We start from the raw sequence: 144,179 nt of genomic DNA, 5'->3' as shown, positions 1-144,179 counted from the left end.
CCTTACTACTAAGTGCACTTAACATTTAATAATAATATTTATATATTATCATTCTAATTATAACAACTAGAATAATTGTCTTCTGGGCAAAACATTTTTATTATTTGTATTTATCAGGATTTCTTTGGAATCAAGCATTAAAGTAACTTTTCCTAAAGTCTGAGGTATTGGTGGCATCCCTTCCTCATTAATTGTTTATTTTCTGCCTCTCATTTGTTTGCTCTTCTGCTGAAAGAGACTTAAAGAGCAGGGCCAACATATAGCTTTGCTGTTGTCTTTTGGTTTTCCCTTTTTTTTAAACATCACCTTGTAAAACTAAAAGGATTTTTATCTTAAATACTGTTTATTTTGGTCTGTGTACTTTTAAAACCTCCATCTTGATAGCTTTGGACCAAACGTGGAATCGTCAAGTTTGGTTAATGTCTAGTTAGGAAATGAGACTGTATCATTCTCTGCTGTCACGGGCTTTCTGACCAATGCAGAATTATTTCTTGGTTTATAAGCGCTGTCTCTCTCATGAAAATCTCTCTTTGGCTTTTCGGATCCAACAGACACCTGCTTCCATGGCTCTTCAAAAACCTGACCCAGCTGGGCCCCTTCTCTGGTTTTAGTCCTCCGGAGCTCCTTTCCCATTATCTCTTTGGAATTCAACCTCTTTCTCTGAACAAATGAGTCACGTTTATCTAAACCTTACCTTTCAACTTTTTATTTTTTTTCTTCTTGTGCTTATGTTTGGGGCCTCTGGAAATCTGAGCCTGGGGAAAAGAAAAACAAAGACGCTGAACTTTTCCTAAGAATGCCTTGGCTCTTACCCTTTCTGCGGTCTCTGCAGCAGACACAAAGCTTCCATATCCATTTCACATAGATCCTTCTCCCCAGAGCTCCTTTATTCCAAAGTAAAGCGAAGAATTTATAGTCATCTGGTGAATTCCAACTTAGTAATTCAATTTTTTTAAATAGAAATTTTACTGCTTAATATTTTGGCTAGGCTTATCTTATTAATCAAGGTTATTAATTATATTAGTAATAATGACTGGCATCAACCAATTGTGCCTAGTACTGAGTGAAGTAGTTTAAATACATAGTTATATAAGAAATCTAGATTTATCAAATAACAATCACCCCTTCATTTCAGTCAATATTGTGTTTTATGGACCATGATACAGACAGTCAGTACGCCACATTCCGCATCATGGTCCTTGAGTCAGAGACCTGGGTTCAGTTCAGTGTCTGCCAAATAATACGTGTATGATCTTGAACGTTGTTTTATCCAACAAATATTTTTGAAAATACCCATGCCTTTTATTTATTTTTAAATTAATTTTAAAATTATTTGTTGAATGTATAAATTTAGAACCTAAGTTACATCATTAATCCAAAGAAATGATAATACGTAAGTCATAGAGTTATTGTGAGGATTAAATGAGGTTATATATGCAAAACACTGAGCTTAGTGCTTGCCACACACCAGTAGTCAATCAACTGTAGCGCTCTCCCCCTCCCCCAGCGGCTATCAAGCTGCTAAATTCCTGGGGTTGGGAATCTCCCAGGATCTTATTCTTTATGTATCACAAAATTTCACAACAATTTCCAGCATTAAACTGGCTAGGATAGAAATCATGTAAAGTCATAATAAAACGAAAAATAATAACAGAGATATATTCAAGCAGTTTTAAAGCAATTTCTAAATTTGTACACTTTTGCATTTCATTTTATTTTTCCAGATAACATCATTATTATATCTGGGGAAATAAGTGGTTGATCATGGGCCTGATTCTTTCCTTTCCAATAAAATGTAAAAGACAAGGGCACTCAAGGTGCGATATAGCTATTGGCCAGTCCATCAGAGCGCTGGCATTCTCAGAACGCAATAGAAGAAGGGAGTCAGAAGCTTAGAAAATTTAGAGAGCAGTAGCCTAGAAGAGTACCACATGCTGATTCATAATGATAATAGGCAGCCCTAATCGGTCAAAGAATAAAGAGAAGAAAGCAACTCCATTATTTTCGACATCCTACATGTAATGATCAAGGTCAGGTTCAAATACCAAAACACTGAATTCAAATTTCCAGCCTGATTTTCTTTTCTCTATATTTTCCCATGCAGCACACCCAGGCAGGACCACTTGCTCCTCTAGGAATATATTGTACAAGTGAATCTTATGAAACTTTGCTCCTGTGATGAGCTGGGTTAAGATTTCCACCCCCTCTGCTGCCCCACCCTCGTTCTCCTCTATCAACATTCCACTCATCTTTCAAATCTTAGATCTGGGGCTGAACCTCTTCTTTTCCATTTCTCCTTAGCAGTCTTTTTTTTTTTTTTTTTTTTTTGAGGAAGATTAGCCCTGAACCAACTGCTGCCAATCCCCCTCCTTTTTTTTTTTTTTTGCCGAGGAAGACTGGCTCTGAGCTAACATCCATGCCCATCTTCCTCTACTTTATATGTGGGATGCCTGCCACAGCATGGCTTGACAAGGGATGCCATGTTCACACCTGGCATCCAAACCAGCAAATCCCAGGCCACTGAAGCAGAACGTGCGAACTGAAGCACTGTGCCACCAGGCCGGCCCCACTCTCCTTAGCAGTATTTGTCTTGATATTTTCATAGCAGTTGTCTATATCTCTACTATAGCATTTATTTGAGTCTCTTTCTTTACGATTTTTTTTAAAATAGAAAATCTGAATCGTTTATCAGATTTAAAGAAATTAAATCACTAGTTAATCTCACAAAGAAAGCGTCAGACCTCGGCAATTTTATAAGTGAGTTCTACAAAGTTTTAAAGCAATAAATCATTTCAGTCATATGAAAATTTCCAGACAATAGAAAATCAGGAAATACTCCCCTCCTTATTGTATAATACCAGAATATTCTTGATATCAAGACTAGGTAAAGGCAATAAAAGAAAAGTTAATTATAGGCCAATCCAGCCCTGAACACACATGCAAAAAAAAAGCCCAAGCAAACTATTGGCAAACTGAATTCAGATGATATACAAAAAATGTAAACTGGAATTCTCATATTCCACAAATTCAAGTTTGACTTGACATTAGAAAATCTATTAATAAACTTGCTGTATTAACAGATTAAGGAAGAAAAAAATTAGAAGCTTTTCTCAATAGAAGTACATAAATCATTTGATAAGATTCAAAACCCGATGATGATTTTGAAAAAAGATCTTAGCAAATTAGGAATAGAAGACAATATATGTGACAATCTAGAGCAAATTTTATGCTTTATGGGAAAATGTTAGATACACTCCTTTGGGAATCAGGAATAAGAGAAGCGCTCAGTAGCACTGTTTCTATTCAACATTGTTTGGGATCTTAGGGTCCTAAAGATAAGCGTACATGGTAATTCCCACTGGCAGGGCTCAGAGGACCACGTGTCCCTGTTGGAAACTGGTACCCAAGGTAGGTAGTCTAGGGTGTTCAAGGCAAATGTGCCCAGCTTCATTGTGTTGAGTACATTTTCCTGTGCCAGTCTCCCAATGAATAGCAAATGTCTAGAGCTGTGCTGTGCAATATGGTAGCTACTGTGTACATGTGGCTATTCAGCACTGGAAATAGGGCTAGTCTGCATTGAAATGCCCTGTAAGTGTAAAACATAACACAGTATTTGAAAGACAATATAAAAAATGCAAAATATATTATTAATAATTTTTTGGTAACATGAAGAAATACTAATATGCTGTATATATTGGGTTAAGTGAGTATATTATTAAAATTAATTTCACTGGTTTCACTGTATCTTTTAAACTGTAGCTACCAAGAAATTAAAAATTACGTATCTGCATCACCAAGCTGCATTATATTTCTACTGGACAGCTCTTGTCTAGAATAAATCCAAGTTGAAGGGCATGAGTCCAGGATGGGCGGGATGGAGATAACATAAATGCTGGAAGGATGGGCGGAGCCTAGCTCTCCCTCTGTTCTAGGCTGCAGCGTCACATCTGGGAGGCCCTAGTTCTACAGGGTGAGAAGCCAGAGCTGAAGACTTGTTGTCCAATGGGAGAATTCTGGTTTTGATCTGTGGAGATCAAGGCACTGCCACAATGGCTGCCCCAGATGGCAACCGTTTGGGGACTACAGTGGGGCCATGACTACAATGCCTGGTGACTACCATCAACATCTTAAGCTTGGTCCTGGACCTTTGAGGCTGGAGCAGTAATCTCCTATTAACAACTTTCTGTCTCTCTCATTAGACCATAAGATTCTTGAGGAGATCCTATATCTTACCATCTTCCTTTTCCACAATATGTTAACACAAAGTGTTTTGTACATCAAATACGCTCCAAAAGTATTTGCTGAATTAAGTTGGAATCACTTCTTAGTTCAAAAACTTTCCATGGGGGGACCTGCCCGGTGGCACAGTGGTTAAATTCTCACTTTCCGCTTTGGTGGCCTGGGGTTCACTGGTTCGGATCCTGGGTGCAGACCTATGCACTGCTTGTCAAGCCATGCTGTGGCAGGTGTCCCACATATAAAGTAGAGGAAGGTGGGCAGGGATGATAGTTCAGGGTCAATCTCCCTTAGCAAAAAGAGGAGGATTGGCAGCAGATGTCAGCTCAGGGCTAATCTTCCTCAAAAAAAAAAAAAATTTCTATGGGACCATTATTTTTAATCTCTTCATTCACTGCTACACTCTTTCAGGAGAATAAGCAAGCAGGACTCTTTAGCTCCCCAGCACTTCCCAGAAGGCATAAGTCCCTTCACAGTGCCCAGTTCCATGGTGTTTTTAATGTATGTTGGAGACTTTACTATTGGTATCATTATGATTTGTGTATGTTGAATTTATTTTTTATTTTACTTAATTATTTATTGTTTAAAGATTGGCACTTGAGCTAACAACTGTTGCCAATCTTCTTTTTTATTTCTTTCTGCTTTTTTCCCCCCAAATTTCCCCAGTACATAGTTGTATATTTTGGTTGTGGGTCCTTCTAGTTGTGGCACGTGGGATGCTGCCTCAATGTGGCCTGATGAATGGTGCCATGTCCTTCCCAGGATCCGAACCAGCGAAACCCTGGGCTGCTGCAGCAGAGCGCATGAACTTAACCACTCGGCCATGGGGCTGGCCCTTATTTTTTAAACTGATATTTTCACAGCCCTAATTAAGACATCTTTGTACATATGATGATCTTTGAAATTCCAAAATAATAATAATAGAGATATTTGAAAGTCTCAGTAACTGAATAGATTGTAAAATAATTTTATTACACTCTTTTTTTGCACCTGCTCTTTTTCTTGACTTTTTTTGCACTAACATTGCTGACAAATGGATTAACGTATTTACTGGTGTTATTGAAAATATACTGTATAAGGCTCTGTGAGGGCTGAGAGATACACAAGACATATTCTCTATCTTTAAACTGTTAGCTATCTCATAAGAGAGTTAAACTGTGTTTTTAGCACACACAGTATGTGAAAAGTGTGATAGGACCTGTCAAAATTCAGGAATGTCAAATTGCCTGGGAGAGAGGGATCTCTCTCACTTGGAGATCAAAGCAAATATCACTGTCGAGATGACATCTGGACTGAGTCTTCGATGGTGAGTGGAATTTGGATAAGTGGAGAGGATATTATCTCTAGGTAGAGGGAATGGCATGAAAAATGGTATAGTCTTGTAAAAATGAAGTCTAACTGTTTGAACTGAGCAACAATTTTGAGGATTTTTTTCCTCTCCATAAATAAAAGTGGTGTTTGCTTTACTTGATAGGCAATAGAAATGTACTGAAAAAAACGTCGTGAAGGTGTGTGATATGATCAAAGCAATACTTTAGGAAGATAATGTAAAATTGTTGCTTAAGGTAACTTAAGGAAGATTAAGAAGATATTATACTTCAGGGGAGTGTTGATAAGAAACTGAAATAAGCAACTGGAACAAATGTGAAAATTGCCATCAAGAAAGAATTCACAGCATATAGCAAATGATTTTGATATAGGTGATGCAGAGAAAGAAGAGAGGATTATAACCAGAGGTCTGAGATTAATAAACTGACTAGAGCAAAAATTATGTTTTGGAATTCTAAATGCAGCCAACTATCCAACTTTCTTTTATCCTCTTTCCCTTTAGTAGCCAACCTGTCAACTTCCACTTTTCAGATTTTTCGTAAAATAGTTTTCTTCATTTATTATTTCCATTATTTCACTTTCTATACACTTTGAAATCTGGTTTCCATTAAGGCCACCTCACCAAAATTTTTTGAGTAAAGGGTTTTGATGATCATCTGTGGCTTAATACAACAGAGAATTTTTATTCCTTATCTTACTTGACCTCACCGAACTATTTGAGAATGGTAATTAATCGATCCTTTTGAACTCTCTGCTATCTTGGGTCTGTGACATCACTATCTCTTTGTTTCTTTTCCTACATATCTGGCTGTTTAAAGAACAATGCTTCCTTAACCTGTTTCATATATGGGTGTTTCCTAACCTTCTGTCTTTAGCCATTACATCTTATTATTCTACATTTGCATTCCTATGGTTTCAATTATCATCTTCAACGTTTTTTAGAAGAGTATTTACTGAGCACCTGTCTTTGCCGCGCATTGAGTTGCTGAGTCCCAAATCACCATCTCTAGCCCAGCTCTTTCTCCTGAGCTCCAGATCCCAGAAGCCCATCTATCTGCCTGCTTAGGTTAATCTCTGGATTGTTTCCCGGGCTCTACAAAGATAGCATCCTGCATCTGATCCCTCCTCAGACCCGCTCTTATTTGTCTATCTTTTTTCCTGGTGAATGGTGATATCATTCATCCAGCTGACCCAGTTAGAGTCCCAGGAGCCATGCTTGACTCTGCCTTTCAGTAGATGACAGCACAGGCAGATGCCAAGGCCAGAGACCAGATGCCTTCCTTTCATTATGTACAATGAAATACCCCCTGAAGAGAAAGGGGAGTGGAAGGAAGGAAAATTTTGAGTAGAAAGTGTTTAAATTAAAAATAACTGTGATTCCCTAGAATTGGCTAAAGGATGATAATAGAGATTAAAAATTGAGACTGAAGTGAATTATAGCAAAAGAATGTTAACTTTTTGCCCAGCTGAGTGTATGGCTTAAAATTATGTCTTAAATTTGTTCAGTTACAATATTCTTCTTAACATTTTTCAGAGGCTCCTCACAACATTTAGGATAAGGTCCCCAAACTATAGCATGGATCCCAGACCCTTTAAAATCTGTATTTAATTATATATTATAAATACGTATAATGTATATATTATCTATCTTATATTATAAAAATTACATATAATTGTTTACATATACATATATCAATATATATTTATGTATGTTAAATATATATATTTTTTGAGGGGAGGTGGAAGATGAAGAGGTAGTGAAAAGACACCTGAGAAGTTTTCCTAAATATACAAAGGGCAGAAGGAGAATCCACGCCCTATAATTCAAGAGAAGAAAAGGTTTCATGGTGAAATAATGGGTTGACATTGTTGAATAATGTAATTTGTCAAATGTTGTGGGGATATATCAGAAAAGTCAAGAATGGAGAAAATCCATTTTATAATATAATTAGGATATCAGAGTTGACATGTAAAGAAACAGTTTCAGCTAAGGGTGCGGACAAAATCTTAATACTAGCAGTTGACAAAAATGCTAGTAATAAAATGGTAGAAGCTTGGATAGGAGAGAGATTAAATGATCCTTTGAGGGATTGGCAGGTGAAAATGAAGAGGTGGTATTATATTGAGACCAATGTATCTTTGGAAAGAATGTATGTTTGTCTAATGAGTGACAATGGCAGATGGTAGAAAACATTAAAGCAGGAACTAGTGGTGGAGGGTGGTCTTGAGCAGAGTAGGATGGTATGGAATCATTGCAAGCGTGAGAGATTGGAGAGGTTCAAGGCACCTTTTTGCACAACGCGGACGACAGAAAGAAAATAGATGGGGTACAGAATCGTTTTGAGGTATAAAGGGAATTAATTGCAGGATTGTTAAAAGTTCTCAACAAATTCTGACATCAGCTGGAGATGGGTCAATGGAGCATAGAATCAGAGCGGGAGGTTGAGGCAACTAGACCAGCTTGGAGGAGCCACTGTGAAGATAGTAACTACAGAGTCAATAATCTAGTAATAGTAATAAATGACGTGTAGTTTAGTGATGAGGACTGATACGGCTGATACAGGATGGCTCTGTGAACGGAAGCAGAGAATACAGTCAGTGGGCATGACCTGAGGAAATAGATATGCTAACAGGGAATGTTAAAAATTTACGGAGATAAGGAATTCAAAGACCTTATGAAGGGCGGCTGAAGTAAGTGATCATTTGGACTATGATAAGTAATACCACAATGAGTAAATGGATTGATAAATACGATGTAGGGATCGAAGGTAAACATGGGAATAAAAACAAGTTTAGTAGTTGTGAGAGTAATAGAGAAAAAAACACAGGATAACAAGCAATTGTTGTTAGTGAGAAGAGAGTTCATTTGTTGAGTATTTTTCCATGTTTTCATTCCTCTAGTGGCCCGTAGGAAAGTCTTAATAGATTCTGTATGATTCCCAGACTTTTAGATTTCATAAGCCAATAAAATTTCAAATTTTACTGACAAAGTTCCCAGCTTTAAAATTTTATATTGATTTTTGACAACTAAGGACAATAATAAAAAGAACTGCCATCTGCTATCAGTATAATGTGCAAACATAAAATGTATTTTAATATTAAAAAAACAGGAAAGGCAAAATCGCAGAGTAAAAAAATAAAAATAGGGGCCAACCCGGTGGGTGCAGCAGTTAAGTGCCCACGTTCTGCTTTGGTGGCCTGGGGTTCTCCGGTTCGGATCCCGCGTGCAGACATGGCACCGCTTGGCAAAAGCCATGCTGTGGTAGGTGTCCCACATATAAAATAGAGGAAGATGGGCATGGATGCTAGCTCAGGGCCAGTCTTCCTCAGCAAAAAGAGGAAGATTGGCAGTAGTTAGCTCAGGGCTAACCTTCCTCAAAAAAAAAGTAAAAATAAAGATGAAAATAGTCTTTCCCAAGAAAGCACATTTTACAACTATGTCAATGCCTGGACTTAAATTTGTATACACATGCATATGCTTCTAACTGTCTGTCTATCTATCTATCGATCAATGGCTCTATCAATCTAGCTTTATTGTTGTATCATTATTACTACAACTTATTTTTTCCTAATTTTCTCATAAAAGCTTTGCTGTGGACTTGTACAAGACTGATAATTAGCATTTGGGTCTTGAGGAAGTGATAGTTCATCTGAATTCTGAAGGAATAGGCCTAACTTAAGTGCATAGGTGTATTCCAGAGGGGTATTCCAGGGAGAAAACAGCACTGGAAAAGCCCTAGAGCAAGAGAGAGTGGGGCAAGTTTGAGGACCTGAACGCATGACTGAAAGGCAGAGACCGGCATACGATGATGTGGAATCAAGCCAGAAAAGAGGACAGGGGTGGGGTCAGAATGTTTTCCTCTCATTGACTGCTCTCCTCCACCACTAGCTTCCTTTTCTGAGCACTCTGGGAATTTGAAGGGTGGGGAGATAGGGAAGTGTACTGGACTGAAGTGTCCTCAAAAATTTATGCCCACCCAGAACTTCAGAACGCATCTTTATTTGGAAATAGGGTCCTTGTATATATAATTATTTAAGATAAGGTCATACTGAATTAGGGTGGGCCCTACATCCAATATGACTGGTGTCCTTATTAGAAGAGGAGAGACAGACAGGGGAGAAGGCCCTTTGAAAAGGAAGGCAGATGCTGGAGTGATATGTCTATAAGCCAGAGAACACCCAGGATTACTGGCAACCAATGGAAGCTTGAAGAGGCAAAGAAGGATCCTCGCCCTGGTGCCTTTAGAGGGAGCGTGGCCCTGCTGACACCTTGAGTTCGGACCCCTAGCCTCCAGGACCATGTTCTGTGTGTTATAAACCACCCAGTGTGTGGTAATTTGTTATGGCAGCCTTAGGACTAATGGGGGAGGTAAGAGCAGTAAATTGTTGCTTACTGCAAGTTGTCGTGGGCTTGATTCACGGTCTCTGGGCCTACAGATGTTCAACACTGACCCTTTTCTCTTGTAAAGTACTTACGTGGATTATTCAGCCCCGCTGCTGCCCTCCATCCCCAGGGTCCTCTCATTTGCTATCCTGACGTAGGTGATGCTTTCACTTGTGGTTTAGTTCTTTTGTAGGCTCTAAGAATCCAGGGGTGGCTTTAACTTCCTTCTGCTGTAGCCAGCTCACTCTTTACACAGGCTTCGTGGGCTAGGCCCGAACACAGTTCACCACACTGACTCTCCCCATCTGCGGCCCAAATCTGGTCTATGGAAAAACCTCAAATATCTTTTGCTTTTTTGAATTCTGGGAATACAGGCACATCTCAGCTCAGCCACCCTAATTTGCTCCCCCCCATCAGAGCCATTAGCCAGTGGTTTTTTGCCTTTAACATTTTCTGGGTGGGAGTAAAACCCTGTCTATTGCAACTCCCAAATCTGACGTGCACATATCAAGTTCTCTGAGGGGCCTCATCGAAACCCTTGTAATGAAGTTTGATGTGAGAGGCAGACGCCCTCCCCATCTGTTTCCCTGGACAAGGAGGTGGGATTCACAGCATGCCAACAGTTTTCTCTACTGTTGACCACTGTCTGCTCTTGAAGTAAAGGACTTATGGGATGTTTATAAACCTCCTTTGAAAATTTTTATGTTTGTTTATCATTTCCCTCTGATGTCTGCTATCTACCATTTTAAGGTGTTGGTTAAAATTTCTGGTTATGCTCTTTTTCCCTGTGATCAGTTGTTGAATGTTTGCTTTTTCCTTAGACAGTTACTTCTATGAGAGCACAGGTACGTTTTTCCTAACAAATGTATTCCCAGTACCAACCTAATTGCCTAACTTATGGGAAGACAATAAACAAAATATTTTTTGAATGAATGAAATTACAGAAGAAGCATGTTTCCCTGGTACTAAATTTTAAAATAAAAATTTAATGTGATGTTTTAAGAGGGCTATGTTTAGAAATGGACAATGTTCTCAACGTCAGTGCCATGGAAGTTCTAAGCGAATATAGTTTACCCTTGCATCGTTTTCTCAAGAAGTGTATGGATGGCATGTGCATTAGATTATCTTTTCTAAATAGCTTGTTTCTTAGCCATTTTTTAAATCAGAAAACAGATTTTTTTTTTTAAAGACTGGCACCTGAGCTAATAACTGTTGCCAATCTCCTTTTTTTTTCTGCCTTTTCTCCCCAAATATTCCCAATGCATAATTGCATATTTTAGTTGTGGGTCCTTCTAGTTGTGGCATGTGGGACGCTGCCTCAGCGTGGCCTGATGAGCGGTGCCATGGATCCAAACCCGCGAAACCCTGGGCACCGAAGTGGAGCGCACGAACGTAACCACTTGGCCATGGGGCTGGCCCCAGAAAACAGATTTTGATATTAATTTCTTTGATGAGTAAAAAATGTCTATCTGTAAAGTTGGTTGATGGCAGATCCATATTCTTTAGAAAGTACACTATCTGGTAATGTTATTTAACATTCCATTATGAATGTTGAGATACTGACACCAATAATTTTCCTAAACTAAAGGACATCTAACTCATGTAAGAAACTATCCATTGCTACATAACAAATAACCCCCGAACTTCAAAGCTTAAAACAACAAACACTTACTATTTCATACTTTCTGTGGGTCAAGAATCTGACCCCAGCATAAATAGATGCCTGTGGCTCAAGATCTCTCATGAGGCTGCAGTTTAAGCTGTTGGTGTTGGCTGGGTACCATCTGCTGGCTTGATGGAGGTGGATGGGGGAGAGATTTGCTCCAGCTCATTCATGCGGCTGTTGGTAGGCCTTACAAGATCTGCTTCCCAGTTCACTCATGTGGTTGCTAGTAGGGATCAGTTCATCACTCTCCATAGGATGTTTGAAAGTCCTCACAACAGGACAGCTAGTTATTCAAAAGAGAAGGCCAGAGAGTGAGAAAGAGAGAGCAACTGAGATGGAAGCAACAGTTTTTTATAACCTGATATTAGAAGTAAGATCCCATTATTTCTGTATTTTACTCGTTAGAAACAAGGCAATAAGTTCAACCCACGCTCAAGGGGCGGGGATTACACTAAGGCAGAAATACTAGGAAACTATTTTAGAGGCTGCCTATCATACCCATGAGGACCCAAAGCAAAAGATAAGATTTTCTCGAGGAATTCAAATTTCTACGTTGTACAACATGTGAAAATGCTTAGCCAATAATTTAAAAGCCACTCTTACTATTTGGCAACTTCCACATAAAAATTTTTCTGTGATTGCTTCAAATAATATTTGAGAGTACAATAGTGGTGATTACTAGGGTAGTTGTTCCTGAAATCTGTTTATAAATATTACATTGAGACAAACACCCTCAATTTGTTGACGAGAAACCTGCTGTAGTGTTTTGCAGAGATATCCAACACTTCATTTTCATATTTCTTTCTCTATTTTTTTGTAGCATGTATGGGTAAAGTTCCCAGGTCTATCTTCTAGTTCATTAATTTTTCTCTCAGCTGTGTCCAGTTGGTTGTTTAAATCATTCACTGATTTTTTTTATTTTGGAGATCATAATTTTTATTTCTATTAAAATCTTTTTCAAACCTTCCTGTTCTTTTTTTCAATGTCCTGCTTTTTTTTTTTTTTTTTTTTTAAATTATGGTCTCTATTTCTTGTGCTGTCTAACTATTTTAAGCACAGTTTTAAAATAGTCTCCTTCAGGTGGTTTTATTGCCTCCAGTTTTTGGATGTGCAGCACCTCCTGCTGTTTTATTTGATGACTCCTGCTTATGTTAGATTGTTTCCTCATGTGGTTGGTAAGTTTTGATTTTGAGCTTCCCTTCAGTGAGGATTTCTCCCCTCTGTTGGAATACTGCGGGTGCGAGGTTGTTGAAGTCCTGCTATGTCCTCATGTTTGTTCAATTCATTTAGGACTAGTTTTTAATTTCCAGGCTTGAGGATTCTACTACCATCCTGGAAGATAGTATAGTAGCGTGAAGTCTTTTGTTTTAATTTTTAAGGGGGAATTTTATTTTTTTCCGCGTGGATCCTCAGGCAAAATCAATATCCTTGTTACTTCCCCAGGTTTAATGTTACCCCTCTCTCCTCCATTACTCAGGAGTCGCTCTTTCATTTTGCTAGCTTTTTATGGGGATCTCAGGTTCTACCTCTAACGTCACATGTGTCTAATGTCATGTTCATATCCCAAATGGACATTTAATCCTCAGCCTGTAGTAATGAGGCTTTATCCAAGTCTGATACCCTTTTGAACATCTATGAGTGACTTTACAAATCTCTAGTTTCACACTTCTTTTTTATTGTTGGCACTTAGGAATTTCTCTTTCTTTTCTTGAAATTCATATATACATATTTTTCTTATTATTTTGATTATATATTATTTACTGTTTCTCTACTTTTATAACTGGAGGGGCTGTTTGTTAGTATAGTCGGCCAGATTGTGGGACCTGGACTGCAAAAATAGTATAATTTGCTGACCAAACATTTCCTTTATTTATCTTGTTTATTAGGCCTGTCTACTCTCCTATTCTCCATTTTCCTTATTTTGTTTTGTCCCTGTGCTTAGACAACATCATAATTTCAGATCCTGCCCTAAATGAAATCTATGTCTATATATAGCCTTTCATTCCTTCGCACCCACCAATTAGTCCCTATATGTGCCTAGGCACCTACTGTATCATTTCATTTACCCTGTAATTTAGAACTGTATACATAAAACACTTACAGGGTGAGAAGGCATAAATCCTTCTAGCTGAAAGAAATGCAATTAGTGCTTTGGGGAATTTGAGTGTGTCATTGTAAAGTCCTGTTCTGTAGGGTAGTGTTGTGGTTTGGTATAAAGAGAAGTAATAGAAATGTTCATGACAGAGCCCTAGGATATAAAAGTCCCTTTGTGTTTTTCATTACTAGGTCATTACTTGCCATTCTTTACAAAATAAACAGGAAGAACTGTTTCCAGGTTTTAAAGTTCAAGAGTTTTGGGACCAACTTGCAAAATGGAAACTGAAACACTCAAAAAGAAAGGACTACAACTGAGAAACAAAAATTTAAAGATGGATATTTTCATACCAACAGAGATGGGTTTACTATTCTAAAAGCTGAAAGTATGTCTAAACATTTTCATTCAGAAGCTTACAGAAAACTTCTGCAACGTTACAATTTATATAACCAAAAGGTGGCAGTGTTCCATTTGTTTCCTTTGGAACCCCATTTTTCTAGAGCTATAATTTTCAGATCTATTCTGCCTCTAATTTACTTTTAAAACAAATATTAAGCAATATTACTATTATCACATGTGCCAAAAGATAATTATGATTGAGAAGAAATTTTTTTCCGACAATAGAAGCTTTAAAGGGTTTATTGTTTAGAATGCTTTAATCTGAGCAGCCAAAGAACTGACATTTTAAAAATTAGCATATGGATGTTTCATGGCTAAGCTATTTTATTTGTTATTAGGTTATCTTTTTGGTGTTCTACTCTGTCTCGAATATTGTTTGATTCGTTTTATAACACTGTACAAGCATTGATTTAGTTTCAGGTTTAACTAGTTAATGAGGGAAACAATTTGCCTTTTGTGTTCATAGCAGACACTATATTTTCATCAGCATGATTAAAAATTTTCTTCAAGAATCAAATAATAAAATTTATGGCCATTGATGAATAGGTTGAAAATATACGCAAATATATTCTAAAGCTATTAGTATTACAACGAAAGCAGCTAAAATAAATAATTGAAAAAGATTTCAATCCCCAATCCTAAATCTGTTCCAAAATCTTAAATGAAAGCTTACTTGAGGCAAAAATCCTCTTTTACAAGTATATCCTGGCAAGAACTGACCTAACAGTCAATTATTATAAACAAAGTCCAGGTTTCTTAATTAAAATACAAAATATTGGCTCTCCTGTTTAGCCTGAAATAAGTTATGTCTTAAGGAGACTGCAATTACGGTGGCGCCTTCTAATGCCACTGATGGTCAGAGCCTGTCAGCGTTAGCACAAAACCTCATTTTTTTAGAGCTTTGCAACAGTCCTGTGGATTGTTCCTTCCTTAGCTAAAGCTTGGCATCAAAATTCTAAAACAGAAGTTTAGGGATTTTGTTTTGATTTTGGTCTGAACACCAAAAGACTTTCATTTCTATTCTCAGAAATGTGGGAAAAAGTAAACTCTCTTATTTATCATGGTTACATTTTTGGACTTGGGGATTTTGTCTCTGTTCACTTACTATGTATAAAAGTTATAACTGGCTATATTTGGCAAACAATACTAAATACAATTAATGAAAGCTCCATAGCACTTTCAATTTTCAAATAGCTTTTAAAGAAAGCCTTCATGGATTTGAGTGATAGGTATTTTTAGTTGGGGAATCAAAATTAGTTTTCATAACTGATTTTATCAAAATGAATAAAAATTTATTTTTCAGTTATCTGTGTTCATGGCAAAATCTTTTTAAATGACTTTACTCCTTCCCTTCAAGCCCCTTTACCACCTAGCCTACGAAAAGTTTCTAGGACAGAACAGGTTTGACTAGTATTAATTTCGTCTTTCTTCTACTCCTTCGCTTAGCAATTGAAAGCAGGCGAATGACAGTAAAATTGTCTCCAGTTGGTCAGTGAGAGGAAGAGAGAGTAAAAGTCATGAACTGATTTTTATACCTTAGACTCACATTATGATTATTTACTTCTATGTAATAAAGGTATTTCTATACTTTGAAAAAGTGAAACTGTACCTTTTCAGTTCAATACAAACTGCTGTTAAAAGCACATATTTCTAGTTCATATTTGTTATGGTTCATCTGGTGCACTTGGCTAGTGTCGTAGGTCACGTTGGCATAAGAAAATGTCCTTTAGGAGGTAAGCATTTTGACCTTTTATGTGTTAAACCGCAGGATGCATTTTGTTGGGCTGTGTTATCAATGCGATGACAGTTTATGTGGACCAGTCAAAATCATGACCTACATTTCTTAGACTTTAATACTACATTAGAAAGTAATAAGATGTGTAAATATCTATTAACGTTTGCTTAATAGTTGCTGTTGTTAAGTTATAGGTAGATACTTAGCAAATATGTTTTTAAACAAATGAATGAACATTCATTCTATTGGGCATCTATACGCCAAACACTGTGCTAGGCATGGGGATATAATGATCCCTAAAAGGAAAGTCTTGTCTCCTGGGAATTTGTCACTAAGTAGTGCAAGATAATGGTACCTGACATGTATGACTTATTATGTGCCAGGCCCTGTGCTAAGTCTTTTTACATTCATTAACTCATTTAATGCTTATCAAACTCTATCTGGTAGGAACTGTTTTTACCTCCATTTTGCAGATCAGGAAATTGAGGCAGCGTGTTGTTCCCCAGCCACAAAATAGTGGAGCCAGGATTCAAATTCAGTCTGACTCCTGAACGCAGGCTCTTACTCCCTGTTTTCCTTTGCCTCTCCCGTTACAGCAAGGCACAGATTAATCTTCCCCCAACGGGCTGCCTGGGGATCAGTCCTGGGATGTGTTTTGCAAAGTCGTGATCAGCTGCTTAAATAAATGACACAGTGGTAAAATTTGTTTGGAAAATGCTGCATACTATAACTCCGCTTCATCACAACCACCCTTAAAATATCCTTATTTGTTCTAAATGTGCACTACCATGCTAAATGCTTTGGGCAATCTCTCTGTAAAGCTATGAAAATTGTCCAGTATACGTCTCAATGACAGTATTCTGAATAATAAATGTGCCAAATCCTGCTATAAGGATTGCTTTACACTTATGAAAGAATATTCACATACTATGCTGTTTAAGGATCATAAATTATTAATGATTAATCTCTTATATTAATCCTTAATCAAGCATATTATTAATCTTATTTTTTTAAGATAAAGCAACTGAGGGGAAGGTGTTAAGTGACATTTCTCACATGTAAAGAAGTAGGCAGTACCAGAACTTCTCCTTGAAATCGCTCTGATACAAAAGCCAATTCTCTAATTGTGCAGAGTAGACGTCTCTCTCATGGGAGCCCACATCCTTGCAGGCTTGCATGTATGCTTTAGATGATTCTTTTTCCCACCCCTTGGTCCTATGTTGTTTACTTGAGTCAAAGCTAAGCAAGCTAACTCTTCATCTCTTTTCACTCACCAAGCTTCCGTTAATACTCATGGAAAACTCAGGGTAGATGTGCATTTAAATTTTCTCCCTTGTGCAGTGGAGAAACAGTTAGTTAATCAAACCTGTTTTTTCGCCTCCGCACTGGATACTGTAGGAGCAGATTTGAGATGAACTGATAAACCAAGGAGGCAACATCGCCAAGGAGAGAGATGCTCTCTGTTCTTCAAGATGTTAGGAGATTATGCATAAAGATAACAGCACAAAATCCCTGGCTTTGTCTAACTTTGTCTGTCTGTAGACATAACAATCTTTTTTGGGGGAATGATCTTTTCATAGTAATTCTTAAGTGTTTTTCTCCCCATCAAGTGATTAAACAGAAATACAAACATCGATTCTCAGTTTATCAGTGTGCAGCAACCAACGGAAAAACTTGCGAGAATCTAAGTTCCACTGGGCCCTGTGCCCATGATAATAAGTTACGAAACACATTGGTTTTTATGAAGCGTTTTCTCACATATTCTTCCATTTTAATGAGTTCAACAACCCCATCGTGAGGTATTGTTTTTCCCCTTTTCACAGATGAAGAAACAGCTTCAGAAAAGTGACTCCTTCCTGTTACTCTCTAAGTTGTATGATTCCAAAGTGACAACTCCAAGGTCATTCAGACAGTAAGTGACAAAACCAAGATATAAATCTAGTTTCCTGGCTGACAGTCTCTGAGCTCACGTTTAGTGATAAGGTGTAATGAGTGACGACTAGAAGTTTCAAGCATCCAAATGGCATTTGGAGACATGCAAAGAAAATAGTATATACATATAGGACAGTGAGTTTTAAGCTGATGCCTGTAGTTATTAATTTCATCCTTCTAAGTGATTCTGATTCCACTGCATACAGATGATTCAATCCTCTAATTTGGTAGAGGAATCATGCCAGCATATTCTTGGGCTTATAATTATAGAACCAAGTACCCATTAACATCTGTAGATTTGGAACAGAAAAAGCTTAGAGCAATAGAACTACTCCAGAGTTCCATGGAAATAACTTTTGCCACCTAGAGAGTGCTGGAAAAGCTTGACCAGTCGTGAATGTCGCATTTGTACTACTCTGTTTAAGGGACATTATCAGATTGGTCTTTGTCTAATGGATCTTTCTCACTGACTTAAGAAGCATGTTTGAAAATACATGTAAATGAGTATTATATCTACATATGAGGAATTCCTGAATTACCTTAGAAATTGTAGATGATTTGGCTTAACTTTCTTTACTTAAAAATGGTTGGAAGATAACATACAATTGATAAGTATTGTATATAGAGAATTTTCTAGAAAAAGTCTTAAAAGACGTTTTAGAAGACAGTATTGAGTGAGACTGCATATTGCATTAGAGCCTCTTAAGAGACGTATGTCTCATGTCAGAATATAAAAATATTGAGAGTTAGAAAATGGTTTGAACTGAAAGATAATTATCCATTATGCTAAGTGTGGACTGGCGTCAGGATATAATTTCAGTCTCTATTTAGGTTATTTTCTTGTGTTTTCACTATAAGGCTGTATATCTCATTAAAATTCAGAATTACTGTTATTGTTCATATTACTTTTAACACTTTGGCCACAAATATTTAAAAGTTGTGAATGTTTCAAAAGGATTTATATCTGCATCTGAAAATGCTGATCTGGAGTTGGGTGAGTTGGGTTGATAGCCTACAATATTTTCATCCGTTTCTACAGAAGGAGCTTAAATGTAAAATGAATTTATCAGAGGGGAAGAATCTCATTATCCTGCAATTTGATGTTATCACCGCCTTGCTAATGAACACGCAGTGACAGAAAATACAACTGTTCCAGAGGGAAGAAGAAAGAACTGGAGATTAGAAGGGAGAGGGTAGGATTACCCTGAAGGAGGAGAGGGGTGGTGAAAGGTGAGAGATAAAGAAAACAGTCACACACTTGAAAGAGAGTTCTAGATAAGGAAAGGAGGAGGGATAAGGCTTTTAAAAATGGAGACACCGAGATAAAGAGTTTATTGTAAAATGGAGGAACAAAATATATCAAGAGACTGCAAGGTTTAAGACGAGAAAATCAATCGCTTTTAAATATAGATAGTAACTGGGAAATGAAGATGGATGGAGATCCCGTGAGAGAGGTAACTTCTGAACTATGCACGTACATCTGAGCAACGCATGCGTGCATGCACAGGCGTGTGTGCACGCACACACACACACACACACACACAGACCCCTCTAAAAACCAGGAAAGTAGGCAAAATATCTAGTATAGGCACGAAGGGCACCTGTTATGTGAATTCAGTTGAATTTTTTAAAAAGGCAATGGAGCAGGCCTTGTGATTCACATTATATTATAATCCAAGAAAGAACTATAAAAAGGACAGTGTGCTAAATAGATGCCGTTTTGAGGAATATATTCTTATTCATTCTGTGATACAATAGCACTTTTTTTGTGTGTTTAAGAAATTGCATTTTAAGCTCAGCATTCAAATGCAAATATCTGAGGAAATTATTCTAGAAACAGCTGACCTTTAAATTTGGGAAAAGCAGGCACTGTCTGTCTTATTTATTACTATAGTAGGTGCTGAGTAAGCTATATTTAGTTTATAAATAGGCGCAAAGGGTTTGCTGGATGCAAGCATTGTGTTTTTGTTTAAATAACAACTTATTACATCATGGAATCTTAGCAGCAATCAAGGAAAAATCAAAGGTCTTGTTCTAATTTGGAAACCCTATTACGATACTGAAACATACTCTTATTATGTGTGTAGTGATTGAGATGTTGCCAAGACTGTTAGGGGTCCTCAACTTTGGCTACATATTAATCAGTATTAAAAAAATACTAGTGCCTGGGCCCCTCGTCAAGAGTTAACGATTTAATTGGTCTTCCATGTGGCCCAGCCATTAGTATTTCTTAAAAGTTTGTGATTGTAATGTGCAACTTGTTTGAGAACCATTGTGTTAGAGGCATATCACAAGTTTTTTCCGGTGCTGATGGACAATTTTTGTGACATAGTTGGGGCTAATTCATTAGGCCCTAAAGGCTTTTGATGAGGATTCTATGAAATATTGTCTGTTGGCTGAAAAAAAAAAGATGCTATGGAAAAGTAGGGCCATTTAATTGAAGCATTGCAGTTAACTGTAAGTGTGCTATCAAGGCAACTTTGCATTGGGTAAAATAATTTTTAAATTTCCTTCAAATTTTCTCACTTTGAACACATCATGACATTTATAGATTTTATTTTGACTAACCTGCTGTTTACAGGAATTATTGGGATAAATCGACAGTTGTGCCTTTCACTGAACTGTGACACTTCTACAGATTTTGAATTGGTCCATCTGTTGGTAAGATACTTATAGAGTCTTCCATCTGAAAAGTGTAAAGGATGGACAGTGTAGGTTCAAAGACTTACGTTGGTACTCTGGAGAGTACAGTACAAACTGGAGTTTGCCGTAACAAGTGGCTTTTCCCACACTCCAGGCATTTTCAGACATCACCTCATCCCAGTGTCTACTGTGTGTCTCCCTCTGCATATACCTGCTTGAGCCTTAGCAGGTGTCGTGTTAATTGCTAACGTTTGTCAAACAAAGAGTGGTCACTTTCAGAGCTTCTTGCATTGTAATATGGGTCATAAAAACAGCACCAAAAAACCAAACCAAAACAAAACAAATAAGCCATTACAACTCAAAGAAATGAGATATTAATTGACAGGCACAGAAGTTGCTCTTTTGGGCCAAGGGTCACTTTAACTCAACAGGCAGTCACCTCATCAGCTCTCTTTGTAATGATAGACCATGGGATTTTGCAAGTGCTAATGTGATTCATGACATGATGCTTTACCTTCTGAGTCATTACGATTTCTAGTATTGACAGAAGTTTGTCCTTTGTTTCATAACTGTGGGATGAGGCATGTAATAAGCAAATTTCTTTATGAAAGGAACATTTAGTAGGTTAGCTGAGCCAACCTATTAAGAGACACAGCAATTCGTCAACTGTGTGCATAACGAATCCTTATAGCTATGCTTCCAGTGAATACTGGCCTTAAAAAAAAAACTTTGAAATATTGTTCAGCCTTGCTAAAAAATTGGTTGTTTGACAAATATTAATTGAGCTGCTAATAGGTATTTTTTGATACTGATGAATAACATAAATTCAGTCCCTACTCTTATGCAGCTTGTATTCTAGCTAATCACTCAAGAAAAAAAGTAGAAATATCTCAATTAATAACCACATTTAAGTGATAACTTTGTCATTGAATCAATTGAAATATCATATGATTATAAACTCTGAGTATAAGAGCCTCGTTTGAATTTTTTTTTGTACCTAAAGCATATAGCACATAGTAGTCACACAGTAGATATTCAATAAATATTTGTTGAATGAATAAATAATTCCAAATCCTGGGTTCTTGTGAATAAGTTTTTAAAATTATAAAGTGCTCTACAAATGAAGATATTCTTTCATGGTTAACTACATAATTGCTTAATGGTCAAACTACCTATTCAAACTCTTCTGGCAATTTGGGTGATGAATAAAACGTTTAGCCTAATAATTTGACTGACTAAACGTTCTGGAGTCAATTAATTGCAGTCTGTTCTTCAGACACAATCTCTAGACTTGTATGTCATTAACAGTGTTTGATTTTTAATGATTAAATGTCAGTTTATTCTCTCTTAAGTAACTGTTAGAATACCTAGTCTCATGGAATAATATGAAACAATCTTAGGGACATGTAATAATACAAAGCATATTGAAAAATCCTCTGTTGGCAGAAAAATATTCAATAAATGTCACCATCCACTAAAAATAACACCAAACATTTCAAAAGATTTCGGTGACTGTATTTTATTTCTTATTCCCAAGGTTTTCTTAACAAATATCAATTCGATAGACAGTAAGTATGGACTGCCCTCAATTACAGTCCCTTTCAGGTTACTGCAGGCAAATCTAGGTCAGACGGTGGTGTAGTACCGCCTTGCCTGCCTCTGGACCACTAGCACACACACTACATTCACTGTTTATATATATGCTATATTTTTGGCTCAAAAAAGAGTGAACTGAAGGCAATTTAATATTAAAGTTCTGCACTTGTGCATGTATTCACCAAAAAGATTCTAGAAGGTGATGTCTTCCTTGAATTCTCCCACTGCTGCCAGCCTCTTCAACCTCCTAAGTGGTCTCCTTCCCACTCTTTCCCCTTACTCCCACCAACTCAATCTAAGATAGGTCCTGCTTAAGAATTTTATGATCCTATTCAAATGAGTTTGGGTTGTTTTCTAAACTTGAGAGATCATTTACAAATGTAGATACCACTTATATTGGGTATCTGTCTTTCACTGCAGTTATTATATCTTTCAATTAGGAATTTTTCTTTCAAGGAGAAAACAACCTAACAACAACAATAACAACAGAACCAGAAGTGAAATAGAAAGACCCTTCCAGAACAAAACCAGATTTACAAATGCTTTGACATTCTTTTCAGCTAGTTTCTTTTGAAAGGCTGGGAAAAAATGGAGTCAATCTATTAGACATAGTTTACCTGTTCATGGACTAGATGTGTCAGATTTTGGTGAGGGAAAGAGAAAAATGAACAGAAAGAATGGCAGTGGAGAAATGCTTTTTACATGGATTCAGTTGTCTCTGTTCCCCACGAGAATGTCACTTACGTTAGCTAATGCTACATTGTGAGAGGTGGGTGTTTATGAAGATTCCTCTTCTTGAAACGTTCTTATCTTTAGGAATAATTCTTGTGATGCCCTCGATGTTTCTCCTATCCCAACTCCTTTCTTAGCATATATTTATTCAGTATGTTCAATGACTTATACAACTTTTAAATACATGCTCTGAAATTTGGAATGTTTATACCTTGCAGTTGCAAAATACCGTGTCTTTCAAACTGCTTTCACGTACTTAGATAGTAATCTACCTGGGGATCCAAATGGTGTGATAAACTACATTTACTTTTAATTGAAAATCAATCTGACTTTTCCTTTGTTGTTTAGCATTTCCCCTTTATTCCTGGTGGGTTTTTTCTTCTTTATTTTCTTTTCCTCTCATTGCACATGTTGATCCTTTTGAAAAATGAATGTGTGCCAAATCCAGTCTGTGTTGGAAGGGAAGGTAGGGGGAGGGTAGATACTAAAAATTCTGACCAAGAATATTAGCAACTGATTTCCAATATAGAAGTAGGCTATATGCCTGGTTAAGCAATTAAATTACAATTACACTGATTGGTATTATAAATCACGCCTTGGGAAAATGAGTTTGTGAGACTTGTGACACTTAGACTCATTTTTATTTTTCACTTGTATCTTAGGAAAAAAATCCTCACGTGTGGAAGATAATAAGAATGGTTTCCTTCTCTGGTGTGGCCAGTTTTTACTTGTAACCCTATGCTGTGCTCCAGAGACATGAAGCAAATTCACAACCTTGATCATTTATTTTAAAATGTGCAGGAAAACTGTAGTATACTTGATGTGGGGTATGTTTTATAAATGCAGAGGAGAAACTTTTTTGTCTCAGGGTACTTGATTTGAATCTGTACCAATGACCAAAAAATCCTTAGTTTGGTTTGGATAAGAAATAAACAATTTCGAGAATTTTAGTGGCTTAAACTATTTCTTATTGAAATGATATTCCTTTACTTACTTCCAACCTGCTCTCCTGCTATTCATGTGACATCAATTGTATGCAGTTGTTTCGCGTATGTCAGCGTTTGAGTTTGCTATCGTCCCATCCCACATGGCTGTTAACAAAGAATTTTCAATAGGGGAGATATTAAACGACGTCATCAGGTTTTAGTGCAGTTAGTTTGCATCCGAAAAATGGTGCGCACAGTAAGATTCTGCAAGCTCTTTCAGTATCTTGCCTTCACCAATAAACTCGAGACTTGTGAGAAATATGGCTTTGCTTTAGACACTCAGAGGAAAACATCTGAAGAGAAATTAAACAAGAAACCAGGCACCTCCAGGTAGAGTAAAGGAAAAAGATTAAAATTTCATAATAAATCTAGAATTTGCTCGATAAATCTACACTGGTATCAGAATGCTATCCTAGACAATGAAAGTACTGTGAGCCCTAGGGTTAAGTGAGAGCTTGTAAGGAAAATTATAGCTGCACAAAAACATTGTAGACTTCCAAATTTTAAAGGCATTAAACATTAAGGATAAACACGTACTTTGCTCATTTCCTTGGATTAAGTATGGTATTTTAGAAAGGTGTGCTCTTTCCCCATTCTACTCATCAAATTTTAAAAATGCAAATTTCAATCTGCATGTAGTCATGAAGAATGCTTGACATATTTATTTGCATAGGTTAAAACAAAGCAAAGTAGTGAATACAACTTATGGGAAATATCTAATTTGTAGGTCTGTTTACATTTCAACTGAAACGACTTAAAAGAATCATACTGTATCTTAGAGTATTTGTGTTTCAACTGTACTGACTTAAGACAAATAGGAATATGCTTTTCTGCTCAAAATTTTGATATTTAAAAACTCTTAAAGCTGGGCTATCTAATCACCATTACTGAATTATTATAATTATTGCTTTGGGAACTAGAATCTATTTACTGGTGATTAATTCTCTACAGTATTTTATTCTAAAAAGATCTGGCTGATATTAAGAAACAACAAATTAACCTCCATTTACAACTACTTCTTTTATTTTTTTAAGCAGTAAACTTTAATAACTTGTAAAAACTAGAAATAACCTCAAATATAGACTGAGACATATCTTGTTAATTTAGCCACAACCTGAGGCTTAATATAGAAGTGTATTAAATATGTACTATTAAAAGAAAGATCTAAAAGAGTGCTATATAAAATTGGTGGCAAAATTTTCAGTCTGCTGCTTAAAAACTGGCTTTTTTCCCCCCTAGAATTTATATACCCCATGCATCATTGTGCTTTGTTAGATGCGTGCCTATAAAATCGCGAAAATGGAGGCTTTTCTGGTAGCAAAAGGGTTAAGTTCTTTTTGCTTTACCAGTTTCGAATTACAATGAGAAGCCTCTTCTTCCCCAGCAGGGTTGTGCTTACATTACTCTTTAGATCTCCCTTGAAGAGGGCTGGTATATTTGTGCCTGCTGGAGGTGGAATTAACAGTAAGGAGGAGAAAGGGATTGAATGGATTTACAGGAAGTTTTGCAAGTAAATTCAGGGAAACACATTTACTTGAATAGTACAACCCTGAGTCTTATTTTACACTAAGACGACACAAAAGATGTTAAAGTTATCACCAAGCTGCCGGACAAATATGTATTCCAACACCAAGGTGCAGATCAGCGTAGATCTGTGATTCAGAAATCAGGATTTGTCTTGGAAAGCGCTCAAGGGTTGAGAAGAACTCAAGAGCAAGTGAAGATAACTTTGGGAACTACAGTTTATCAGAAGATCAACTTTCGTTAATTCAAATACCAAAGGCCTGATTATCATAAATTCATATAGGAATGCCTAGGTCATCTGGTCAAATAATATTAGCCGTCTCCTGCTACATCAATGCAGCAAAAACTCTTAACAACTGTGGATAATTGGAAATCCGAGTTTCAGCTTTCTTAGAAATAACTGCTCTTGACATATTCCAAAATATTTAAAATAGGGCAGGAAAATCAGTGAGGATGTTGTGTTCAGAAATGTCACTGTCATGAAGAATAGGTAAATTTGTTTTCTTCAGCTACTGGGAAAGTGTACCTCCTAGGAACTTAGATTTTTTTTTTTTTTTTTTTTTTTAAGAGGACAAGAAGGACTAAAAATATCAACATTTTGCTTTTGGACAAAAATGCATCTGACTGTATTTTTACTTAGGGGTATTGTGGGTTTCCTCTGGAGCTGCTGGGTTCTAGTGGGTTATGCAAAAGGAGGTTTGGGAGACAATCATGTTCACTCCAGTTTTATTTATAGAAGACTACGGAACCATGAAAGACGGGAAATACAGAGGGAAATTCTCTCTATCTTGGGTTTGCCTCACAGACCCAGACCATTTTCACCTGGAAAACAAGCTTCCTCTGCACCTCTCTTTATGCTGGACCTATACAATGCTATGGCCAATGAAGAAAATCCTGACGAGACGGAATACTCAGTGAGGGCGTCCCTGGCAGGAGAAACCAGAGGAGGAAGAAAGGGATACCCAGCCTCTCCCAATGGGTATCCTCGTGGCATACAGTTATCTCGAACGGCTCCCCTGACCACCCAGAGTCCTCCTCTAGCCAGCCTACATGATACCAACTTTCTGAATGATGCTGACATGGTCATGAGCTTTGTCAATTTAGGTATGTTGTTCGTTTATTTGTTAATCTATGTTATTACAAAGTGGAAGTTTTCCTAGTGGGAAAGTAGCTGCCTGGTAGGTGGTCATGTTTATATAAAGTCATTTTCTATAACTCTCCTCTCCAGCTTCTGTTTCCTTTCTTTCATGGATGCAATCTAAGATTTTGCCGTAGGCAACAAAGTCATATATATACGTATATATACTTAATTTTTTGTTTTTTAAAAGGACAAGCTAAAATTAAAACACTTACGGTTTGGGTAGATTAGGGGCTTTTCAGATCTTGTTAAAATTTCAACCTTGCTTAAATGTATGAATAAACAGGTGATAGTCTAAAAAAAGGAAAATTTATGAAGATAGCTGTGCTATGGGCAAAAAACAATTATAATAATAAAAATGAAAAAGAAACATTTGCAGATGGAAAAGTAAAAATGACGTTCTGAACCACTTTTTTGTTAGTAATTTAAAAAACATGTAAGTATATATTTATATGCCACTTAAAAACTCTCATTTAGAGGGGGCAACTACTGTGAAAATATTGATGTGAAATTAACTAAGATCCAATAATATTGTAAATGACTACTTTCAAAGATTTTCAGGGGGAGATTCGGAAATCCTGAGAAAAATATTTTAGAAAAGGAGTTTCAATCTAACATTTCTTGACTGTAATGATTAAAATATATCATGCCTATTTGACTTTTTTTCAGAAGCAAGGGAAATGTAAAACATGCTATGATGGTCTTTATCTATACAAAAGTTTCCTATCCATTTGAGATAAAAAATTAATTGAAAACTCTTTAATTAGCAGCATTATTAGAGAATGATTTTGAAAATTATGTTTTACTCAGTGCAGTACTGACATGGTAGTTTTTAAATATTGACAATATCAACTGGTAAATTACTGCCCGATACATCATCTCATAATAATATTAAAGAGTTGCTATTTAAAATGATTTTACAAGGGCTCTAATTTTCTTAAAATGTTTTAGTAGACACTGAAGGTGAAAATTTACTATCTTCCTTGAGACCTTCAAAAAAATAACATAGAATATACTTATTTTGGAAGACAAAATTTTATCAACAAATTTAATCAACTTGAAAGAATTGAGAACATTTTAATGTAAGAACTCTTCAAACTTTGCTTTGAAAATGCAAATCTGCTCTGACTTAAAATTGACATGTTTTATTATACACAATTAAAAGCTTCCTCATATAATGTCTCAAAGAAAATATTCCTTGAAAAGTCAGATAGCCACAAATCCTAATAACACATCGATACTTTTATAATACATGTTGCTTAATATGCTCTGCTCATTTGCTCTTGGCAATTCTAGCGTGAGTGAAGGATAAGGTGCCTAATAAATCATATGCTTCAGGTTAGTAGAGACAAAGCTCTCATTATGAGTTTTAGTAAGCCATCATTGGTTCCCCTAATCAGGTGTCCTGGAGGCCTTTTCTCCTACATATACTTAACAGGTTTCATTTGGAACTTTCAAGCCATTGAAATATAGCTTAATTCTAAATTAGTTTGATTGCTTTTTCCTAGTATAAGTGGCATGCAAATATGGCTCATGGTATGTTTTACTTTACAGCAATTTCTAAAGTATTATTCAATAATTTAAATTAGTTTTAATTTTTTAATAGAAAAATTACACTCCAACATGATTTACATATTGACAAAGTAAATCACTGAAAAAATCAGTTCAGATCATCTAAAATCTGATAGGGAAGAATGTGTCATGTTAAGTACTTTAAAAAACAATACCTAAGTCATGAAGCTGTCCTAATAATATATTTTATTATAATTGAATATTTTGATCATTCACAAGTGTATTGGTTTTTTAGAAAGGAATTAAGTATGATTTTTGAATCTGTGTGCCATTACCTTTTATAAATCTACATAGAATAAGGATATCAAAACCAATAATGAACAGTTTTATTCAGTGACTTCCAGAACCATTTCTGTCATTAAAGGATACATATAGTTTTAATCAATGAAATTTTGGTGATATTGTTTGGATTGTAGTAACAAGGCAGTTTATTAACTATCCCATGAAATGCAGTTATTCATTTTCTGTAGAGAAACAACATTGGAGATAAGCTTCAGAAAATTTCTATTTGTCTATTTTTATCAGGCTTGAACAGCTGAGTAGTGATTTATTCTCAATAAGAAACCATATTGTTTTTCTTTATTTAATAATTCCACACTAAATGTCTCACATGAAACTACTGACAAATTGATTCTGATGCTAAGTGAGTTTTCCTAGTAGTCTCTGAGGAAAATTGAACCACAGTTTTATTTTATTATCCTTCCACCAGGCCTTCTAATATATCCAAAACTTGCAACCAATCACTGCTTAGTAAAAAGCTTTAACTCCTGCACTTCTTCCATAATAAAATAGGTCAAAGCATATTTAGAAAAGGTAAAAATATAATATCATTAACTGCACTAAGAATTTCAGAGTTTCTTTGTGTAACATTCACCGGCAAATATTATCTGAAACTTGTTTCATGTACTTCTAAGACTCAAGAGGATTTGATTTGATTTTTTAGTATTTTGAAAGTGATGTATATAGTGGGGACTAATGGAAAATGATCAAATTAGCAATAGGCAAGGGATTTGTATTGAGGAAGTCACCTGGATATTTAAATACGTGAAAAGAATCTGTTGACATTTCCCATAATAGGTTGAATTATATAAAAAGGATCTAGTAGCATCTTTTTTTTATTAATGCTTGCATGTGTCATTTTCAAGTCAAAGAATAGATTCTACACTATTATCTGGTCATCAGAAAGACATTTTTTTCCAACATAAATTTTGCTCATCAAGAACAATTAAACTTAATTCAAACTCTGAATCATATTTAACAAAATACTTTTTAAATTTCAGATGAGATTAGTTTTGTGTCCATAAGCGAAAAATAGATTAGAATTTGTTAAAAGACACAACAGTGAATAAATTGCCTTAAGGCCAACGTAAAGAACTAAATATGAAACCAAACTCATTATTTTTACCTTTATTTTAGTGATTTGTTCATTTTGAAGAAACAAATATTAATTATTAATTATTCTTTGGCCAACTTTTGTCGATCTCTTACTGTGTAGCTTTTACAGGTTGACTTCTCAGTTTGTCCTCAAAACTGTTGAATATCCGTGGAATTTTTGCTTAGTCAATACCACATTATTTTGTTAGTGACAGAAGTATCTTTCTGGTAATTTTCCTTTTAACTGTCTCTTTTTCAAAAATGTTAAGGGTTAGTTTATATATCAAATATCTATGCAAATGAAAGGAATGATTAGGCAATTTGCTTGCAATATTTAAGTATATCTCCTGTTTACATAAAGATAAACATGCAAGCATTCCTAAGAACTTTTATTTAGAAACTGCTTTTTATTTGATTACTTGGTGGTGGTATAACTAAAATGCATAAGATTGTAGATGTTTTAGAGGAGATTACAAAAAACAGTAAACGCAGGAAATTTACTTTTTATTATTCTTTGTTTACATGTATTTCTCTGGTAAAGAAGAACTCTAGGTTTATTAATGGTTTTTAACTCACTGATCAGTTGGCTTGGAGTCAAATACTTCTTAGGGATACTTCAAGAATATGTATTAATTCTCAAGCATAAAACTATATAAATGTGATGCTTACTTTTTCAGTATGTTATAACACATATTTAGCATGTTAAAAAAAATGCTTTCAAAATTTTAAATTAAACCCTTATCCTTTTACTTCCTCAAATCATTAAACTCTCCTGGTACTGGAAGAAAAAAATGCTTATGTCCTCAGTTGACAGATTTGAAAGACATCATTGATATTTATTGTTGTTTTTGGCTGACTCAAGTGCCCAGTGAAGAGGACTTTATATACAGATCTACCTAAAGATGCCTATCTATGGAGTCTCTCCAACAGCGTTATTAACACGTGTGTAACATAAACACACCCATAAACACATGCAAGATTTTCTTTTAGGGAGGGGGGATGGGATGGGAGGGAAGATGATCTCAAATCTTTATAGTACACATTTATGGATTCTATCTGGAATAACAAATGCTACTATTGAGTAAAACAATCATTCTTTAAAACTTTTAACTTTCGAAGAGAAAAGAAGTTGCTGAGGATGGAAACCTTCTTCTCTCTTCAACAAACCTTGGCATTCATAAATGTGCGCTGACAGATTCTTCTTCTCCTTTAAAGCTATTTTATTGTTAGATGATGTGCATGGCTCCAGAGAGCGTTATAATCATAGTTTAATTAAAAGGTTTTTTGCACGTGTTAATAGTCGCTCACAAGTAGCCAGTTTAAAAGTTTAATAAGAAGTAACAGCTGGAAATAAGAAGGTGTGATAACATACTCTGGAAGGGCTTGGGTCGGCCTCACCCCCCTTCCCCAGTTCCTTCCCTTTCATTCTTCCATTTTTTTTAATATTGCCTCCCTCTCTCTTCACCCCGGCTCTCCTCACACTCTGTGGCCTTTCCTCTTCAGTTCTATGGTCTTTCTAGCCTCAGGCTCTCTTGGCACCTCTCTCCTTACTGCCCCCACCCTTCCTGGGGTCTGTCTTTGGTCCTAGTTTCTTCATAGCTGGAGGCTTAGATTAGCTGAAAATCAATTAGTTACAGCTTGATTATTTAGGAACAGTCTCCTGTTTTCTCTCTAGTTGAGAAGGAAAAGGTTATGATGTGCCAATTGCAGCCTCCACCCATCAGGAGAAAAGCTCCCCAGGGCATCAGCACTGCTCTGGCTCTTGCCATCCCCTGTAATTGTTTTTCTACCAACCCATTCTTCATCGCCTCCTCACCTCTCCCTGAGGATGCCATTGACAGAATTTAATTGTTTTTGTCTTTACTCTTTTATAACATAATTAAAATTTAAAAGGGAAAATTTAAGGGAAAGTGAAAAACAACAAATAGTAATCAAAATACAATTCTTTATTAGTTTACAAAATGCTTTTGCTTATATTATTTTTATTTAATACTCTTGTCACGTCTGCGAAGAAACTATTTCCTTTTTAAGTTGAAAAGAGATGATGAGAGCGGATAAAGAGATCAAGAGTAACAGCTGGAGGCAGACAACGATGAGGATGAGACAGAGAAAGAAATAAAATATTTTTTTAAAAGCCCATGGAAGAAAGAAAATGAATGAAATGAGTCATTAGAGGCTGGTCTTGGGGTTGTGCAGGTGGAGGACACGTTGGGAAATCCTCAGTCCACCTCATACTGACACAGCAGCTAATTCAACATCCCCAACCACATCAGCTCCAGGGGAAAACCCTTTCATCCTTCCACACTGAAATACCGAAGCGGGTAGAAGGGAGGGGGCTCTCTGTGTGTGTGTGTACAAGGAGCATACAGACGGCTACTCACATGGACAGTCATAAATAATGGAGTAGCGCAGCTTGAAAAAACCACAGGTTAGGGGAAGAGGCTTCCCTGACGCACAGAGAGGGGCTGAGATCAGAGGAGCCTCTGAAAGGGTTGGAGGGGAACAATGAATCCCTTGTTCTAAGTAATATTTATGAGTGCTTCTTTGCACCTTAAGTTCACATTTTATTGGCTCGGCTGTGGGGTCTCCCCATTCGCTCATCTCTTAAAATAATACCCTTGGCTAAGATAGCCTTTAAAGCACACCAGTCAGCTCTGACAACCGGCTCATTTATTTGGGGAAAAGGGATTTGTTGTGATTTTGATGTGAGATTGGGATGTTTAAGATCCAGCTATGGATCTTAACGCTACCACAGTAAGATGAAAATAATAGTGGGAGTATTCACCTGCCTTTTTCGGAGATGTTTACAGGAGTCCACGTAACCAAGTAGTAACCCCTGATTTGCATGAGTCTTGTCTAAACGGTTGTGGTAAAATTATAATCTAAAAAGAGAGAAACAAAATCTACTAAAGCGTATAATGTTTCCAATGAAAATAAAAAAATAATTTGTAGATTAGTAAGGGTCTTTAGTAGTTTTGAGAGAAAAGAAGACAACAACAAACCTCCATACGAGAACAGAGTGCGTATCCTTCCTCTACTCGGAGTCGGTATCCTCTGCTTGGAGCACGTATCCTCTACATGAGTGACGTCAATGTTACGTACAGCTTAGGGACCAAGACCTTGTATAATGTTAAATCATTTGGTATCGAAATTAAACTAGAGTGTGTGTTATTTTGTAATTTCTAAGATGATGAAGATCCCTGTCTTCATAATGATGTGTCCTTTCATTTTTCTTTTCATAAACAATGGAGTGTCTGTGCTTGCATTAGAAGACAACTCTGTATTTTAGAAATAAATGCATCTTAAATTATCCTTTAGAAATTGTGTTTACTTAATTTCTTTCTGGAAGTAAATAACAGCTTTTATAGTTCTTGTTGTCTAATAGCCTTCCCGGTGTTGTTAGCAAGAAAGAAAATAGTTTTTAAAAGTCAGGATTACCAGATGTAAATCTCATTTAGATTTTATTCAGGACTATGAGACATGTCAAAATCAAAAGATTTATTAACGTTTACAAACCCCTTCAGCTATTTTTTAGGCTGTCATGATATGAGAAATTCAATATTTTTTGTCGTGCACAGATTTTCTGTCCCTCTTGTAACCTTATCGTTAGCCTTCCTAGATAGCTTTGATGGTACATTTTCAGAACCTTAAGTCCATGGCATATTACTGCTCAAATGACTTTAAGGTTTAATTATAAATTAAACCTAATTGCTTTCCTTTCTGTGCTTCCACCACAGAAGCAGAGTAGCATAGAAGAAGCCAGAATGCCTGGACTGGAATCCTGTATTCTACACGTTCTAGCAGTGTGACCTCGGGCAAGTTACTTAAAATCTCTCTGTGCCTCTGGGTCCTTATCTAACAAGTGCCGATAATGGTAGCACCTTCCTCACTGGGTGTTGAGAGGGTGAAATGAGTTCATATGCATCCAACTTTAAGAACGGTATTGGGAACGTAGTGAGACCTCAATAAATGGCCCTTGTTGTTATTAGATTTGCATTCGTATCCACCATCTGTACCATATGTACAGGAGCAGCTACATAATTTTTGGAGCCCAATGCAAAATGAAAATACGAGGCCCATTGTTTAAAAATTATCAAGAATTCCAAGATAATGGCAGCAGATTATTAGACCAAGGGGTCCTCTTGCGTGTAGTGCCCTGTGCAACTACATAGGCCACGTGCTCATGAAGCTAGCACTGCATCTTTGATGATATGTTGTGATGGCAGGAGATGGCAGGAGCCATGCCCTGCTTATCCCTAGTGGTGTATCAGGGTCCCAGAAGGAAAGAGACAGCATGTGCAAACCAGATCATTTGAGGAGAGTTTAATATTAATAATGTTTATAATGTTGTCGGCAGGGCTTTTTGTCAAAACAGGGCATAATGCAGCGCCTGGAACAGCAGGGGAGCCTTCATTATTCCTGGGCAGGGGGCAGAAACAGTTACCAGAAAACTCAGAGGTGAGCTGCATGGGGAAGGTACCTGACAGGAATTGTGGCTTTTGTTAGAGATGCCAAACAGCCCACCCCTAGATACTCAGCAGGGAGGGAGACCAAAGAATAAATACCTAGAGAATACTTTTCTGCCTTGTTTCCCATTGGCTGATGCTCACTGAAAGCCAGAGGGCCATGGAGCGTGTTTGCACAGCTCATGAAAGTCAGCCTCTTAGTGCAGAGAACAGAGTAGAGGAATGTGGAGAATGGATCTTGAGGCACAAACTGAAGATATTTGGCATAAATACATAAATGAATATTGGGTGTTAGGCCACCAAGAGTTCTAGAATCACTTCAATTTCAGTGTAAGTTACTGAGATATATGTTAACCTTTGCCCTACTTAATTTGTTACACAATTCAAGAGATAATCATAATTTAGTGTGAGAGTTAGTTACTTCACAAGTTAGTGAAGTAAATTGGCAAAAACAGGCATGGTATGCGGAAAAAAATTCTTTTTTTTTTAAAGTCAATAAACTTTTAAGTAATTTCACATGTTATGATTCCTTCCACTGCCAATCACCTTAGTTCCGCCAAAGTTTGAGTCATAATCTTCAAGATAGCCCCTTTTAAAAAGAAATTTTACTCAGTCCATGGTTGTCAGGTCAGTCAGTTCACAATTCTTTCAGTTGGGCTTCTTTCTCTGCTTGAATATGGACATACCTTAAAAATTCCCGACCTGTAATCTTTGGGATCCAATTTCTTCAACCAATTTACTTTGGAGCCACGTTTAGGGTCAGAGTCAATGGATCTGCCTGGTTCTCAATGTGAGACACCCTCTAAACATGAATAAGTTCAAATCATATTCACTGCTAAGGTCTCTCACCCTAGAATAGTATAGACCTTGGGATATGCCAATACCTAAGATTAAAAAAAAATTCACTATTAGGTCTTTTATATGGATCAGTAATTTCATATTCCATATTAAAACTATTTTAGAGCAAACTAAAATTAAAAACAAAAACCCAGGGGGAAGTAGCACTTTCAGATTGCAATATGAACAGTAGACTACAATTGCCAATCAAAAAACCAGTATAGAAAGCACTAGAGAATATGCAAATACGTAGAGCAAATATGAAAAGCAATAGAGTTCTTGAGTCTTTAGGCCTCTTTATTTTCAATACTATGTCATTCTTCCTGAATTGATCCTGATTGAATTCTGAGTAGAATCATCTGGTATTCTCCACAGTTAATGTTGCAGGCAGAAATAATGTTAGAATGAGGTAAATTGGGATTATGGTCTTTGTTCTTTGCCTCCTTTCCTCTCCCCTGGCAGAGTTCCTTTGATTCACAGAGGCAGAATTTACTGGAAGAGCAGGTATGTCTGCTATTTAGTTCTCATAGATAACCAACCACTAAGCCTTGAGGCCAGAGCCATCCCTCTGCCCTGTAGTCGGGCATCGAGTAGAAGTGCTCCTGTCCAGCAGAGTCTAGGTTCCCCTTCAAAGCTGCTAAGGATGGGAATTTTCACCTGATTTTACTCCTATAATCATCAAAAGCAAAGGAAAAGAGAGTTCAATGTGGAAATTGTGTAGGCTCGTCTACAAATAACCTTGATGCAGGCGTTGAAGTCTTATTTAGTGGGGAAGAAGTGAAGGTCATGAATTAAATAGGCTTTATGGTTAATGTTTTGTAGATGTTTTCTTTGCTTGGAGTGAGAAGGGATTACTTGCTTCTTTATCTCAGTGAGGTTTAAGTGTTAAGGGCTTTGGAGTCACGCTGGTTTACCAGCTTTGCCTTAACAGCTGCATATCCTCAAGCAAACTATTTCACTTCATTGGAACAGTTTCCTCGTCTGTAAGCGGAGATCATAATAGTGAATTGCATTTGAGATTTAATAAGGTAAGGGTATGGGCCTTTAAGCCTACATGAGAAAAGTACTCGTTGGTGATCACTACTGCTACTACAACTACCTGTACTAGAGTAGAATCGATGGCATTCTAAAGTTGGAGGAGATCTTCACCCAGTCCACTGGACTTTGTCAAATAAATGCTTTGCTGAAATTGTAGAACATTAGGCATGTGGCTTTTCCTCCTTCCAAAAGAAAATGAACCCTTGAATTTCATTGACTCTGTTTTCAAGTTGGACTGTGGATGGATTACATTCCTTCATCAGGGTGTCCTGGAAAAGGTCAGTCCACAACAGAGCATTCAGGTGACTGTGGGGCTGCCCTTTGAGCACCCAAAGGCAACATTTGCTGTGATGTGCTGCTGAAAGGTGCTTTTCATATCGCCTTTGGTCAGATTCCTAGAACGAACCCACGGATTTACTTCAGTTTCAGATATTACTTCTTCCATTTCCTCGCTTGTGATGGAGAAGGGGAAACTGATTGCAGGCCAAAGTAATAATATACAATTAGAAAATACTTGGTTGTGAAGACATGAGTACTTTCTAAAAGACCCTTTGAAAGAAGGAAAAAAAATCTTGACGAGTTCTAAGGCTTATTTTCAACAAGCCAACTTGTTTTTTTAGTTTTAGGTTTTTAAAAAGTTGATTCAGAATGAAAATCTTGAATAAACTTCTGAACTCTAAATAGGAAAGCCAATCTGCTCAAATAATCATTCAATTTGGGAGCTTTTTATATTGTCTGTAACTCAAACCATGTTTGAATTTCAGATTTTCTGATTTGTACCTATTCTCATTACTATTTGTACTGTTTGTATCATAATTTTATTTCTACTTCATATCATTCAACCTTAACTATTTTGACTTTCCTAGACTATTTCTTTGGGCTGGGTTTTTTTTCAGAGGACAGTCAGATCTTTCTATTAATTTTCTTGAATGGCTTCCTGTTATAATATTTTGAAGCAGGATGGGAATTTATGGGTTTGATCCAAAAAGTCATACAAAAGTCCATACATGAACTGTGGGCGTCTTCTGTTTATAGTCCCCATATTGTAAAGTCATCACATTGACTTTTGATATTTCATAATAGACCAACTGGGAAAATATGCATTTACTGGTTTTTCATTATTTGATAACATACTGAAAGATAAGCCATTAAGATTATCTTTGCTAAATTTTTAGTTATGGTGAGTAAAATTCTTAAAATAAAACACGGATTCTGACTGCATATATTGGCATATTCAAATCAACATTTAAGACTCTTCTCTTCCATCCTGCCATGTCAAAAGAGTTATCATTCTACAGTTATTTGCTTTGAGGAAGAATTTTTCAAAATTACGTGAACTGTTTATCATTTTTGTGTGTGTAGGTGATACATTTACAGCATATGAGATCGTCAGGTCAATGTAATTTTAAATTACAGTATAGTTGTAACAGTAGTACTTAGAGCGGCAGTAACAATGAACACAACTCCAGGGCCAGGAACTGGGCTGAGTGATTTGCATGCATTATTTCAATCAATCTGCATCTCAACGGTATGGGTAAATATTTTGTTATTCTCATTTTATTTATGTGAAAATTGAGGCTTATCAGAGGTTAAATGGCTTACAAAGGTCACCCAACTGGTAAATGGCAGAATCGGTACTGGAACCATAATCTGGCTACAGAATTTTTGTTTTTCCCTACTACTTTTTAGCTTAGTAACCACTTTTGAAAATTATGAAAAAAGTCAACTTTTTACAACAATAATAATAATGCTGTATACTTTTTGAAAGCATCTTTATGTGCATTTTGTGATTTCACCTACATTCCTGCCGTGGATAGCACTCAAAGACATAAATGGGATCCCACAATATACATCTGTGGAAACTGGAGTTCTGAAAGGTCATTCATTCAGGCATTTGACAAATATAAGCTGATTACCCACTGTTGGGCCAGGCACTGTGCGAAAGCCTGTTCCTGTTTTACTGCCAAGATCACAGGGCAGGGGAGCCAGGCCTAGGCCCAGAATCCCTGATTCCTGTGCCAGGATTTTTTTGCTCAGTGTCACATACTTTAAAGAAATCACATGAAAATTCCAGCACCAAGGAAAATTAAAAGCACTAACAAACATTATCTAAAAGAACATGTTGTTTTGTTATTTAAATAACCAGGTAGGATTAACCTCCTGTGTATACAGGAAATATTTTTCAAACCTCAATACCTTTAAGGAAATTAAAAGAAAAAAACCTATTACTAGCAAACAGAACCTAAGGGAGCCTTGTAGTCCAAAAAGCATAGAGCAAAGGTAGAATCAAGCTTCAACAAAGCTTAGGGGCTCTGTCAGAAACTTGCTTGTGTAGCTGAAAGGCCTTGCTAGTATGGAGGCTCCAGTGGTTTTAAAGGAAATATTTAAAAAGAAGGTTTATGTTTTACACTGGATGCTTAGAGCACATTCCACAGCATAAATGTGGCCTAAACACTCATTATTTATTTGTGTTGTACTCAGGAAATAAGGGTAAAAGTTCATAGAATTTTTCAAAATTAAGTTGTTTGATCTTTCTAAATCTTGACCCCTGACCCTACCTTACTTCTTCAACTGTGTGCTAAGAAGTTGTGTTCAGTGTCTACTTTGTTCCTGTACACACTGATCATGATGTGGATTCAGGTTACAACAAGAGTCAATGGAGATACATTTTATAATGTGGAAATTAACAGAGAATTCCAAGAACTGGTATAAAGACCTCTTTGATACATTGCTTTGAATCTGCTCAGGACATTGGGCATTAGGTAATTATTACTTAAGTTGATTTTTGAGAAAAAGTGACCAATATTTGACAACTATTTACTCTTTACCAACAACCTGCTGTGACTATGAAATGTATATTGCAGCAAAATGCGGACCTAAGTCTACTGGCATACCATCACAGTTATTGGTGTTTACCCATCGATTCACATCAATGAAACACCACCTCATCAAAGTGAACCAATAAAAGTAGAAGAACTTAAGACTTGTAATGATTTCTGCCCTTCTGGAAATGCACCATCTTCCACAGCTAGCCTGTATTCAGGGCTTATGGAGTGCAAGACAGTGTGCTAACAGCATTTCAAGTGCTCACATTTAATTCTCACAAACTGACCCTATTTTACAGATGAGGAAAGCGAGACCCGGAGATGTTAAGTCATTTGTCCAAAGTCCTATATCTTATAAGAGAAGGAACTGCATTCAGAGTCCAAACTATTCACTGCTATGCTGTGTTGCCTTTGTAAATGCCATTGGGAAGGCTGCCATTGGGACATTGTTTGAATTCTTTGTAAAACTCTATATGTTTTTCAGACATTTCATGTATTGGATTAGGGATGCTTTCACTTCATTAGTAATGCTTTATATTGTAGGGAGAAATCTCTAATAATGAGTTTCCTAAGAGTTTTGTCCTTGGAGTTGGACTCTTACAGACCTTCTTCTGAACTGGGATGTTGTGGCCCTGGGAAGGAGGCAATTACAATACTCACAAGGCAGAGGGGAAGAAGTACTTTGCAGATGACAAGGGTGCTGAGCTTTGTGCCACCTACCCTGACTGGTCAGTAACATGGAAAGGTGATCTGTGTTGATTCCCACCTTCAAAAGACAGACTCAACAGGAACAGGAGTAACATTTAGCAAAACAGAAAAGAGGCAGAATATCAAAGTTGCAAACAGTAAAAGGCCTCAAAAGCAGTGGCTGGAGATTGGAACAAACTAATACTGAGTTCATTTGGATGCTGGAAAACTACCAACCTGCTGGCCAGTGTAGAAGGCCACACAAGCAGGGTTGCCCTGCGGCGAAGTATGAGGGCCTTGGCCAGCTTTTCTGACCCAGCCATGGATGGGCCAGTGAATCTCATGAGAAACCTACTAACATGGAAATTTGGGCTGCAAGACCATCTGCAACACACAAGTCAGGAAATTCCTGCTGCTGCAGATAGAGACTGGCAGATAGCCTCTGCTTCGTCCTGCTAGTTATGATGGAAATCTCCTCTGTGTTCTATATAATGTTGAACACTCCACATTTAATACACATTTCTGGATTTGCAGCAGCTCTAGCCCTAATTTCTTGCATGTGTAAAGTGAGTTCTTTGCACATAGTTCTCTCATTGCCCCTGTACCACACGAAAGCTAAATATGTTATTTCTGCTCCTCAGGTATCTTATGAATTAAAAGCTAAGGCCTTGAGATAATTAATTTTTTTTCCCCAAAGTAAATATTTCTGGGATGACAACATTTCTCAGAGGAAAATGCTAAAGTACAAGAGGACAAGTCAGTTTCAGCTCCTCTCAGCTCTCAAGCAAAAAGGGGATTGTAAAAAGCAGATATGATTGTTAATACATTAACTTTTAGCTAAACTCCTGAGGACTAATCTCTGCTTTGAAAAGCAAGCAAAGAGCTAGCTGCAGGGTAAAGATGAGCACTTAGGAGTCACCTGCTGGTTTAAAGAATTCTATTTTCTGGGGCCCACTCTGTGGCCAAGTGGTTGGTTTCACCAGTTCAGATCCTGGTCGCAGACCTAGCACTGTTCATCAAGCCATGCTGAGGTGGCACCCCACGTAGAACTAGAAGGACCTACAGCTAGAATATACAACTACGTACTGAGGGGCTTTGAGGAGAAGAAGAAAAAGAAGGAGGAGGAGGAGGGGGAGGGGGAGAAAAAAAGAAGATTGGCCACAGATGTTAGTTCAGGTGTCAATCTTTAAAAAATAAGTTTCTATTTTCTTTATCGCTCCTTTTCCCTTTATCTAACCACTCTTACCCAAGCTAGCTACAGCCCAATGGTAATGTAAGGAGAAGTGTGAAGAATCTCAATATCTGAATTCTAATTATTTAGACCGAGAGGTATTTAGGAAGTCAGATGATAAAATTATTGTTTATGAATATGTCAAAAATCTTATTTAATTTTACTTCGACTAACTTCATTGACATATAATAGCTAAAGCACATGCTTATTCAAATATCTTGGGCATTTTCAATCATTTACTCTTTTTAATCAGAATCCTTTGTCAGTATTTCCTAAAGTGTATTTCATTGAAAGCATTTCTACAGCCTTTTAAGAAGTGTTATCTGAAATTTTGTAGTCAAATAAATTTGAACTATGCTGAGAAACAATAACTTTATTGGGTTTTTATATTTCCAAGATGAGAATTCTCAGTGTCTTTATTATGCTAATGAGCATTGTGAGTCTCTTCGAGGAGGATGTGGGTTGTATGGTTTCACAGGCACATTGGACCCTGGAACTCTCCTAACACATCACCACGGGCACCTAGTGTTACAGGGGACTCACTCTCAGGAGCTCTCTTCCATGTGGAAATACTATTTTATAAAAGCCATTTTGGAAATATGGCAAGCGAGCGTTATGATAGTCTGATTCATTGACACTGTGGTCATTTTATATCGAAAATTCAAAAGAAGCAGGAAAAACATTATAATTCCATTATCTAGAATCAATCATTGTTGATATTTTTGTACATTTCCTTCCATACTTTTTAAATATATCTTTTGCATAGAGCTGAACAATGTTTATGCAACGTTGTACCCTTGGTTTATTCTTGATTTTTAGTATATGACTTTCCTTTTTGTTTGTTCTTTATGAGCATATTGTTAATGACAATTATATTTCAGCTAAATAATCCATTATAACTTACATAAACATTCTTATATTGTTGGTTATGCAAGTTTTCCAGTTTTTACTGTCTTATACTGTGTTGCAATGGATATCTTTATATAAGTGTTAGAAAACATCTCTGACAACTTCTAATCATTCCCTTAGAAATCGTTCTTAGAAAATGAGCTATTAGAACAAAAGGTATGATTGTTTTTTAAGTCTCCTGAAAAAGATGACTAAATTGGTTTTTAGTAAATTTGTCTCAATTTCCATTTGCATGGATGCTAGTGCTATTTTACCAGACTGAAACCTAAATGAAATGTGATATGTTAACATTCTTGATAATCTAAAACATAACTTTTTTTGTGTGTTTCTTCTGAGATTGATTTTTTTACACATCTATTGGCCATTTACATTTTTTCTTCAGAAAGTTCTATGTTGATATTTTTTCTCTATTTGCCTTGTTTCATTATTACTTATGCTAAGAAATTTTCCGTGTGACTAGATATTTAACAATTATTAACTGTTTCTTTTTCATTTTTATGCTTTGATTTCTTACTTTCCACCTAATTTGTCATTTGTACGTAACAGTCGCAGGAAAACACTTCCAGATATTTAAGAGTTTGAAAAATATACCACCAACTTTACATTCTGAAATAATTGCTCAAAGGTGTACTGTAGCTGATTGCTGGAATAAAAATGAAGAAGAATGGGGAATTCATAGTCTTCAGGGAGCCATAGTTTGAGAATTAAAGTCAGCTGAACAAACAGATTTGGTCTAAATAAGCTTATGCCCAAAAGACCTTCTATAATTTAATTATAAAACATGTATTTACATACGACCTAAGAACAATTGGGATGGTAGAGGCGTAATAAGCGTCTCATTGATTACACTACTGAAAGGTGGTGTTTTGGGACTGGAAGGAGGGAATACTAAGTAAATGCACACATTTTTTAAACTGACTAGCAATCACCAACATTTGCCCACAAATTATATACTTTCTAGTTTAGTATCAAATTTGACTTTGGAGTGTAAGCCTTTTTCACAGAATCCCAGAATGTTTTCGAATCACTTTTTCCATCAGCAGTTATTTAAATGATCACAGTAATGTGGAGTATTCACAAACCACTTTCATCACCTTGACCTCTTTAGCACCGTCCAGGTTGACAGCTACGTCTGACAGGGTTATGGAAGAGTACCATGGTATGCCTGTATTTTTGTTTTGGCTAAATCTGGTCTCTAAATCATGGTTTTTCATTACACATGTTCATCATCTTATCAACTTCTGTTAGCTTTGAAAAGTTTTTAATCATACACAATAACTTTTTGAGTTTCAATACTGTATCATAGTGTAGTTTAAAAAAAAACACAAGCAACAGTTAGAAATCTAAATTTAAGTAACTCAATTGCCATGACAATCAAATAATTGATAAATTCTGAATCCAGGAATAAGTTATATCAGGACTATACAAGCAGAAGAAAGCAGGGGTCAGAGTATATTAGCAAGTCTAAAATTCAAGGGAAAATGAATGACATGGAACAGAACAAGTCGCTATTATGATCATGAACTATACAAAGCTCAGCAAAGCTCCAGGATTGCCAAATCTTTATATGGAAAGTAATAAATGAAAATGCATAAAACAAAAATTGTTACAAGTGTAAGAAAATATTGGTAGAAACAAACTTATAGTATGAAATCTTACCATACAACTAAAACTGCATAATAAACAACCTAGTTTATGGTATTAAAGAGAAAAACAAAACTGCATAATACAGCACACACACACAGACGTCAAGAATATACTTGAATAATACAATTAATAAAGTAAAATTAATGGACACATCTCAAAGATTTTACTTTGAAATATATTTCAAATTGTGTAAGAATATACTTTTTTTGAGATTCCATGGAATGTCTAAAGAAATCACTAATCAAATGATACATAAATTTAAAAATATTATAAAAGTTATGGATAGCCAATAAATACATAGAATCATATTCAACATCATCAGTCATTAGGGAAATGCTAATTAAAATCACAATAAGATGACACTACACATTATAAATATAGCAAAAATGGAGAAAGAAAAGTTAAAAAAGCAACAAAAATTCACAATACCAGTGCTGGCAAGAATATGGAGCTCTCAAATTTCTGGTAGAAATGCAATTGATGCAGCCACTTTAACGTTATCTTAGCAGGTTCTTATAATACATATATACTTACCATTGTGACCCAGTAATGTCACTTCTAAGTATTTACCCTAGAGAAATGAAATCTTAGTTTCACATAAAAACCTGGACCTGAATGTTTGTAGGAGCTCGATTCATAATTGTCTCCAAATGGAAAGAGCTTAAATGTCCTTCAATGGCTGAATGGTTAAAAAAATAGTGGTATATCCATTCAATGGAATCTCAACAATAGAAAGGTGAGAACTATGGATACATGCTAAAACATAGATAAATCTAAAATAGATTTTCCTAAGTAAAAAATGCTAGATTTCATTTACATGAAATCCTAGGAAAAGCAAAACTATAGAGATGAGGCACAGATGACTGTTTACCAGGGATTAAAGACAGGCAAGGTCCTTTGACTACAAAGGAGCTGCAGGACAGTGATGGAATTACATGCTCTGTATCTTGATTGTGGGGGTGGTCACAGAAATGTGCATTTGTCAAAAGCTGTAGAACTAACAGCAGGTTTACTTGTGAAAGTAAATTACAAAGAGACAGACACTTTCTATGCTATATTTACAATGAAATATTCATAAAATACAGAATAACTATCTTTTATGTATAAATCTCGACTAAATTAAGAGAAAAATTAAATGTTTAAGGGATAAGATTTAGAAAATGTCATACATGAAAATTTATCAAAACATGAGTGGGTGCCAAAGCTATACTCTATGAGAAGTTCTTGCTTTCAGAGATTTTGACTAAAAAAAGGAAATAAATGCAAATTAATAAATTAAGCATTATATTCAACATATCCTATTAAATGCTGAATGGCTGAGATACAGAAGTGAAAGCAAAATTTACTGAATTAGAAAACAAACTGTAGAATTAATTCGTGTAAGAGCTATTAATTTGGAAGACTAAGTAATCAACAAGCTTCTGGCAAATATTGTCAAAATGAAAGAAAACAAATAAGTAAGTGTAATGGTATATTATTATAAATATAGAGTTAATACTTTATATATTACTACATTAACTCTACGCTAATAAGTTGAAAAGCTTGATGAGATGGCTCAGGAAAGAGAAAAATGAATAGGTAAACAACATTGGTAGTTATTGAAAATTTGATCAAAACATTATTTTTTTTGAAGATTTGGAGCTTTGTCATTCTGAGGGGAGGAGTGAAAAAAAATTAGGAAACAAAAAAGCAAATGCTGCATAAACTGGTCCAGAATGCCAAAAAATGTGGCTACAGAGTGACATCAGCAACACGGCAGAGTGAGCTGTTCCCTTTCTCTCTCCCCCTTGAACTACAACTAAATGGATATTCATTGACCAATGGAGGAAACCCACACAGCACAACTGGATGCCTGAGAGATTCATGCAGCTATACATCTGAAGGTGGATTGACTGGTTCCGGGGCAAGCAGTGAAAATAGGTGAGCACTCTCTGCCCTTCTCTGGCAGCCCTGTGCATGTGCACATATGCTTTCCAGTCTGGTACAAGTGTGCATAGTACCGCTGTGCCCGAAAGTGGGAATGCGCCCCAGGACGACAGGAGGAAGAGGCAGCAGAAGCCCTTAGCTTGCACACGATCACTTTCCCAGAGGTGGTGGAGCCCACTGGGCCCCTGCAGCCCCAAGGAGTGGCCCTGGCTTGGTCCCTGTGAGGAAGACGCGCCCGCCATGCACAGTAGCAGGCAGGACTGCAAGAAGAGGCAGTGGCAGATCTACGCAGTGGAGCAAGTGAATTCTCAGCCCCCATGAGCACCGATAGTACTGCTGCATCCTGAAAACGGGAACGTGCCATGGGGCAGCTATAGGAAGAAGCAGAGGCAGCACTTAGCCCACTTGTGATCGCTTTCCTGCTGGTGGGGGACCCCATCATGCCCCTGTAGCCCCAAGGAGTAGCCCAAGCTTGGACCCTGCAAGGAAGCCCCACCCACGAAGCAGAGTCTACATGTGTGCCGGAAAGCTCTCTAGGCCTGTGCAAGTGCCATAGTACCCCTACAACTTCCAGCAGATGGGGTGGGACCACAAACTCAGCTCCTGCGTCCCCCTCGTGGTATCAGGTGGAAACTGCAACCTAATACTACCAAAAATGCGCTGACAAAAGATTAGTTCACCCAACACCATGAACAACTACAGCAACAATTCAAACCAGAAGGATTATGACAGTTCTCCAGAAACCAACCCTGAAAGCACAGAAATTTACAATGTAAATGACAGAGAATTCAAAATTGCTGTCATAAAGAAACTCAATGAGTTATGAGAAAACTAAGAAAGACAATTTAATGAGCCCAGGAATAAAATTAATGAGAAGGAGTACTTCACCAAAGATACTGAAACTATAAAAAAAAAAAAGCAGAAATTCTGGATATGGAGAGCACAATTAATGAAATCAAAAATAGTTTAGAATTCTTAAAAGATAGAGCTGATGATCTGGTGGAAAGAATTAGTCAGTTAGAGGATAGAAATATAGATATGTGTAGGTGGAGGAGGAGAGAGAACTGAAAATAAAAAAAAAATTGAAGGAATTCTTTGAGAAATATCCAACTCGATTAGGAAAAGTGACATAAGGATTATAGGTATTCCAGAGGGAGAAAAAGGGGAGAAAGGAGTAGAGAGCTTGTTCAAAGAAATAATAGCTGAGAACTTCCCAAAGCTGGGGAAGGGACCAGATTTACAAATACACGAGGCTAATAGAAAGCCTAATTACATCAATGCTAAAAGACTTTCTCCAAGGCATATAATAGTAAAACGGGCAAAAGTCCACAACAAAGATAAAATATTAAGGGTAGCAAGGCAGAAGAAATAACCTACAAAGGAAGCCCTGTCAGACTTTCAGTGGATTTCTCGGCAGAACCGTAATAGGCTAGGAGAGAATGGAATGATATATTTAAAACACTGAAAGACAAAAACTCTTGGCCAAGAATACTCTATCCAGCAAAACTTTCCTTCAGATATGATGGAGAAATAAAAGCTTTGCCAGATAAACAAAAGCTAAGGGAGTTCATCATCACTAGACCTCCCCTATAAGAAATGGTTAAAGATGTCCTCATACTGGAAACAAAAATGCAAAGGTCTACAAAGCTTTGAGCAGGAGATAAATAGACAAAATCAGAAAACTGCAGCTCTTTATCAGAACAGGGAAGCAAATACTCAAGATAAAGGGAAGGAAAGCATCAAAAGTAATAATAAACACTTCAACTTAGTCGCAAACTCACAACATAAAACAGAATAATTTGAGACAATAATAACTCATAAGGGGAAGAGGAAGGGAATGAAACCTGCTTAGGCCAATGTAGATACGAGGCTATCAGAAAATGGATTTATTAATCTATGAGATCTTTTATACAAATCTCATGGTAATCACTGAACAAAAAAAATCAAAGCAGAGCCACAATTCATAAAAAAAGAGAAAGATGAGAAAACCTCCAAGAAAACCACCAAAATGAAATGGCAGTCAGAAATACAAAAAAAAAGAGAAACAATGGAAACATAGAACAACTGAAAACAAGAGATAAAATGGCAGTATGAAGCCTGTGTATATCAATAATCACTCTAAATGTAAATGGATTGAATTCTCCAATCAAAAGACACAGAGTAGATGGATGGATTGAAAAACAAGACCCAACAATATGCCACCTGCAGGAAATACATCTCAGCTCTAAAGATGAACATAGGCTCAGAGTGAAGGATGGGAGATGATACTCCAAGCTAATGGCAAACAAAAGAAAGCAGGTATTGCCATACTTATATCAGAAAAGCAGACTGAGTTAAAAAAGACAAGGAGAGACCAAGAGAGGCAGTATATAATGATAAATGGGACATTCCAAGAGGACATAACACTTATGAATATATAGACACCTAACACAGGAGCACCAAAGTATATCAAGAAACTATTAATAGACCTAAAGGAAGAAATTAACAGCAGCACAATAATAGTAGGGTACCTCAACACCCCACTTACATCAATGCTTAGATCATCCAGAGAGAAAATCAACAAGGAAATAGTGGATATAAATGAAACACTTGATCAGATGGACTTAATAGGTATAGAGAGAGAACATTCCATCCAAAAACAGCAGAATACACATTCTTCTCAAGTGCATACAGATCATTCTCAAAGATAGACCATATGTTGGGAAACAAGGCAAGCCTGAATAAATTTGAGAAGATTGAAATCACCTCAAGCATCTTTTTTGACCATAGTGCTATGAAAATAGAAATCAACTGCAAGAAAAAAACTGGGAAAGTCACAAATATGTAGAGAGTAAACAACATGCTACTGAAGAACCATTGGAACAATGAAGAAATCAAAGGAGAAATTGAAACATGCTTGGAGACAAATGAAAATGAAAGTAGAACATAACAACTCTTATGGGATGCAGCAAAAGTGGTTATAAGGAGGCAATTCACAGCAATACAGGCTCACCTCAACAAACAAGAAAAATCTCAAATAAGCAATCTTAAACTACACCTAACAGTACTAGAAAAAGGAGAACAACAACAACAACAAAAAGCCAAAAGTCAGCAGAAGGGAAATAATAAAAATTAGAGCAGAAATAAATGAAATAGAGATTAAAAAAACAATAGAAAGGCTTAATCTTAATAGATGCAGAGAAAGCATTTGATCGGATCCAACATCCATTTATGATAAAAAATCTCAATAAAATGGGTATAGAAGGAAATACCTCAACATAATAAAGGCCATGTATGACAAACGCATAGCCAACATCATACTCAACAGGGAAAAATTGAAAGCCATCCCTCTAAGAACAGGAACAAGACATGGGTGCCCATTCTCAACACTCCTATTCAACGTAGTACTGGAGGTTTTGGCCAGAGCAATTAGGCAAGAAAAAAAAAAAGGGAATCCAAATTGGAAAGGAAAAAGTGAAACCCTTGCTGTTTGCAGATTACATGATTCTATATATAGAAAACCCTAAAGAATCCATCAGGAAACTATTAGAAATAATCAACATCTACAGCAAAGTGTCAGGGTACAAAATCAACTTAGAAAAATCAGTTGCATTTCCATACACTAACAATGAGCTAGCAGAAAGGGAAGTCAAGAATACAGTCCCAGGGGCCAGTCCTGTGGCCAAGTAGTTAAGTTCATGAGCCCTGTTTCAGTGGCCTGGGGCTCATTGGTTCAGATCCTGGGCGTAGACCTACACACCATTCATTGGGCCATGCTGTGGCAGCATCCTACATAGAAGAACTAGAATGACTTACAACTAGGATATACAACTATGCACTCGGGCTTCGGGGAGAGGAAAAAATAAAAAAGAGGGAGATTGACAACAGATGTTACTCAGGACCTATCTTCCTCACCAAAAATCAAAGAAATAAAGAAAGAATACCATCCCATTTACAATCACAACAAAAAGAATAAAATATCTAGGAATAAATTTAACCAAAGAGGTGAAAGACCTACACACTGAAAACTATAAGACATTATTGAAAGAACTTGCAGATGACATAATGAAATGGAAAGATATTCCATTCTCAAGAATTAGAAGAATAAACATAGTTAAATTGTCCATACTACCTAAAGCATTCTACAGATTCAATGTAATCCCAATCAGAATCCCAATGACATTCCTCACGGAAATAAAACAAAAAATCCAAAAAATTTATATGAAACAATAAAAGACCATAAATAGCCAAAGCAATCCTAAGAAAAAAGAATAAAGCTGGAGGCATCACAATCCCTGACTCAAAAATACACTGCCAAGCTATAGTAATCAAAACAGCATGGTACTGGTACAAAAACAGCTGCACAAATCGATGGAACAGAATTGAAAGCCAAGAAATAAAACCACACATCTATGGACAGTTAATCTTCGACAAAGGAGCCAAAACATACAATGGAGAAAGGAAAGTCTCTTCAATAAATGGTGTTGGGAAAACTGGACAGCCACAGGCAAAAGAATGAAGCCTCTTATACCATATGCCAAAATTACCTCAAAATGGATTAAAGACTGGAATGTAAGACCTGAAACCATAAAAATCCTAGAAGAAAATATAGGCAGTACACTGTTTGACATTGGTCTTAGCAGTATCTTTCCCAATACCATGTCTACTCAGGCAAGGGAAACAAAAGAAAAAATTAACAAATGGGACTACATCAGACTAAAAACCTTCTGTAAGGAAAAGGAAACCATGAACAAAATGAAAAGACAACCCACCAACTGGGAGAAAATATTTGCAAATCATATATCTGACAAGGGGTCAATCTCCAAAATATATAAAGAACTCTTATAGCTCAACAACAAAATAACAACCTGATCAAAAAATGGGCAGAGGATATGAACAGACATTTTTCCAAAGAAGATATACAGATGGGCAACAGACACATGAAAAGATGTTCAACATCACTAATTATTAGGTAAATGCAAATAAAAACTACAATGACAAATCACCTTACACCAGTCAGAACGTCTATAATTACCAAGACAAAAATAACAAATGTTGGAGAGGATGTGGGGAAAAGGGAACCCTCATGCACTGCTAGTGGGAATGTAGACTGGTGCAGCCACTATGGAAAACAATATGGAGAGTTCTCAAAATACTGAAAATAGAAATATCATATGATCCAGCTGTTCCAATACTGGGTATTTGTCCAAAGAACTTGAAATCAGTGATCCAAAGAGTTTTATGCCCCTCTAGGTACATTGCAGCATTATTCACAATAGCCAAGATGTGGAAGCAACCTAAGCGCCCTTCTACGGGTGACTGGATAAAGAAGATGTGGTATATATATATATATATACACAATGGAGTACTACTCAGCCACGAAAAAAGACAAAATTATCCCATTTGCAACAACATGGATGGACCTTGAGGTTGTGATGTTAAGTGAAATAAGCCAGACAGAGAATGACAAATCTTGCATGATTTCACTCATATGTGGAAGATAAACAAATACATGGATAAAGAGAACAGATTACTGGGGAAGGGGCCCAGAGGTGGGCCAGAGGGGTAAAGGGGCACATATGCAAGGTGATGGACAAAAATTGGACTACTGGCGCTGTGCACGATGAAGTCTGTTCAGAAACTGATAAATAATATTGTACACCCAAAATCACACAATGTTATAAACCATTATGATCTCAATAAGGTTATTGAAAAAAAAGTTTATCTTAAAAAAAGTGGCTACATAGTAATTTTTAATGTTAGCTAACTTGGATGGGAAAATATGAAAAGAGATCTTTTCTTGTGTGGTGAAAACTTAATTAAAATTACTTGCAAATCAAAACAAGAATCCTATGGCAAAATCTTAATTAAAATATTTGCAAATTGAAATTTATTAATTTTAAATAGTCATCCATCTTTACCAATTGAGTTTGATCCTGGAAGTGAAAGGATGATTTAGTGTCAGGGAATCTGTCAATTCAATAAATTACATATTCTTAGTTGACTGCATACCTAGAATATTAGACACTCAGAGTAGATCATTTTAACTCTTGCTCCTCTGTGTGACGGCTTATTTTTTAATAATAATCGTGAAATGAATCCAATAAAATAAGACCACAAAGGAAATACCGTGAAAAGTTTCTTTATTGAATGATATCTATCTATATGTACACATATATACATTTGTATATGTGTATTATGTAATCAATAAAATTAAAAAATTACAGCATAATAAGAGGTACTAGATTAACACTTTTAAATTACATAAATGTATTTTTTTAAAGACTTTATTTTTCCTTCTTCTTCCCAAAGCCCCCCAGTACATAGCTGTATATTGTTTTTAGTTGTAGGTCCTTCTAGTTGTGGCATGTGGGACACCGTCTCAGCATGGCTTGATGAGCAGTGCTACGTCCGCGCCCAGGATGCAAACCCTAGGCTGCCAAAGCGGAGGGCACGAACTTAACCATTCGGCCTCGGGCCTGGCCCCTATTTTTTTTAAATAAAGAAAAATATTAACCAATATCTACATTTGGTCATATACGTAAGAAATGACATTAGAATTTCTGTTTTCAAGGCTTCTGCAGATTTTTCAATGATTTGATAAAAACAGTCTCTATAAATTTGTTTAATATCAATATAGCCATTTTTGTCAATCTGCTTCACACCTGCTTGATCAAAGAGCAATTTTTATGAATTTTAATTTCAAGAAGTTCCTTTCTTGTACAGCAACAGATATACAAATAGCTAAGGAAAGTCTTAAACATCTGGATAAATTTGTTTGAGATTCATGAAAATCCCATTTCACCTTTTCTAGAAACTGGAAAACATACTGTCTGTTTCTTTGGATTACTTCCAGCAACTTTCAACGTTTTCATGTTTGAAAGTTTTCTGCTAAAATATCCTCACCAGAAAATTCATAATAAAATTATGTCGTAGTTGGTAAAAACTTCTGAAGTTCATAGTGTTTTGGAGTTTTTCGAGCTTGCTATTTTTCGGGCGCTGTGTCTCCACGTCACGTGGTGCCACATAGTCTGCATTTAAACGGTAGATTCGGTGTAGATAGTAATAGCACAGTCACGGTATAGAAAAAATATAGCTGAATTTACATGCTTACTCACACGCTTGCATTGAGATCGACTGCACAGCCATCACTTCCCCACATTAACTACTGCAGAATTCAATGTTTCTTAAAGGATAAATAATAAAAACGTGCTACTTTGAAGCTGATATATACATTCTGAAAATACAATAGTAATAATAGCAATTTTTTTGAACTTTGAGCAACACAATTTTTCTAGGACGAGTGTTTTTATCACTGATGCTGTTTAGAATTGCTGAGGCAAGGTGATAATAAAAAGCAGAATGACTTACAGTTGGTTTTATTAATGTCTTTAATGAATCCTTTCTTTCCTGGACCCCACGTGGATTGCTCTAACTGCCTACTCTCCGTACGCCAATGATCTTAATAGAAAATTAATGGCGTACAATAAAATTCAATTCCCAATCCTGTTAGAGAGAGAGAACTAGGAATAGAAAGACATTTTACTCACACAGTAAAATCTATTGTAAATCAGCAGCAAATATTCTAACAATAAAGGTCTATTTTTTTAAAAAAGGACAAATTAAAGAAGAAAACCGCAACAGCAAAAACAGACAAGTGTCCTGGTTATCACCATCAACAATTAACTAGGGTCTAACTATAAGGAAAAAATTACATCCCAGTGACAGTTGAAGTAAAACCAATCACCAACATAATGGTGTAAAAAGTTTAACTGGAACCCTTAACAAGAATGTGTACAACCTTTATGACTAAAACTTTACAGAAATAAAAAAGGTATAAATAAATTCAGAGACAAACCATTTCCTGAATGAGAAGAGAGGTGTAAAATATTATCTTTCTAAATGCATATAGATTTGCTATATTCCAATTAAAACTGTTAACTTGATCTTTCTTGGATCTTGACAAAATATACTAAAATTCACCTTGAAAATGAGCGAACATCTAGTTGAAGAGGAAGTTTGGGTATCTTCTTCCCAAATCTTAATATACATTGTAAAGCCTTACCAAGTATTATAACATAATGTAATGCTATTATAATAGAAGCAGTATAGTATTTGTATATGGCAGACTATATATCCATGAAAAAGGATAGCTAAGAAGCAGTACCATACACAATAATTTAATATGCAATAAATGCATACTTACAAATCAAAATGGAATTGATATTTAATCAATTAATTTAACTTAATGTATTAATGTTTATTTACTTTTGACATATAACATTGTATTAGTTTTAGTAGCACAACATAACGATTCTGATATATGTATGTATCGTGAAATGATTACTCTAATACATTTGGTTAACCTCCATCATCACACATAGTTATAAGTTTTTCTTCTTGTAATAAGAATTTTTAGGATTTACTCTTTCAGTAACTTTCAAATATACAGTACAGAGTTGCTACCTATAGTCATCGTGCTGTACATATTAATGTTTATTTTGAAGTAGTCATTGGGGGAAGAAGTTCTACTATTAATGGAAATGGAAAAAATCTCAGAAAAAAGATAGCTAGATTGAACTATATCACAAATGTGTGATTTCTCCACCTAAGGGGAATAGAATTAGAAGATCAACAGCCAACTGGACAAAAAAATTTTAACAAATATAAAATATAAATATTACGTACTAAATGTGGAATGATCTTAGATACATTAACATCAGCACTAAGACACTAACAGATAAAAGAGCAGAGAATATAATAGAGATGTGGCTCAAACTACTGTTAAGGAATATGCAACTACTGCATCTGTTTTGAAGATGAATCACAAAATGCCTGAGAAGAAATGAACCAACCTGCTAATCAGCTTAATCTCTGTGAATTAAATTATATTATATGTAATATAATCTATTTAATATTAAAATATTTAATATATTTACTAAATTATATGTTATATATAAAAAATATATACATTGGCTTTATATCAGGTGAAAATAGTTAACTTCTGTATACTGCTTGCTGTTTACCAGGTATGTTCTAAGCAATTTAAATCTATTATCTCATTTAATCCTCACAACAAGATACTTACAAATACTATTCTTGACCTCCATTTTACAAGTAAATAAAATGAAATGTAGAAAACTTAAGTAATTGGTCAAGGTTGTACGACTAGTGAATGGCAGCTGGTGTTTTAATCCAGATCATTCCAGAAGAGGTGGTGTATCAGAGATACACTTCAAGTTTTTGTCTAGGTCAAGAACAAGAAGAAAAATATGGCACTGACAGATTTTGACAATTTCCACGTGTGCTGCAAGACTCCAAAACGTTCTTTGGCCCTAAGTTCAAGAGGAAACAAGTTGCTATGTCCACCAGAAAATGTAATGCGAGTTTAGACTTTATTAAGAGAGCAGATTATGCAGAGGAGGGTGGAAATAGTCCTTTTCTAATTGTTGATCAGATAAGTGCAGGATTGTTTTCATTAATTTCTGGTCCCCATAATTTAAAAGACGTAGAGAAAATTCAGTCAGTTCACGGGAGGTGAATACAGGTTGTGAGGGTGTTCGCAATCATTTAATTAGTTCGGGAGCACTTGAAGGAAATAGAAAAGCTTTCCATCTCACAGAATAAAACCCGAACACCTTATCCTGTTCTACAAGGCCTTAAAACAATCCGGTTTCTGAGTAGCTCACCTCCATTTGGTCCTGATTCTTCCTACAGCTCACGTGACTCTAACTGGCTCATCGTTAAATAAGCCAAACACCATCCTGCTTTGGAGCCTTTGCACCTGCCAGCACACTGCCTGAATGTTCTCCCCTACTATGTGTCTTACTCTCACTTCTCTAAATTGCTGCTTTCTCCGAGAGCCCTTCCTCAACCATCTTACCTAAAATAGCACCCATACTACTCACTGTCCTCTTATCCTGATATGAATGTATGTATGTACGTATGCATGCATGTGTGTGTGTACATATGTACATACATAAGATGGCACTTGTCTCCATCTGGTGTTATTTCTCTATCAATTCTTAGTCATTGGTGTTACGGTTTTCATCAGTAGAATATGGACTCCACAAGGACAAGGACTTCTTAACTTCCATTCAGTGCTGTACCCTCAATTCCCAGAACTGTGTCTGACCCATACTAGGCTCAGAATAAATATTTGTTGAAGCAATAAACAACTGACCACTTAGCCTGGAGAAGGGAAAAATACAGTGAGGATGCTCATTATCCACAAATATTTGAATCGCGTTTGCACAGAAGTGTGATTAGACATAATCTGGAATAGTGCTAAATTATCAGTAATCACATTCAGGCTCAAGATGGGAAAGGATTTTGTAACAGTCCCAGCTGCCCAAAGATGAAGTGGACGCTTACAGGTAGTATTCCTGCTCCATCACCAAAGATATTCAAACAGCATCTGCCTAATTTCTTCGTTAAGATTTAGAGCAGATCATGCCCAGACTAGATGAACTTTAGGAGCTGGTTTAACTCTGCACCCTCTTATGACTGGAAAGAAGGGAAAAATGACTCCCGCAGCATCATTGTCCCAGTTGATGTGTGGCTCATATGTAGAATCATAACATTTCAGGGCTGACAGACACTAGACATCTTATAGAAAATGAAGTTGAAAGCTAGGAAATAATATCATCCCCCTGCCACAAAGCCCTCTTTGGCCATCCAGAGACCACAGCATAAAGTCCCAGCTCCTCAGTCATCAACAAATATTTATTAAGCCCCACCTCATACCAGGCACTGTTTTCAACCCTGGGGTTACGGCAGGAAATGAGATCAACAAGGACATTCTTCTTATTGTGGTGCTATCCATCATCTGGTAGCTCGGTTTACATATATGTATATAAACGTATGTGTAAATTCTGCATTTATGAATGGGATGAATACATTGAATTATGAGTAGTACACGAATCAGCTAAACGTTGTGTGTTCTTATTAAATGACAGAGAATCAAATGTAGCGACTGGGAGGCAGGGTTTTCTCTGTTTACAAACTTGCATCCTTTTGGCCTTTAAATGATTACACCAAAGTGACAGCAGTTGGTCAACCAGAAATCAAGAGTCAGCCGAATTTTTGCAGGATATTTATTCATACATTAGGGTGGTCTTCGAGGAAACAGAACAACAAACAGAACATTTTACAAGCAGTGTTATAGAAACATACACAAAGAAGCTTTCTGGTTAAAAGTAGAAACTTTGGGCCTCACACGGGGAAGTCTAAACGTAAAGTGGACTACACCAGCAGTTTTGACTAGGAAAGTAAATAGGAGTCTTTAAAAAGTTGTTTTGAAAATGATGGCCTAAGAGTCAAAATGCCTCTTTTAGAATCATTTATCCTTCTAAGGAAAATTAGCTGGAACAAGACAAAAAGCCCTCTTCACTGAGAACATTAGTGATCAGTACAAGAAAACCACAGGCGTGAGTGATGTGCCCTAGGAATCTCTTTGGAAATGTTGGCGTGCAGTTTTCCTTTTCACAATATTGAGATAGATCACTGATATTTTGTAAGTGGGGTGCTAGACGCCCTATAATAATAAACATTCCATGCAATGAAGAATTTTCTGCTTCTTATGCAAATTTCTAATCTCCTACTGGACATTCATGTAGGTGAAAAACCAAAATCTCGATTCTAAACCCATTTAACAGAAAAATACAAAATATTTTTACACTTTTACATATACAGATTTCTCCACTAATGTATTTATTTTACAAGTCAAAAGATGACTGTACTTTTTTGCTTTTGTCAGGAGTTCTAAGAAGCACCATTTTCTGTTTTGATCAACAATATGGCTGATGGCAGTGCAAATGTATCAGCCTGCATTTGAGGCTGTTGCATTCCTGGTGATATTAACTTCTGACTACTTCCACTGTACATAGAAATTACTTTATGACATTGATTTTTTATTGATGTTTTGGAAACTATGAAGGTAGGTATAATACATTATTAAGAGTTTTGCTTCAAGGTAGAAAAGGACGTATTACAAAATATTCATCATGGAAAGAAGTGCTGGGTCTGTCTTGGCTGCGAATGAGAGGAGAAGATGAGGAATGATGGATATTTATCCTGGGCCTGGTAAAGATGGCCAGAGGGGCTTGGGTGTATTTTAAAATGCATTGACTTTGAATCCCAGTTCCAGTACTTTCTAGCCGTGCAAACTTGGGCAAGTAAATCTCTTGGAAGGTCATATTCCACATCTATAAAGTAGGAGCTGTAATTCCCGCTGTATGAGATAATGGATGTATAATGGATATGTTGTGGGTATATAATGGATATATTGTGGGTGTATAATGCTTGGGACAAATCTGGTTCATAGTTAGCCCTCAGTGGTTCCTTTCCTATCTCTGCCTTAGGGCAGTGATTTCATCTTGAAACTACCTTTTAATGATAAATATTTACTTTCCCTAAATGAAAATCATCAAAAAATATAATCTACTTACACATAATTATAAAACTACAGCTAATGTTTAAATGTAATATAAAGAATAAAAAGAAAAATAATTTATTTTTAAATATTATATATTTAAATATATAAAGACTTGGGTCTTAGATTAGTAGATGAAACAACAAAATGCTTGCACCTACTAAGAATGAAAATACTTGAATTTAAGAGATGTGACGTCAGAAGCCATTCTATTCAAAAAACACTGAAATGAAAGAGCAGACATTCAGGGAAATACGAGCATGTAAATTAGTGTTAGGATAAGAAATAAAAAACCATGCCATTTGCACATGATAAGAGAAAGAGGATGGTAATGTGTGTGGATAAGAGTTCAAGTTTGATTGAAGACAGGATCCAAAAGAAAAATGACCGACTATTGAAGTGGAGAAAGTGAGAGACTATGATAGTGTCTCAAGCGAGGGTGCAAATAATGCTATCTTGAGCCCTTTCGGTTGCCAGCTTTTCTAAACTACTTTGGGCAGCCTTACTCTCTAGTAACATAATGAGGACCATCCCAAACATCTACTATGTGTCTTTAGTAGCAGGGAGTAACACATTAACAAAATGGAAATTATCCAATCAGCACTGGTATGTCCCTTTCCATTTCATTTACTATCAGCACATTGCATTTAAATTACACATTGGCTACAATATAAAGTAGTGAGTAAATAATTCAATAATTTCAAGACAATGCCTTTATTCCACTTAAGCTTCCCTTTCAGTGTTGAACTTTCGCTGAGTGACTGGTGTTCTCATGTAAGTTCAGGAAAAACTCTTAAGGATTATTACGTGTTAAAGAATGGCCAGTTTCTGTTTATGGAGGTCCAGTCTGGTGGCCATTCAAAGGGGATGTGGGGCCGAGATAATTCTTCCCTCTGAGGGACTCTGGTGTTGCTCTTCCAACTAAATGTCAAGGCTCTATATTTCCAAACCTCTCTCTAGGGGCAGCATTTCTTCCTCTGAGATTTTCTTGCCTTAGAACATTGAGGTTAGAGGGTGGGGCTGGGGAGGAAGGAATTGGATTCGGTGTCCTTCTTCACAAATTCTTTATTCTATAAAAGTATGGGAATGAGGAGTGAAAATGGCTGCCTAGTGGTACAATCTACGTTTTCCAAGACTGACATGAGGAAATTTGATAAACTGAACCCAGAGGGTTCGTAGCATACCTTCCAGATCACGGACGGAGAGAAGTACCATAGTCTCTCTCCCTGGGTGAGAGGAAACTGATGATCTCTTCCCTGTGATTCTCTGAAAGGCTTCCTGCTGTGGTTTTATGATAGTTCAACCTCATATTTTAATCCAGGTGAGTATATCAGCTATTTAAGCAATTTTAAAGTAACAGGACACTACTGCTATCACCCACAGATCTGCCTAGTAAATAAAAAACATCTTAACGTTTGTAGGAAACACTCATCTTTACAATAAATGAAGTGTTGTATATTCCCATATTCCATGGAAATCCGTCCACCTTCTGGTTATATCACTATACCAAAGCATCTAGACCACGATTTTATTTCAAGCGTTGCTCCACAGATCCATTTAGGTTTCAGGTGAATTCGCTACAGAGTGATTTAGTTACTTGCAGATGTCAGGTAATTTGTATGGTAAAAATCATATCTTGGAATAATTCATAAAGTTCCATGTTTATTTTTTATTGTCTCAGCATATCTGATTTGTTGTGAAACTCAAATTTCTTGGCAAAAATATAAATCTCATTATAAATGTCCATTGAAGTAAATATGACAGCTCTGTTTCTTATTATGTGCATGTGCAGTGTAAAGATATTAGCCATAAAATTTGGTGAATGTCCTCTAGGGGATTTCGGATTTTAGTATGTTTCAAATAACTCGCAGAATTGCATTTGTTTATGGTTTTTCATGTGTATAGGAAATAATAAATACCACTGACAGTCATGTACACGGTGAATTAAACTGAAGCTATATGATATATACAAGGTGTCACTTTTTGGTTTTGGAAATGGAGTTAAAATGAATTTAATGGGTCAGGGTCAATATTTCAAAATGTACATTTTTAGCTAAATATCTCAGTCTTAGAAAATATTTTGGTAGGTGTTAAACAGCATTATTACTTTTTTCTTAGAAAAGTTTTATGTCTTGGATATATCATTTTGTATGGAATCATAAGTATTTTTCTGTAGAATTTCAAAATTACTGATAGAAAGAGTTAAACTGTACATTTATTAGATTTTAAAGGGCAACAAAACAAATTTTCCATAGATTATGTAATTTATAAAATTCTTAATAAAAAAGTATTGGTATTCCATTTATTGAATACCCATGGAATTTTAGTGATCTGCTCTGAGCTATTTTGAAGTCTGAACTTTTGGAAACGAGGTAATCTGCAAAATTTGTAGAACTCACAAAATCACTCTCAAGGAGAAAGGCCATTATAAAAAGGAAATTACTTCTAGTTTAAATGCATAACATTAAATGAGTCCACAAATATGCATAATCTGTTGTAGCTATAAAATTGTATAACTTCAAGATACTATATTTTCCCTCTGCAGATAGTTTTTATTTTTAATTTTAGAAAAAGCTTGCTGACTTTAGATTGATGTTGCAGGAAAGGAAACATGACAATGTTTTTATTCAATTATCCAAATCAGAATTAGATTAATGAGGCATGATGACAGCAGTGTGGTTAAAAGAGTTGATAAATTGTCAGTGGACCATCTCCAAACTCTTGCTTGTTTTTCCTCTTCTGAATGCAAAATCTTAGTGGGGAAAATGCCTTAATCAGAAGACAGAACAATCAACTCCTAGGCTCCTGCTGTGTTCCTGTGTTCGGAAAAATAATATGATGTTTATCGAAAGGGTGGGTGGAAACTTCATTAAAGTAAAAGCAACTTATCCTGTAGCATAAATACTGATTCATATGTAGGCTTCTCCCTCAGTGTATGTGTTGCTGGTAGAGATGTGAATGAAGCTATTTAGGGTCGTTTGACTCTTCATAAAAAACCTAGTGGCTGATACCGAATTAAAATTTAAGAACAATTCCTTTTTACTTTAACAAGAGTGCCATAATCTGAATTTTAAAATTATTCAGAGAATTCAAGTTTCTTTGCGGGATATTAGCATATTATTCAGGGCAGGATATCAAGAGTACCAATTTGAGAGTCATGCAAACCTGCGTTTGAGTCTCGGCTCAGGCAGTACTGGAAAGCCTTGTTAATTCGGTCAACATTCATTTATTAAGCAACTACTATGTGTCAAAGAGTGTCTTTGATATGATAGCAGATAATCATTTCTGCTATTTCAGATTAGTTATTTTTACTCTCTGAATATCAGATTACTCCACTGTACAGTGTGAATAATAAATCTTGCATTTTATTAAGAAAAATGATTATATAAAGCCTCACCTCAAAACTAGTAACTAATTTTTGTTATTATTAGAATAAAAAATTCTACCGAAGTAGAAACTAGTCTATTTTTGTTTTTCAGTTATTAAAGTTGAAATAATAATCTGAAAAACAAATATTATATAACGAATTCATCTGTGTGCTCAAATTATCCTCGGCTAGAGACTTGACTTATTACAAATCCTTTTATCTAAACATATTTACAGCTGGTTTGACTTTCACTATTCCTAAATCATTGTGCTTGCAGAAGAACCCCCTGGTTCTTTAGAGACAAAGCCAGCCTAATTAGTGTGAAATCCAGGGCCTATATGTTATAGAGTAATGCAGAAAAAAATCTAACTTTCAATTTGTGAAAAAAAATTATATCAGTTATGATCAAATGGTTAAGGCGGTATGCAAGTTTTTGAAATTTTTGCTCCAAATGTCATTGTAGAGATGTCCACTTATGCTTTAGTTGATTAGCTATATTTCTTGACTTCAAAATGTACTAATTTATATAGTTCATAAAATGCTTAAATATTTAGAGGAAAATTTAAAATTTTATACTTGTACCAAGCAATTTAATGAACCAGCCATTCTGCTGTAAAAGCTAATCATTTATCAGTAAGTCTAAAAATCAGATATCCTAACTGGGAATACTTAGAAAAGAAAAAGATGTTTTTACATGGTGGAATGTAGCCTTGTGAATTACTTTTTTTTATTTGATAAGCCTATGGAAAAAGAAAATTCAGAAAACTCTTACTTTATTCTCCTTTTTAATTTTACTTTATCTTTTGGTTTTAAAGTTTTCATAAGAATCAGTACCAATGGCCGGGGAATAGATTTAATAATATTTATTCTTAGGAGACTGCCTCTGGTACAGACAAGCAATTAGGTTCTTTTCAATCTCATAGCAAAGAAGAAGTAATTAGATGAGTGAGGAAAAATAATTCTTTAAGGCTGATATATACTATTTTAGCTCAAACATTTAAAAAATACATAAATGGTATTTTTTCTTCTGATCGTGACGGACTAACTGGTCTTAGACATATCTTTGAGGTTAAAAAACACAATAAAACCAAACAAAGTAACCTAGGAAACTGAGAAAAAATATATGAGGCGACCTTTCTAGGCATTGAAGAGCAGGCAGTGGAGGCTTATCGTCTTCAATGGAGTGGATGCACACAAGGTGACACTCATACTTGCCCAGGTTTTCTGTGTGGTGGCATTTTTGGGGACCATGAAACAAGAAGGTGGAGCCTAAGCTGAGAGCAGCAGCCACCGAGCTGAGGAGGTAGTGACTGGAGACTGGGGCTGCTGAGGAAGTTGGAATTTTTGGAGAAAGGTACTACGGGTGAGGAGCTGTGTGGAGGCACTGAGCTCCCCTCCAGAACTTGGCTAAGGGCTGGGCTCTGTAAGTGCAGGTTGAAAATCCCAGAGGCCTAGCAGACAGCAGCTTCTCCAGGGATGAAGCAGAGGTCAGGTCATGGGAACTTTGGAAGATCTAGCCCGACCAGAGTGGAGAGACCTTACTGACTTGGACTGACTCAGTCAGTTAGGACTTCAGAAAGGCCATATTTTAGGAGGAAGGATACCTAGGGTAGGGCCCATACCCTAACTAAGACAGTCTGCTCTAAGAAATCATCATCTCATAACAACACAGACTGAGGGGATTAAGAGGATCCTTCAGGGATTGAATTTTCTATCAAAATAAAACTCAATAGCATTCAAAGAATGAAAACGTTCAGACTCTCTACAACGTAGCATTCACAACGATGCCTAAAATGATGATCTATTTTCGATGAATGAAAATGGGGATATTTCAATGCATGGAGACCTGCATTCTAAGAAGCATTAGAAGAAAATCTTCAGGGTCAGACAAATAATACCAATATTGTGAAGGGCATCTACACAAAATCTACAGTTAACGTTACACTGAGAGGTGAAATATTGAGTGGTTTCGTTCTAAGATAGAGAATAAGGTAAGAACAGCTTTGCTTACCCTGTCTATTCAACATTATATTGGAGTTCTTAACCAGTTGGGAGAAATAAAGATTATAAAAGAAGAAGTAAAACACTGTTTATTTGCAGACAACATGAGCATGTTCAAAATCCTTTAAAACATTCTACACAACCACTAATAGAAAAACTAGTGGATTTAGCAAAGTCACAGGATACAAGGTCAATATAAAATAATGATTATATCCTGGCATCAAACAATTGAAGAATAAAACTTTAAAACACTATTTACTATAGCATCAAAAATAAATTTAACAGAAGATATATAAGACCTCTATACTAGAAACTATAAAACATAGCTGGAATAAATTAAAGAGATTTGAACAAGTGGAGGCATAGATTGACTTCATGGATTAAAAAGCTCAATATTGTTAAGATGACAATCTTCCCTGATTTAATTTATACATTCAATGTTATGGCAATTGAAATACCAATAGTCTTAAAAAAATTGAAATTGACAAACTTTGAAAATATATATGGAAATACAAAAGACCTAGAACAGCCAAAATAATCTGGAAAAAAAAGAAAAATAAATACGGAAGAATTGTACTATCTAATTTCAGGATTTAGTATAAAGTTATAATGATCAAGACAGAGTGGTATTGGAGTGAAAATAGACAAAAAGAGCCATGGAACAGCATAGAGAGTACTGAAATAAACCCACAGAATTACACTCAAAGAATTTTTGACAAAGGTGCCAAAGAGGAAAGGAAATTTAATGGGGAAGGATAGTCTTCTCAACAAATGGTGCTGAAACAACTGGATAAAAATACAGAAAAAAATGAGCCTCAACTCCTACTTCACACTATACACATACTAATGAATCATTAGAGATGGATCATAGAATTAAATGAAAATTTAGAATTATAATGCTTCTAGACAAAAATAGGGCAACATCTTCATGACCTTGCAAGAGTTCTCTTTCCATCCCTCCCTCCCTCTCTCTCTAGTTAGCTAGACAATAGTTACACTACATTGGACTTTAGCAAAACGAAAATCTTCTGTTCATAACACACTAAGAAAATGTAACGTACAATCATACCCCCAGAAAAAACATTATCAATATACATATCCAACCAAGGACTTGCATCTAAAATGTATATTATATTCCTACAAATAATTAATAGTAAGATAAACAATCCAATAGCATACGACAATCCAAAAAGATTGAACAGGCACTTCACAAAGAATGAATGGAAAAAAACATATGAAAATGTATGTGAATATATACAAAACATTTATGAAAATGTTTATGAACGGCAAGAAAACATATGAAAAAGTATTCAACATATGGAAAGTCATTAAGGAAATATAAATTAAAATTACAATGACTGGGACAGCAAAATTTAAAAAGATAGATAGCAACCAGTTTTGGTAAAGATACAGAGCAACTGGAAGTCTCATGCTTTGGTAGCAGGAGTGCAAAATGGTACAACCACTTTGGAACACTTTCTGGCAGTTTTTCAGAAAATTAAAAATACATGTACCCTGTGATCCAGCAACTATACCGCTAAGTACTTATTCCAGAGACATTAAAAATCTATGTCCACAAAAAAGGTTTACTAGAATAATTATAGGACCTTTATTCATAATATTCCCAAAGTTGAAATAACCCAAATGTCCATCATTCTAGATATGTTATGGTATACTTAGAAAATGAACTAATATTTAGCATACTTAGAGAACAAACACTGGTAGATACAGAAACATGAATGAATCTCTAAAACATTTTGTTGAGTGAAAGAAGCCAGAAGTTCAAGAACAAGAAAAGCCAAACTCTTAGGATAAAAATAAGAATAGTTGTCTATGTCGGGGGCGGGGGGGGGGGGAAGTTGATTGGAACAGGACATGAGGGAAATTTCTGAGGTGATGCAAATTATTTCTTGATTGGGATGTTGGTTATATAAGTGTATTCATTTGACCCACTCACAAATTGCACATTTGTACTTAAGATATGTGCATTTCACTGTATATCACTTTTATCTCATTTAAGAAAAAGTCCCATTAAAAAGCTTAAAGATATGCATTTGAGTAATTAACTCCACATTTTTTTACATGAACGTGAAAATAACCTTCTAATTACAAAATGCTTCGGTATAGGTAAAGTATGCCAGAGCATAGTTTATGTGTGTGTGTTGTGTAGGTTTTTGTGTGTGTATACATATATAATGTGTATGTATACCTATATACGTATGTGTATACACATATACACACATACGCACAGGTAGTCCGTGTTTTACACAGTGCTGTGTTAACTGAAACTCACGCATCTCAAAACCATGTCCTTGATTTGCATGGTTCCACAGCAACTGAGACCATGACAGATTAGTACAAAGTGAGGACACAGTTCCAATATGCACAAATTTCAGTTGACATGGCATCATGCAAAGTGAGCCTGCCTCTGTGTATGTGGGTGTGTGTGTATGTGTGGGTATGTGTGAGTGAGACAGAGAGAGAGAGTTTTTTTGGGTGTGGATGGCCTACAATAGCTTCTAGAAGGTTGTCATTTTACTATTTTCTGAGTGTGCTGGAATATCAGCAACTTTTACCCAATATCGCTCTGAGTCTCCTGTCCCTTTCTTGGCTCCTGCCAACATTTCAACTGATTATGAAGCTTTAAGGGAGATATTAGGAAACTGCGACCAGAAATAAAGAGGTGAAGTCACCTCTTACACAATGTGCTATACACAAATCGTCCTAAAAGTCATCAAGGAGCTAGAACGGACAGAAAATTGAGCATGTATTAGTGATCAAGTATGAAAACAAAATATCATTCTCTCCATGATTTAATATTTTTCATATTTTTTTGTTTTAGAAAATATTTAAAACAGTCTAATTTAGAAGTTAAGTTCAAAAAAATGAAATGAAACAATCATTAAAGGATCTCTAGTGAACAGATTACAATGGGAAAATTAGTCAAATTCCACTCCCATAAATACCATGGTATTAATAAGATCTGCTAGAGAAAGATTCCTAACACTTCATCTATTGAGGCATTTATTTTTTCAAAATAGTTCAACATAATAGCACACCAAGACATGCCCTTTATATGATTTCTATATACCTATTTGTTAAAGCTTTTTTTTGAATTGTGCAAAATTCCAAAATGCAATTAGAAGGAAAATGGTTGTGGAACATCTTGTTATTTATAATTTATAAAGTTCAACAGAGGTATGGCAGCAAAAGCACGAGGAAAATATGTGATTCTATAGATGTTTCCATGGGGAATAATAGGACAGAGAAAGATTTTTTTAAAAGATATAAATAACTTGGAGAAGGTCCAGATCTTAAAAGCACTCCCAGAAATTTTTAAAGTAGTATTTAATGAGACAGCTTAGAAAGACTGGAAGGATTTAGCCCAAAATAAACTGTCTGTCTGTCTGTCTGTCTGTCTATCAATTGTCTGTCTAAATTACTTATATTTTAGATATAGAGGATTATTTTAAAACTTGTTCTAGTTACGTAATTTTTAGCAGTCCTTCCCATACTTTGAATATCAAAAATCCCACATTTGATAGCAGCATAAATTTGAAGAACTTTGCTTATACTTAATTTTAGTTTTCCACAATATATCTTCTGATTTGAATTTTTATGTCCCTCAAGTTCAATCTAAGAAGTGTTTCCAAATTGTAGTGTGAGACAGTATTAAGAGAGATCTGCGAACTTCCTAACACTGATGTTTCACACTGGAACAAGAAATCACAAAGGTACAGCTATATGAGTCCAGAATTGACGGCACTCTCTGGAGTATGTTAGTTGGCACTAGTGCGGAGTATGGGAGGGCAAACTAGATAAATCTGGGAGGTCTTCTAGGGATACCTACTGATGTGTGTGTGTGTAGGGGCGAGATTAATGTCTCTACAGCCTAGAGTTTGTTAGCTGGGGGTCTACAAAGTCAGCAGACGAAAATCTGATTCTTAAGACTGATTCATCACATAACTTGGTTCATCAAGATGTATCATTAGATTTTCATGTTGGACCATGGAACTATTACGTCTAGACTTAAACCCCTTTCGAGGGCTGGAAGAAGGTTTTTATTTGTTTGTTTTTGTTTTTGAAATAGGCTCTCTAGTCTTTGCAAAATAGTTCTATGTATGTACAAATTCCAGGATACAATTAATGTTTGCAACTTCTTAATGCTAACAATTATGTTCTAAAAATTCAATAACAACCACTTTTAAAATTATTTTGAATTGCAGTTACGGATTTTATATAGTAGTTAATTTTAAAATGCATCTATAACCCTTGATTCATTGCATGGCATACTTTAAATTCTCAATTAACACCAGCTGTAATTATAACAATTGTTCATTCTCTGATGTTTTTATGAGTCTTTTTTAGATATCATAATCAACCTCACAAGTATGCTAATTTGTTTTGTTTCTGTTGGGAAAATTGAGCCATGCAAGTTACACTTAAATAAATATTGAGATGGTGTTATGATTCCATTCGATATTCAAGAAAAAAAATTCAGTACTTCACTTGTGTTAAAATGTATTGAAAACATGCCAACATTTGTGTAGATTAAATGCCTATTTTTTAGTTCTAAACTACTGCTGTTTAACTCTAAATTCATCTCTCACTTTGGTTTTAAATTTAAATTGAAAACTGTTTGTAACACTTTCCCCCAAATAGTTTCGACAGAAAATTCCTTTCTTAGTCCCTTACCACTGAAGTGTTTTTCAAATGTGCTCTATCTGTGGCCTTTCCTCTTGAACACAATGAAGGCTATAGTTGGCATTCTAGAAAGGAAAAATAGGTTACTGAAAATTGGACAGAATCCAAGCCTCAGACACAGGGAAATGGAAAAATAGAACTATATACTCTGGAGCCCTAAACAATGTAGTTTAGTCTTAAGCACAAAAGTAGTGTCTATACTATGCCTTAAGCTCTCCCTTCCCCAACTTCAAGCTGAGCACCTTGTACAAAATAGGTGCTCGGTAAATGTGAGTGGAACTAGATTTGTAACTTAGGTTTATTTGCAAGATAGTATGTAGTGCAAAAGGTAAAACTGCATTATGCTAACCAAGTCAAAGTGTTTCTGTACGTGTGCCTTTTAAACCAAAGAGATGATCCCTGCTCAGTTAGTAAACTTTGCTCCATTCATGTTATGCTCTTGTTTTTGTAAGCTTTTGATGAAATCTTGCGTTTTCTTATTTGATGGGGGGAATTTAGGACAGGGTCTTGGTTCTCATACGATTATTTTTTAGATGATATGTTAGGAATAAGGTGAATGCTTCCCTGCAAATAGAGATGTAGCAGAAGACCGAATAGAGACTGCTGTTCATGAGGATGTCTTCTCAAAGTAATTGTTCCAGAATTCAGTAGCATTTTCTTTGGTATATTCTGAGCACATATAAAATCTGTATCTGAAATCTCATCTCTGCTGTCAGCTTAAATGTATTCTTTTATTTACTTTAAAAAATAAATCATATAAACTATGAGTTTCAGCTTTTTTGGAGGGATGTATGCCCCATGATGCTCCATGACACTCTGCCACACTCAAAGCTTCAATAAAATGATAGTTGATTGAATTTTTGTAGCCATAACCTAAATGAATGGATAAAGACCTGAAAAAACAAATACATGAACCAGCCGAGTGAAAGTTTTCTTCCGAGACGATTCAGAATCCTCAAAAAATGACGGCAGCCCTCTATGCAGAGACAAGAGGCAAGTCATGTTAAACATGTGAGGATGTAGTTTTACTTATCAATTGAATGCAGATAACATAAATAGTATTACATTTATTGAATTCTTTTGTCACAATATAACTAGGAGTGAATGGAAAGCAAGATTTGAGGAGAGAGGAAAAGAAGTGCCTGTTTATGAAATCTAACCTAAAGTGGCTTTACAAGAACAGACAATTTCATATTTCAGCAAGAAAGACATTAATCACAGATGGAAAAATGTTCTAATTTAATTAACACTAATTTCATGTTACTTTCCATGATCTTCATTTCTTCTAAAATCGAACCACCCCAGAGAGTAATTAGACACTTGCCTGCAGGAAGATAACTCTTTCTTCTCTACCCTCCTCCTTCCGCTCTGCTCCCCAATCTTCTCTGCCTAAAATTGTGGCTGAATAATAAACATTCGCTACACGCGGGCTGATTTTCTCTTTCTTCTCTCACTAAACACATATTGTATTAAGTAAGATTATACGCATTTAGCATAATGTCTCCTAAATGTTAGTTATAATTTTTATAATCACTATTATTATTATTGACTCTGAACATTATAAGACTTTTAAATATCTACCTAAGCTTTATAAATTCATTAGGATTCCATGACTGTGTATGGAATATCCTGTGTGATTTTTGAGTAAGAAGAAAGGAGACACAATAGCTTCTAATTTCTATACCATCATTAATATAGTTGATGATACAGGCTTTGCTTTATTCTTCCGAGCTTGCTGCCCTGTCTACATGTTCTTTGACAAGACTTGCCTGAATTTATCAGGTAATGAATATTGATGAGGTTTGTTAACGCCTTCCTCTCTTAGATGCCTTCAGTTTCTCTTTCAAATGAAGTCCCTTAACCATTTTCATTACCATTGTCATCTCTCTTCTGTTTAATGGTTATTTACATGGTTATCTTCAGCTTTAGCTGATTTCCTTCAAAAGCAAACAAGAAGAAAGCTAGTTATAACTGGAAATATGTCAAACATAGCTTCGAGAAGACTTCTGTTTTCATTGAGTGTTAAGAGCAACGCAGAGTAAATTGCGTAGTGATGCTCATACGCTTTCAGGGATGCGCCTTGTTTGCTGTTGTGAACACACATCGAGGAGTGAGAACAGAAAACAGAACTTTAAGTGTGTTTTCTGTTTCTATACAAGAGCAGTTCTTGCTGTACTTAGATATGATTGTAGGAATAATAATTGCGTTTTGCAGAGTCTCAAAATCCTGTGCTATGATCAATGCTGTGAGGATTACTGAAAATGCTCCCTAGTGTTAGACAGTCCAAACCTCTCTATGATTTACTTATAAAGGAAAGAGGTCCAAAGGAAAATGAGAAACAGTTGAATTTTGGAATTAGTATAAACACTGAGGCAGAGCATAAAGATAAATGTTCAAAGAAATTTAGTAGGCTCTTGGAACATCTCCTAAGAGGCACTAATGTGGTCAGACCTAGATTTGAATCCATGCTTCACGGATTGCTGTATATTTGAACCTGGATAAGTTATTTTTCTCTACTTTAATTACATATTTTATATTCTATCAGATATGTTTGACACATGAGCAAGTATAAAACTACTATTAAAACTCTTAGGAAACACAAAGCTAGATAGGTAAGTAAAAGTGTTTAGGTGAATGGTTCCAGAAGATGAGATAAACATAGCTTCTGAATAAAATTCTGGTTTAATTTGCTTGACAATTTTTAAAGAGTCCTTTCTGGGGAGGTAATATCCTGGGAATTTTGGTAGCTATAATGTGGTGAGGCCAGGTATGGTCCAGTCAACTGAAACATGGCGAGAAGGTACGACCTTTTCTGAAGCCTCACCTTCTGGGCTCACTGTGGTCAACAGCCAGCTTTGAGGAGTACAGAAAAAAACAAAACAAAACAAATTTCTGTGGGAAGGCTTGAGATCCAATTCTTGGATGATCTAGGCTGCAGTACTTTGAGGAGAGAGCAGGAACTTCGTAAATCATGTCCGCAAACCACTTGCAGGTACAGATCTGGTTCTGGCTCATGTAGACTTTGTCAGGTTCAAAGGATAGAATGAACGGGAAATGAGATCTTTATGATGGTAGCCTTAAAATATCTTTGTGTTGAGTTTCACTGCTCCAGCATGGACTGTTTGCCTTCTATGCCTACAGCACAGCTGTCCCGAGCTCTCCTGTCGTGATCATTCTGGGAACGATCTTTGTTTCTCTTGTGTTAAACCGTCTCTTCCCCATAGCCCATGCCTTCATCTTCTTTCTGGCTTACTTGTTTTGGTGGATCAAATTCTTTAGGAAATTCCTAAGAAATATTTTTTGGGAACCAAATTTTTGATACCTTTTATGTCTGAAAGTATCCTTATTATGCCTTCATATTTGATGGATAATTTAGTTGAATATGAAATTCTAGGGTGCAAATAATTTTTCGTCATGATTTTGAAGGCATTGTTTCTTCGTCTTCTAGATTGCAGTGTTGTTTTTTAGAAGTCTAAATCCATTTTGATTCCTGATCCCTCTTTATGTGATATTTATTTTGTCTCTAGAAGCTTGCAGAATCCTCTGTTTGTCCAGAGAGCACACATTTTCATTCTTGAAGCTTTTGCACTTTGGATCAGTGAGCTGAATTATTTCTTTGATAATTTCATTTTTCTTTTTTCCTGCTCTCTCTTTATGGAACCACTATAATTAGGGCTAATTCTGGGCTAATCCTTTTCTTGTCTTTCTTTTTTTTCCGTCTTCCTCTCCTATGTTCCACTCCTTTGACTAATTGCTCTCCTTTTTGAAAATTTCCTCAATTTAATCTTTCAAACTGAGGTTGATTTTCAGCTTTATTCCCAATGGCATTGTGGCATTGAATATTTGTTTTCGTTATAGCATCTTCTTGTTTCACAAGTGCGATACCTTCTCCTAACTCTCAAAGGGTATTATGGTAGTTTTTCTAGTAGTTTTTTCCCAAAGTTCTTTCAACTTCCTTTTTTTAAAATCTACTTTGTCTCTGTATTTGAAGGTAGAGAATTTTCTCAGATATTTAGTGATCTTCACTCATCTGCTCTCATTTAGTAGTGAGAGATTGGAAAGCTAATTAGAAGCTCAGGCTATGGGTGAAACTTGCCAGCATCATTTTTTCTTTAAGATGTTCTGCTTTGCCGTTTCATGGGACTTAGTCCTTCTCCTCAGAGTAGTCAGATTTCAATGAGAGAACTCTCCTTCTCTTGTCTGGAAGGTACAGGCCTGGCTGTCAACATTCTGGGAACCAAGTGGGGAAAGAGACCTGTGATTCAGCATTTAGTATGCATAGGTTTCTCTATTTCCTCTGTCTGCGGTGTACCACCACACTCTCAACTGTGCTGGAGAGGCCACAATTTTCCTCTCTTCTGAAAACTTCCAAACTTCTGCTCATGTGTGGAGGAGCAGTCACTCAGCAGCACAGATGTGAAGGGCCGTCTAAGAACCCACCCGCTTCTTAAACAGCTAACACTCAAACATCCTCATTTTAACCCCACACTCATACCTGCTCTTCATACTCACTTCTGGAGGTACTAGGTGTCACCAGCTCCTGACCATTTTAAGGAATATGTGGTTTACATCAGGTTGGTATTCAGCTTTTCCTATCGCCAAATTTGGTTGTTTACATAACAGCACATATGGGTTAGTCGGATGGATTATTAAATAACACTATGAACAAGTCAAACTTTTAGCAACAAAAGCATCAGAAAACAGACCATCTGATAATTAATATAAAATTGGATTGGAGACTGAGGAAGTTATTAAATTTGAATCTAAAATGAGATTGTCTGACCTGGCTCTCAGAAGACTTATTGTTCCTTCCAGGTGTGCATCTTAAGAAACTTGGAGGATTTGATAGTTTGAACTCAAACCAGATACTGCTCAATGATTCTTAGCTGAATTTTGCTCTGAGTTTTGTGGTTGACCTGAAATCCCAAAACAAAGGAAAGGCCCAGGAGTGTGAAACCAGATCAACCAAAATATGAGACTGTTCATGTGAATACTCTGTGACCTGAGACCGCTAAGGATCCCTTGACTCTAATTACAATGTGGCCTCATCCAATAAATGTGGGAATATCATGTGATTTCTTTATTGATTCTGGCACCTGCTCCATTTTTATTAAATCTAGCACATGTTCTGAAGTGGGTCTCCAATTATAGAAAACATCTTTTAATACAATGTATTGATTCATCTAACTCACCATTTTAATAATGTGCTATAAAGAAATGTTAAGCAAGTCAAGACACGTACAATCTGTAAACATACAGACTGATAAAATGAACTTTCACTTTCAAGGATGATGTTACAAAAGCATAGCAAATAAAAGCAGTTATAATTTTTTCTAAACAGAAAAGAAACTAAAAACACAAAACTGGGGGCCAGCCCTGTGGTTAAGTTCACACACTCCACTTCTGCAGCCCAGGGTTTCACAGGTTCGGATCCTGGGTGCTTACATGGCACCGCTCATCAAGCCGTGCTTAGGCAGTGTCCCACATGCCACAACTAGAAGGACCCACAAATGAAAATATGCAACTATGTACTCGGGGCTTTGGGGAGAAAAAGGAAAAATAAAATCTTAAAAGAAACAAAACCAATTTTTAAAGTCACCATTATTTTCAAAATTTTAGGAAGAAGATTAAAAAATTATGAACATATTGCCAAAGATTTGGTTATATTACATATACATATTGTGGCGGAATGAAATTCTTAAGTGTTTTTATGTAAATAAGAGACAAATCAATAAGGATATATCAATTATTATGCTATATTCAAAAATGCATAAATGTCTCTTCTATAATACATGATTCAGTCTGCAAATTATTTTAACTACAATTCTATCAATAACCATAAAATAAGAGTAATGTTATTTAATTTTTCTATTACCTTTTTCTCCTTCCCAAAGAGCAGTACATCCATTTAAGAATCATAGAGATTCTATTGGTGTAGCACATGTTTTTAAGTAACAATATAGCTAGTGGGAACTGAAAATACATTTACAACAATAGGATTCAGTCAAGCAATAATAAGTTATTGCTATTTATTTGAATTCCTTTAAAAGAAGAAAGGAAAGAAAGGAAAAAATGAGTATACCATTGGGAATAATACTACTTTTTAACACGGGAAAGGCTCATTTAAGAGTCTGCATTTACTCTCCTTCCTGAAACAACAACAACAACAAAGAACCGGAACTAAACATGTATTCCTATATTCATGCATTCCACATGTATATTGCACACATACCATGTGCCAGGGATTGAGGTAGGAGCCGAGTGTACAGTGATGAGCCAAGAAAACTGCTCTTGGCAAGTTTAAAATCTAGTGAGGGAGATAGATGGCAAATAAGCCCTTCATAGGAAACAAACAGGGACCATCAGCTACTCTTACATGAGTTATCAATTCTATATGTAATATATTCTTATACATCATTTTATTCCTCTTCTTGAAGATCTATAAAACCAAGTCAGTGTGTCTCCCATAACTTTATCCATCATTAAGTATAACCACATTTCTCTGTGATCTCCTTCCATGTACCAAACTTCATTGATGAAGCCCATTTGGCAAAAGAAATTTATAGTTTGCTTTTGTTTCAAATGACAGATTGAACCACAAATTGAACTTGAGTGAACTCCATAAAAGTTATCATGCTGATTTAAAAGTTAAAGCAGTTAATTTGAGAAAGATATTTATTTGTTTGTTCAGCTACAAAAATTCTCATATCCTTTATACTATGCAAACTCTGTCTTAAACCTACTTCGGTTTTTCTCCCGCAGAGAAGTTCTTAACAAATTTAATATAATGTCAAGTTTTCTAGTTTTTCTTTCTTTCCATTAAGTATAAATTTTTTCTGGGTAAAATGTCTCTAAAATTCTCCAAAATGAGTATTGAACATACTAAAAATGTGATATGAAAAAAATATTATATAAATAAAAATGTGCACACAAACTATTGATACTCAGGGTGAGTGGTGTCACTTTGACTTCATGTGTGTAATGACATGGAGATTATCTCTGAGTTATAACCAAAGGAAGTGAGAATGGATTTTAGGCTTGGGAAAGAGCTGTTAATGGGATCATAGACTTCTGATGTCTGTCTTTTCACAGTAGCACAATGGCTAATTCCTGTGACTCCTGACCTTTTAGTGTCTCCTAACCAAGTATTGGCATTAATCTACTGCTTATCTGTCACCCACCACATTTGATAGTTCCAGGCTCTGTTTTTAATTATCAGTCATTAGAGAAGGCACTGAGCAATTCCAGAAGAAAACTTGCAAAACCTTTGACCTGTTTTTGTCAGATAACCACAAATATTCACTGTAGATAAACTATCATTTCATTGTATTCAAGATGTAAGGGGAGGTTCTTTGCTGTATATCCACTTACTGTAACCTCTATCACCTTCAGGTGGCTAAAAATGGAACGTTTTATTTTATTTACGGAGCAGAATTCACAAAGTCATTCGGTGAAATCTGATGAGATTAGAATGGTTGACCTTTAGCTGCCAGGCAATCTATAAAACCTACAGAGTCTTCCACTAAAGAAAACAGGAGAACTAAATATTTACCAAAAGGTGATTATCAGACAGTTGTTATGTTGACTTCTTGCAGGCAAACAAACTTTTCCCAAATATTTGTACATGTTGTGATTGAAATCTATTATTTATATACTAAATATATTCACTCATCATTATGTAATCATTTTTATTATACAAAATAATTAATCACATATCATCTGTATTTATTATAAACTAATTTTTGAAGTTTAATACGACTATCCAACCTATAAAAGATGAGTGTTTATTTTAAATTCCAATTAATAAGATCCTGTGTAAAATATTTATAATAAAAACAATAACAAAATATTTTCTGTACTTCAAGATGCATTGTTGTATTCAGGGAAAAAGTAAGTAAGTGACTCTCAGACTCTTTAAAAGAGGAGTCGTGTCAGGACCAGCAAATTTGTTTGGACCGATGGGCAACATGTGACGGTCAAGATATGTGCTAGTATATCCTCCACTTTGCAGGTGTGAAATATCTGAACAAGGTATCAAGTAAATACAATTATTTTCTATCTATGCACTGTTGTAGAATCTAGCCTGAAGTTTTTTTTTTTAACTCTAAGATTTTTTTTAAAAAAACCAATAACATTAATCGCTTTTATTAATAAACCTATATTCCAGATAAAGAAATTGATCTTTTGACAACCAAAATGGCTATGTTTTAGGCCAGGTGGCAATTTTATGTACTTAAACTTTTATTGACCATTTACTATATAAAAATTCCTGTTTGGAGTAAGTGAAGAAATACAAAGATAAGAAACAAAATAACAAGAAAATATGCCTATTTCTCTGAGGTATCTTACTCATAATAATAAGAGGAAGGTCGCATAATAATTATAATGCAAGTGGAAAGTGATTAATATGATAGCTACTGCTTTTCGAGAACTTGCTGTGTTCTGGGCACCATGCAAAGATTCCCTCTCTCAAATATCATTTCACCTTTGCAACACACAAAGGTGGAGTGCGGCTTTTGTTATCTACTTCCATTTTAAAGATGGATAAATAAAGGCATAGGGATGTTGAGTAACTTTCCTAATATCATGCTCTTTACTAAGTTAGGGAACTCACGGTGAATTTAAGTTTTTCTCACTTCAAATCTGGCACTCTTAACTCTGGCATTATATCATCTCCATTATCAAAAGGGAGATACAGAAACAGAGCTATGGGTTTCCCAGCAGGAGAAATTAATTTGGATAGGAATTTTCAAAGTAGTCTTTGTGGAATTAGAACTGGAAATTTTAAGTATAGGTAGGATTCGAATCTCTTAAAAATGGGGAAAAAATTTTAGAGGAAAACGTGAGCAAAACCATCAAGTAAGGAAAGGGAGATGATCGTTGAGGAGTCATTAATTCATTCAACTTTCATTCAAAATTATGTGAGTGTTGTCTATGTGCTCACCTGTGCTAGGTGATACTGATTTAAAGAAAATAAGCTCCTGTCTTTAATTATTCAAATATAGAATGCATCGATGGAATGGAAATACTGGAAAATGTTGATCAAGTCCCAGGAAATTCTTACTATTCCTCATATCCCACTACTAATCCCCTGGACCCTACAATGTGCAATCATAATGAACTAGTTATTATTCACTACTTTGGCTATAATCTTTCACATCTCTTTCCAACTATGTGAACTCTTTCTTCTACATGGTAATAATTCTTTAACACCAAGCTCAAAACGACCTCCTCTTGAAGACTCCTGCACAATGCCTCGTTCCTTCCTTTATTATTCTGCCTTGCATCACACACATCCCCAAAAGCGTCACCACAACTGTATTGTAATTGTACTTTTCCATGTTTGTCTTTCTCATCTTTAGTGCCTGTCTCTTTGCTTCTTTTATCTCCTTAACTATTAGGATTTGGCCTGGAGCAGTTATCCAATCAATATTTTGGGATGGAATAAATGTAGAAGTAACACAGTAGCTATTTCTAGGACAATCAAGATGAGTAGATATGGAAGGTGAGAAAGAGCAAAGCAGCCCAATGACAGTCAGGAGCCGGCCTGGACCGGTCAGCCAGGCATTGGAGTTGCTATGAGCTGACCTGGCGCTCAGAGTTGTCCTGTTGAACTTAAACAGCTCACAGAACACCAACATTGGACAAGACCACCCTGTGGCCAAAAGGGAGGAAGATAAAAAGAGGACCACTCAACAGTCACGTCTGAGCACAGGTTAAAAAACAAGAACATTGTTCAAATCTCGAAAATGACCAAACATCCTCTTTCCTGGATAGTATCAGTGAGTGTTCTTTCTTTACAAATTAGGGCTTTGTCCTACTTCTCTTCTTCTCACTTTCTAGAAGAACTTCTACCAAATGATAAAATTACCTCTGCTTCCTGAGGGCACCCAGTTCCAGAGTAAAACCCTGCCTCTGAACCTTGGCCCAAATTACCTTACATAATTCTAACAAGTCCTTTCTAACACCCTTTTACTGAGGCCCCCTATGGCATCTGGCCCATGACATATGTTGAAACAAGTCAGGAAACCCCACTTTGTTCATCTATAGCTGTGCTCGCAGTGTTCTATTGTCCAGGGCACCAACACAAAGCAGAGAGAGAAAGATTGAATACACAGGAGGAGAGAACGTGCTAAGAATGAGCACAGGACATTGGGAGCAAGGCTCAGGCGGAAACACTGGCCTTGGAAGGGAAGGGGAAAATTTTTGCCCGGAGACAGAAGTTGTGATTATTACTAGTTGAAACTCTGGTGCACTGCACATTAAATTAGGAGTCACAGGTTCAGATACTATTCCTGGCTTTGTAGTTAACTAACTTTGTGACATTCAGGAGGTTAATGCTTTTTATCTCTACTGGGGAGAAGATAATGGAGGATAATTGGGTCTATATGGAGGTTATTGGGTCAAACAAGAGAGAAGAAACAAAAATTTGAAATATATTAATTTTATGAAATTAATACCTTATTGTTATTATTGTTTATTTATTAACTTAATTATTAAATGTATCAGTTTTCATACCAGTGCTTGATATGTATAGTTGTTATCACTATAGTGTTTAAATACCCACTGAGGGCTGAGTACTGGGCCCAACCGATCTCAGGAGGGCAGATAGATCATGCAACCATCTTCATCCCAGTTCCGAAGCTCTTTTTATGTAAGACTTAATTCTTTGTGTCCCTAAATTGCTTATAGTTTTTAAAACAAAATAATATATAAATATTGGATCATTAGTTACATTTTGTAAATTTCAAAATTATGAGCATTGTATTTTAAATTGCTTTAGGGAATCTATTTGTTTAGCTATCATATTATCATGTTTATTTAATCATCTAATCTTTCTTTTTTGATTTTCCTTCTTTACAAAACTGTATTCATGAAGCATTTATGAGTCAAGTAAAAATATTTTAACTCCAGAATATTTGGAAGTCGATTGAAATTGTTCTTTGAAACCAAACATTCGGGGGACAATTTTCTCTCCTTCGGGTCCCCCATTGCTGTGGTATTAAGAGGCTCTTAGGGTTTCTGGAATCTGGAGTTTACCACACTCTCTGGAATGGTTATCCATTCAAACAAACATGTACATGTACACTCGCTGACCAAAGAATAGGCTTTTATACGACCAAGTTTATATTTCTCAGTGGGCTAGTCAGTGAAGAATGTCTTGTGAAGTGATACATCTTGGTAGTCACATGATATCACTGCTTTTTTTCCTTTACACTAAAATGCAACACAGATAAGTAATAATTCTATGAGTAATCTCTTAATGATTTTTTGCACTCAGCAGCAAACAATGATCTGTATTCTTTCAACAGCTGGCTAGGCTCCTGGGAAAGTGCTATCTTTTCTTTGCAGCTACTGATTCTATTTGTGTCGTCCAAGTTACAGCCCTTGTGTGGGAGATTAAGACTGATTGCCCGTGAATGCGTCTCCTTAAAACTGCAGATAAATCACTAATAGATAAAACTGCGATCCTCTGTTAATTAATTCTACTCCTCAGATATTGTAGACATGGAAATATTTAGTCAAGGTGTTTCTATACAATTTTTGTTAAGGATAAAGTCATTCAGAGAGGTGTCCATTTGGGGAAAAAAAAGAGACTGCAATCAGTCATTAACTTCTAAGTCACATCTCAACAATAAAAGGTTTCAGTGTATGTCTTTAAACACAGGAAGCTTAATCTTTGCAGAACTTTGGCCATTTAGAGCATTTAGAATGTAGTTTGGTGCTTATAGAAGGCAATCCTGTTTCTTTTCACTCTCAGCCCATTAATCACGAAATGTGAATCTTTCCATTCATGTTTTCCCTCTTGTATGCTTTGATGTTACCACTTTTCAAAACCAAAATATAATAAATTAATTCTCTGGTTCTGTCAGTGTAGGTGAGCTTTCACTTTCTTTAGGTCGTTCACATAGATGGAAATATGCGGAACATACAAAAACCTGCTTCCTAGAAGCAGAAGGAAGTATATTCACCACCATCATTATGATTGTGTTTTCAGTGGTAAACTATAAATTTTGATGACTTTTTGATGGTTTATTTTCTGTTAGTTGCTCTGTGTGTGTGTGTACACACACGCACAAAGCAACTCTTTTTAATTTTTGCAGAGAGCATTGTTGGCAACCATTAGCTAAATAGACATAAATAAACAACCCTGTATTGATAGACCTATTTAATTTTTATGGTGATATTCATTGGTTTTACATCTAGCAATCTTCAAAACGGGCAGTGTCATGAATGGCAATGGGAGAAGAGCATGTGGCATTGGTGCAATGTACGCTTGGTTGTTGGCCCAATGTAGCCCGTTGATCTTGTTAGATGTGTAAGCAGATATGAAAACAGCAGTTTGGGCAGGTCATTATGTTCTCTTTTTAAATATAATTGAATTGATTGATACAGTATGTGTGTTTTAAATCTATTATGTTTGTTCCTGAACTCTCTTTTCCATCTCACACGACGGAAATGGTGTCTATGGTCTGGGATGAAGGAATGGTCTCCACCAGAGAAAAGTGCTCACCCTCTGATCTCAGTGTGTTTTAACACTCGTCTGAGTATTCAGCACGTCTGGGACTGGCTTGAATGAGCTAACCCTCTTGCTTGTTTCCTTTTCTTTTATCTCATTTGTTTTGCTTTGTTTGTTTTGTCCAGTTATTAAGAAAGTATTTTCTACCACTAAATAGGAATGTAATTATGGTTGTTGTGGAGTCCTGCATAATTTTATCTGGTAATACAGATTTTATTAGAAATGATAATAAAGATCATTTAGGAAACTCATGGTATTTAGTTGATGTAACATGTAAATGAAAGAGTGAATTGAAAGGATCAAATATTTAATGTATTAGGAGGCAAAAAACAAAAATAGTATATACGTTGCTGATTTTTTTTCTTGTTTAATTGTTTATCTTTTAAGCTTTTCAAGCCATTTGCAGTTACAATTGGTGATAGCAAACTGTAAAATACAGAGAAAGAGAATGCTCAATATTTACCAAAATCATCGCAATATGAACAAGCCAAAAATATCTCCTATAAAAAGCTTACATTTAAGGAATATAAAATGTGTGTGTACATTCTTTTTCATCTGTTTTGGGAATGATGTTTTGGTAGTGGATCTAATGGAGAAAAGGTTGGAGTATGGAGAGATCCAGCTGGTGAGTTATAATTATTTTAAAATATGGTTGCAGTAAAAGGATGACCTTGCATATGAATATATGTAGTACATAATATTAATTCAAGCTATGAATACAGTCATTTGTTTATTCATGCAAATTTCCTCATATAAGAAATGGAATCAATAATAAGTAAGTGAATAAAATAATTTTTGCTAAGATAAAGATTGGAGGGAGTGAGTTCTAGAAGAATGAGTAGAGTTCAGAAAGCATGGCATCTGTCTAGTAGGTGCATCCGAGAAGAGAATGAAAGCACTGAAAGAAGATCAACTTTCCTGAGGGACAATTACATAAAACAAACCAACAAAACTACATTCAGGAAAAACAAGCAAACCCAGTGTTGGTTTGTCGAGGGCTTGGGAATTGAAATCTTGATTCTGGGATGAAATCTGTTCTCCCAATTATACATCTTGGGCTCTTGGGCGAGTTCTAGAAGCTAATAGAAATAAGTAACATTGTGAGGATTAAAGGAAACACATGCCAAACAAATGACTAATTAAATAAATGATCATGACTTTCTTCAATGGGGAATGCAGCAGGATGATGCCGAGTGAAAAGATAGGACCAGATTTTGATCCATCCCTACAGTATTTCATTCAACTACTATTTATGAGAAGATTTCTTTGCATTAGGCATTGTATTGTGTTAGATGCTGCTTACACATTGGTGATCAACTTCCTGATTCTCCAGCCTGTTAACACTTTTCTGTGCACTGCTGAGAAACGTTGTTTAAATATATTAACCATGAGCTAGTCCCTAAGTACACAACAGTAGGATGTCATTCTGTAGGTGGTATGGACATTGAACAAAGATTTATAATGAGCTTTAGAAGACAGACATCTGTTCCCGCCTAGCTGTCATCACCCAATTTCTTATTCTTAAGTCAGGGATATTAATATTTGACACCTCCCCAGCATTACTCTTTGAGGTGACTGAGATTACCTTGTGAATATTTGTGAGCATCATTAGAAGTGCAAGGCTTTATAAATACAAGTTTTATTCCATTACTCATTCCAACATGTCCCATAAAATTTACTAGTGCAATTATAATTCAAAGCAGTGGGATATAAGAATTTGAATCATTGAAAATTTGCATTGCAACTTTATTCTGTGTGGTATATTTAATATAAAATTTTATTAAACTCTTTGAAAATTTGCCCCTTAAGGGGTTAGGTTAAATAGCCTGGATTAGAAAACTCAAATCTTATAATAATGGCTGAAATTCTAGCTTTCCACTTTATTACACTAACATCTCCCAGGGGATTCCAGAACAGTAGATGACTTTACATAATATGAATTCAATACTTATCTGCATTATGCAGGTGTGTGTTTTACATTGGGTCCTAACAAATTCATGTCAAAGCTTTTATTTCCAGGACTATAGGTTTTTTTGGTTTAAATTTCAAATATAAAATTGATTGTAAATGCAAAATTGAATAATAATTGTTATTACTTAGAATTTTGAATATGGACTTTCACATTAAGAAAATATATTTTTTGAATGTCTAGTTGGTGCACATATCATAAAGCATGAACTTCTCAAGCAGATACTGGGACAGTACCATCTAGTCAAACACATGACCATTTCTGCAGCAAAGCAATAAATATTTATATAAAGTCGGATAGAGACTTTAAATAGCCTCAAGTCAGTTAATTTCCAGTTCTTATGCCAAATGATCTTGAAACCAAACTTTCAGTTTTCAGAGCTTTTTGAATTGTAAATGTGAGATTTTAGATCTTTCTGAGAGCATAAATACTTAATGAATTAGGACAAGGTAATTATCTATAAGCAGAAGTAGCATATCCTGGCATTTAAGAACTATAGCTTGGTGGCATCAAATGATAGGATTCAAATTCTTTGGCAAGGTATTTATTCTTTATGCCTCCTCAGTTTCTTCACCTTCAAAATCAGGATAACGACCGAACCCACTTCCCAGATTGTTATGAAGTATAATATATTAATATTAATAAAAAGCTTAGAACAGTACCTGGCATATAATAAGTGCTATTGAAATACTGTCTTGTAATTTCATTTAGGTTAGGGTCAGAAAAGAATAAATTTCCAGTCAATTAAATTTTGTCCTCTGTAAACAAAAGTTGCGTCTCGTTTTAATGTTCATACATGCAAACTTTCAGTTCTTACGTATCCAGTTTGTAGGTCTTTTCTTCCCTTACGCTTTCCCTCTCATGTGGCTCCGTCAGGAGAAAGGACAGATGGAGACAAAGGAGATCTATTCAGGCTATTCTCTCGCCAGCAGAAGATTAGATAGAAAAGAGGTTTGAATTATGGATCAAAATAGGATCCTAAAAATGGGGTTATTTTCCTTGTTTAGGGAAAAGTTAATTAATGATCTCTCTAGAAATGGGCCTCTCTTAGGACCAAGATAATGGTATTTTAAGAAAACAAATCTTCATGAGTCATGCGAGGTGGTAGGAGTGTGAGCCAGACAGTCTTAAGAGCACCATCCTTGCCAAGCGCCCCAGAACTAAAGTGCCTTCAGGTGTAGCTCGCGGTTTTCTCTTTGCTAGTTTAGATGTCTGGGGCGGGCGGGGGGAGGATGAGCTCCTCATTCTCCTAAACCACCTCCTACTCCTCTGGGAAAATAAACCAGAGATTATTTTGGAGGAAAGGCAAGGAATTGTGGGTTCCTTTGTCATGAGCTTGCTGTCTGACATGGACCCCCTCTGGCACTGGAACTCGGAAGTCTAGCAGCTTCAGCTCTCCAAAATCACAGGATGATCACCGTCCTGTTCTCTCTTCCTTAGTCTTAATCCTTCCTCCAGTTTAGGACCCCGAGTCTCATATATCCATAGCAGTGTTGACCTAATTTCAGTTAACCTCCTCAAGCTATTTTTGTATCTTAACCCAATTTTTGAACCTTGTGAATTCATTTGTACAACTTATACATTTTTTGTAACAAAATTTTAGCAATGAGTCATGTCATTGAAAATATTTAGAAAACATTACTGTAGGCTGTAATAGTGAGACATTTTGCCCATAGTGATTTGCAGTGGATTTTTTGTAATCCTGTCCTATATTATCCTAGATAACTGAGATTTTAAGAAACCTACCAATAGAGAGAAACTTAACACCATCAAATGATATTGTCTTACTAAAAATGAGCCCTTTCAATAGAAAGTTCCTTGAGAAAGTTTTAGAGGCCCAGTAGATAGAGACTGTATCAGATAATACACTATCTTACAAAGCCAGATTATATAATAATATGCCTGAGACTTACTGTCCTGAATTCCTCCAAATTCCTTAGTATGCTCAACAGGAAAAGTTTTCTGGCTTCATTTGCTAGGAAGGGTGCTAAAGGGGAAAATATGTTCCTCTCTCAATTCTGAGCAAGACCAGACAGAGGTCTTTGGGAAGCTTTAAGCCACACCACGGTTAAGGAGGTTGAACTAAACAATCTAGAGAACTAATGAAAGTGGCTTTTTAAAAATTTTTTTTAGAAAAAGAGCATTTCATTGCTGAGAGGAGAAAAGAAAACTCTTCTGGGGAAGATATTTTAGAAATAATCTTTCTTGTGAACATGAATTTGTTTTATTCACTTGACCTCTCAAATGTCATAAACCCAGTCCTATGTGCCTGCAACTCCTCAGTCCCCCTTCCTATTTTCCTCCCCTGGCTGTCCTAAATATTACCACAGCTTCACCTGGAACACTGGAGTTTTCTATAACATATTCCTAATTCCTGTATGAACCCTCCTGTGTTCTGGTGCTTGATACATACTAGTAACAACTTTACAACCTCCACTTTTTAAAATGTTTTTGGATAGCTTTTCCATTTAGGGTCCAGGAATTTGTATAAAACCACAGAGGTTATATTGCTTTTGAACTAAAGGCTATTGGTTTGTGGAATTTCCGTCAACTGGAAACACGTATGAGCCTGTGGTTTTAGTGTTGTCCCAGTTTTATAATATCCTGCTTGTTTATTTTCATTTTCAAAGCTGGAGAATTTACCATTAATTTCCATATTTTATAAAGAACTAACTTTTTTCCTTCCTTGTTTTTTTCAGTTGAAAGAGACAAGGATTTTTCTCACCAGCGGAGGCATTACAAAGAATTCCGGTTTGACCTTACTCAAATTCCTCACGGAGAAGCTGTGACAGCAGCTGAATTCCGCATCTACAAGGACCGGAGCAACAGTCGATTTGAAAATGAAACAATCAAGATTAGTATATATCAGATCATCAAGGAATACACAAATAGGTATCAATTTTATATCTAGCTTATTATTTTAGCAAATAAATGTTAGACTGTAGTAAAATGCAGTGATAACCCATGTGATTATCCAGTCATGTTTTGTTTGAGGGTAACGATGTTCAAGACCAGGTATAGACACATTGAAAAGTAAGCGGAAATGATCTGAAGAGTGCCTTATGCATTCCACAGCTTTCCCTGCTCCTGACACCAGTCCGTGTACAAAATGGTCTCACACTTCCCCATATGTGCTTTCCAGGCCCGTTGTCTCATTTTGTAAATGAGAAAACTTTTATCCTGCACACATGAAATTTATTATTAAGATGATTTAAATCACCTGGTGTTTTGTAAGTTGGAGAAGAGTGGCTTTAATTTTCACTGGCATAAGTGTAAATTGTATGTGTTACGTGTACTTTGATGTAGGACATCGTATTTGCAACAGGTTCTGATAGTTCACCTGCATGTCTTCTGTCTACAAAAGACAATTCAAAATGGTACAAAAATGGACAGATAATCTGGAACACTAAATGTATGAAAACTTCAGCTGATAATGACTGCAAATAAGCCATCAAAAACACGAGTTAGAAGGTGACCTTAGCAGTGTTCTCTGACCTTTCACCTATTGATGTGATCTCTTGGGCAACATGTTTTACAGGTATTGAGTCACCTTTGTTGAGCAGCTCTTACATTTTCTGAAAAAAAATTCTTATTGAAATGTTATATTGAGGTGAATTTTTTTTTATTTCTAGTTCCCGACATTTAGATTTTTCTTGGTCTTCTAGCATTGCAGCGTTTCCCAATGGGTGTTCCATGGAACACCATCCCCTCAAATACTCAATGAAGAAAACAACAGAAAGCTTCTGAGGTGAAATGCATTTGAAGAGTCTCCCTGTTAGACTATCCTCTAAGGGATTCACAATGCGTGTCAGAATATTAAAGTCTCAGAAAGGCTTTATAGTAAAGAAACTTGTCAATTTTGTTTTATCTCATCTTTCTCAAAATTATTCACTATGGAATCTTTTTCTTTGGGTGTGTAATATCCTATGAAATACTGTCTCAACAGGACACACTAATAAATACTGCTCTATATACACTCTTAAGAGCAGTAATGCTAATGCAGAAAGATCTGTGTTTTTCTTAGCTTTAACAGTTACGAGCTATTTGTGGATGAGTTTTTGTTTTTTAAATCCCAATTTAATGGTTCCATTTATAAAACGAAGATATTAATTTTTTTCTCAGACAGATCCTGACAGCCTATACTACATTTTTTATACTAAATAATGATGGTATCTTTTAAAATTAAGTGATAAGAATTGAACATAACACTCCAAGTATTATTTAATGATATTGTCATAATGAAGAAATGTTTTATTTATCATTCTCTTTTTTTGTGTCTGTTTCCACACTTGAACTGTGAGCTCCTTAAAGACAGGATAGTATCTCAAGTAATTTTTTTTTTTTAAAGATTTTATTATTTCCTTTTTCTCCCCAAAGCCCCCCGGTACATAGTTGTATATTCTTCGTTGTGGATTCTTCTAGTTGTGGTATGTGGGACGCTGCCTCAGCGTGGTTTGATGAGCAGTGCCATGTCCGCGCCCAGGATTCGAACCAACGAAACACTGGGCCACCTGCAGCGGAGCACGCGAACTTAACCACTCGGCCACGGGGCCAGCCCCTCAAGTAATTTTTTTTTTAATCCTCAGCAGTACTAATTTGCTTGGTATGAATTAAAGTTTTGTAATCATTGTTATCCATGATTGGAATACTATTTCCATTAACATAGCCTAAAATGCTTGAACTATCTTTATTTTTGGTCATTCGCAACATATCTTTATGCACGTTAAATTTGTAGCTGTTTGCTTAACATCTCAAGAATTTTTAACAGAAACCATCTCTATTGTCTGGAATATATTTACTGATTGTTTGAATCTAAATACAGACTTTTACACTGATCACAATTAAAGGTCCTAGCTTATATTTCGGTCCATTGTTCTATCGTCTCAGGATATTTTTGACTGTCATCCACTGAACCTGCTACCCCTTTGAGTTTTCTTTTTCCTCTATTTTCTAAGTCTCTGAACTGTACAATTTAAGACATGATAAAAAAGATGAAAGTAAAGGACTAATAGGAAAGTTTATTGATAATAATTTGTCGATTTATTTCTGAATGAACTCATGCTGATTTTTATTAATAATATATTTTGGAATATTTATGGGTATTGATGCCTAGCTTATCATATTTCATAGTTTTGAGAAATTTCATTTCTCTTAAAAAAGGGTCATTTGTCTATCTTAAAACTTTGGTATTTCTACAATTACACTCAATTTTAAAAATAATACTTTCAATGTTTCTACAATTACGTCTGCATGCTCTCTCAGTATTCTTGGATATAAATTAAATACCCAAGTCTTCACACATAAAATAAGTCTTCACTTATTTTAACACGTGTTTTCATCTACTCTGAGATCCAGGATTTCACTGATATTTTGCTCAAATATTTGAAAAATCATTTCTAACAGCTGAAGTACATTTATATCTTTGATTGGTATTCTCTTGCTTTGCCATTCCAAACTCTAGGATAGCATAGATTGGATAGGTTCCTATCCAACTTACTGAATATTCTTTTGAAAAATTCAATTCAGTAATTTCAATTCCATGTTAATTCATTTCTACCAAGTTCACATTTTTGAACATTTACAATTAAGTATTGTTGCTGAATTGTGATTTTTATCCTGGAGGGTTATATTTTACCTATTATCTTCTGTGGTATTTGTTTTGTTAATGTGTATGGGATGTTTTTCCTCCAATTATCTTTTCCAAACCCTGAAACATACAGGCTCTCACGTGCATACCCTACATTTCAATTTTACGTACAACAGGTGAGAGGATCTCCGACAAATGCCTTCCTTGTCTTTGAAATAGGCCTTTGTCCATTGCCGGGGGTTCATGAATCTGCCCTGGAAGAAAAGGCAATCCTGTGCCCTGTCATCGTCTATAGATCTAGGATTCACTTTCTGTACTCCACTTTCTCTTCCAAAGAAAGACATCTGAGGGACAGAAGATATAGAAACAGCACATGTGCCTCTTGGAATATTTCAGGTTTCTGTGTAGAATTTCCAAGTCACTATAGAAAACAGTAATGTATAACAATAAGAGCATAGATTTTGGAATTCCCACGTGGGGAAATTGCTGGACATCTTGACGTCTCAGTTTATAAATCTGGAAAGAATAAAAGCAAAAATAAGTGTTTGAGAACAATAAAAAATATTTCAGATGATTTTGGAAGGACTAGTTCTTATCACAGTGCAAAGACTGCAGTTAATACTTAATAAATCCACTGGCCAATAAATACTCACATAGCTTAATCGAAGAATCTATTTCCCTAGAGTTTAGAGGATTTTATACATAGGATAACCAAAAGTAGGTTATTATAATAACAGTAGCTACCATTTGCTGACAACTGCTTTTATGTAAACATACAGTAAAATGATGCTAGGTGCCTTTACTTAATACAAAATTACCTAATATTTGATTCATATAAAGGAATTAGTACATTTGTAAGTCTAGTAATGAAATGAATCCCACCTAACCTAACAGCAGTGTCATTGGAGCCATCTACAAACTTGCTCCTGAAAACACAAGTTCTAGATAAATAGTTGAACTCTTCTTTAAAATATAGCGGAAGAGGTATGGGGATGGGAAACTGCTTATTTATTTCTTTTTTCTTTTTTTCTTTGTATTTTATTGAGGTCATATTGGTTTACAACATTGTGTGATTTCAGGTGTACATTATTATATATCAGTGTCAGTGTAGACTGCATTGTGCTCACCACCGATGTTCTAGTTTTTGTCTATCACTATACAAATGTTCCCCGGTGCCCGTTTCACCCACCCTCCTCCCCACTTCCCCTCTGGTGTCCACTAACCTTTTCTCTTTATGCATGGGTTTGTTTATCTTCCACATATGAGTGAAATCACGTGGTGTTTGTCTTTTTCTGTCTGGCTTATTTCGCTTAACATAATAATCTCAGTTCCATCTGTGTTGCTGCAAATGGGACAATTTTGTCTTTTTTATGGCTGAGTAGTATTCCATTGTGTGTATGTATGTATGTATATATATATATACCACATCTTCTTTATCCTTTCATCAATTGATGGGCACTTGGGTTGCTTCCACATCTTGGGTATTGTGAATAATACTGCAATGAACATAGAGGTGCGTAGATCTCTTTCTATTGTAGATGTCAAGTTCTTTGGATAAATACCCAGTAGTGGGATAGCTGGGTCATATGTATTTCTATTTTTAATTTTTTGAGGAATCTCCATACTTTTTTCCACAATGGCTGCCCCAGTTTGCATTCCCAGCAGCAGTGTATGAGGGTTCCCTTTTCTTCACATTCTCTCCAACACTTATTACTTCCTCATCTTGTTACTAATAACCATTCTGATGGGTGTGAGATGATATCTCATTATACTTTTGATTTGCACTTCCCAAGTAATTAGTGACATTGAACATCTTTTCATGCGCCTGTTGGCCATCTGTATATCTTCTTTGGAAGAATGTCTGTTCACATCCTCTACTCATTTTTTGATTGGGTTGCTTGTCTCTTTGTTGCTGAGTTATATGAGTTCTTTACATATTTTGGAAATTAACCCCTCATCAGACATATTATTTGTAATTATTTTCTCCCAGTTGGTGAGTTGTCTTTTCGTTTCGTTGATGATTTCCTTTGCCTTGCAGAAGCTTTTTAGTCTGATGTAGCCCCATTTGTTTATTTTTTTGGGGGGGGCAGCTTATTTATTAATTTACTTACAGAAATGTCAGAGATATAGAAAAGTTAAACAGGGATTCACATATAAATGTTTATCACAGTGTTATTGTTTATGATTGCATAAATTGAGAACATTTCAATTTTAAACAGAGGAAATAAACTCACATTCCATTTTCTGGAAAGTGGAAATGCTATACCTAATATATCAAGTAGAAATTGTGTTTTAAAAATATTTGATAACACTGGAAAGTGCGCAGATTATACCATTCATTGACCAAAAGCAGGAAACGTAATTGCACATATTATAATTTTTAAATAAATTCATGTGGAAAACAGATCAGAAGGAAGCATCAAGTGTTCATTGTAGGCTTGTGGGTAATTTTCAATTTTGATTCTTACCCCTCTCTGTACTTTCTAGATTTTTATAATGAACGTTATTTTTATAATCAGAAACAAGGATAATTATAGTTGAGAGATAGAGAAGATAATGAAACAACTATATGTTATACATTTGTTTACAAAATAGCATTCCCAGCTTCTCCAGTTAGAGAGGGGCAAAACCAAACCAAAACGAAACTAAACAAAATCCCAGGATTTAAATAAGTTGCTCTTATTTTTTTCTTAAGCTATGGAAGGCATTTTTTCCCCACAGAAAATGAAGAAAATAAATTATTTTTCTTCTCCCTTATTTTATGGAAAATTTTGTGCCACTTGGGAACCTTGACTTTGGTTCTCTAAAAGTGAAGAGAAATAGATTAAAAATACTTATATATCATGTGATCGCAGTCAAAACTGAATTTCAATTTGAAAAAGTAATGTAAAAGTCCAATTATTATTAATTTATTTAATATCGATTATCTGTGGTTTCACATATTTCTTAAATCAAGAAATAAAATAAAATGGGGCCGGCCCAGTTGCGCAGTGGTTAAGTGCTCATGCTCCGATTCGGCGGCCTCGGGTTTGCCGGTTCGGATCCCGGGTGCAGACATGGCACAGCTTGGCAAGCCATGCTGTGGTAAGTGTCCCAGGTATAAAGTAGAGGAAGATGGTCACGGACGTTAGCTCAGCGCCAGTCTTCCTCAGCAAAAAGAGGAGGATTGGCGGCAGATGTTAGCTCAGGGCTAATCTTCCTCAAAAAGAAAAAAAAAGAAAGAAATGAAGTGGAAGGGCCAGCCCGGTGGTGCAGTAGTTAAGTTTGCATGTTCTGCTTTGGCGGCCCAGAGTTCGCTGGTTCACATCCCAGGTGGGGACCTACACACCACGTGTCAAGCCATACTGTGCTAGGTGTCCCACATATAAAGTAGAGGAAGATGGGCACGGATGTTAGCTCAGGGCCAGTCTTCCTGAGCAAAAAGAGGAGGATTGGTGGCAAATGTTAGCTCAGGGCTAATCTTCCACATATACAAAAAAGAAAAGAACTAAAATAGAGGTAGGAAAAGAAACTAGTTCGTACCCCTGGCTATTTTCAATGCTGAAGTCGCCTCTTAAAACTTCTTTCTTCAAACTTAGGGATTTCATCTGCTCAGAATTTTGAATTAAACTGAGAAACAATTGAAAAGTCAATGCAGACCATACTCTTTCATGGTGCATTTGACAATGCATACATACACATATGTGTATGTACATATATAATTTTTACATACATACCTATCTAGGAGTTTTGGTGGAGATTCTTACAGTAATTTGGACTGATGCTTTGTAGATAAGTTTTATATTTGAGACATTGTCTGATCTATTAACCACCTATTATATGAATTCTTTGACAGCGTTATGTACTCAAATTAAAAAAAAAAAAGACAGACCCATTATGTCATCTCTTTCACACGTACTTATCTTAGCAAGACTTAAAACTCTTAAAATTAGATATTTTATTCCTACCATTTCCCACCTCCTCCATTTATCCCTACTCATATTTAAATGTGTGCAATTTAAAAGACTGTTCTGATATTTATCTAAATCTTTATTTTTCTTGGTAAAAAGTTAACACACTTTGCATCATTTCACTTATTTAATCTTTTCATATAAGGCTGACAGCCCCAAATTCTATATAAAAGGCACTGCTCTTCAGTCACACCTCATATATCTGGCATTATTGGGAAATACGGTTTCCACATGATTGAATTTTCCAGATAATTCAGCTGAGTTCGGCGTGCTTTTGCTGAGCACCTACCATGGGGCAAGCACAGGGGACATCGGGCCAAGTAAATAAGATCTCCAAAGCCTATAGCCTGAGGGCCAGGGGCTGCGGTGGGCCTGCCGCACACGGACTTTAATAACTATAATACAATGTGTTAAGCACTATGATGTAAGTATGCACCAAGTGTTGTGGAAATACAAATGAAGGGAAAATTAATTCTTCGTGTGGGAGTGTGAGGGACCTTAGTGGAAGCCACTGAGAGGAGTTTACCCTTGAGTTGGACCTTTCAAGATGAGTGAGAACTTTCTCTAGCTAGGGAGAGACAGAGACAGAAAGAGAGAGAGATGTATTGTAGAGGAAATATTCCTAAGAATTAAAATGTTTAAATGTATAAAGAATTAAATAATACGTATAAAATTATCAATGCCGGTCTTACCACAAGAATAGCCGCCAGCACTTATCCATTTCACTGGCACTCACCATGTGTCTGGCACCGTGCTAAGAGCTTTGCTTGAATTAATTTTTTCACAAATATATATATTTATATATTCCCCAAAGAAAATGTGCTATGTATAATTCAACCTTTTCCTAATGTTCCGCCATGAATATAAATTTCTGTACTCTGTTGTAAAAACATTTTAAGCTAGCCTGCTCGATGTCATTAGCCACCTTCATGACTTGGATATATTTAGTTAAGCTGTCATCATTCCAGTTCACAGTCAGCTTCATATTTACCTCATCTCCCCCCTCCTGCTTCTCTAAGATTTGTGATTCTCCTGTGGACATACTTCAGAATGTACATTGACAATGGCCACTCCGGCAGATCTCATGGGCTCCTGAGAGCTGTGTAGCAGAGCAGGACAGCGGGAGTGTTGACGACGTTTCTCTAACTCTGCAGGACAGTACACAAGCACAGCTTGCATTTCTTCGGTGTGCGGGGATCATGTTCGATTTCAGTGGTGCTCAACTGGGGCGATTGGGCCCCCAGGAGATGTTTAGCAACGTCTGGAGACATTTTCGTTGTCACGATTGGTAAGGGTAGGAGGATGGGGTGCTACTGGCATCTAGTGAGTAGAAATGCTGGAGTAGTAATGTGGTAGCAAGGCTATTAAATGTTCTACAATGGAGAGGACAGCTCCTCCACCCAATAAATGCTGATCTGATCCAAACTGTCCATCACGCTGAGGATGAGAAAGCCTGCTCTATTTGAAGATTTAAGTTATAAGCCTAAAAATGGGAATAATTTGCACCATAAAGACTATTTTTCTCTATTTCATATTTTGGGTTGTAAGAGTCGTAGCGTGGAAGAGCTCTTAGGAACTTGCACTGGGTACATTGCCCGTTCATTACGGGACACTAAGAGTGGTTGGAGTATCTATTTAATAGCCCCGCTTCTTTGTTTCTTGTGAATGAAGAGACCTCCTGTGTATGTATATATACATCCAGTGGCGCATGTTTAGATGTCTCTGCAGGGTAAAAACATGGGATGATGTAATGCCAGGAAGCCGGCTAAACATTAACAATATCTGGGCAATTAAAAGATATTCTGCAGAGAGACAAGTGACTGCATTTCCGTAGTGGTAATTCAACTTGATTTTCCATGCTTTACCATGCTTGTCATTCAATATCATCTAATATTGCTATTCTACCGATTGGCATCTGTACTTTTTAAATGTAAATACGGCATTGACTTAGATATTCTGAAAACCAATGCTCTGTGAGATTCATGGAGTTTTGTTATTTCATATTTATTCTGGGAGAATCAATAACCACCATTTGAAAATATCAGTGAGCTAACAAAGTCAAATTCAAACACTTTTAAGCTGAAGGTGCTCATGAGAAAAACTTTGACATCCTAAATTCAGAGAATACCATTTATTAATTTGTAGCCCTTTGTTAATGTGTTCCGTACATCGGGTTCCTGAAATGGTGTGGTGATATATATGTCAAACACCCAGAGAATGATGTATGCTTCCTTCTTGGGTGGCCATCATTACATTTTTCCTAGCCTTGATGAGCTACTCAAAGACAAAAGGAGATGGAAGGAGGTGAAATAGTTATAGTAGAAATTTTGGGCAAAGTGGAGATGTCACTGTGGATTGTAAGGTTCATGCCTCATGGAAATAGAGTAGTATTGCAATGTTTCCATTTTAGAATTTATCTGGATATCTTCCAATTTCCTGAAGCTTTTCTTGTCCAGGTGTAGTGCTTGTTAGTTAGATAGTAGAACTGTTATACTCTTCGTAACTATTCTTCTCTCTCTCTTAACATCTACAAAATACATGTGTATACACACATACACACGTAAGCTTGCATATGTATAATGGAAACAACAATATGAAGAATATTTCTCTTTCATTATCTCTTATTGTTGATTATATAAATAATTTTACTTCCTTTTGATAAATTTGCAACTTAATTTTTTTCCTCTAATTAAATTTACGGACAAAAGTTCATTATGGATTATATGTATCAATAAATGTTACCAAAGTCAAAGAAAATAAATGGATTGCTGTATCCAAAATTTGTAAGTACAGGTTATTAAGGAACTTTTATAGTAAGAATTGCATAAATCACTTCTGACCTAATTATGCCATCAAACATAATACATGTAAATTACATACACACTCACATGCCATAAATGTATTTTGGTAGGAAAATAGCAATTATAGTAATTTGCATAGCGTTTTTATTTGTGTATCCTTTTGTCCCTGCAACAGATTAATAAGGTAGATTTTATTCTAATCTTCATTTAAAGAAGAAGAAACAGCAACTCAGAAAGAGGACTTAAAAGGCATAATTATTTTTTCTAATACTAAGCAAAAGCCTAAGTATAGCAAGTCATTGTTGAAATTAAGCAGATACCAACTCCACCTATAGCTATGAATCTTTGCTTTATAAAGGGAGACTTACAATGAAGCTCTTCAGGGGACCCACGAGTCCTACACCTTCTGCTCAAGGAGTAAGATACCAATAAGAAAGGTTTATTAATCATATTTAGAAACAAGCAACAGAATGTATTTGCCACAACCCTATGATATAGTACCCTTGATAAAACAGATTTCAGCCAAAGATGAATGGGGGTCCCTTCCCAGGACTTATCCAATGCATGTTAGTTTACTCAATTTCCCTTGCTAACAAGTGATTTTACTCATAAGGAAGTTTTACATGTGAACGCCAAGGATAGTGTTATAGAGAGGTAACCAAGCATATGCTTATTCTGGGAGATTTTCAGTGTTGTCTATTGACATTTCTTCTTGTGTTGAAATAATGTGAGAGATTCCGTCTTCTACATATGAATTTAAATGTGTCCTATGAATATCCTCATGTTCCTTACATTAATTAAAAATTCCTTTACTTGATTGTTTGCTCCTTCTGCCCAAAATTCTACACTATTTCTCTTCCCCATATCTTAGCCAAGCTCACTGATATAAAACTTTGCTTTAAAACCCTTCACTTTCTTATATTTTATTTACCCCTCAACCCACTGCAATTTGATTCCCATAACTCTGCTCTACTGACCATCCACCAACAGACTTTCGCTACCAAATCTTACACTTTTTCATTCTTCCTGTTCTTTTCAGTATTTGATATCACGGATCACCTCCGATTTAATATGTGAAAGTAACTAACTAGCGGAGTGTATTGGTTTCCTAGGGCTGCTGTAACAAATTACCTAAAACTTGGGTGGTTTAATACAAAACTATTAAATCCTCTCACAGTGCTGAACTTGATTCTCTCACAGTGCCGAACTTGATTCTCTCACAGTGCTGGAGGCCAGAAGTCCAAAATCAACGTGTGCAAAGGGCCAGTGATACTCCCTCCAAAACCTCCAGGGGAGGATCCTCTCTTGCCTCTTCCAGCTCCTAGTAGGCGCAGATGTTCCTTGGTTTGTGTCAACATAAATCCCATCTCTGCCTTAGTCGTCATAGGGCTGCCTTCCCACCGTGTGTCTCCATATCTGTGTCTCTTCTCCTCTTTTTATAAGGAGAGCAGTCATACTGGATTAGGGCCCATCCTAACGACTGCATCTTAACTTGATTACAACCGCAAAGACCCTATTTCCAAATAAGGTCACAGTCACAGGTGCCGGGGATTAAGACTTCAACATATCTTTTTGGAGGACACAATTCAACACCTACCAGGATGTACGTCAGTTAGTGTCAGGTAAGAGAAATGGAACCATCATGAGAGATAAGGGATATGGGATTTATTCCAATGGTTGACTTTTTGCAATTGTGAGACCTGGTTAAATAGTTCATATAAGGCTGTTGCTTCTGCATCTAGGGACAGGTCTTAAGTTTGTAGCACAGGAAACTGAGAAGGAAAATGGATGTGGAGTAGGAGAGAAAAAGAAGAATTACAACCTGGGAGGAAAAACTGGAATCCCAAGGACAAATTGAAACCCATTCCACCTGTTAAACTCCAACTTCAGTGACATGGGTGACCTGCAGGGGAAGCTGGCGCACTTCACATGAGCTCCACATACCCCTTGCTCAGGATCTGGAGAAGCTGAAGGAGGTGACCTGCCAGGAGGAATTGTGGGCCGGGATTTGGAGAAGCTGATGGAATTGAGATCCAGTGGAAGCTGGAAGAGCTGCAGGCCCAGCTGTTCCCCACAACAAGGTAAGCCAACAGATCAGCGACAATGTATGTGAGCAGCAGGGAAGCCTGGCACTTTACCAACCTTCTAAGCGTAAACTTGGCTGCTGCTTTACTCCCATTCCTGCACACATTTCTCGTGTGGCTAACCTTAACACAGAACTCAACAGGGAAGAGAATTCTGGGATTTTGGGTTCCAGTCTAGCTAATTTGACAAAGTATAAAGCCACAACAGTCCACCCCTGTCAACTTGGCACTGACACATATCTTTTATAACCACTCATACTTTCCAAAATATACAATAGTAAAATAATTCTGCTGCCTTTTTATCCATCTTTGGATCTTGTTCATTCCTTTTCTGATTGAGTCACGTTCCCTCTATAGTATCCTGTCACTTCACTACTGAAATATGAGGTTAGCTAGTATCAAAACTACTTATCCTAGATGGTAGGCAGATGGGGAAGGGAAGAAAAAAAAGAGAATTGGTTAATGTGTATAAAAATACATTAATATGAAAATAAGGGAGTAGTACTCATAGCTATTACAAACCTCCTTCTGCAACTTGGCACATGATTTTAGCCAGTATTTATAACTTCCTTCTTCCACTATGCAACTCATAACCTCTTTGTTTTCAGTAAGCACCACGGCTGGTAATTGTTCCTTACCTACTGAAGTAAGCCAAACATTTATTCTTGAAGCGTCTGGACCATTAGCAATAATGCCCGCATTGAGCTGTAGTTTTCCACTGATTTTTATCATATGACATTAGAGTACTAAGAGGTGTTCCAGTGATCTCTTGTATTTGAGACATACTCCTCTTTTCCCATATTGTGTTAGTACCAAGCTACTTTCTTCTTGATATTTAGGGTCAATCATCCCATGTATTACAGTAGCCTGTTGATTAGCTTGTTGATTCACTAGCACGAGGAGCCCAAAGTCACCATGTGGATGTCTCAACTTCTAATTTCAAGGAAGCATTGCTATGGCCACTAGTGACAGCATTCCACTATTGGAGACTAAGAGCTATGGACAAACAGAGCCCAACATCTTGGGGCCCAGCAGCAAAAATTTTGCTACTTGGATCAGGTAAAGTGAGTGATGGGAGCCACTCCTGTTTCCACCCCTTGATTTCCAGACTCATGAGAGATATGGCTATGAGATAAATACTCTAAATTGGTTCCTTATTTAGGTCATATAAAACTTCCTGAAGATATTAGTCCATCTGCACAAGATATTGACACCCAACTGGTGGCATAACTGAGTCTTCAAAAGGTCATTCCACTGTCCTATCAGGTTAGTTACTGCAAGGTAATGAGAAACATGGTAAGATCAGTGAATTCCATGAGCATGGGCCCATTCTGCAGTTCATTTGATTTTAAATGAGTTTCTTGATCAGAGGCAATACTGTGTGGAATTCTGTGACAGTGAATAAGGCATTATGTAAGTTCATGGATAGTGATTTTGTCAGAAACCTCCTGGACAGAGAAGGAAAATTCATATCCAGAGTGCCTATTCTGGTGAGAAAAAAGTAGAGCCCTTCTGTGATGTAAGTGGTCCAACGTAATGAACCAAACACAAGGTAGCTGTCCAGTACCTCTGAGGAATGATGCTGTAAGGATTTGTTGAAGGGATTTGACCTTATGCAATTGTGGAAGGTAGTTAAACAGTCTATGTAAGGCTGTTACTCTGCATCTGATGCTGGGCCTAAGGTTCTCAGGGCAGACAGGAAGGGAAGATGGATGTGAGTTGGGGGAAACAAGGACAAAGCAGAATCTGTAAGGATGATCTAGAACCCATGAGGACAAACTTGAACCTATCTCCCAGCCTCCAACTTCAATGATACAGGTGATTTCCCAGCTACCAAATCCTTCCTCATAGATGTGCTACGTGCCTGGCCCTGGATTCAGAATAACTGAATAAAGAGATTCAGTAGGATCCGAAGGAGCTGTCGGCCTAGCTGCTGCCCCACACCAATAAGGTGAACCAACAGATCTTGACAGTGTATCTAAGCTGCAACAACACTTGATCATACAGACAACTTCCAGGCATAAATATGGCCATTGCTTCACTTCCACTTTCCAAATTACCTCAATTTCTATTGTAGCCAACCTATTCCAGAAATTTACAGGGTAGTTCCAGCTTCATTTAATTAACATAGTGTAAAATCATTACAGGGAGTCAATAAATGTCAAATTGAAAGAGTGAATAAATGAATGTATGGATGGATGTATTTATGAAATGTCTCATGTCATTCCTTGGCTCCATTTCTGCTCATCTTGTTTTAGGCTGATGGCTCAGCTCAACCTTTCAGTATTCCAATCCAAAAACCAATGATCTTTCAGTATAAGGAGAAGAATTAAAGTACGGCTTGGGATTAAAGGGAGCTGCCATGATATAAAAGTGTTCTGAAAATGGAATATGGAAACCTGGGTTCTAGTCCTCCAATTGGCTAAGTGACCATGGGAAAGAATTCAATTTCTATAAATTTTCTCATGAACAAAATAATAGTTTGGCTAAGTAATTTTATCCTACCTAATTCTAGTATTCTGTGATTTATTTTGATCACTTTCAGAGGTAGACTCCGAGACTAGCTGATTTCACATCAGACGTTCTTGGTCATAATTTTTATTTTAGTCTTATAATGAGAATACTGTGTTTATCCAGCTGTATAGACAGTAGAGAAAGTTGACATTTCAAACATCCCAAACTACATGCACAGTGTGCTACCAGGTGTGTTTGCGTACTGTATATGCCTGATTATTAGAACATGTAATCATGATATGATCATATAAAAATGATATCCACTTTATGCATGTAAAAGATCAAAGTAATTAAAGGAGGAAATTGAATATTTACAATGGGTCTATTTATAGACAAAGATATATAATGAATGTAGTTAAATAGTAAAAAATAGTTATAAATATAATTGTCTATGCATATTTTAATCATATGTTATGTAAAATATTAATATAGTCGTATTCCTTGTTTCACTCTCAAAATATGTATGGGAAAACTTTCATCAAACTTTTCACATGCATGTTTGACATGTGAAACATGTCATATCATGTCTATCTCTGTAGCCATATTTTGAATCATATATCAGAGTATCACAAAGTATATAATTTTCAGGTCCATCTATGTTGTTTGAAAAATAGCATTTTTTGAATCTGTATATGATGCTGACATTGGAGATACTATATTATCAAAAGTACCAGTACCTACATGTTTTTTGTTATTGTTGTTTGTTTGCTTTTTAGGGTTTTCTAGGTGGATAAATGTTATAGCCATAATGCAACCTCTGATTCTATGCTTATATAAGTGATGTTTTAAAAAGTAATTCACAATACAGCCAATAGTTGGATTTCCAAGACAACATTCCCAGGAATAATTACTCAATTTCCCTGTGTCTTCTTTTTCTCTTCTTCTCCTTATCCTCTCCTCCTTGCTCCCCCTATCCTGCTCCTTTGCCCATCCTTCTTCCTCCTTTCGTTTTTTTTCCTTATAAGCAATTCTATAAGCTAACATCTGTAAGCATCCAAAAATAACATTGATTGAGGTCATTTGAAGATAATGTGCCTCCCCAAATAATACATTCCCAAACCTCACAATTAAGCAATTTAGAGCTATCTATATTATGACAGACCATCTAGAAATTCAACCATAGTTTGCCTCTCAGCCAGATAGATATTTATATTACATTTGGTCTTCGCAAAATCTTTCAAGGCAGGGTTTTCTTTTATTTCTAAAATAAAATAAAAGGCTTTCTTTTATTTCTAAAAATAAAAATAGAAATTTTAATAATTATGAATTATTTTCATCACTATAAATTTACTTTCACATATTTGCTTTTGAAAACACTACAGTGTTGATAATTGCTATAATTTTTATACGTGGGGACACTGAAGCTGGGGAATTCCTTAAGTGTTCAAGCTCTGTCTGATCGCCAAATCCTTATTGATTTCATTACAGTACACTGATATTTATATAAAGATAATAAATATTAAGTTTTATCTCTTCCATTGTCGTATTCTTAGATGTAGAGCCTCAATTTTCCCATTCCACCAATCTGTATTTTCCGGTGAGTTGTAAGAACGATGATAACGCAAATTTTGCTGAAGTTTGGCTCCTGCTGCTCAGTCCTTAGTGAAGTACCTACCCTTCTGGTGTTTTGAGACTCCCAAGGCACGTTTGCAAAACTCTTTGCTCTCTCAGTAAAAATAAAGAGCACTCTTGCAAATCAGTATCTACATGTGCATCAATATCCCACCACTAGACATGGTTAAACTTCTGCTCAGGATTAAAGTAAGATCTGCTCAAATGTATTTGTGCTGTATAGATGTATCTACACATATGCACGTTATTTTTTCCCTTTGAGTAGCTATATTTTTCTATGTATTTCGTATCCAGTAAGTCTACCTGTGTGTTGCAAATGCTTTATCTGTTAAATATGACTCTGTATTTAACAACTTCATGATGACTTAATTTAGCTATATAAGAAATTATTATTCTAATCTGTCTCATAGCCAAGACAAATGTTCAAATTCTACCTGAAAAAGAAAAATGGAAATGTTAGTAATTATGAATTATTTTCATCAATATAAATTTACTCTCATGTATTTGTTTTTGAAAGCATTTCGTTGTTGATAATTGCTGTAATGTCAATAAACACAGACCATTCACATCCAGGATTTTTCCTGCCTTTTTAAAAAATATTTTTAAATAGCATTATGGGTTGAATTGTGTTCCCTACTCTCTCACAATTCATATGTTGAAGTCTTAGCCTCCAATACCTCAAAATGTGACCGTATTTGGAGAGAGGGTCTTTAAAGGGATAATTAAAGTAAAATGAGGTCATTAGAGTGAGCCTTAATCCAATATGACTGGTGTCCTTATATAAAGGGGAAATTTGGACACAGAGACATATAAAGAGGGAAGATGATGTTCAGACACAAGGAGAAGATGGCCACCTACAAGCCAAGGAGAGAGGCTCGGAACAGACCTTTCCCGCACAGCCCTCGAAGGAACCAATCCTGGCAACACCTTGGTTTTGGACTCCCAGACTCCAAAACTGTGAGACAATACATTTTTGTTTAAGCCACTCAGTCTGTGGTACTTTGTTATGGCAACCCTAGGAAACTAACACTATGCCATTCTGAAATATTAGCTTGTATACACCCATGTAAGTAGACTTTATTTCCTTTGCTAGAATTTAGATTTTAATCTTAGTTTCGTTCTTATAATTGTACAAAATATACACGAACTATATTATGGATTTATTTCTGCTATAAATGTGTCTTTTTCTACATATATATTTTCTCTCTACTGCATTCTTTTTAAATGCATTTATATTTAAAATTTTTTTAAACTAGATATTGCAAGAATTTCTATTAAAAAAATCAGGTAAAAATGGTAAGACGGGGCAATTTTAACAAGTTTATTTATACCGTTCATGCGAAATACTTAGTATTTCTACTCTTTCCAGTGATATAAGTGCCAATTTTTAGTGGAGTAACTTTATACTTCAAAAAAGTCACATCTAACTCTCTACAGAATGGGTGGGAATTTATTTTTAAGAAAGGCGCTACATGAGTGAAAATCACAGAATGGTTACCTTCGTGTTTATTAGTGATAGACTTGATTCTCTCAAAGCATATTCTATTGTCTGGAGGTAATGCAGAAGAGGTTCTTGTACAATAGAAGAGAGGAGAAATTAAAGAAGAGAAGTTATCAGCCAAAAATAAAACAGCTTGACTCAAGAACAGGAAACCGTGGAGCTTAGGAAAGCAACTGAACCTTCATAACTTTTCAGAGGTGAACTGGAAGTATATGGATCTCTCAAACCACACTATTTCCCTAGATTTACCTTCCACTGAATTGTGATTTGCATGACTGAAGTTCAAATATTTAGGGCTTGCTGGAATCCTTTGGCTGGTGTTTTTTCTAAATATATCCCTTAAAGTGGAACCATTTTCCTTACAGACGTACTTAAAAGTTTTGAGACATGAATGTGGATAATTTGGGGATTTTTTTTCTGGAAAAATAGCAGAATTTAAAAATAATAGGAACTATCATCTAAATAAATACCTAAAGATACTTGCTAACTAGTTGGAATTACTCTTCAAATTTCCCTCTTTGTTCATTTTTGTTTTTGAAGTGTTTATTTATATCACGCCAAGGGATGGCATTATAAGGTTTGCAGAGTGTGTTAGAACATTTTTACCAGACTTCAAATAAAAGCAGCCTTGAAAGCAGGGTAGCACTTGCGTGTTTCCCAAATTACAGGATGACTCCTTCTTCTGTATAAGAAGCTAATAATGTGATTAAGTTAATTCCAAGATTACCATTTCAAAGATATTTACCAAATATCTCAAAATTTTAAGGGTAATTTGTATTTTCTTAAATTCTGTTTATTTGGTGGGTTTTCCAATTTAGGAGGAAGAGGGAGAATTTGATTGACATTCCATCACACTGTGAATATAACAGGTCTTTAAAATTCAGATGGGAACTAATTGAGTCTTTTCATTGTGTTGCAGTATATACTTGTCATATTTCTGCAGTATCTCAAACTGAGACCTATATGGGATGTGAAAAAGTATCTGCAACTCTTCATATCTAGTGAAACAATTGGGAAACACTATGTTTAATATTGTGAAGGGGAATGAAAGTTTCATAGTTTGGAGTAGGGTAGCTGGATGATTTAATTGATCATAATATGTTTATTTTAATTTCTTTAGGTTAATGGAAGAATGGCGTAAGTGAAGTTGAAATAAAGAAATGAAGATGTAGCTTCTAAAATATTGACTGCGATTCTTTACTTCACTTCTGTTAAAAATAGTCCCGTTTTCAATTATAATGGAGTATTTTTTCTAAAGGAATAATATATGTGCATAATTTGGTTTTATTCGAAATTTGCTTTGTACATCTTGTAAGCGACCTTTGAAGTGACCTCTATGGTGCAGATAGATGGCAAATGCATTAGAACAGTATTTAACATAGCTTATTATGACATAGCTTTGATTTTCCTCATGTAAATAATATGCTCTTAAACTGATCCAGCACAGTATAAAAGGTGATAAAAGTGCAGAGTAGTGTATTTCTATTCTGTTTTGAAGGAGTTCCAGTGTCTTACCATTAACCTATCTCAGCCTCAATTTCATCAATATAAAAGAGCTGTTGTAAGGATTAAATGTTAGAAATATGTAACATTTAGCTCAGAGGCTGCCTACAGTAAGGGAATAATAAAATAATTTATTATAATTCAACAAATAGTCATACATTTGTAAATTTAATGCTAAAATTAAGATTGATAAATGTTAATAACAGTAACACTGTGGAGATTATCCTGAAACATCTGAGTTCATATTCATAGCCATTACTGTCCCCAGGGCACTTATTCTGCAGAAGATGTTACAGCAAATCATGGCAGACCTATCGCTGGGTATGTGGGATTTATCTTTTAATCCAGTGGTGTGCTCTGTGACCCTCCCTTGGCCTTTGGTATCCATAAAGTAATTGCATAATAAAAACAGAAAATGAAATAAGAACTAAAAATGGAACACTCTTTCTAAAAGAGATGCTTGCATCGCATCCTGCCTGTGCTCCCTGCCTTGGAGAATCCATATTCATTCAAACTGGAGCAGCAACTTTCACTTCCATCTCTATTCATTTGATCTTTTCAGTGAACTTGCCAGTGAGGGCTTCTTACAGATAGTGGTTTAGGGGAGTGCTGATTGTCAGAGACCAAATCAAGACCTTTACGTCAGTTTGCAAAGGCCAATGAAGAGCAGGAAAATGGAAATTGCTTTCAGATATTGCTAATCCGCACCAGGTTTGGGTTGGAGCCTCATAATAAAAGGTTCTGCATCTTATTACTCATCACTTGAGTCACTGGTTCCCCTTGTTCTTTAATTAATTCCTGTTATTTTAAAAAGTGTTTTCACTTACGTATAGGAAATGATGATCTTTCTTTAAACCTTTAACTTTTTTTGTTCTTTTCCTCCTTAGGGATGCAGATCTGTTCCTTTTAGACACAAGAAAGGCCGAAGCTTTAGATGTGGGTTGGCTCGTCTTTGATATCACTGTGACCAGCAATCACTGGGTGATTAATCCACAGAACAATTTGGGCTTACAGCTCTGTGCAGAAACAGGAGATGGTAAGCACAGAATTTCATATCTTTTTTGTGGTGCTGCTTTTGACACGTTGAGAGATACAGTCTTTTGTGCGATTTAGCCAATATATGCTTTACACTTACAACATGCAAGCTAGCAAATTCCAGAGGATCGTGCAAAATATTAATTAGTTAATTGATTTATGAACAGGTTTACTCAACACACATTTATTATCAGGGTCTGTGGTGGGGGTGGAGGGGTAAAGAAGGTGTTCCTGCTCTCAAGGCGTGTTTAGACTGGTATTGAAGACCTGTATGCAAACAAGTAACACTACAGTAATACAACACCACCAAAAGAAAGCTACATAAGAAGGGCTAGGGATCTATGTCTTGATTGCGGTGGTGGTTACACAACCATACAAGTTGTAAAAACTTGTAGAATCGTATCTTTAAAAAGAAGGAATATTACTATATGCAAATTATATCTCAAAACCTGACTAAAAAATAACGAAGAAATATATATAGAAAAAGTGACAGAGAAACAGACAAAGGAGCTTCCAATAATACATGGGGGAAGGGAAGATGGGAATGGAACAAGAGTCACAAAAAACTGCAGAAAGTAATGTCAAGTTAGGTCTTAACATATTGTAATATTTCGTCAAAGACAGCAGCTCCAGGACCAACTGTGGGAGGGGTCTGTAGGAAATCTTCATTTTTAAGATGCTCCAGAAGCTTTTCTTACCCTCACATATATTCATTGAGCAACTACGTGCTGTGCATTTGGCTAGATGCTAGAGATAAAATGATGAGCAAATGCAGAGATGGCTTCATGAGACTTGCAGTGGAGTGAGGCCAAGGTAGCAATCACATAATAATGCAATGGAATGCGTGTCACTACACATTGAGAAGAGTCCGACGGGCTTATAAGTATACAGCATTGAGTGAATTCGAGCTACAATCTTAGAGATCCAGAGAGATGTGATTAGGAGAAGAAATTGGGGAGGCAGGCATTTCAGACAAGTGGAACAGAATTTGCAAAGACTGCAGTGAAAGGGGTCTTGGCACATTGGATCAGGAGGCCGAGGAAGCCAAGGCCAATTGGCTCAGAGAGCCCTGTTGTCCTGTGATCACTCGACGAGTCCAAAAGTTTTAAAGTTAAATCTGGACTTCCAGGTCCTTTAAAATTATTATTGTCATGACAGGAGGATAGAATACAATTTATCTAATCATTTGTTAGCTTTTTAAATATTTAGTACTTTTAAGTATTTAAAAGTGTACCAAATGGGCCTGCATTACGCTTCTGCCTCACACCCTGCAAATTTTAGAGACGGGCTCAGGGAGGGTAGTTTTTAAAAGGATGATTGATTAGAGAACGCGCCTTATTTAAGTTTTATTGCCTTTGGTTTCTTGCAGGATCAGGCAACAGAAACATTAGCCCTAAAGTCTGCTCACTCATTCCTCCTCGGTGTATTACACTAAAGCCTTGCTTAATAAACTAGGGAGTTAAGTACAAGCTGAGTCTGTCTTGGGCCTCCTTCAAGGGGTTCATTACTAGAAGCAATAGGACCTGACAGTGGCATTGTTTTGCCTACAATCACATTCATAGCCTAAGAATAATACCGTAACCAATGCTGTTACTCCAAGTGTGTATATGGAATGAGGTTGACAGACTCAGATTAAATATATTCCCTAGTTAGTCCAGTGAAAGTTTCATGTGCTTCAGATCTTGAGCTAGAAAAAGAAGGTTCTTAGTGAAGAGATTACAGATAAGTTTCATTCCCCCCCCAATCCAGACTTTTCCATAGATATTAGTTATAATGCTGAATTTTAAAATTTTTTATAAACAGTTCAAATATTTTGAATTATAGATTATTTTCTAATTATGGCTTTGAGATTTTCATTAAGGATTTTCAAGCATTGTAAATGTAGGCTGAGAAAAGCACATATTTAAATAATCTTCCAAGAATTCTTACAATGTTAGACTACTGTACATTTATGGTCAGAAATGTGACTGGGAAATCAGCACTGTGGGGGTGAACCGGTCGTTTCTTCCCTGGTATGTGGCCCAAACAAGAAAAATTAAATTAGTGGTATGTGCTTCTCCCAGTCTTCTCCTTGGGGATATGCTTGAAATGTCTAACTAAACAATTCAAGAGATCTGTGAAATATGATCAGCCTGTTTCCTTGTAATTCCCTCCCGCCTGCCCCCACTTGAAAATTCTGCAGTTTCTCTCTGGTTTTCGCTCCTTCTCTTGTATTGGTTCTCTTTGCTTTGCTGTCTATATAATTTAGCTTCTGTCTTGCTCTCTTGCTTCTATCTTTATCTTTTTCTCCCCAAGAAGTACTTTATACTTTGCATTTCCCCTTTCTCCTTGATTTATTTCCCTTATATTTTAGGAGTAATTTTACTTTAAATCACTGTTGTATTATTTGTGGGGGTGTTTTTTTGAGCCTAAATTAAACTAATATTTCGCTTTTCTCAAAGGTTTCCAAATCCTTTAAAAGTTAAGTTTGAGATACACAGCCTTTTCTTGCTTTTGTTTGTCTCTTTAATATTGTCTAACATGAAAATATTAAAAGGATTAAATATGCTAGGGAAGCTGGATTTTGCATTTAAGCAATGCTTAAAACAGCTTTTAACCAGAGGTAGAGCATATACATGACCTCGGGAAAGCAAGTGACCCTTCCGGTACCTTAGTTTTATTAACTGCAACCTCATGGAAAATTTACATGAGACGTTTCTCTATAGTGTGAATAGTCACACTTCAGCTTATTACTCCTTCATTCCTTGCTATTGCTGACGTTTGCAATGTGATATTGCGGTATTGCTTCAAACAAAGCAGACAGACCATCTTTTATTTGAAATAATGGAAAAGTAATGGGAAGTCATGAAAGGATGATACTCATGAAAGTCTGCTTTCGTATCCATTTGTTGGTTATTCATTTTTTCATTTGTGCAACACAGAATGATTGAGTGCCTATATATGCAAGATGACATGTTAAAGGAGAAAAATAACATGGAAGACAGACTTATGTAGCTGGTTTTACAAAGCGTAAAGTGCCCTAAATGCTAAAAACGGTGATACAGTCAAGACACTCTAGGAAACCAGAAGAGAGATAGTTAAGTCCAAATGGAACAGAGCCAAAAGGACCATGGTCCAGGGGGCTTTTAAGCTAGGTGTGCTGGTAGGATTTCAAGGAACGGAAATGAGGAGGGAGGGAGTTGTGGGGGTATATGAAATAGTGATGAGAACGAGAGCAGAGAATTCATTCCTGGATGAGGAAACGATGAGAGTAAATGCATAGAATGGCAAAATGGCATGGTATAGTCTAGAGAGAGTCGATAGTCCAGAGTTGACCAGAACAACTTTGATGTATTAAATATGATTGCAGATGCTCTTAGCAAAGTGATTTGGAAACAAATCATGACAGGGACCTGAAATCTCACTTATGTATAATATATATTCTTGTAGCTTGATCACACATCATAAAAGAAGTAGACTTGCTGCTTTAATTAATCATAGCAATACCATCGTGATTACATGTTTGAATGAATATGTTTCATGAGGTCGTTGGATGCGTGTTTCTCATTCACAGTTGTACCCTCAGTACTTGGTACAATGTGGGTTGTAGGTGTTAAAGATGTCTTGAATGATCATTGAATGAGTTTGTGGTTCAAGAGGCTCTTACAGACCACCTGCCACTGAATATGTGACTCCTAAGAAGACATTTCAACCTGTAAAATTTTGGTGATTATTAACCAAACCGGTTTGGTGTAATACAGGAGCACAATTTTGTACCGCAAACCACAGTACAGTAGTTAAAATAGTTTCAATCATAAGGTGAGGAGAAAGTCAGTGATGTATATTATTAAATTTTGTTTATCCTACCCCTGCAAAGAAAAAATAGCAGAGAGACCTAAATATATTTTGGAAATCAAAAGACTGTTGAAATCAAAAGTAGCATTATGATTCCTCAGAGGACTTGTGGAAAATATGTCAGTTTGTGAAATACGCTTTTTAGAAATTTGACAAATGAACTGTCAAGGACTTGGCAGGAGAGTTTAATATCTTATTGACTTTTTTTCATGCAGAATAGATAATTCTCTGAGCTCTCTCTGTTTGTTTCAGCAAAACAAACTGAACATACGAGCAATCAAACAAAAAGGAAACATTACTGCTTCTTTAATGGCCAGATCTAGAAATTCCAGACAAGTGGTTCTATCCAATTGTGCGAAATCAGTTTCAGAATTCTCAAGTGCTCTCTCATGGTGCTTAATAAACCTTTATGATAAAATACTCTTTTTTTAATAGTAAATTAGTGGGCTTAGGTCTCTCATAATTTATTATGAGATTTTCCGTTCCCTAAGTTATAAAGATACATTAATTATCTGACTTATGCTCTTTATTAAAATTGCTAATAAATCTATGGTAATTATTATCCTTTATACATATCTGCACACAGAGGTTATTACACAGGGAGCAATTTAATATAGCTTTTAAGAGTTGGGGTTTTCTCCCCAAAGACTATAATTTTCCCATTGTTTGATGCTTTATATAGTTTAAAACTTCCAAGTAAATTAATTTTTTTTCAAACTTGGTTTTACAGAATAATTTAGAGACAGAAAAACAAAGATAGTATTTTTGAGTTCATTAGAATGTCTTTTTAAAAACCCTATGGTTTCAGACCTTTTAGGTTTGGCAATACTCAGAATAAATTTTGCCAATGACTTTTTCCCTTTCTATTCAAACCCACTTATACGTCAAGGAAAATTCAATCCGTATGTTTCTGATTCATTTGTATTCAAGTCGTCAAAATGTTGTTTTGTCAGAGTATTGTTTAACATCCAAGAAACATTATAAGGTTCTTTTTTTAATGACTGTAAAATCCATTTTTCTTCGAACAAAGTTGTGGCATAATTTCCAAGTGTCAAGGTAAAAATTCAGCCTTAAAGTCAGAGATTTCAAAGTTTCACTAAATTTTGTAGACAAATCAAGAAAAACAGATTCATAGGTATTAAACTATCAAATTAAATTCCATTATAACTGATGGCTAAATATAAGATAAATAAATTCATAGTTATTGCTGTAGATAACTTATAGTTTAGTTTTGATACTTAAGTAAGGAGGATAAATAAATAGAACAGATAGCCCGTTCTGGATATATAAAACCTAAGAAGAAATCATTAGGAAAACTAGATTCAGATCTTGACTCTGACATAATATGTTATATTTTAGCCATAGCATCAATATAGTGAGTGTAATAGTAATTACCTTAGAAGGACAGTGTGAGGTCGTATTGGATGATGGCACCTGGCACGTGGTAGGACAGGAATAAAATAAAGGTCTTTATGCAGAAGTAGGCTACAGAATGCACAGGGGCTTTTTACTTACTCCAGGTGGCACCGTTTAATTTAGGGTCAAATCTTTTATCATGGAGATTGTACAGACGATTTAAGGGAGTTTTAGATAAATTCACAAAGGATAGTCCATTGGAGAAAGGTAAGATTATGGATATATGTTCGTAAACTTTGAGTTGGTGGCACAGTGTACAGATGGTTGTGTTATTAGACTCATGTCTAATAGCTTTGGTTGATGCAATGATTATTTATAGGAAGCTTTTAAGTTTATTCTGATCTAGGGTATGAAGCCAATAGAAACGAACACTCAGAGATATGTGTCGTGATCAATTGGTTGCTTATATTGGTGAGATATTTATAAGTACCAAAGAATATCAAATTATTAGTACTTAATATGGTAGTTTGCTTGAATCCCATCCATTTTATTCCTAGAAAAAATAACAGTTATTTTGAGGGTAACTTATTCCATCAATGAACATAAGGGAAACAAGTTTCTTGTCACTCAATGGGGTTATAACCCCATAATTGATAATTGATGAAAGGCTGGCCTCCATTGCCATCAGAAAAATGTTCCAACCTAGAGAAGCCTCAGTATAAATTACTAGTATTTGACTTACTAGACCTATTAGCAAGCCTGATGAATCAAGATGACTTCTTACAAAGATTGCAGAATTACAGGCAGTATTTTAATATTCATAGAACGCAAGCCTAAAGAAATATTGATAGTCTTTGCTAAAGAGTGGGGCCCAGTAGTTCCTAATATATGTTGTGTTGATATTTATAGCAAATTACATAAAATCCCCACTATATAAATGACATTTCCTATAAAATAATCAGAAAATTGAAGAGACCTTATGAATTTATTGGAGGAACATCAGAGATGAGCTCCTTGAAAGTCAAGGAAACAAACCATTGCAACTGTTGCCCCCTTTGCAGATTATAACCCATGGTGGTCAGCAGCTGTATTTCCCAGATGTTGTAAAGGGGTAAAGTTATAGTTTGTTTTCTCCTTGTTGGTACACAAGAGTTTTGTCTGTTCCAGTTTTAGAAATTATACATATGGGAGCTTTTCTAAAAGCACCGACAATTTCATCCTCTTTTATTTTCACCAACATTATTGGGCAAACAAAGAAAAACTAATAAGAACTAAAAAAAACTTTAGTTATTAGTACAATTAAATTGACAGTAGCTGTTTTTAAACTTTTATTACCTAAGGTTTTGCCTTGTTCTCTACTCTTCAACTTGTAGGGTTTTTTGTTCTTTCCTAGAAACGGACAACTGCTACTTCTCCGTTCATGATAAGGAATGAGATTAATCATTTTTTTCTACAACCTTGAGGTGTTTTTTATTGCTATTGTTGCTTGCTATGTGCAGAGTAATTTAACATATGGATAAAAATTTTCTTCAAAGTTGCCATATCCTGTGATATCTTTTAAATATTCTGTGTTAAAAAAGTCAGATTTGGGGGCCAGCCTCACGGCCGAATGGTTAAGGTTCTGCATTCTCCTCTTTGGTGGACCAGGATCACGGGTTCGGATCCCAGGCGTGGACCTGCTCCACTCAGCAGCCATGCTGCGGAGGCATCTTACATGCAAAAAAATAGAGGAAGATTGGTACAGATGCTAGCTCAGGGCTAACCTTCCTCAAGTTAAAAAAAAAAAAAAGAGAAAGATTTGCAATGAATTTTAGCTCAGGGGGAATCATCCTCACACATACACAAAAAAAATCAGATTTTTCAAAAATTCCATGACATCTTTTGAATTACAGAATATATATTCATAATTAGAAAAATATATGTTCTAGTATCTAAAGGCCTCATGTCGTTATACATCTAAAAAATGTACAAGTTACTAACTTGATATTCTTTTACTTTTACTAAATGTGAGCATGTTTGTGTGCGAGAGATGAGTTCTTAACATAATATCTGCTTAAATTTAGTAAGTCCTGGAATCTTCTGCTTTTCAATGGAAGTATCTGGTTCAATAAGTTTGTTGTGTTATCCTTGGGATCCCTAAAACAGTCGTTTTTACCTCAGGGGGAAAATCTCCAAATTAAGCCCCTGTGTTGTCAGATGACTATTTATCTGCGCCAAGGGTCAGCTGATCTATGTGGCTGGTTAATCTGACTATCAGCTGGCACAGTGCTAATAAGTAGCAGAAGAAATGCAGAGATCAAGGGTGATATTTTTCTTTTTGTCCTGCTGTTTTGACTACAGTTTCTCATTCTTATTTATCTAAGTTCAAAAAGTTGAATTATGTCCACTTATCTGAGGATCTTTCAAACATTTTAAGATTTGATAATGTTCTCTTCCCTTATCTGAACTTTATCTTATAAAGCAATTAAGTCATTTTTGTTCATAAAACCATATGGGTCCCTTTTGCTGAATTTATGGTGATAACAATTGGTTTCAAATAAATAAATGAGGGAGTCTCCTCATCCAAGAAACTGCAAGATTCACATATTTTGCTGAATGTTCAGAAAGGAAGAAGGAACGTGTCCTCCTACGATTTGTTCTAGGTAAATATTAGTATAAATGAAAAAGTCCTTTAAGTGCCTAATGTTAAGGGAAATTGGAAAACTGAGAGTACTTGCTTGATGTTTGGATGAATATTTAAGGATAAGTTAGGAGGATAGTTGAAGAGTAGTTGTCTTCAAATATTTAAATAAATAAAATGAATATGTAAAATTGAACTTTTCCCCATCGTCCAGAAATTAAATCAATGAGCAAAAAGGGCAGATTTAAGACACAAGGAAAAAACTGCCTAAGAAATGGATGTTAATGGCTGTGTTTGTCCTCTGAGGGAATGAGCTACAAGTGACTGGAAGAATTCGCAAGGTATTTGACCTTTTTTCTAGGCATTATTATATTGCATGGATAATTTCTCTGGTAATTATAACTTATAAGCATGTATTTACACTGTAAGCATTATACATATATAAATATTATACTCAGAGAGGGTACGGTGAATAGAGATAACCCATTTTAAAGGAACCTGGTATTAAATAGTTATATTCAACCCAAAACTCAAGATATATAAAATCAGAGGTATAGAAACTGGTAAAGAGAAGCAAGAAATGTTAGACATCCCATGAATTTTCTTCTGGGGTAAGTGTGTGTGGGTGTGTGTCGAGGAGGAATATTCAGGCATAAACACGTTCTCAAGCAATCTTGTGAGGGATCAGACAGAAGTTCATAGCTGAAAATCTATATTTATTAAGGTTTCCAGAGAGCTCTTGTTACAGGGTTTAGTAGGATTATATTTTCTTTTACTTTCAGTGCCATGGTAAGTTTTTCAGTATCATAACAAAACATAAAACTTAGACATTTTAGAGTGGCTTCTGTTTCTATCATATTTCTATAGAATTTCAAAGACATTAAAACACAAGTTAATTTATGGCAATGCATTAGTTTATAAAAAACATTTTTTGTATGAATCAAGCCATGGAGAGGTATTTAAAAGATGTCTAAAAGAAACAATTGCATTGGTTCTATTACGTGAATGATTCAGAAAAGTTTCCATTGAGATGAATTCCGGTATCTTTATGGTAAAAATGACTGGATTTCTACTGAAAATAAATATGACATAGATTTCCTTTGGGGTTTAAAATCAGCATTTGTTAATTTTCCAAGCCCATGTAAGCTGTGACCTATGGGTTTTCTAACTCGTGTAATGTCTTAAAGCACATCAGAGGACATAAATCTTTCCTGTATGCTTTAGATTTTTGCCATTTTCCCACTGCATAAAAATGAGCAAAATCATCAATATGCCTTTCATGGCTGGAGTAGCTAAATGTAAATCTTGGAATACTGTTAAATTTCTACTTTGTCCATCTCAAGATCTTATTAATTCTCTTACTAGTCATATAAGATTCTTTTTAACTATACTTCATGTAATTTCAAACTCACTCTATTTATCAAAACTTATTTTCTGTCCATACAAATATCTGCTTTTTTATGCCCTGATTTTGGCTTTTTACCAACATCGATTATTCTTCCATGCTAATATTTCATATGTTTTAATTCTTCACGATTAATCCAAGTTTTACTTCTCAAGCACATCTTTAGTTCATTTTTAATGTCTTAAAATCATGTATTTGCTATGATGTTCAATCAAAATAATATTAATTAGTGGAAACTAACATTGACTGAGAACTTACTAAATGCAGGTATATTGCTGACCTCTTTAAATGGAATGTCAACTTTAGCTTCGCTATTATCATCCCATTTTGTACATGAGGAAACGGCCTTAGAAGATTTAAAAATCTTCCCATGAAACTAAAAATGATTTGTTTCAGAGCCAGTTCTTATGTACTATGACTCTCACAAATGAATTTTGTTTAAATTTCAACTGAAAAAAACACAAATGTATTTTTATCATTTCCAAATAAAACAATGCTGTTAATAATGATTGTTTGGGACAAAATTGAATTTTCTGTTGGGTTTGTTGAGAATTACCTTTAAGTTTGTATATTTTCTGTCTGGAATTTAATTGGGATCTAGCCCACAAAAAGTAACAGCATTTTTATCATATTTTTTGTTTTCTAAATCTAACTACTTCAATATTTTTTTAGCCCCTGCACGATTATAGCTAATTTGATAAATTCATAATTTGAAATGAAGAAAAAGTAACTTTTCTGCTGCCAGTGATTCACTTCAACATGTGATTAAATTTAGCCAAATTTAATTTCTTTATTTTGAATTTGATAATGAACTTCCCCTTTCTTTTGTGCCCTATGTCACGCACTAATGTATTTTGATAGGCTCTCCTCCCTTCTCTGCTTTACTCTCCCTTAATCCATACACGCCATCACGGAGTCCTCATCTCTACCTCCTTCACTGCCCTTTTTGTGTGTCAACGGGGCTCAAGTTTGTAGTTTAAACTCGGGTGTAGTGAACTCACCCTGAGGCCAGTTAAGTGTGCAGTTTCCAAAATTTATTAATTTATTGTTTTGCAACCCATCAGTATCAAATCACTTCTTTCTCTCATCTTACCATCCCACCTCCCAGCATCAAAGATGATAGTGAATGGATGTTATTCCAACCCTAAAGAGGTCTTGAACTACTGGAATTGTGTTTTGGGGGACAACACATTAGTGTAATTTTTTTCCAAAAAATTGAAAAGAAAAATCTCTGGCAATAAAATATGTTTTTAATTTGTCAATGTGCTTGCCTTTGTTTTTTTTCACCATAAGCAGAGCTTAATTGGGTGAACCATGACTGCTTTTCTAAAAACTTTGTATTTTGAACAACGGCTTGAATGTAATTTACAGATCCTTTAGTTCTGTTGAAAATGAAGAGTCCCGATTCTGATTTCAAGATCTGTATCTATTTTTGAGCTCTATATTTTTCTCTGATCAGTACTCTGAAATGGGCCTCTCATAGCCTAGTCTAGTCTTATATAATGATTAGTAGAAAGAAATAATTTTTCTTTATGAATAGATGTTGATTACAGAATATATTCAGTAATAAATTGAAAAACTTGAATTTGCTGTTTTACCATGACCATTATATATACAACGTTTTAAAGGCAATTTTCTATGTTTTAATTTATGGTATGTTTATATTTGAATGAGAGCCATATGGTAAACATAATTTGCTTATCCAAATTTTAGCATCACAACTCAAAAACATACATGAAAAAGAGTTTTGAAATCAATGATTTAAAGTAAGCGGAGACAAACGGGAGTTAGTCTTGCTTCATTATCTGGTGAAAGATGTATTTTTAACATTTTTTAGATTTCCCTTAATGAAAAGGGATAAGAAAGTGTTTGGCTACATCTGTATTTCTGTTTTCGATTTTCTCTAATTCAGAACAGCAACCATGGTGCACCAATCTTGCCAAACAAACGCCAATGTCAGCAACAGATTCCAGTTTTTGTTGTTTGTTAAATTCTCTATTCTAGGCTCTAACTCTGCTTTAACTAATGATCTGAGGGGTAAATATTTTCATGGTAATACTGATTGAGGGCCATGAAAACTATGAGATTCTCCTTATTCTCATCAGGCACCAGATTTAACTCTGTCTTTCCCATTGCTCTTTCCACTGTGAGTTTAACTTATTGCTGGTAAACATTTCCAAAGACCTATTGTAAAAATAACAACAGTGCTGGTTTTGCATCGTGAGCTGAGAGCACAGTGGAAAGCAGAGAGAATCTTTAGTTAGTATCAGGTATGATCAATCACTTGGTTCTGTGCTGCTGAATTAAACCTGGGCACACCTGGTGTAAGCTCACGGGGATAGAAAATCAAAAAAGAAACAAAATCATTTAACAACCAAAGCCAGTAGTATGCATTGCCATTGGCGATCAAAATTTGAAATTACAGGTAAAATGCTTTGATAGAGAAATTACGTATTCCAGCTCCTTAAAAATGCCTACTAATTTCTCTGTATTGTGACAAATTTCCATTTGAATGGAATAGAAATCAGGGAAATCACCTGCCCTTCCGTGGCTGGTAAGGAATGTTGAGTCCATATCTTCCCACTTGGTAAGGAATGTCTGATCTTGACCTTAACAAAACAAGCAACTGTAACATTGTTCTTGACAGACACAGTGTGTGTGTCCCTGGCAGATGTGTGAGCTGATGATTTTCCTCCAGTCTTCTCAAGGTGGAAAGCAGAGACCCAAGATGAAAGCAGCAGCCGTAACCAATCCCAACAAAGGGGAACACTGTGCACTTAGATGAATAGCATACAACCTTAGGGTTGGCAGGGCGAGTTAAAAATCTGACCCTTCTCTGAGCCTTGTTTTATTCATTTAAAAATGTAACCATTGTCTTGTTGTGAGGAGTAAATAGACGATGCGTGTAATCAACTGGTAAAATACTTGGCTTCGATAGACGGCAGCTGTTGCTTCTGTCTTACCTTCAAAAGTATTGAGTTGGCTACCCTTCTCAATTCTCAATTTCCCTGATCGTTTTGAAAGTCATGCTTGTTATTGCTTTTGAGCACCAGCTACATTTGTATGTGGAGGTAGTCACATGATTTTTCTCTGAAGTAATGCAACTCATACGAATATGAAAGTTCTACTTGTGCTATGAGATCCAATGATGCTGCTGAGTCAGATTGACCAAAAGGTAAACACTTTTGGAAACCAGCTGTTATTTTGCATGTAGACAGCTCAGAAGGATGCTTTTGTTCTGGGGGCCACTGTGGCTCATGGTGATGTGAGATCTCACCTTGTGACTGGTGCCTTACATGGGGCAGGCCGGTTTATGTTCTTGATACAGCCAGAGACGGGAGAAACTGCTGAAGAAAAGTTCTGCATCTCTTCACGCAGAGGAATGTTTTGTGATCCAACTTTCATACATGAAAGAAAGAATTAAGTCCTAAATGTCTTAACTCAGTTTTTGAGGGGGCAAAAATAGACACTTATCGTGGTACATATATTAGGTATCTCAGTACCAGTGCCTCATTGCATATTTTGGAAAATACCTTTTCTTCTCTTCACTCTTTCTTTTTGTTAGGTGTCAAAATAATGTCTTCCATTTTGGTGGTATGGATTAATCTAAAGATTCTGGAAGTAGCTTGTGATCATTTCACACTTTCATGTATCAAACTGAATGGAAAGGTCAAACATTTAATGAACCATGCTTTTCCGTATGATAAAAATTCTTTTGAATAATATATCATATAAGCTGGTAAAAAAGAATGTTTCCTTTAGACACTCATAAATTTCCCAAGTAACTGCATTAAGTTCTTTTCAAAGACCACTTTCATCCACGATAGATAAAATGCCGAGTAAGAAATTAAATTAATTTCACTGCCATCAAACAAACTAAAACAGGTTTGAAGTCAAAAAGCTTTCTTCACTGACAGCTTAACACATAGAAATAGTTTTTAAAGGCTTTTTTGTTGATTTCTGCTGAAACTCTGCTTCCTTCTAGTTTTACTTAAATTTCCTATGATTTTAAAGGAAAGAATTGTATGTGTATGTATAGTTTTTTATTTTAAACTGTCACATAATAACTGGAAAAAAGTTAAAAATAATCCACTCTTTCCATAGTTTTGTGAAAAGAATGTTTCTGCTTTCTTAAAATAAATGAGGGATGTAAGACCAACTGCTAACCAGTCTTTTAGGGGCATGTGACAGATGATGTCTGAAAAGCTCGTAGGGTCTCAGGGGAAAGGCGCTATATATAAAGAGAAGAGCTATTAAAACGCAAGTGCTGATGTGAAGGTAAACTACAATTCTTAGTTTGTGATTCATGTTTCCACTAGCTGCAAAGAGGTCCCAAGCAAAAAGCATGTGCTGGGCTTGTCACGCCTGAGCCTCCTCATTTCAGACTGATGTCCCATGGAAGGAGACATCGTTTTCCATCACCTCAGTCCCACCCTCAGTGCAATAAAACATTTGAGCGTTCTGGACAGTTTCCATAACTAGGCACAAACCTCTGGCCCTGATCCTTTATGGTTCTCGGCCTTTCTTTCCCCAGGCCCTCCTTCCTGGAGTCTCATGATCTCCAGATCTCAACTGTATGCTTTTCCCCCCGTCATGCCTTGAGTCATCATGCCAATTTTTCTGACCAAATGTCCAATTTTTGAATCCCTACCGCTTTCTCAAACTGCGGGCATTACAGTCCCTTCCGCAAACTTTTTATAAGGAATTTCAACTCTTTTAAAAATCTCTTCCTCCTTTAAATTTCTCTACCCCTCACACACCCTGATCATAGAGGAAAATGAATTTCTTCTACTGTTGTGTTACTGGGAATTGTAACCACATTTCTTGTCTGCAGATAATTCCCAACTCACGATTCATGTCAGTGCATCAGGATACGGTTCCCAATGGCCCTCCCTGGATTTCATACGTCCAATGTGTCTTTTCCTCTTTATTACCAGCCACAGAGTCTTACCTGTATCCACATATATTATTACATTTGTCCCTTCTTTTGTTTTTGACACTTTTTAATACTGAGTGTATAATTGTGAATATAATATAAAACAAAGTGGATATTTTACATTTACTCTTTTGTCAGTGTAAAGAAGAGACTAGAAAGATCTAGCAAAGGCATTGTAGGAAGAGCCTGGATTCTTAAACAAAATCCCAGAATTGCTATGAAGAATCACTCAAAAATTTTACTACCTAGAACTCAAGTTCAAAATATTTTTTTTCAAATACTACTTAATTGTGAGTTTCCAGTGTGACCGAAATAGTTTAAAATCTCAGCTTTTCCTTGTTTTTGTTTGTGATTATAAGGCAAGGTAAACCATCTTAAAAATTTCACAAAGTTCTGAGCATGAATGTAACATGCTGTTTGTGATATTTCAAATCCATGTGCTTATATCTCACAATAGATCTGTGCTTTTACTATAAAACTAGAAACTGTGCAAAGTTTTCATCAAATTATAACAGAATTTAAATTTACAGCTAGATTACAGTACACTTAATTTAATGTTGCACTGATTTAAAATGTATGTGGAACTTAAGTAGACAGAATTTTGTCTTCCCCACATTCCTTAAAATCTGATATAAAAATGATTTAGCCTGTATGCTGGGTAGAGAATTCTGCACATTTTAAATCATCTGTTTCTAAAAAGGGTAAAATTCCAGTATAATTTAGAGTCACAGAAACTATAATTTAAGAGCACCAGAATCAAATTTAATCACAGATTGAAAATAAGCGAAGATCAGGAGGGTATGTGAACGAGCAACAGTGCACTGATTTTCCTATGAAATAGTCTGTAAAAGATGCTGCAAGAGACTGTTTTGAAATGAAGGAAAGGTAATTTGTGCACAAGTTCCATCACAGGTGTTTTGGGTTAAGCAGTCAATTACTGTGGGTTTATAGGAGAAAAAAACAAACTGGAATTTATGCTAACATCTTAGAGATATCAACGTTTAGACTCTGATAAATCCTCAAATGAATGTTTTTCAAACTGTGTATTCTGGAGGGAAACTAAATGCTCATATTTGGAACCACTTATCCTTATAACATCAACATGTCTCTAAAGAGCTGTTTTATGTCAGAGTCTCCTTTAATAACCCTGTTTTTAAAGAAATAAACATTTTGAAAGTCACATTTTCCAAAAAGAATGGTCTGAAATACAAAACCAGTGAGTTGGGATGGATCTTTGGTTTGCCAGCCTACCTTCTCTATGAGCCTAAATTTGAAATAGTCAGTTGTGTCCTAGGCAGATGTGAAGACAATCCCCTGACCCCAGGGCTTACACACAGTCATGAGGGTAAGAAGATCAGATCTAGAGCTAGAAGTCTTCAACCTCCATCCTCAGTCACGGCAAAATTCAGTAGGTTAGAGCCCCAGCCTCACGCAGTTCCCTCTAGATTTCTGTGTGAGAAGGATAATCATCTCTTTAGAAGATATCATCCTAACCCTGTCTTAATTCACTCTGCAGTTAGTAAAACTGAGAAATAATATGCCCATATATTTGCTTCTTAAATTGTTTCTTTTCCCTCAGTATCTGTACCATAATTTTGAGATAAAAACAAGATGGCTAAGGAATGAATAGTTCTAACACACTTTCATATGCAAAGAGTTAATAGGTATTCTTTTCGTAAATGCAGAGGACAGTACCTCTGCCAATACCAAACTCTGGACTCCTATGTTTGTTCTCATTATCCCTTTCATTTTATAATCCAAGAATTCTATGACATACAAACCTGTCATAACTGAACGCAAACAATGCTTTTTTGGGTCTAGCTGCCGTCAGTGAAATCACTAGAATGTTGGTGTATCCTTCAAAGAACCTTTCCTAACTCCTCTACCCTCCCATTTGTATGGGAGAGCCCAAGTGTATTTAAGCTTGAATAGTTCCCAACAACTAGCTTCTTCTCCCTCTCTTGTTATCTCTTCACCCATTTAGTGAACCATTTCTGTTCCCCCTTACTAATGTACAACCTTAGGCCATGGATATCATGCAAAGGAATTGTTCTCTTACTCTAGGGGCCACTTTATTCCATCACTAGCACTGCCTTTCACTTTGGTACAGTTGTTGGTGCACTTTAAAACTCCCAATGGCATCAGATTGCTGCTCTGCTCACCTTTGAGCTGCTACCACTCTCTGAAGCTAATGCTGATGCTGGTACAGGAGATAATCTTGGACTTATGTTGTGTTGCTGTCATTCTGTACCATTGTGGAGCTGTGCAGAAGCCATTCTTCTGAAGCAGAAAGAATCTTTTTCTACCGCTTGGTCACACTGTTAACCAAGTTCCAAAGGAGTGCTACCTTGCCCTCCCAGTATTTTACAGGGACTTTGGATAAAAACAGTTCTATTAGATTTTCTTGAACCCTTTTGTTGTTTAGGAGTTAGTCGTGCAAACTTTGGAGCTGTGCCGAAGGAACTCTTAGTTACAGACTCCAAATCATGGCTTCCTTATACTCACTGGGACATTGTTCTGAATCTATGAATCTATGAATCCTTTCCCTTAGGATGAGTTCTTTGAAAACCATGAATTCGCTCCATACTCATTCAAATACATGCCTGATGAGTTAAACCTACAACATACTAGCTATGCCTGGACATGTCTGAATCCTAATGTGACTAAGCTTGGGCTCAAGTTGGTGTCCTTATCACCCTTTTAATACTTTTTTCATTTTCACTGTATATCCAGTACTGTATCTTTATATACTATCCCTTTATCATTCTATATTTTTTTAACTAGAAATCAAAAATAAGGATCAGTTTTGGAAAATGAATCCATGGAGATACATACCCCCACATAGCTTTCCTAAATCAAAATGTTTTAGGTAGGCTTCTTTATTTATATATTTGTAATATCTAAAACATTCTGTGCATTTAATAATAAAATTCAACACATTCAAATAAATTTATCAAAGATTCACTATTTTCAATGCATGCGGATAGTCTGGGTTCCCATTAGCACTTCTAACAAAAACAAGTGTTGAGCCATTCAAAAGGTTTAGGCAACATAATCAGTGTAGGTATGTTGTGCCTGAAGGAGTGGGTCAAATAGTTAATGCTTCTATGGTGTAGCTCAAGACCAAGGGTAACTGAGCAAGCATTAACCTATGGAATCTTAATGGTCACCTCATTGCTGAAGTAAAAAGGAAACCAAGAGGAAACTTAATAATATCAAAAGTTATTTTAAAGGGAGTTCACGTTGGTTAGAAGGGTCCTTTGCTTCACACACAATATCCGCCTTTGTAAAGCCCAAGAAACCCATATTTGTAACATACACACATCTTTACGGTTTTCAGGACATAAATCTTTAGAGCAGTATTATTTCTCCACAGATAAAAATTAAAACATTGAAAGTCTTTAGAATAATAATAAAAGAAACTCTTTTGCAAACCAAAGGGAACTTGGAACTTTATGTAAGTGCGTATTTAACTATAAAAAGTTCAGTGTGTCGTAATGAATGGAAAACCGATTTCGCTGTAGTATTCCATTTGTGAGCATTTTGCAGCAACCTATTTCAGTATTAGAAAGATCATATATTAAAAACGATTTCTGCAATCATCAATGTGTACAAGTAAAAATTTAGTTTCTGTTAAATTAACACTTCATTAAAAAATCAAAATAAAAGCTCAACAAATACTTTTTATGTTGTACTCCAAGACAGAAAAAAACACAAAAATTGGAAGAACAGATTGCCAGTTATTCTACTCCATAACAGTTAAGTTTCTCAGTTCTTTTTTTTTTTTTTTTTCTTTTGCTGAGCTCTCTGTCACTGGAAACATCTTAAACCAATTTCAAGTGCTACACCTGAATAAACATGTTGTAAGAGTGTTTATGTATTGAAGTGGGTCAGTTCAAGGTATGGTATTTGGCTGGAACTTCTAATTTCTCTTTTTACAGCAAAAGGGCTGCCAGAAGGAGGAAGTCTGAGCTGAATTAATACATTTGTTACAGTGGAAGTAGAATGGAAACTGCTCTGACCACAAATCAAACTGCCTCTTTCATTTATGCCAGTGATAGAGTTTTTCTAAGAAATATAGACTCTGGCATAGAGCCACCGTAAGTTTGCATTTGCAAGAGAAACCTATATGCTTATTTGTTTAAGCTTGGCTGCTTGGATTATTTGTAAGTTCTTTCTTTGGTAGGCCTGAGTGGAGGGGCATTTGTGAGGCAGATAGACATTTTACTAGTTGTAGGAATCGAACAAGTTTTCCCGATATATTGTAGAACAGTTGGGATGCTGACGCTGCCTGCATTGGTGCACGCTCTTTTTTTTTTCTTTTTTTCTTTAACCAATACCTCCACATTTAAAGGACCTCTGTGTCCCTCCCAACAGCTGCACAACCTCACATGACACGGTCTCATTTTCTGACGGTAGACGGTCTCTGCACAATACAAGTATACACAAAAGTGTTTATGCTGCCAAAATAAATTTTGTTAAGAGCAAGAGTTTATTTGCGAAAATGCCATTGATGCTGTTTCAGGGACTTGCTTTCCTTTTCTTTCTTCTAAGGTGAGTCAGGTCTTATAATGGACTGAGGTTGCTCCACAGTCTTTACTGAATAAATATTTTAAGAAAACATGCACATCTCTCAGGGGGCAAGGCAGAGTCAATCATGCACATATTTCAAACCACATTATATGGTTCTCTTAAAAGATCGGTAACTTCTGTATCTAGAGTAGAAATTTTGCATGAGTTTTGAGTAATTCTCAACTAAATTTACAACTGAAGGTTACATAGTTCATCCTGTGGGTGATTTTCATGGAACCAAATATCAGCCAATGGTTTTCTTTATATATAGATGCATAAATATTTTTTTAAATTGTCAGCGATAGTTATTTGAAATTAGAAGAGCATAACAAGCGTGAATTGTAAAAAGGAGAAATAGTAATACCTAACTCCTAGGGTGTTTGTGGACTCAAAGTCAATAGTGCATGGAAGATACAGAAAAATGCCTAGCGCGTACATAGCAAGCGCTCCAAACGTATTTGGCATTATTATAAATGTTATTATTGCTACTCCAATGGGAGAGAGACTTTATAGACATCTACTTCAGTGTCTAGAACACCTTGCCTTCTAACTTGCTCGTGTGCAGGCCCCCGCTGCACTCCTTCTCTGATACACAACCACACCGATAGGCTCAGAAGGGTCTGGGATGCAGCTGGGTTTAGAGACAGTCTCTGAGATCACCTGGAATGTTTCTCCTTTCTGAGGGTCTCCTGGCTTGCTTTGCATCTTCTGAAATCCTTTCAGTAAACGTTCAGGTGTGTGTGTCGAAACTCAGAGGAGTAGGAATTCTGAAATTTCCGTGTTTACTTCAAAATAGTTCACAATGAGAAAGAACTGGAGCTTAGAGCAGAACTCCATCCCCAGCAGAGGCTTCTAGAATGATCTGTGAAGAGCTTTAAGTAGAGCATAACTTTGTAAAGTTTACTGGGCACAGGCCAGAGGTGAAGGGGGAAGGCTAGCAGCACTAATTAACACTTGAAAGGCTTGAAATAAGCTGGAGAAAACAGAAAGGCCCAGCCAGCCACTCAGTTTTTATCACTTAGAGGAAAATTCTGGGGCATTGAATGCAGAAGAGCCCATGGCTTGTATTTTCGAAATTGTTATTTAATGTGGACATTCCATTTATAATATGTAAATGTATTCCATTTATAATGTAAACATTTCCATTTATAATAGTGCTGACTTCCAGGTCTGAAGTATCAGTTAGTGAAGGCAGCTCGAGGGTGTTCTGTGGTGGACAAACGATGCAAAATGAAAAACAAGCATGGATAATTATCTGCAATAGTAAACTTTCAATGTTTATAAGAATCTTTGGCCTGAAAAGAAAACATTCTGATAATGTTTTAAAACTTTTCCCTCTTTCAAAGTACCCTCAGAATTCGTTCACGTCAGCCAAACTTTATCTCATTTTCAGGAACCAAGTGCTTGTATATTCTGTTCTAGGACGCAGTATCAACGTAAAATCCGCTGGTCTGGTGGGAAGACATGGGCCTCAGTCAAAGCAACCGTTCATGGTGGCCTTCTTCAAGGCGAGTGAGGTCCTCCTTCGATCTGTGAGGGCAGCCAACAAGCGAAAAAATCAAAACCGCAATAAATCCAGCTCTCATCAGGACTCCTCCAGAGTGTCCAGCGTTGGAGGTAAGATAAAACCAGTTGTGCACAGAGAGTTATGGGGTCATATGCTGCAAATCAAGTAGCCACAATAAATTTACCCTCTGGATATACCTTCATTTGGTCTATTAAATCATCCAGCGATGTTTCTAGCATCTCCAGAATGTTTCATCAGTGGGTCACTCAGTAATTCATTTTAAAATAGGTATGACTTGCCTTCACATGTTGAAAGATTCAGTTCAAATTAAAATCAAGCTGGCAGTAATGAAATTATGAAATGGCTACATCAACAAAGTCCAGCCAAAACCAAACTACGCAACTTACTGAGCTGACTTCCCCAGGGCCTCTCAAAAGTGGACTGGTAACCAGGTAAACATTAAAATATTTGATTAGTACTTAATACATGTGAATCATGCAGCTTAAAACTTTTCTGACAATAAAAGCGGGATTGACTGTATGAGAATTAAGATAATCTGTATAGTTCCATTAATTATTTGGAGGGCTGCTATCTAATCTGCTTTAAGTGTGTCTGTGTGTACACACACATGCATATATAAAATCTAACAACAATATATTACAAATGCACAATTGATCCCGATGTACTTGCAGTTTAATTTTATTAATTGATAGACAAGGAAATAAAATTACAGTTGAGCTGAATGCGTCTCACTGCCAAAATCTGAAGTGATTTAGTCATATTATTTATACTACCAAGTATCTCGTTTAGTCCAGGCTGCAAACAGATTTTCATAAGCTGTTCTTAGATGAAAATGATGACTATTTTATTCCAAGGAACTATCGTTATCTGTAAAAAATAAATCCATTCGAAGGGGAAAGCTTACTCTCCCAACTTAGTACAATATGTTTGTTCATTTGTAAAATATGTATTCTTCTATGTTAATGGCCACCATATGCAGAGGACTTGCGAGGCACCATGGGTGAGCCGGTGAACAAAAGAGCCTGCATCTGCTGTTTCAGCAAATGAGGATGCTTCACGCTTCCAAACAGACACATTCAGACTGTTCGCCATTATTCCAGAAATCTTCATTTTTTCCCAAATCACTTGAAACTGACAAATCATACTGCACTTTTTTATTAAACATGTACGAGTGTTAGATAAGAATGATTATAAATAAAACAAAAACCACATAATAATTTTCTTTTTGCACCTGGGATTCACAACAAAAATACTAAATGGAACTCACGGAATCTTCCTAAAGTGTGGGCACAAGGAGAATTACGTTAGAAAGAAGTCTATTTGGGGTATCTAGCAGCAGAAGCAGAGGGAAGATTTCTGTATGGAGTTACATCGTACTGAATGACATGCCATGGAGAGAGCAATGTTTTAAAATAACTTTCCAACAAATAAGTTTAACCATCTTTTTCACTTGAAAGTAAAACATGATATTAGGGCCTTGTTACAAAGCTATTTTATAAAGATCTTCACAAGATATTTAGTTTGGCAAAAATTGTAATTGCCTAATATGAAAGATGGAGAAAAATAACTTTCTAAGACCTTTTCTTCCTTGTAAATACTAGCCTGTCAAAGTTGTATATTTTTCTTTTCATGTAGAATGGTTCCGAAATTGGTTGAAATGTTTTTAATTTAATGTAGCAGACTGCATTAAGGAAAAGCTTTGTTAAACCTCGAATAGAATAGTAAATAATTTTTGAGGAAATTACAAAGGGAAAATTATAAGTTGTCTGCTTATTGCTAGAGCACCTAATGACTCTGGCAGAGGCGTTCCAGAGACTGAATCATCAAAGTCTTTTTCCCTGTTGGTGAATTCTATTTATCGTCTCTTCCTGACCACAAGTAACAAATGTACTTCTATAACCAGAGATGAATAAAACACATGGAACAGAAATCACGTAACTTTTCACCAGTTTCCTAACACCATTTAGAGTACAAAATTATTCTAATATAGACCAATGTTTTCTTTTTAAAAAGTTTGTCATTGGCAACCATTTCTGTGAAATATGTGGTAGATGGTTTTGGAGCGTGTTCATATTTTGATAATAAGAAAAAAGAAAGTAGCTGGTTTGTGTCTATGAGACTTAACCTTTCAATAGGTAGTAATCAAGCAGACAAGAAAAAGTCTCATAGGATTTGGCCTAAAAGACAGGGGTTTGAGGAAAGGGAAAGCTAATAGAAACACCAAATTTGATACTTAGGAGACTTGAAATGCCAGTGAAGTTTTAAAATTATCCAAATATAAATAATAAATGCTGTAATGCCTCTAGGCTTTTACAATAAGATATTGTTCGAGCACTACACGGCTAAGAAATGGGGAAGTGGGGAGAGCTGTAGGAGGTGTTTGCCTGAGTGCATTTTTTCTGCAGAGCATATCATCAAATGCGGAAAGTCTCACTTAGCGCCCAGTTAAAACCCAGGTCATTCTTGCTGTTTTTATCCCAGTTTTTTCCTATTTCAATGACTCTTGCCTTTCAACTTCTCAATGCCCCTTTATTCTTCCATACGCCTGTGGAAGAGCCTAGAACAATGTCTAGTACAAAACTGGAACCCCCAAAATATTTGTTGACTAAACTACCGTGTTGAGCGTATGGGAAAAACGAACTTCGTCTTTGAAGTAAATATGTGCAGAAACACTGCTCCCAGATTTTCTGCAAAACCTGTCCCTCCTTGTCCCTCTTCAGGTTTTTGGCAAGAAGGTTGAGCAAACACGTTTTGGGAGGTAGTGCATCTTTCACGATGAGGCAGCACAATGTACGTGTATCAGAATTGGGTGTGGGAGGGAAGGAAATGGAAGCAAAGCTAAATTTTAAGTTAGCTTCACTTTAAGATAAAAAGACACTAATTTGATAAGAGTTTAAAGAACTTACTGAGAGCAAAATGATGTGCAAAGGAATATATCAACACTGCAAAGAACAGAGTCTTAAGAATTTGGGGGGCCAGCCCCTTGGCCAAGTCATTAAGTTCGCGCGCTCCAGTTCAGCTTCAGCGGCCCAGGGTTTCGCTGGTTCGGATCCTGGGCGCAGACACGGCACTGCTTGTCAGGCCACCTTGAGGTGGCGGCCCACATGCCACAACTAGAAGGACCTGCAACTAAGGTATACAACTATGTACTGGCGGAACTTGGGGAGAAAAAGCAGAAAACAAAAAAAAAGAATTTGGACGAACTAACAGGGCAAATGGCAAGCTGTGGTTCCCTGCAGAACTGCTTGAAAAGATTGCTTACTGCGTGCTGTATACTAGGGATCTTTGAAGGCGAATTCAATCACTGGCGGCCCTGCCTGAAACCATGGTGATATTTTAGGACAAGTCTTTCAGGAAGTCATTGAAATGGAAACCTTCTGCACTTATTCTCCACTCTGATAGGCACTATGTCTTACTTAACGGACACAATGTAAAGTCACGCCTCTTGTACAAACAGATATTAATCAAAATCAGATAGAACAATTAATTGACATTATTTCTTCAGAATGTTTTATATTATATAATTAATGTACTTTTTCATTATTTAAAAATAATCGAATCATAAATAAAGCTAAAATTCTCCCTTTATCACTTAATCCTTTTGAGATAGGGTACCAGGATACACTGGTATCAACATGGTATGCGTACTTCCAAATCTTTTCCTCTATACATATGTCTCTTTTGTTATGTTACCAAGGAGATATCAACACTGAGACATCATAATTGTCCAAAGTCTATAGTTTACTAAACCTGAAGGTTCACTCTCAATGTTGTACATTCTGTGGGGTTTGGTCAAGTGTGTAATGACATATATCCATCATATAACACCATACAGAGCATCTTTACTGCCCTAAAAATCCTCTGTCTGCCTATTCATCTCTCTCTTCCCCCATCAACCGCTGATCTTTTTATTGTCTCCATAGTTTTGCTTTTTCCTGAATGTCATGTAACTGATTTTACATATTTTTTTAACAATGTGTCTCAGCTATCTTTCAAGCTGAGCAACCTCATTCTTTTTAATGCTGCCATATATTCAATGGTGCTTGGATCAGAGTTTATTTAATCTTGTCACGCTTTAAAGACATTTTGATTGTTTCCAAATCGGGGCTCTCAAAATCAATGCTGCAGTGAAAATCCTGCAAGGCTGCACATGTGAGAATGTTTCTCATCCACATTACTTCTACAATAATTAACACTAAAAGCTGATATATGTGACCTGAAACATGCGAAATTGTGGGAATCTTTCCTAAAACAACAATTATTTTGCTGCATATAATATCTTGCTCTATCTCTCTCTATCTCTCTCCATCTGTACACTTATCTACATCTCCCTATCATCCTATAATCTGATCCTGGGTCCACCACTCACTAGTTGTATAATCTTGGACAAGAAATGTCACCTCTCTCTGCCTCTGTTTGTTCATCTGTAAAGTGGGAATGTTAATAGTAACTGCTTCATAGGGTAAGATTACATGACTTGTGAGGATTAAATAAGTTAATATGTATAAAGAACTGAGGACAGTAGTACATGCTCATTCAGGGGTAGCCATTATTATTGTTCTTTTCAAGATGACTTTGTATGGTTTGGTTTTTTAGAGCTGGTACATAAAGAATTCAGACTCTTACATCACAAAAAACTAGAGATTCTCTGTCTCTCTAGTAAGTACCCATATCTCTGATCACCTATTGAGATTTCGTGGCCTTTCAGACTTCAGCAGTAAGAGAGATTTTAGAATCTTTAACATAAATTGGCCAATCTACCTGAGCAATTAATTATATAATATAAAAAAAATTGTCAATAGATATTAAGGCATTGTGTCTGTTGTCAAGTTTCTGTCTAGAGAGAATCCACTGAGAGAATATACCTGGGCATGATTTATTGTGAAATGACATTTATTCAATACTAAATAAGCCCCCATTAGGTGACAAGAGCAGTATTAACTATCTGCTGATAAAAGATGGATGGCATAAGGTCTCCTTAAAAAGTGCTCACACAGACAATGGGAAAGACACACACAAGCGTAGCTGTAAGGTAGATTGAGAGCAGGAAAGTTAGAGCACAAGAAGACTTCGTGAGGGACTTATGTGAGAAAGAACAGACATTTACCAGAAATGGAGGGGAGGACGAAGGCATTTCAGACTGATGTACGTGGTCGTAGTACCTTGTACCAGTGTCACCTGGCTGGGTATGCAAGTATTCTTGTGTGAGAGACATGTGATATCAGCCATAAAATTATGCAGAGACCAAATCACAAAGAGTAGGGTATGTGATAGAGCGAGCTATGGTGTCTTCATGCAGGCCGTTGGATAAAGGAGTGCCATAATCAGATATGCATTTTAAAAAGTTAAATTTGGCATCAGAGTGAAGGATAGGATGCCAAGGGAGGAAATTAAGAGCCCAAATAATGATCAGGAGTCTAGTCCAACCCTCCAAGCAATAAAGATCAGAGATTGGAGAGAGGGGAAGTGGAAACCAAAACATGTGATGGGGCCAGCAGTGGGTGGGTGAGACAGGACTGGAGACGGGAGTGTCAAGAAGAAGTGGAAGGTGTAGGAAAAAGATGTAGCTATGAGCCCAAATTGTTAGATAAAGCATAGGACTTGACAGTGCCACAGGAAACAAAGTAAAAGACAAACATCAAGGATGGAGCCTCCTGCGGGAAAGCAATTCCATAAAAGAGGCAAAAGACTTAGGTCAGAGATGTAAGAGGTGAGCAGGGCTGAAGTGCTATCCTAGGATGAAGTTACCAGAAAAGGATGTTGAAGAAGAATGGGGTAACCAAGAGTGCAAAGGGCTTCCAACAGGTTAACTAGGCTAGAAATGGGTCAGTTACTGGGGCTTTGTGGACCAATTTAATGTAGGATAGGAGGGAGGAAGAAAGAAAATCAAGAAACTTACTAAATTTTCTGGCTTGGGCCGCTAGATGACTGGTGATCCTGTTAACCAAACGAGTGAGCACTGAAGTCCCAAGTGAAAAAGTGAGTAGGAGGCGTCTGGGGCACTTACATTTATTGATGCCTGGCAGGCAATTAGAAACTCAGGTTTGTGGAGAGGTTTTTCTGTCAGTGAGCTCTAAGGTGAGCATGTTATTTGGATCATCCTCATAGACACTTTAATAACTAACTGGTTAGTTATTATTTTGTGGTGTCTGTTTTGTGTCACACATTTGTACATAGACCCACACAGTTATCCCTACACAAATAAATAACAGTAATTCCTTCTGGGTTGTGTGCAAATTCAAATGAAGAATTCACTGACTATGGAAGATGGTGACTAGGTTAGAATAACAGTAACATTTTGAAATCTCCCATCTTTTGGGGGGATTGTTATTTTTTGGGGTTCATTATGAATTTCTCTGTCCCCAACGCCTTATCGAAATGTATCTTATTGAGTGGTCTACTTTAGCACCATTCCTGCTTCTTTACGTCTTATACCTTCATTCATTTATCATTTTCGTTTTCTGTAAGTTCATTAAAATCCTGGTGCTGTAGCTGCTGACTCCCTTTCCTTTTGGAAAGTAAGCGTGAGAATGCTAACATCTCTTTTGCTTTGAAACACAGTATCTCGTTATATTTGGTTTGTTTACGTAATTGCCACACTTAAGCGTTAAATTGTATTTTGGATTTTTTTTCTTTTCTTTTATAGTTCCTCCCTTAAAGAAGCTAATACTAGATTTGAAAGAAAAAGAAACCCAAAATGGCATTTGGAGTTGTTTGGATTTGATTTTCTTTTGTTCCCTTCTTAGCTACGCTATGCTAGCCCATGTTTATTTACTTGGTTGTTTCTTTCAGGGACTAGTAGACAGAACATGGAAGCCCTATGTAGATTTCAGGATTTTTTTTTCCACTTTTTACCTCCAAGTACTTTTTTTCACGATCTTTTTCTAAGATAAAATAGTTTTTTAAAAGTCAAATGCAGAGAAAGATTAAATTTACACTGTTTCCAGAAATTGATCATTAAGAAATGTGCAATAAGGATTTAGCAATACTTTCAATATGGTGGCAGTGGTTTCTCACTATTATTGCCATTAAGAGACAAAACAAAGAAACGCTGCATTTATAGCACCTGCCTTATGGTTGAGGAATGTTGGCATGTTTTTCTAGTGTTGACTGTGGCACCAGAACATTTTGGTAATTTCTGGCATGACCCTGCATTTGTAGGCAGGCTCATCAACAGTTGCATTATGTCCATTTTGTTTTAATATCTGAAGGGCTGCCAATCAATATGTTTTAAAGATATAAATCTAATTTCCTTACCCTTCCTCCCACAGTTTATTCTGCCAACCATTTATAGTAAACCTAATAGTAAACCTAACTGCAGACTGTGCTGGTTTGGGTACAACATTTACTTCACTCAGTATCCATTAATTTTTATTTCTGACAGAATAAACATATGGTCCTAACGCTCTATGAAATCAGACTCTTGGAACCAGATTCTGTTATAAATTTCATTGCTCGTTACCTTTATGTGATGTTACATTATATACATCACTTAGCCTGCATGAAAAGCTGCATAGATGGAACAGATATAGTTTTACTTTGAAGTTTTACTTTCTTTCTTTTTCTATAAACATGGAATTCAAATAACCATATTCATAGTTTATGTCTTTTCACATATACTAGTATGTGTTATTGGCTACAAAGTCTTTATTCATATTCAATATTCTTAATTAAGAAAAGGATGAGTGAATAAATATTCTCATTATTGTCTAACGCAGGAGTTGGCAAAGTAAGTTCTGAAAGCCGAATCCAGGCCGTCACCTGTTTTTGTACGGCCCAATTGCTAAGAATGGCTTTTACGTTTTTAAATGTTTGAAAAAGACTCAAAAGAAAAATTATATTTGGTTTTGTGTAGAAATCATATGAAATTCAAATTTTGGTCTCCATAAGAGAAGTCTTATTGGAATATAGCCACATCCATCCATTTACATCTTGTCTATGGCTTCTTTCATGTTGTAGTGGCAAAGCTGAGTCACTGCAAGGGAGACCCCAGAACATAAAATACTTATTCTCTGCCTTTGTAACGAAAAAGTGTCTTTTTCCCTAAAAACGGTAAAAGGAATTATCTATTACATTAACTCTTTGTGCTGTTCTAATTAAGGGGATGTTTATTCAAAGAATAAACTTTGAAAGTTTCAAATAAATTCTCTTTCCCCCATTTTCCATCATTATCTATATATTTAATTTGTTTTAATGAAGGCAGTTGCACAGTAGGAATAAGTCTGATCTAGAAGTAAAAAGTTCCTGAGTTCAAAATTGAATCATTATCTTGTTTTCTAGACTGACATTAAGTAATTAGTTGAAGTAACTGAAAGGCAGATGACAGGTCCCGCTAAGATGGGCCCCTTGGATCTTTGTTGTGCCTACATCTTCAGTGAGCTTGAGGGTGACTGAACTGGAAGGTTACACCTTAAGACAGCCAGCTTCTGCGGCGTCCACTGCTGCATTGATTTGCCAGAGATGACTGTCAGCATGAATGTCGCGTTCGTTCCTAGAAGAAAAAGTTAGCTGTCTTCTTTGAAAATAAATTATTTGCTAGCTCCTTTGCCCTAAATTTTTCTCCCTTTCATACTTCATATTGGAAATTATCAACATGGGTTGGCTTTTAGAATGCTATTTGTATAAAGTGTGAACACACTGTAGAGAAGACAATATAAAAAGATTTTCTGTAAATTCTGTCTTTCTTCAGTATTTCACTTTATTCCAGATGCAAGACTGGGGCTCTTCATTCGTCCTTCATCCTTTTGCACAACAATAAAGCTTATGGGTTTTTCAGATTATATTCCAAAATAGGTAATGGAAATAATGTGTTTCTCTTGCTTCCAATCATTTGTGGAACACTCTGAGGAATTCATTCATTAATTCCTCAAATATTTTTTGAATACCTACTGTGTGCCAGATTCTATTCCTGATGCTGGAGATATATCAGCAAACCAAACAGAAACATACAAAATTTTTACCCTTGTGGAGCTGACATTCTAGTGGGAGGAAACAGGCAAGAACCGATGTACGTAATAAACGAGGCAATGGCATAGCATATGCCAGAGATGATAAGCGAAATGGAAAAGAAACTCAGAGCGCGGGGAGGGAGATCAGGAATGTCGAGGTGGTAGCTTTGATCTTAAATAGGGCGGTCAGTGAAGGCCTCATTGACAAGATGACATTAAGTGAAGAGTTGAAGCTACGGGTGTTAACTATATAGATATCCAGGGGGAGAGCATTTTGGGGAGAGGGAATATGAGAGTGAAGACTCTAAGGTGGGAGAAACCTGACCTGTGTGCAAAACAGCAAACAGGTGTCATGGCCAGAGTGGAATGAAGGAGGGGACGAGTAGTAGAACGAGTCAGAGAGGTAGTAGGGCCAACCATAGAGCCTTGTATGCCACTGTGCAGATATTTCATTCTTAGTGATATGGGGAACCGTAGTGGGACATTTTGCTTGGAAGTAACATAATTTTTTGTTAAAAGGTGCAGATATTTCATTCTTAGTGATATGGGGAACCGTAGTGGGACATTTTGCTTGGAAGTGACATAATTTTTTGTTAAAAGGTCCACTTTTCGTTGTAGGGGGGCCAGGGCAGAAGCAGGGAGAGTAGCAATGAGGATATTGTAGTAATTTAGGTGAGAGAGGATGGCATCTTGGACCAGGATCAGTCATGGAGGTGATGAGAGAGGGTGGATTTTGAACCTATTGAAGGTAAAATGTGTAGGATTTCCTGACAGATTGAATGTGTGAGTGAAAGGAAAGAGGAGTATGTTTTGACTCCAAATTTTTAAAATTAATTAATTTTCTGCCTAGGAAGCTACCATCAGTCAAGAATAGAGAGGTCTATGGGGCTGACCCAGTGGTATAGTGGTTAAGTTTGCGCACTCCTCTACCGCAGCCCAGGGTTTACGGATTTGGATCCTGAGGGTGGACCTACACACTGCTCATCAAGCCATGCTGTGGTGGCATCCCACATACAAAAATAGAGGAAGATTGGCACAGATGTTAGCTCAGCGACAGTCTTCCTCACCAAAAAAAATTTTAAAAAAAGAATGGAAAGGTCTAGATGGGACAGGTTTTAGGAGGATGATCAAAAGGTCTACTTTGGGTTTCCTGAGTTTAAGATATTTATTAAATAAAATCAACTCAGTAAGATCCCAGTTGGCACTTTCCCAATGTCTGTCTCATGGAAGATGTTAAAAAAGTATTGTATGAATACTTGATATATTTAAATATATTAAATACCACTCTAATGTGAATGAGTTAATGAATGAGCATTCACTGAGCAGCCGGTACTCAGTGAGTAGAGGACATCAGGCTGTGCACCATCACATGGGGGCATCTAACAAAACCCCAGTTAGAACCTGACAAGGTAAATGGTATTGTTTACATTTTACAGAAGAAGAAATGGGACAAGGGACTTGCCTGAAGTTCACATGGTTAGTTAGTAGCTCCTAGTTTTAAGATTCAAATTCATATTTGACAATTCAAATACAGTCTCTTATTTATTTTATCAGTGATATCACAAAGGAAATATTAATATACCTGGTGAGCTGCCATTTGTTAAAATTTGATTTTTATCTGCAGATTATAATACAAGTGAACAAAAGCAAGCCTGTAAGAAGCATGAACTCTATGTGAGTTTCCGGGATCTGGGATGGCAGGTAAGGATGGTCAATCAACTGAGGTGTGTCTTCTCTGCTTTATTATACATCCTGAGTTACTCGTAATCTTTATCACTAATTTTTCTGATACAGTAACCCGTTATTTTTGACATGGCTCTTCAGTATATGCATTATCCATATCATTTTCTTTTTTGAGGAAGATTAGCTCTGAACTAACATCCACTGCCATTCCTCCTCTTTCCTTTTTTTGCTGAGGAAGATTGGCCCTGAGCTGACATCTGTGTCCATCTTTCTCTGTTTTATATGTGGGATACCTGCCACAGCATGGCTTGATAAGCGGTATGTAGGTCGGTGCCTGAGATCTGAACCGGCAAACCCTGGACCCCTGAAGCGGAGCATGCAAACTTAACTGCTGTGACAACAGGCCGGCCCCTATCCATATCATTTTTATTTCTCCATTATCCTTTCACCATTGAAACACAGTTTTTAGAGTTTACAGTAAAAAACAACTATGCTGAAGAAGAAATGTAACCCTATGATATTTAGAAAGTAGAAAAATGTGCTGTTGTTTAAATATCCCAAACTTTTAATTTCAATATCAATTTTTCAAATTAACTACAGCAATTCCATTTGCCCCCTGTGGTCCCAAAATATCAGACTAAGAAATAGACTCCTCGACTATGAGGTCTCTGTCATAAGACAAAATACAGACAACAGTTTTTCTTCTTGCACTTAAAACTCTTACTGCTGTCTTTTACATATGCTTCACAACCAGCTGAGGAGGAGGATTTAACCAAAATAGTTTTTACTGGCTCTATGTCATAATAGTTTAAATTGAAGGTTTTAGATTACATTATCCCATTACAATGTATCCTCAGAATATGAGCTATCTTACTGAGAAGTAATATTAAAATGTAAACACTTTCAAATTTATGATAAACCTTCAACATCAACATTCAATAATTTTACATTTGGGCCAAGTTTTACATCTCTGGGAAAAAAGTCAGGGCAACCATTACATGTGCCAATTTTTTACTTCCTAAATTTTTCACGTGCAGTTTTCAGGAATTTGCTCCCATTCATTTCTTCTAAAGAGTTTATAAAGTTAATACATGAATGGAAAGAAAAACAGCACGAGGAACAAATGTTAAAGCTTTAGGAGGCTGTCAAGCTTCGAAAACCAACAATCAGTTATTAAGAAGTAATGAGAATTATCTCAATTAAGTTTATTCTTTTCCTTTCTGGTTCACTTGAACTTTCCAGAGTTCATCATTTCCTGTTTAAACAATATTTAGAAAGCTATTTCATGATTATGGTTTTATTCGTGAATACATGGATTTAATACATGCTATGAATATCTTACATAGTGACCTCTTGGGAGAAATTACAGAGGACAATTTCTTGTGAAAATATTTATACTTTTCTTGTAAACTTCAGCTTAAAAATAAATTAAGGGCTTGGAGGAGGCTGTCCTATTAGAATAATTGTTGGACCAAAAAAGGAAACCTATCCAGGTTAAACATGTTTGAGTATTCTTTAAGAATTACTTTTCTTTCTTTTTATTTTGGTGATATTATATTTTTGTTCTTTTTTGTGCATTTTTAGGACTGGATTATAGCACCAGAAGGATATGCTGCATTTTATTGTGATGGAGAATGTTCTTTTCCACTCAATGCCCATATGAATGCCACCAACCATGCCATAGTTCAAACTCTGGTATGCTTTGATTTTGTAGCGTTGGAAATGGTTTATGATGCAAGCATCACATAAAATTGTTTTAAAGGAAAGCATCCATTTATAGTTATGCAGTGCATTATCTTCTTTTCTCAAACTCCTTTGGTACTTTTTAGAGCCAAAATAACAAATTGTGAGTATAGCCAGGAAATGCAGGCTGGTTTAAAGAATAATCCTGATTCCAGAATGGGGAGGATTCAGCTAGGGAATTAGAGTAATCACATGAAGTGGTCATTCTGCACCGATTTCTTCACTACACAATATCCAGCAGGTTCCCAGGGGTTGTTTCTAACCCAGCAATTCACTAGTAATCATTGCAAAAACATCGAATAATAGCTGCACTGAATTTCATCTGAGGGGGTTACTCTAATTATTTCTGATTGTTCCATGACATACTTTGGTATTATGAACGTTCTTCAATGTGGAATATAAGTAGAAGACTCATTTCTATTGCTTGATACCTTTGTTTGGTAATCTTTCAGGTGGAATTATTCTTCATTTTTTTTCCCTTCCACACTCAGGAATTTAGCAGTGATTTAATCTCTAATAACCGAGGCTTGTTTTTATGAAAAAGATAGTGAAATGTTGATTTCATGGTCTCTAAATGTTTGTACTCTATCTAATGAGCTCAGGAAACCTCTTGAGAGTCTGACATACCTGCCTTATGGAGTGTGACTTATTGCTGTGGCAGAGAGACAACCTCTGGAAGACTAAGCAAGAGGCTCCTAGAAGGTGCAATAGCCTATGTGATATCATTAAAATGAATGTTTGCGTTAATATGAACATTTTAACTGTACGTAATTAGGAGAGAAGGAAGGGAACAACTTATTTTAGATGCAAACTCAATGATGGGATACATGGCCATTGTTGGATGGCTGTAAGAGAGCAGAAGCTATGAGAAAAAAAAATCTCTTTGTGGGCGAGGCTTGTTTATGACCAAAACAAGAGTAACTATGAGAATTTGTGAGGAGTTGACTCTTCGGATTACTTTTTTCACAATTAATTTAAAATTTAAAGTGGATGGAAAGGTTATCCCAGTTTCCTTCTGAATAAGGAATGGTCTCCATAAATGGAGAGATTAAATCTTTGAATGGCTTGATGTTTTGCTGGCATCTTCACTGACTTCAGAGGTACTGCAGAATAGGTAGACACCAAAGACGCTCATCGATGGCAACTAGAGCGTGAGCGTTGTCAAAAACGTTGGCAATAACCTTGGAGTGAAGAAACACAGAGAAATAAAACAAATATGCATTTTGAAAGGTAGTCGTTTATAAATGTTCTTTTTCTTTAGTCTGGACCAATGAGATTGCCTACTTCTGTGCCATATACAAAGTATAGAGTAAACTCCTGGGGAAATTTTAAGGTCTGCTATGACTTCGTCTTTGCTATCCACAAAGATAAGTACTTGATACAGGGTATCATTTCTGGGGGTTGAGGATCAGGTATGCTCTGCAAGGATGAGTGTGTTGTGTTCAAACTTCCATGGGTAACAAGAATCCATGAAGTCTAGTCTTGTAGCCTTGTCTATGGGAATTCACATTGACCTGAAAGCCAGTCACATAGAGAGAATGCCGCCGTTTCGTGCCTTGAAGGGACAGCCATGATCACTATCTTTCTGTAGGGTCACGAGGAACAGCCACTATTAGCTTATAGAGAAATGTCATTTAATTTCTCAGAAAATTCTTTGCCTCTTTTAACTGTCATCTCAATGACTCAGAAAGTAGACATTTGCTTCCTTAGATGTGTATCTAACTCATCAAAGGTTCCCTCAGGCTGAGCAATGCTTAATTATTGCAAAAAGTCTTTGCCAAATTCTCCCCCTTTCTCTCATTTTTCTTTTTCTTTTTTTCTTATAAATATATAACTACACATTGTCAGCTTTTAGGGCTGTAGTCTAGAAGGCAGTGTCAAAAAACAAACATTTAAAAAAAAATCTGACACGGATTTGGAACAGGACCCTGCTTTGCATTACTGTCCTGGGATATGGGACATACGTCATTGCAAAACTTGAAGCGTACATGGGGAAGTTTGCTTTTGTTTCCTGGCATTGTGTACTCTCTACGTTTGTTCTGTGAAGGACATGAAACAAGAAGACAGGCATGTTTGTTGCTAAAGAAAAGCATGTTTGTGACTAATATGTTTGAGAAGCCATTCAAGAACAATCCATTTTTTTGGAGCGACTGCTCCGTGAGGCTGCCAAGGCCATTGAAACAGGGAGTTATCCGTCATGAGTGTATGGGTTATGGAAGATAAAGCTGATGAGGGACACAGGCTGCATCTGAAATTTGTAGAAACTGTCCAACTTTTAGTTTTGTGAAGTCTTAGGAAATTTCAAGTTCGTGTCAGATCACCTCATTTTTCCTGCTGTTTTTGTCCACATGCAAGGCTCCTATATCATTTCAGCCAGCACACTGTGCAGCCAAAACTCCAAGAGACCGTATTCACTTTTTGTCAATCCCTTAGGACTCATCAGTGGCAATTCCCATAAACTCCTTTGGGGGAAGGACCAGGGTAGGTGGGTGGGAAGGGAGGAACCACGTTCTGGCTCCTTGGTCAATTACTGCAAATCATAGGCAGACAGCCAGTCTGATCAAAATGAGAATAAACCCTTTACTTAAGCATTTCACTTTCCACCTACAGCCACCTTTTTAGGCTTTTGCGGGAGATGGATATTCAATTCGTAAAATATCTAGGCTCCTTACCTCTGCTTTAGCTTGGCCTGCTTTTTGGCATTTGTCTAGAGAAGAAAGTAAAAGGGTATTAAACTCCAGCCAATCTGGTAAAAAATTCTGCGAAGAGTTGAAATCATTGCTTTAAAGCAACTATTGGATTATACCTGGAGTTTATTTTACTGTGACTTTTATGCTTGCTTTACGATGGAAAATTAAGAGTTGGCAAAACTTTTATGATTTATTGTTTAATTATCCTTTTAAAAATAATTCTTAGATCCAAATCTTTCTACAGTCCAATTGTGTGGCTTCATTGATTTGCATTTATAATTTCCATATTTCTCATGAAATAAATAGAAGCAGTCGTTCTAACCCAAAGCAACTCAGTGCTAGTTGCCACGGTCTTTCCCGCAGGAAAATTTCCACTGGCTATTCCATAGAGGGAGTTTTCCTTACGTGGTAGAATATTTTTCAAAGCCCCAACACATAAGTAGAACTTCTGGGTTCATTCTAGGTGTTAATGCTCAAGAATACATCCTTCACTACGGGCAGCCACCCCCATCCCAGCCATTGAACATAAATAGGAGGATGCTGGTCAGCTCAGGGGTGTGCTGACTGTGAATGATAAAACAAGCATAGTATTTTAAAGCTGCAGACAAAATGTCTACCTTATTTCTTAAAAAAAAACCACTTTTTTCTTTCCCAGGTTCATCTGATGTTTCCTGACCACGTACCAAAGCCTTGTTGTGCTCCAACCAAATTAAATGCCATCTCTGTGCTGTACTTTGATGACAGTTCCAATGTCATTTTGAAAAAATACAGAAATATGGTAGTGCGCTCATGTGGTTGCCACTAATATTAAATAACAATGGTAATAAGAAAAAGATCTGTATTAAGGTTTATGACTACAATAAAAAGTCTACTTTCAGACAAAAGGGGCGTTTCATAAAATTAGTCTGGCTCATTTCATCTCTCTACTTATGTACAATATCATGTATATAGTCACTTTTATTTATTTAAAGGTATATATTCTTCTTTGTGGATGCCTTATCAAGAAAATCTATTTTATAGGTCACTACATTGTACAATAGATCGCCCAGTCTAACTTTCAATGGGATATGCTAAGTCCAATTCCATTCCAACAGTTTTTCTAATACAATTTTTATATAATTTTCTGAAATTAGAACTCCTTTGACTCTTAAATATTGTTGAAGGAAATTGAATGCATTTGGTTACGTTGTGCCAAGGAAAACTATGATATGATATTTATTTAGAAATAAAACTTAAAAAGATAGCAACCCAAACAAAAATTCTTGGATAAACACAATTTTTCTTTTAGAGTTTCTGCTTCGTTAGATAAAGTGAAATGTTGAACTGAATTTGAATAAATAAATGGTAGGCAGAAGATAGAAGCTGCAAGATTGCACATAATTGTTATAACTGTTTGCTTTAACAGAATTGGTGTAACTGTAGGAGCGCGTTCCTTCTTGGCTTGTGGATTGTAGATTTTGCAAAGAGCTCAAAGCTCCAGCAATTTTGTGGAGACAGGTTTGAGCCTGTGTCCATAACTTTCCAAGTTAACGCTAAAAAATTGTAGCACAACCTTCTTACCTCAAATAAATCATGTCTGCCTATTATCTAGAACACTACTGCTGCAGATAATTTTCAGATTTAAAGAGTCCAAAATAAAGAAACATTTACATGTGCTCCACTTCCCTCCCCACTGACAAGAGTCGCTGCATGCCTAAAATATACCGGAGCAAAGATGCCGACAGAGCCATTTTCCTTAGCTCTCCTTTATAACTGAGTTTGCTGATTGATGTGATGCAAGGGATTTTATTTAGAGTAAAAGCACTGAAACTAAACTGGAGGAAATTACCAAAAATCCCAGAATGGCTTTGACAGAATTGCCATTTCCAAAGACCAGCTGAGATCCATTTTTCATATCTTTGAGAATGAGCTCAATGAAAACCTGATTTTGTAAGGGGATTTTGTAAACCTTTCTCCAAGCACAAATAATTCCAAACGGGAAGGTTCTGTTGTGTGTATGTGCATGTGTGTCCTTCCCTCTGAAATTAATTTATTTTCTCTCTCTGTTTCTCTCTCTGTCTTCTAAGGCTTTTCTTTAACACACACTGACTTCTTGAATACTGACGTTTAGATGGATAACTTGCTGTTTCATGGTGGCTCCACGGTTAGCTTTATTTACAGTTCATCTAAAATACTCATAAAGCACCATTTATTATTCACTTTTTTGGGTCTTTCAAATAAAACTTATATCAGAAGTAACTTCAAAAATGTTATGGGTTTGTCATTCAGGTCTATTGCAATGTTGTTTTAAAAGACAGTCTATCTTAAAGAAAATTGGATAATAACTATTTGGGGGGTACGTTAATTAATATATTTTTTGATTAATGGTGTACCATTGTAAGAATAAGAAATGGAAGTCTATTATATTATTCTTTAAATGTGCTGTTTAAAATATATTTCTATATTTTAAAATATATTAAACGTGTGATGCTAGTTTCTACTGTGCTTCTCGATTTGGCTCTTTATTTAAGAGGGATACAAAATGTAAGCAAGTATGTCACAAATGAAGAATATAAGAATATCAGATGTAAAATGTTTGTGGGTTACTGATTCTTTAAGTTGTTTTTAATTGCTAAAACTAGTTTTTGTGTTGTTAATAAATAAGTCACCATTAAATGAACCAAGCAACAATCCATGAATTAATATTTTCTTAATCTATTCAAACAACAAAGGAATTTTAAAAATAGCGAAAGATGATTAGGATGAGAAAATACTTCTCTTGTTCTCTTTCATTTAAGAAGGAATATAATTGACATCAATATTTTCACCTTTTCTCAATTATATATGTACATATATGGAGATGTGGATATACACATATGCACAGATGCTCCGTCACATTATTCTCAAATAGCTATTATAGTAAATTCTTAGTATTACTTTGGTTACCAGAAATCAGAATAACTTTGCCTATTTTAACACAATCCAAACTACTCAGATCTTTTTAGCTGGTTACGTATTGGCTTTTTTGTTTGTGTGTGTCTTTGTTTTTAATTTTTCTGCTTTATATGTATTTTGCTTTGCAAAGTGGCCCTAATCCTTTGTGAAAATAGAAGAGCAAAAAACACAAATACTCAAGTTCTTTAAAACTAAGGCAAAAATAAATCGTCTGCGTTGAACTAAAGAAAGAAGGATAACACAAGAAAGAAAATCCAAAATTATTTTTTCCTTAAGTAAAGAACTCTCGTTTTATAATCCCTGTATCACCATCATCTGAGCCAGAGTCTACTGGCTACTATACAGTCTGGCAAATATCATCTCCCAAGACATTTACAGTGAAGAATTAGCTCACGTTGCATCCCCCTTCAAGGCAGAAGAACTCCTCCTTCCCGAACACGAGTCACCGTCTCACAACCATTCCTTCCAGGGCTCAGTCTATCCAATTCCCATCGCAGATCACCTGCTTTTCTGCGTTTTCTCTTTGGCACTTTTTTTTGGCCTGAAACTTTTTAAAGTTAGAAGTGAAGAAAGCTTTTCTGATAAAACATCTACATTGCTAGGTATACATCTATAAATCTGTATTTTATCAAGTTTCATGACGATCATAGTTGAAGAGAAAGTAGGAAAAGTAACAATCAATGCCAGTATTTATTATTATTTAGGCAGAAAAGTGACACTATATCCAAGTGAGCAATTTAAAAATAGCAAAGGCTTTGCAAAAAATTACTTCCAAGTCCATTGTAGTATTTGTTAAAACCTGGTTAAAAGACGGAGAGTTCAAAGACAGGAGAAACTGGGTCAGATGTAAACTTTTAAAAATACAAAGAAATTTCAGAAACTTTCAAACATGCACGTTAACCTTGTATTGTAGTTTCAATTTGATGGAGGCAACCATCCTCGAAGCTAGCTAGCTTCGAGGTCAGAGTACATACACAATGGGGAGAGGATGGGTGGATGCCCCACACCCCACAGCCTCAAATTCTGCACCTTATCCATAGGAAGATAAGAGAGGGAACACTGCATAACAGCCTCAAGACTCAACCGGTCTAGAAACAAGACCTAAACTGATGGTTTAGTGGGCTGTGAGCCCTGTTTTTTCCCAGTTCATTGTGGCTAATATTACATGGTAGAATATAATAAAAACTACTTAAAAAGTTTGACTGTGTTTATTTTCCTGAAGTACCTATAAAAAAAGAAAAGAATTATCTTCCTTAAACCACAAGATCAATAAGATGTCTTAGATTATAGCTTTATACTTTCTTCAATAAAACACATATAGAGACATGTAATACATAAGTGTATTTTTATGTGTTTTAGAGAAGAGGGAATAAAAATGTGAATATAAAATATTTTAAGTAAATCAATAGAACTTTCTGGGAAGGAAAAATATAAATTTAAACTTTATGAGATGTGTTACAACAGTGGCTTAGATATCACTGGTGAGAAAAATAGTGAGCTGAA

At 36.0% G+C, this 144,179-nt stretch overlaps 1 protein-coding gene across 6 annotated transcripts; it reads left to right on the top strand.

The window, feature by feature from the left end:
- Positions 1-23,897: 23,897 nt before the first annotated feature.
- On the top strand, positions 23,898-142,226 carry BMP5 (bone morphogenetic protein 5). Of its 6 annotated transcripts, none has more exons than XR_011429813.1 (9): positions 25,131-26,361; positions 84,580-84,772; positions 86,258-86,443; positions 104,280-104,428; positions 124,573-124,767; positions 135,251-135,327; positions 136,894-137,004; positions 137,655-137,754; positions 140,398-142,226. XR_011429813.1 is itself a non-coding variant. In XM_070244780.1 (8 exons), exons 1-8 carry the CDS (start codon positions 25,872-25,874, stop codon positions 140,545-140,547), a joined length of 1,551 nt encoding a protein of 516 aa, XP_070100881.1. In that variant the 5' UTR covers positions 25,131-25,871; the 3' UTR covers positions 140,548-142,226. The 6 variants fall into 6 exon arrangements, 2 of the variants coding, with proteins under 2 accessions (XP_001503274.1, XP_070100881.1); XR_011429812.1 differs by having other exon boundaries at positions 137,650-137,754; positions 140,398-140,626; XR_002802323.2 differs by lacking the exon at positions 86,258-86,443.
- The last annotated feature ends 1,953 nt before the right edge of the window (positions 142,227-144,179 follow it).

This window comes from Equus caballus, chromosome 20 (assembly GCF_041296265.1).
Source record: "Equus caballus isolate H_3958 breed thoroughbred chromosome 20, TB-T2T, whole genome shotgun sequence".
Taxonomy (NCBI): Eukaryota; Metazoa; Chordata; class Mammalia; order Perissodactyla; family Equidae; genus Equus; species Equus caballus.
This window is presented reverse-complemented; position numbering and strand designations above follow the sequence as displayed.

Bases quoted from the DNA above. Each gene is read 5' to 3' on its own strand.
- BMP5 (XM_070244780.1), top strand. From the start codon at position 25,872: ATGCATCTGACTGTATTTTTACTTAGGGGTATTGTGGGTTTCCTCTGG. The intron at 86,444-104,279 runs GTAATTTTTTTT...TTTCCTCCTTAG, and splicing joins CCACGGGGCCAGCCCCTCAA to GGATGCAGATCTGTTCCTTT. The intron at 124,768-135,250 runs GTAAGATAAAAC...TTTTATCTGCAG, and splicing joins CAGAGTGTCCAGCGTTGGAG to ATTATAATACAAGTGAACAA.